The following is a 144,179-nucleotide window of genomic DNA, read 5'->3' as shown; positions in this document are numbered from 1 at the left end:
TACAGGAAAAGGAGGAGGCCACTCCCACCTCAAAGCACTTACACGGGGGCAGAATGAGGTAATTGATGCTGATTCCTGATGAATGGCTTATGCCCAAAATGTCGATTCTCCTGCTTCTCGGATGCTGCCTGACCTGCTGTGGTTTCCAGCAATCGAGGTTCTACACGGATCACCAGCATCAGCAGTCTTAAGTGTCTCCAGATTGATGCTCTAACATGATGAACAATCGGAACAGAGGCTGCACACGTTGTTCCAGGTGGCTCAGTTGCTTATGATACACACGTGGGACTTTAACGTGGTTTTCTAATGGTGAGGAGGGAAGCCTTATGTCTTGTGTGAAGTCTCAAAAAGGCACCTTCCATCTCCACGAAGCCAGCCTGGTATTCTCTATGTAGGGCGGAAGCTGGTGGGAATGGCTACCTGTTTCAGACGGAAGGTATTGTGGCTGCTGTTGGGGATTGTGAACAACTTGGCGTTCAGTCCAGGGTTCACACGCTGACTGCACAATAACTTGGGGAGAGTTAAATTAGGCATATAAACTATTAGGAAAGCCACGTTAGACTGATGAATGGGCTGTCTAAGTTCAAACAATGCTGATCTTGTTCATGTTGACCTTGTCTAGTGTACGTCCTGTTCAGTGTATCCTGTATGCCTTACTCTGTCCAAGTCTATTTCCACACTATGATCTGTCTGGCCATGCTTACTATGATCTTCCTCCACTGCTCATAAACAAAGTGTTTCCCTTTACTGAGGTACACGTGGCAATCAATCAAACCAATCAATCCTGGGCAAAGTATGGAATTTCTCACCCTATCAATGTCTCTTTTGGAAATAAGTGATCGCGGCCACCTCTCGTGTTTCAGCGTCACCATTTCTTCGTCTCACGCAGCTCTACAGATTGAACACTCAGCTTATTCACTCTATCCTCATGTTACCATCACCCGTGTCTGTGGTAAGGAGATCATTTCTTACAAAGGAGATCAAATCTGTCCAGAGTGTCCCAAATGCTCTCTCAGCAAGGCTTTACAACAGCAGGAAGATGGCTTTACTTATGTACTCGGATCATCTTACAATGAAGGACAGCATACCATTGTCTGCACCCATTACTTACACAGGGTTTGATTCGGAGCAGTCAGCATAAAATTGTGATTGGGAGATCATGCTTGCCAAATTTGTCAGTGTTCTTTGATGAAGTTACGAGGAAGGTTGACTAGGACAGAGCGGTAGACATAGTCTCCATGGATTTCCGTAAGGCCTTTGTTCAGGTTCCACATGGCAGGCTGCTCTGGAAGGTTACATCACGTGAAATGCTGGGGGAACAGGCCAATTGGATACACAGTTTGCTTGATGGTCGGAAGCAGAGGGTTTAGTGGAAGGAGACTTGTCAGACTGGGGGCTGTTATCTATGATTATCTATGATTATCTATGACTGCAGTAACATATACACGTGATAAAACTTTTCAATGATCTCTGAATTGGCCAAGCTAGACACTCTACTGTATCAAACTGCTACGAGGTCTTAAATGATAAACCCAGACAGAACACCCGGCCCCAGCCTCAGTATCGGAAAAAGAGAACGGGGACTCAGTCCTGTTGACCCTGCAGAGACCTCCTTCCTAAAATCTGAGAGCTTGTGACAACATTTACAGAGCTTTCCCACAGGCTGCACAGAAACATCGGGAATGGAGTAGGCCATACATCACATTGAGCCTTCCTCATTGTCATTCATGTTCAAATATCTCCGCAATGCACTTATCCCACACAATGAATATATCCGTTAATGTGAGTAACCTTGGGAAGCTATAAATTAGCAAGTGCAGTAGTCCCTTTGGTCCATCGAGTTTGCTACCCAATTCAATATAATGATGGCTTGCCCTTTATTACCACACCGTACTCCTGCTCTCTCCTCATATCTCTACTGTCTCTAAATTCATAGAGATGTTCTCTGAAATGATCCACAATTTGACCTGCTGCCTCGCCAATGTAAAGAAGACTACATTAGGTTTAATGGATGCAGCAGATGAGACGTTCTGACTCCCTTCATCACCTAACTCTTTCAACCCCACCTTCATCTACCTACCGCAATCCCAGCTACCTCTCTCCTGTCTCACCCCCTTCTCGTTTATCCCTCAGCCTCCTTGGCCCATAAGCTTAATTCCTGATGAAGGGCTTATGCCCGAAACATCGATTTATCTGCTCTTAGTATGCTGCCTGACTGTGCTTTTCCAGCACCACACTCTTCGACTCTGATCTCCAACATTTGTAGTCTCCACTTTCTCCTCACATCTTCATGGCTTGCCTGACTCAGAATTATAACGGTTACTTCAACTAAAACAAAAACTATCGTGTAATTAAACAGCATAAAAGAAAACCAATACATTGTGGTCACTGTTCCCAAAAGGTCGTTTGACAGCAAAATTTTCAATTTGCTCTTCTGATCACTCAACCCCAATTCCTAAATAACCTGATCTCCAGCTCAGTGCTCGACATAATGTTCATGTAAACCATCTCACACGTGGTCATGAAATCCATTTTCCCAGCATTAGCATTCACTTGGGTTAACAGAGTTTAGATATAATGTATACAGTACATTATTACTGCAGTACCCAAAAATGTGTATATCTCATTTCCTATTTTATAATATGTCCAGCATTTCTACTGCAGGTTTCACTTTGATATATAACTCCAATCAATGTTTGCTCATCCTTGCTGTTTTTGCGCTCCACCTTACTAGATTCTGTGGAATCTGAGCGACATGGGCTCTGGGGAGATTAATGGCAGAGATCATCTCACCACATCATTTATGATCTTCTCAAACTTTAATTTCTCCAGATCTCCCGTGATTCTGTGGAATGGAGAAGGACAATGATCTTCCAACAATGCTCTGTATTCCCCCAGAGAGCTGAGACAGCTCTACCCTGGGTGGGAACCTTACAGCAGGCTGGTAAAATGTTGCTGCTGCTGTACAGGGTCTTAGTGAGATCACATCTGGTGTAGTGTGTACAGATTTAATCTCTTCAATGAAGAAAAGATTTTGTTATATTGGAAACAGCTCAGAAATGGTTCCATCAGCTGATTACTGCAATGAAGGTGCTAGCTTATAACAAAAGGATGATCAGGTTGACGCAGTAGCCATTAGAGTTTACAAAAATTAAAGATGATCTGACTTGAACATAGATGACAGAAGGAGTCAACAAGTGAAGCGAATTACACACATAGTGGAGGAATCCATTCCGTTCTCCAGACTGTTACACAGGAACAACAGGAGGATATTCAGGCCTTCGAACCTGTTACATCAAAGCAGGATGAGGCTATTCAGCCCCTGGAGCCTGATATACATTTACAGAAGGAGGCCATTCAGCCACTCGAGCCTATAACAGTAGGCCGTGCTGCACCAGTATTCTGTGAAACAGCAACAGGATCTATCCATTCAGCCTCCTCAAGTCTGTAACATAGGAACTGGAAGAGGTCACACAGTGACAGGAGATTGTTAGACTGGGATAACAGGAGGCCATTTAGACCCACCGAGCCTATTGCAAGGGAATTGGATAAGGATAAAAACTATCTGAGACTTCTTTCATGAGAAAGGAAAAGGTAATTTCAACACGTGTCTGTTACAAGAGAAGACCAATCAATCCCACACTCCCATCTCCGGTATACATGAGGACACCATTCAGTGTTTCCACCTGTTATGGAGAAGTATGAGAAGACCAATCAGCTCCACAGCAACAGGAAGATTCCATAATCTCCCAATCCTCTAAAGCATCAACAGGAGGAGGTCATTCTGGCCTTGGAGATGACAACATGGGAACACCAGAAAGATGTCAGCCCATCGATATTGTACTCCAGCAGGATGATGAGTCCATTCAGCCACACATACCCCTTGCACAGCAATTGGAGCAGATCTCTTAAAACGTGTGCCCATTCAATAGTAATTCAAAGAAAACGTGAAGGTTTTCGAAAGGGAACAACTTATAATAATGGTATACTTTAGGGACTAAAGTGTAACAATAAACTATTGTAATTTAAGGCAAATTGTTAGAGTCCATTGTTCAGGACATTTGCAAAGTTAAACCTCAATCCATCAGAGTCAACATGGTTTTACGAAGGCTAAATCGTGTTTGGATTGTTTGCTTGAGTTATTTGAAGATGTCAAAAACAAAGTGGAGCGCGAGGATCCTGGAGATGGAACATATCTGGTCTTCCTGAAGGCATCGGATATTTCGCTTCTCCAAAGACTAAGTGGTAAGATCAGACAACATGGGTTTACGAGTAATTTATTAGCTTGGATGGAGGATTGGTTAACTAACAAAATATAGTCAGGTGGAATAAATGTGTCATTTTCTTTTGGCAAATGCAATTTGTGGGGTGCCATTGATTTCAGTACTCATGCCTCAACCATTTGCGGTTGATGGTATTACTGTACTCGGTTGATGGGATGGAAAATACGATGCCACACTTTCTCAGATGACACTAGCATTGGTGGGACATTTCTTCGGAATGATGATGCAAGAGATTTAAAACTATATGGATAGGTTAGGTGAACGGGCCACCATTTGGCAAGGACAATTAAAGTGAATAAATATGGGGCTATTCAAGTTGGCCAGTGTAATAGAAAGACAAATTATTATCTAAATGGAGAGAAAGTTCAAAGTGCTTAGGTGCAAAGGGTGCTGTGTGTCTGCTTGCATATCACAGAAAACCTGCCTGCGGGTAATGCAAGTAATGAGAAATGCAACCATAATTTCAGTGTTTATTTATAAAAGTATAGAGTAGAAAGGTAGGGAGTGTTGGTGCAGCTATGCGAGGCGGCAGTGAGGCTGTAACTGGAGTACAGATTGGGTATCCTGCAGAATGAGGTATTTCCATTAGATGCAATTCAGAAGAGCTTCATCAGATTGATTCCTTATTTGAAGTGTTTGTCTTATGAAGAGAAATTGAGCAGTTTAGGCCTATACTCTCCAGTTTATAAGAATGAAAGGAGATCTCATTGAGGTCTGTAAAATGCTAAAAATAATTGAATGTGGAGATATGGAGTGGATTTTTTTTTATGTGGCGCAATCTACAACAAGAGACTAGGGTTTAGGATGGAGAGATGGCAGGAAAGTGGAACAGAGGGCGCGTTGACATCAGCCTCATCGAGGGGTTGGATTCCTCACAGATGCTCCTTGTTCTTTTTCAACCCTTCGACTGTGTTGCATATGAATGGGGAAGGAGAGGGTATCATACAGGAGCAGGCACTCAGGATAAATCAGTCTCAATCAGTTAGACAGAAGGTAACCAGAAGGGTCACAGAATAACCAGTACTTGGTTCTCAAATATTTACAGTCTATATTAATGATCAGGAGGATGGAACAGATATTCAGATGCTGAGTTTGGTGATGTCGCTGTGGTAAGCAAGAGATTAAATTATCAAGAGAGGGTGGAGAGTCTGCAAATAGATTCAGAGAGGGAAAGGCAATAGATAATAGTTTGGCAGGTGGAATTCAACATGATCTCACCTGTCATTTCATTTCCAGAAAAACGGAAAGCAATATGTTACTGAAATGGAGAGGGATTACAGGACTTTATGATACTGTGTGCTAGGGGGTTTCACTCAAACCCGTTCAGACATGGGAGGTTTTCCTCCATCCCTAATCGTCTGCTCCCCGACACTCCAAGTGACCCCATTGCTCTCCGTACACATGGGATACTTTGATGTCGTTGATTGGTGGTGGGGATGGTGTTTTGAAACGTGCATCAAGGGGACAGCCTTTATCCAAGATGTATTCATTTCTTTCTACGGGGAGACCCAATGACGATGGGAATGGGTGACTGCTTCTGAATGAAGAGACCATGGCTGCTGCCAGGACAGTGGGTATTCACCAACATGATGTACTGTGCATGGGCACACTGTAACATGAATAGAGAGAGAGAGAGCGAGAGCTCCTTCAGTTCCTCTACATCTCCCCATTGACATGGGTATTCTGCTGATGCCATGCACACCATCGGGAATACCACTATACTGAATACACCCGGCAGCTCCCAGCTGTGGGAGAAACAATGTATTTATCTCATCCACCATATATGCCCTCCCTCAGCGAATGGTGACATCAATGTTGAGATACTGGGAAACGATGGGTATGTCATCTAGTTATGCCTAGAAGGTTCTGGATCATAGATGTTGAATGAAACAGTGACTTTAACAGCCACTGGCAGCACCACCCGCTCCCTGGTGTGATGCTGCAGGACGTGTTGAAGGAGGTGACACCACTCTGTGACCAGCTCCTTGTTCAGTCAGGGTCCCCTCACTATCTGCTCCTGGGTTAAGTGTAGCTTGTGAAGCTGTTCATGGAATACTTGGGGTGGATACAGCAGATCCTTTTCCCCACACACACTCACTCCGTGGTTTCAGAGCTTCCCTCTCTGCAGACTCTGCTCCATTTGTTGTTCATGTTGCAGACTCAGATGCTGTAACTACAGTCCCCATGCTCCATCCAGAGTTGGGTCACCAAATCCTCAGGTCTCCCTGAATGTCTGAGGCAGCTCACAGCACAACCTCCAGCAAACCATCCCCAGCACCTCCACTAACTTTTCAATAACTGGAGTCAGTCAGAAACCCCTCGGCTACAAGTGTTGTGGACCAGACCAGATGCCCGCAAATTTTTTTAATTAGGCCGCTTAGACCCAAACCTATTCTTATTTTAAACATAGATGTGAAGTGTGCGTTCCAGATATGTTGTGACGGGTCAAACCTCTCGACATTAAGCAAAATATAATCTATTCCAATGTTTTGTTTAAAATCCAATCGAAGAAAAGAACATTTTGTGATAGCTTATATGTTGGAACACTTACACAAACAATAGATACTGTACCTTCTTGGCATACACTGCTTGGCACAAAGATATATTCAAATACAAATTCTTACATGCAATTTTCTGATCCAGGAGGAAACAACATGTACATGAATCTCAGACAGAAAAGCAGCTGGGGATCATGTAATGATACTTCCAACCCTTCGAGGATCCCCAACAGCTTCTGAATGCTGCAGATAAAAACAAAATGAGAAAACCTGGTCTGGGAGAGCTGGCAACTGCCCTTCGGTTGTTACCACCATTTAATAAAACCTAAAGGCCTCCTCAGTTATTTACTTAAACTGTGTTCAGACAGCAGTTCTTCAACTCTGCCTTTATAACCTCCCTTCAAAAACAACCTAAGAGAACATAACCTCTTTACAGTGATAGCAAACTCACAACTCACCTTTAATAAAATGATCCATCAATATACAAAAATGGATTAATTTTAGACTTGCTAATCGTCCTCCATTAGTAGACTGAAATGCATATATATTACATTGACTCTGAGCATACAAATGTTCACAACTCGATTCGATTTCAGTCATTTTACTCCTGCCACAGAATGACTTTATCTTTCTTCATCCAAGTCTCCACAACCTGTCAAATCTTAGGTTTCTCGCCCTATTAACGGTATAATTTTAAATTGAATAGCAGCAATAATAAGCTCAATTGAAACAGACTGGTATTCGTTGCCCTAAACTTCTTCAATAACTTTAAGGGGTCACGATCAGTGATAAAGATTTGTCTCAGGTATGTTATTGGCAATTGAAATGCTGAAATGTTGTAACGGCAACACCAAGCTCAAGGCCTCCTTCCCCATTGTGGAATAAATCTGTTGATGTTTCCGCTGGACGCTCCAACAACACATTACGTAATGGAACACTTCTCATCTCTTCAACATTCCTTCTGAATGACATAGCTCTTCATATCTCATCATAAAAACATTACATGCTCCTGTGCCTCTTAATGCTGTAACCCCTTTACCTGCTACTCCTGGCCTATGCCAATAAACCTTATTCTCACAGGGATATGTTTTAAGAAGATCTCGCACATTCTTCTCAATCCCTCACAGGAACCAGCCTTTGATTTCTGAACCAAATCATTATCATCAGCCATTTCAGCTTCTAATCTTGCCATTGTAACTCTCTGCTCTTCCACACGAGTTCTCACGACTGCAGGAAGTGAATTGTTGAACTTCTCTAAAATAAGAATCTCTCTAAGAGTGTCATAGCTTTGCTCTGTTTTTAATGCCCTTCCCTACTTTTCAAAATTACTTTGTTTGATTCTTTGAAACTGAATGTGCGTTTAAACAGGGACACTATTTTAGATTTCTGAAACACTGTCTGTCGGCTTCTGGCACAAGCTCATATGCACTTCAGATGGCTTTCTTCACCCCCTCCTCCTCCTCAGATAATACCTCCTCCGATAGGGATGCAAATACCTATCAGCTTTGCTTGAATCAAATAAATCCCCATGGTCACTGGGCACTGCATTTGTTTAGCCACTTTCTCAAATGACATTTAAAACGTGCCCCCATACTTCTCATCAAATTTAGATAATGTCTGGGTTTATTTAAACAGATCTCCATCAGGCTTTTGGCTACTATGGGGTTGCTCATCCTCACTATCCTCCTTATCCAGACTACCGTCTACCTTCATCTCGAATCTATATGTCAACTTTCCTCTTTTATCACTCACTTTTGAAGTTAAAACTTTCTGCTTTTCTTCTCTCTTTTTCTTTCTTTCTTCTTTATTTCCTTTTCTTTTATTTCTACTTTTCATCATAATTTAAACAGTTTCAATTCCTTCTCATGTTCAAGGCGCCTCATTTGAAATTGAATTCCAACCATTTCCAAGGACTCTGATGGAGTTTCCACCAAATGTAATTGCAAAGCTCTAGCTGTAACTATCTCTTATTTTCTCACAGACAAACACAGCCCCAACTCCAGCTTGTCTGCCAATTCCTACAGCTTTGCCTTCATTACATTTTGTAAAACCCCTAACTTCACTTCTTCCACACCCAGAGAAATCTTAATGACTGAAAGAATCTTTATACACAAAACGCTGTTTAAACCAACCGAATTCAACATCCACAACAAAAGACACTAACAACTACCATACATGACCTTTGAACCCAATAGTCTCCCGGTGCATAATCTCCAGTGTCTGCATGAGCTTATTCTGGATTCTCTGGTTTCCTCCCACAACCCAAAGATGTGCATGTCAGGTGAATTGGTCATGGTTAGTTGTTCATAGTTTTCAGGGATGTGTGGGTTAGGTGCCTTAGTTGAGGTAAATGTGCAGTAATAGGGGACAGGAACGGGTCTGGGTAGGTTGCTCCTCGGAAGGTCGGTGTGGACATGTTGTGTCGAATGGCCTGTTTGCACACTGTAGGGATTGTAATTCTAAACCAAATTTAGTATTATCGATTTAGACACAGACAAGAGACCCCAGTTTGCTATAGACCAACCAGACTGACTCAAACTATTTTAAGGAGGTAGCTTGGATGCCAACCTTTCCTTATTTTAAAGGTAGATGTGAAGTGGGTATTCCAGATGTGATGCAACTCGTCAAACCACTCACCATTAAGCAAAACACAACACACTTAAAGAATCTAATGAAAATCCATACAAAATGAAGAGGAATTTAGAATAATTTAACTATTGGAAACCATAACTGTATAATGGATACAGTACCTTCTACAAACGAACTTTTCCAATATACCAACATCCCATAAACACATCTCTTGGAAAAATGCAGCATTCAGACATACATTCTTGCATACAGTTCTCCATTTCAGGAGGAAACAGCATCATGTCAGGTTTCAGAGAGCGTAACAGCTGGGGAAAAGTTCCTAGGCCGTTGTTACTGCTATTTATTATAAACCCTAAAAGTGTCGTAAGTTATTTACTTGAGCCGTTTTCAGTAGGCAGTTTGGCCTTTAAGATCTCTTATTTAAAGAAAGGAAAAAAGTAATCTTTTTTTAAAAGTGACAGCATTGTCACACACTTTAGATCCCTGGCCCTTTACTTGAGGGGCTTCCTCGATCGGAAGATCACCTGAGAGGGACAAATACAGGTACAGACCAAGTTACAAGGATGTGTCTCATAACTTCTGAAACACCCCTGTCCATGAACCATCACATGGGACATACCAGGAAGTGAAAAACGGCCTGGCACACACCATTTCACTGTTTCTGAGCTTCACAATGCCAGCACTCGATACACTAGAGAGCCATAAACAAAGGCCAGGGAACGAAACAGAGGGACAGAAACATTCACATTAAAAGCAGAAAGAGACAGTTAATTAACTGAAAAGATGTTGTGGAAATATGGGGAAAAAGACAGGGCAGTGGGACTAACTCGAGAAGTGAGGATCTTCGAGAGTAAACTTAATAGAATGAGAACATTGAATAAAGGCATTGTCAGATTAGATGGAATGGTTTGTTACATCAAATTCTGAACCTGCTTCAGAGAACACCACAAGCAACATAACCTGGAACAAGATGACAGCCCAGCATGGGGGGCTGTGCAGACCATGCTAGTTTGTTGCTCAGTAAGCTGCACTATCTGCATGGAGAGTATTGCAAACTTTACTATCAAATGCTGACTATACTCGCATCAAATTACTGCATTGGCGACTATGAGAAGGTTTGCTGTGTGTGTGTGTTCATCAGAGACTGAGAGAGAGTGTGAGTGTGCGGGATTGGCGTGGTTGAATGAGGAACTCATTGTTTGAGAAGGAACGCACATGGAGGAAACTATTTTAAATAAGAACAGCTGGCAGGCTTTTTGTTTATCAATAGAGAGAACGAGAGAGGTTTCTTGGACAGATACGGTAAAGTGTTTGAGAATGTCAAAATAAAGGCATTGCCATACACAATAGCAATATACATCGGCGTGGAAGTGAATGACAGATGGATGGGAGTTTGGTGTGAGGTCGAATCAGATTTGCTTCGGCAGGTTTGAAGCCGGGAGTGTCAGCAGCAGATTATTGGCTTCATTAAGACTGTATTTCATAGCTCAAGGTTCAAACAGCAGATGGACTAAACCAGTGAGATATTTTCTGGGGTGGTGAGCATTTCAAGTTAGAAATGGTCAGGATATGGTGTCATGAATCAGCTCATGGTCAAAGGGATCTCCCCCAGTTGTGACTTGTCCGCTTCAGTCGCAGATATTGGCCAGGGATGGGATGGAAACAGTAGCAGGAAGTGGAGTTTGTAACCAGAACAGTAGACAGTGACCTCCCTGCTCTTAATATTTAAATAACAAAGGCAATGATATAGTAAATTGTAGTTCTCCGCTGGAACTGAGTAGGTCAACATAGAGAGTAACACTGCCAAAGCAGAGAAGGAGACAGTCATTGAACGCATTCATTGATGTAGTTAGTAATGGTCTGTAGAGTAAATATCTGCAATGAGAGATTCAACAGGAAAATAATAGTGACAAGAAGTGTAAACGATATAAAAGAACAGTAATACAGTCATAATCGGTTTATAGAACAAAAAAAATCTGCATGTTGACATTTACCAGGAACACCAACGATAGCCAGGAAAGGATAATAAAAATATTGAATAATGAGAAGAGCGTAATAGATCCGCCATGATAATGACAACCAATAAAATGCAGAAGGACGCCAAACAGAAATGGATAAGCTCCTGTCTATTGTTGGAACATGCCAATTTAATGTTCCCAGATTCGAATACATTCTTGGAACATTCCAGTCTAATGTTCTTAGATTCTGATCTCTCCTCCCCCTCTCACTGGGTCTGCTGTTGTCTGTCAGTGCTGTTGGTGATGCTCCCGCTTATGCTATGGGAAAACACATTGAACGGCGCCCATTTATCATTAAAAGATGAAAACCGTCCTCTGGGATAATTAGAATCCATGGAGATTGGTATTAATCACAGTCACTGAACAAACACTGGGTAACCGAGCAAAGACTACGACAACGGATGAATGGTCACTGCACAACAATCAACAGACAGGAGGGTTCCCTCCCAGTTGGGTAACACTTCAGTGGTCCCGGGTATTCAACCTCGGACCTTCTGTTGACCATCCTTCAAGGCGGACTCCAGGACAGACAGCAGTGAAAAGTGGCCGAGCAGAGGCTGATTACAAATTTCGGTACCCATAGGGAGGGCCTCAACTGGGGCCTTGGTTACATGTCACATTGCAGGTGACCACCATTGCACTATACACACACACACACACACACAAACACACAGACTCCTATACACACACACATACATGCGGACACACATGTACACAGACACGGACACAGACATGGACACACCCTTACAGACACCCACACTCTCACAGGCATCCGCTCAGAGACTTAGACCACTCTACACTCATGCACACACATATACACTCTCTCTCACTGATACTCAAACCCCCCACCCCAGACACGCACACACACTCCCACACTCACACATGCACCCCCTCACAGACTTAAGACACTCTACATCACTATACACACAAATACACTCCCTCTCACACTCACAACCCCCAACCAAGCCAAACACACACATACAAACAGATAAAGACCCACAGACACACATATTTTGTGGGGTGAATTTGTACTTGCAGACTTATATTGTACTTGGCTCAAAAACCGTATGCATTCATGTAGAACTCTGTGCTCAAAAACTACATGATTTCATGTAAAGCTCTGTTATCTCACTTTTCATATTAGAATCGACCTAAACATTATGGTATAGACAGAGAACACAAGGGCTAACACTTTCAACATATTGTCTAACTAACACTCGTTATTACTGCTAACCTGAGAATGCAACTTTAAAAGAAAAAAGGTTTTGTAATTTACACAAGAAAGAAATGAAACAATCATGGTATTCGAACAGATGAAAGACTCAACAGACAATCAAGTTATTTTTCAAGGTATAATTTCAGTTTCATCACACTGTAAATTTTTGCGATAAATTCTGTGCCTTAGAAGTGTGTCCTCCACTATCACCTGATGAAGGAAACGCGCTCTGATATCTAGTGTGCTTCCAATTAAACCTGTTGGACTATAACCTGGTGTTGTGTGATTTTTAACTTTGTACACCCCAGTCCAACACCGGCATCTCCAAATCATGACTAAACAAACAGGCTCAGTTAACCAGTTCCACACATCATTTTTCATATCGCTATAAAAGGGAACATTTACCAGGTTTGGAAGGAAAGAATGTGGGTTGCTGAGGGATGGACCAAAAATCTTTAAATCTTTTGAACCTTTTTTAAAAACTTGTATATGAGAGTATTAAAAGGCACTTCAGTGGTCTATATATGTTGCACTTTGTTTATGAAAGGAGGCAGTTATAAAATAACAGATCGGTTACATAAAAAAAAGTCGGGTGAGCAAGTTTCTAGATACCTTATCCCAAAGTATAATACTTATTGACCAGGGTGAGGCTACTCCTGGTTTTAAGTGCCCTGTTATCAAATCCTTTCATAACCTTGAGACAGAGCATTGAGATTGCTGCTCAGGAACAGGCCGAAGCAATTCTGTCCCTATGGGCCTCTTACAAAGGGATACGAGAAGGCCATTCAGTCCATATTAGCCTGTTGCTACTTGAAAAGGTGGAAATGTAAAATATTGGCACATTTTGCCAACGGAATCATTCAAAACGAAGAGATATGTCGCTGCAGCTGTATGAAGTGTTACTGAGAGGGCACCTGGAGTAAATTGTGTTGTTCGTGCTTATGTAACTGAGAAAGGATGGACCGACATCAGATAAAGTTTAATGGCTGCTTCTAATCCACGGGTTGCTGTGTTAATTAATGCCTCGGGTCTGTTACACAAGGACAGGAGGAGGCCATTCAGCCTTTCCAGTCTATTACAGAGGGCCACGAGGAGCCCATTCAGCCTTTCGAGCCTGTTACAGAGGGGCAGGAAGTGTTTATGTAACTTTCAAGTCTGTTACGCATAAATATTAGTTTTAAATTAGTTTTAGAATAGGAAAGACCTCATGTAAGCATCAAGGTTCTAACTTTGAACGTGGCCAACTTTGAAAGTGTTAGACGAGCCCTGTGAAAGGCTGATTGGAATACCTTTGCACAGGTAAAGGGATGGTTGGAAAACGCAAGGCCATCAAAACTTGGTTTCAGAGAGCCCGGAGCCAACGTGTTCCCATTAGTGAGAGGGGCAAGGGTGGTGTGTGCAGGGAGTGCTGCATGGCTAGATATATTGATGCTCTGGTCAAGATAAGGAAGGAGGCATATGTCAGGTAAACAGAGCTGAGATCAAGTGAATCCCGAGAGGTGTGTAAGGGCAGCAAGTGCATAGTCAATGGGGAAATCGGGCCAGAAAAATTTGGACAAGAGATGGCTTCAGAAATACGGTTAACGAGGCATTGAAGAAATTATACAAATCCTTTAATGTCAAAAGATTAACTAGGGAGAGAATAGGGCCCCTTAAAGATCAGTCAGGCTACCTGTATGTGGAACCACAGGAGATTGGAGGGATACTAAACAAGTATTTCTTCTCAGTATTTAATGTGGAGGAGGTTACAAGAGCGAGAGAATGAAGAAATATATAGTGATACCTTGAAAGTGTCTATATTACAAGGTGTTGGACATTTTAAAACACATAAAGGTGAACAAATCCCTGGGACCTGATCAGTTGTATCCCAGATACTTGTGGGAAGCTAAGAAAGAGATTGCTTATGCATTTTGCTGATATAATTGTAACACTAATTACCACAGGTGACGTGTCAAAAGACTGGAGGGCTGCTAACAGTGTCATTATTTAAGAAAGTAAGGAAAAAACAGGTCACCATAGATCGGTGAGCATGACGTCAATGATGACTACATTGTTGGAGGGGATTTCGAGGAAAAAGATCGATATGCATTTGGATAGACAAGAACTGAAGAGGGCTTTGTACATTGGAGATCACATCCCACTGACTGGGTGGAATTTTTTGAGGAAGTGATGAAGATGATTGATGAAGGCAGGACAGTGGATGATGTCTTCATGGAATTCAGTAAGAAAACCAAAATGTTCTACATGGTAGACTGGTTAATAAGGTTAGACTGCCTGAGATCCAGGGAGAGCTCGCCTGTTAGATCCAAAATTTTCTTGAATATCGGAGACAGGGCGTGACAGTGGACATTTGTTCATTAAACTTGGAGACCTGTGACCAGTGGCATGCTGCAAAGATCAATAGTGAGTTCACTGCATTTTGTCACTTATACAAATCATTTGCACTTGAGTATATGAAGTATGGTCAGTAAGTTTGTAGATAATAACAAATTTGTTGGTGTAATCGTCAGTGAAGAATGATATCTCAGACGATAATGGGACTTTGCTTCGGTGAACCGAGGAGTGGCAGACGGGGTTTATTTTAGTAAAATGTGAGGTGTTGCATTTTGGCAAGACAAATCAAGGCAAGACATACAGGTAGGGTCCTGTCAAAAGCTGCCAACCAAGGAGAACTCCATAGAAATGATCGAATCCCTACAGTGAGGAAACAGTATATTTGGCCCATCAAGGCCACACCGAACATCTAAACAGTATCCTACTGGACAAACCCCTCCCCTATCACTCTGAGTCTGCATTTCCCATGGCTAATCCACCTCGCCTACACATCCCTGGGTACTTTACGCAATTTAGCATGGCCAACCTACCCTTATCTGTATATCTTTATACTGTCAGAGAAAAAAATAACATCAGGAGGAAACTCATGCAGACACGGGAGAATGTGCAAACACAACACAGGCAGTCATTCAAGGATGGAATTAAACCCAGATCGCTGCGCTCTGAAGCAGCAATGCTCGTCACTGAGCTACTGTGTCACCTTGTGGTGCAGGTTCTCCATTCCTTGAAAGTGACGTCACAGGTAGACAGCGCAGTGAAGAAGGCCACTTGGCGACCTGCCGTTTATTGGTACGTGGTTTGAGTCTAAGCGTTTGCATGACATGTTGCATCTGTCCAGGACATTGATTTGGCCACTTTTGAAATATTGCCTTTAATTCTGATCTCCCTGCTGTCGGAAAGGCGTTGTCAAACTTGAAACGTTGCAGAAGAGATTTTAAAGAATGTTGCAGGTGTTGGAGGGTCAGAGTTACAGGGAGAGTTTGAATAGGCTGGGACTATTTTCAAATGTTGAGGCTGAGGGATGACCTTAAAGAGGTTTATAAAATCATGAGGGGCATAGATAAGGTAAACAGTCAACGTCTTTTCCCCAGGATAGGCGAGTCCAAAATTAGAAGACAAAGGTTTAAGGTGAGAGGGGAAAGATTTAAAAAGGAACATGAGGGACAACATTTTCACACAGAGACTGCTGTGTGCATGGATTTAGCAGTCAAAAGAGGTGGTGGAGACAAGTGCAGTTACATCATTTAAAATGCAGTTGGACGGATACATGCATGGGAAGTGTTTAGAGAGAGATGGGCCAAGTGCTGTCAAGGAGGACGAGATTTATTTAGGATATTTGGTCGGTATGAGCGATCAGACCGAAAGGTCTTTTTCTGTGCTGTACATGTCCGAGACTCTATTGGCTCTTGAGTGGAAAACACAGGAACAGGAAGAGGCTATTCAGCTTCTGAATTCTGTCAGTCAGCTTATTTGCTCAATTGCTGAGAGTAAAATACACAAATACATCATTCAGATTTTGATGGTATTTTACAGAAACAGGAGAAAGGATTTTAGCCAAGAGAAGCCATTCAGGCCCTCAACTCAATTCCTCAGGAGCAGCATGTGAGCAGAGAACTATTGGAGCCTGTCAGTCAGTAGTAAGAGGAGGACGGGCTTTTGCCGGAAACGTCGATTTCGCTGCTCCTTGGATGCTGCCTGAACTGCTGTGCTCTTCCAGCACCACTAATCCAGAATCTAGTTTCCAGCATCTGCAGTCATTGTTTTTTCCTAGTAGGAGGAGGACGTCTACTTTCGCAAACCTTGGATCAGGAGGCAGTCACTCAGCTGCCCAAGATTGGGACACAGGAACAGGATGCAGTCATTCAACTGCTTGAGACTAGAGCACAGGGAAAGGAGAGTTACTCAGAGCTCGAGACTGGGAGACTGGAACAGGAGGCAGTTACTCAATTGCTTGTGACTGTGACACAGGAACAGGATGCAGTCATTCAACTGCTTGAAATTGGGACACAGGAACAGGAGGGAGTCACTCAGAGCCCGAAACTGGGGCACAGGGAAATCTGTAGGCTAGTGATGCCCCAGCATCCTGTTATGCAAGGACAGCAGGAGGTGACTCACTCCCGACCAGTATGGGACACTGGGAGAGAAGGGGAGTTTGCTTGGAACAAACAGAAATATATGAATAAGTTGCATTAGTGGTCCAGTCAATCCTGCCCCACCATTCACAAAGACCATGTCTGATCTGATTGTGATTCCCTCATTCGATTTTACGGAGACTCCCCTCTCTGCAGCCTCTGCTCCATTTGTTGGTCATGTTGCAGACTCAGGTGCTATAACAACACTCACCATGTCTCATCCAGAAGGATGGGTCTAACAGGATAATATTTGAAGGTCCAATCACAAGAATGAAAACACAAAATCAAGGTATTGCCAGATGTTTAGTACTCTCAAATTCGCAATCCAACTCACATAACCAGCTCATCCATTACATATTCAGGATGGAGCACTGTGTAGATCCGGCTAGTGTACAATTGTATGTAACCCAGCACTGTCCAGAGTGAAACTCTGTGCAGCCCACACCAATGCTTGATCTATAATCCTGGACTAAATGTCCAGCGTGGGGAGCTGTGCAGTCCGCACTAATGCATTCATACATAAACCCAGCCTGTTGCATTGTTTGGTAACACCATGTAAGATCACTGCCCAGTGTGGAGAAACAGGTAACCAATGCTGGAAGTGACAGGATGTGCAGTTCGCATCCATTTACAGCTCCATATCTCCACTGTACCTTGACAAGGGATGCTGTAAATGTGAAAGTCACTGCTAGGAAGAGATGTAAATGGAAATAATTTAAATACCAATAGTTCTGATTATGGCACGTATCACTCTAGCATTTAAAGATGAAATAACTGAGATAATATCCAATGAACGGTGCAAAGAAGTAAGAGGGGGATGGTGATGTTATAGTGGTTGCACTATAAGCCTCCAAATAATCAATGGGAATTAGAGGAACAAATATGCACGGAGACTGGCGAGACTTGCAGGACCAATAGGGTTGTAATTATAGGTGATTTTAAATTTCTTAACATAGACTGGGACTTCCAGATGGTTATGACCTTAGATGGAACGTAATTTGTTAAGTTTGTTCAGGAAAGTTTCCACAAACAATATATCGAGGATCCTACTGGGGAAGGGACAAACTCGACTTACTTTTGGGAAATAGGTGATGGAGGTAAAGTGGGGGACACTTTGGGAAAAGTGACTAGAGCTGTATTAATTTTAAAATAGTTATGGTAGGGAAAAAATTGGTCCACGGATTCAAGTTCTAAATTGGGGCAAGGCGTATTTAGTTGAAATTAGACAGGGGATTGCAGGGGATGATTGGAGTAGTGTGTTTCCATGTAAAAGGATCCCGGCCAAGTGGGAGAGCTTCGAAAGTGAGATTGCTTGAGTTCAAGGTCTATATTTTCCTGTGAGAGTGAAGGGAAAGTGAAGCTGGAAGAGAGGACCCTGGATGACAAGAGATATTGGGTCTCTGACCAGCAAAAAAAAAGAGGCGTGGCTCACGTACAGGCAGCTGGGACCAAGGGAATCCCCTGAGGTACACAGGGGATACAGGAGTTTAGTGAAGAAGGAAATCAGCAAGGCGAAAAGTGGGTATGAGATAGCCTTGGCTGAGCAGATTAATGTGAATCCAAATTCAGTATAGTAAAGAAAAAGAACAACCAGAGAGGGAATATGACGTCTTACAATGCAAAATGGGTATGTATGTGTAAAACCTCAAGAGATGCTTGAGTTCCTCAATTCCCCCTCTGTGTTTACCATGAAGAAAGACTTGAAGACCTGTGACCTTTGGGAGGTTAATTGTCATATCTTGGTACAGTCCATGTCACAGTAGAGGTGCTGATGGACACGTTAGAAATCATAAATTCAGATAAATCTCTTGGTCCTGACCAGATACATCCAAGAGCACTGCAAGAGGCGACATAAAGCAGTTAACGGGCCAAGGATCCGGAAGACTGGGCAGTAACAAATGTGCCCTTATTCAAGAAGGGCTGCAAATAGATGCCTGCGAAATATAGACCAGTAAGCTTCACATCTGTTTTTGGTAAACCGCTTGAGAAGGTTCTGAGATAAAAGATATGCATGCATTTGGAATGACAGAGTTTGATTTGGAGCAGTCAGCATAGCTTTGTGCGTGGCAGATCATGCCTTACAAATTTTGTTAGAGTTTTTGAGGAAGTGACCAGGAAGGTTGACAAGGGCAGGGTGGTGGGCATAGTCTATATGGATTTCAGTAAGGCCTTTGATAATGTTCCACATGGTAGGCCGCTCTGGAAGGTTAGATTACATGGACTCTAATGCAAACTGGCAAATTTGCGACACAATTGATTTGACGTTATGAAGCAAATGGCTATGGTGGAGGGATGCGTGTCGGACTGGAGGCCTGTGACTAGTGGAGTGCCTCAGTGTTCGGTCCTGAGCCCATTGCTGTTTGTTATCTATATCAATGATTTGGACCAGAGTGCACAACGCAACGTTAGTAAGTTTGCAGATGATTCTAAATTAGGAGGCGCAATTTACAGTGAGGAACATTATCAGAAATTGCAGCAGTACCCTGACCAGCTGTGGATGTGGGCTGAGAAATAGCAAATGGAGTTTAATATAGATAAGTGTGACGTCTTGCATTTTGGAAAGTCAAATCCAGGTAGGAGTTTAATGATGAATGGGAGGCCCTTTACGGAGTGTGGTGGAACAAATGGACGTTGGAGATCAGGTGCACGGTAATCTGAAATTTGAGTCACAGATACACAGGACAGTGAAGAAGGCTGTTGGCACAGTGGCCTTCATCAGGGCATTGAGTATAGAAGTTGGGACGTTATGTTGCAGTTGTACAGGATGTTGTTATGGCTGCAGTTTGAGTATTGTGTTCAGTTGTGTTCACCTTGCTCTAGAAAGGATATTATTGAACGAGAAAGAGTGTAGAAGAAATTTGCAATGATGTTTCCTGGTCTAAAGGCTCTAAGTTATAGACAGAGGTTTGACAGATTAGAACTTATTTCTTTACAGCGTAGGAACTGAGAGGGTTCTTGCAGAAGTGTAACTCTTATAAAATCATGAGAGGCGTGCATGTGGTGAATACTTCAAATTTTTTCCCAAGGTTGTGGAATCGAGGACTAGAGGACATCCATTAATGTTTGGAAAGGAAAAATATATATTAAAAAAAGGAACCTGAGGGGCAACGTTTTTTACATAGAGTGTGAAACGCATATGGACTGAGCTGTCAGTGGAAGTGATTGAGGTGGGTACAATAACAACATTGAAAAGGCATTTGGACAAATACATAGATAGGAAAGGATTAGAGGGATATAGAGCAAGGGCAGGGAAATGGGGTGAGTGTGGATAGACATTTTGGTTGGAATGGACCAGCTGGGCCAAATGGCCAGTTATACTGGCAGTCTCGTGCAGTATGACTGTAAATGAGTGTGTTTTGGAGTAGAGGCAGAGTGGGGGAGACTGAGAAAAAATGTCATGGAAAGATATGTTCACAGGTTTCAGAATGCTGAAATGAAGACGTTTCGATAATATCATGCAACACGGGTCAGTATTATGAAGAATTATGAGTGAAAGGGATATTGCTGTGAGTTCAAGTGATGGAGAGTTTTGGATGAGCATTTGTTCTGCAGTATTGTAACTGGGAGTGAGGACAACAGAGTCTTTGCCTCACTGGGCTGAATCTAACAAAAAACTGTTGCAGTCACATTTTCAGTGAGTGTGACAGAGGGTTTGTCTGCACGAGGCCGAGCAAAGTTCTTGGTGTTATCTTACCAAACTCATCTCATTAACCACCCACCCCACTCTCATACAATGCCAGACCGATTCTCCCAACCATCACGACTGGAGGTACTCACCATCGCCTGGATGCCCCTGGATATTCCTTGATCCCTGACACTGGGGTCATCTTTAAAAGGCCAACGGGCCCACGGTTGAGCTTTGTCAGTTTGGAGCTGCCGTGCACAGTTTGCCACGAGCATGTCAGATAAGGGGTAATTACACTAAGGTTTCTTGACAAGGGCATGGAGGTCCTGGTGGATGGGCTAGTACAGAGGGGAACCAATCTCTTCCCAGAGGGATCACACCACCAGACCCAGCGGGCCTGGTCTGAGCTCACCATCCAACTCAGTGCACCATCTGCGGTCTTAAGAAATGTCCAGCAAAACAGGACAAGCATCAATGAACTTCCTCACTCTGTCAGGATAAGGGCCACGGCTCCCTCACACTCACTGTATATTTGTTATAGTACCGACACTCGAACAAGGCTCATGCTCCACCAATCTCACTACTGCATGCAGCACCTTCCCTCTGTTTCTCTCTTGCATTTCTAATGCCCCCCCCCCCCCCCCCCCGCCCCAGTTATAAAATATTCTGGAGAATGCCAATTATGGAATATTCCAGATCATGTTCCAACTTATTCCCAGTTTCAGTAAAGCGGCAGTGCCCCAGTGAGCAACATGTAAGAGGATTGGGTAGAGATGTACGTTTTTCAAATCACACACAATTAAATTCCATCATGATGCCATTCAGTACTTCAAATATGCTCCAACATTCAATGCGTTTGGAGGTGATCTGATGGTTTTCTCAGCTCCACGTTACAGGAACTTTCAGTCATTCAACCCCCAGCTTACTGTAACCGACCAGACGATTCTCAGACACTTTTTACCCCGTGTTTCTTCTGGCATTTGTTCAGAAGGCATTTCCCATGGAGACGGACTCTCCTAACAATATATTTCATCTGCTATATAAATTCATACAACAGTCAGCATGCTTTCCGCAGTCCAATCAAAAACATGCATTTATTTTATGGTTATCGATATCCGATCACAATTAGTCATTATGGTTATTTCACTTGTCTCACCTTATTGTCTTCAGACAAAGTCAGCTTCCAAACACTTGTCTCATTATAAAATACAATTTCTAGCAGAGAACGTTTTTATCCTCAGCCGTTATCATGACCGTTATCTCAAATATACATTTTTCCTTGTCATGATTGTTTCTCTTGCCCTTTTTCTGTGACTGATTCTGTGTGTAACAGTTACACAGTCTCTCACTCAGTTTGCTGGATGATTGGTTTGTGATGCAGAGGGAGGCCACCAGCGCAGGTTCAATTCCCCTCACTGACAGAGGTTACCATGAAAGGGATGGTCTCTCAACCTCACCCCATCACCTGAGGTGTGGTGACATTCAGTGTAAACCACCATGCGTGGTCTATCTAATGAGAGTTCTTTGGGGCTCTATTCTATCAATGTTACCATTTAAAAAAAAAATTACTGAAAAATGGATCCTTATCAAACCAATAACAAACCAACTAAAACAACTGAACAAAATTACACCCATGTGCATGCATATACAAAACAAGTTAAAGTCTCTTAACAGACAGAAAAAAACAAAAACAAACAATAAATAATAATTAAATAATATGGCTCAGAATAACAAAACGATAGCTCTTGTTCTTCAAGAGCATTAACTGATATACATTCATATGTTCACAATTCTTCATATTAGATTCATTACACAACATCGTCATGGCTATATAAAAGCCCTTTTTCGATTGGCAGGTAAGCCTGTATCCCAGTAATCCAAAAAGGGCTGACGTAACTTATATAAATCTCTGCTTTTTGGTGCACCATACTGATGAGAACGTCCAAAGGGATATTGTCCATGGTGAGCTTACAAAGTCCCAACAGACCCGGGGGGTTTTCAGACATCCAACACAACAGAATATTTTTCCTGGCGTAGGAAGTATAATGGAGATACTAAACACGTATTTTGTATCAGTATTTACTGGGGAAAAGGATATGGAAGATACAACATGGAGGGAAACAGATGATGACACCTTGCAAAATGTTCATATCACAGAGGAGGAAGTGCTGGATGTCTTAAAACGGGTAAAGGTCGATAAATCCCCAGGACCTGATAAGGTGTACCCGAGAACTCTGTGGGAAGCTAGAGAAGTTATTGCTGGGCCTCTTGCTGAGATATTTGTAGTATGGGTAGTCACTGGTGAGGTGGTGGAAGACTGGAGGTTGGCTAACATAGTGCCCCTGTTTAGGAAGGGTGGTAAGGACAAGCCAGGGAACTATAGACCAATGAGCCTGACGTTGGTGGTGGGCAAGTTGTTGGAGGGAATCCTGAGGGACAGGATCTGCATGCATTTGGAAAGGCAAGGACTGATTAGGGGATAGTCAAGATGGCTTTGTCTGTGGGAAATCGTGTCTCACAAACTTGATTGAGTTTTTTGAGGAAGTAACAAAGAGGATTGATGGGGGCAGAGGGGTAGATATGATCTATATGGATTTCAGTAAAGGTTTTGGCAAGGTTCCCCATGGGAGACTGATTAGCAAGGTTAGATCTCATGTAATACAGGGAGAACTAGCCATTTGGATACAGAACTGGCTCAAAGGTAGTTGACAGAGGGTGGTTGTGGAGGGTTGTTTTTCAGATTGGAGGCCTGTGACCGGTGGAATGCCACAAGGATCGGTGCTGAATTCACTACTTTTTGTCATTGACATGAATGATTTGGATGCGACCATAAGAGGTAAAATTAGTAAGTTTGCAGATGACACCAAAATTGGAGGTACAGTGAACAGTGAAGCGGGTCACCTCAGATTGCAACAAGATCTTGACCAGATGGGCCAATGGGCTGAGAAGTGGCAGATGGAGTTTAATTCAGATAAATGCGAGGTGCTGGATTTTGGGAAAGCAAACCTTAGCAGGACTTATACACTTAATGTTAAGATCCCAGGGAGTGTTGCTGAACAAAGAGACCTTGGAGTGCAGGTTCATAGCTCCTTGAAAGTGGATTCGCAGGTAGGTAGGATAGTGTAGAAGGCGTTTGGTATGCTTTCCTTTATTGGTCAGAGTACTGAGTGCAGGAGTTGGGAGATCATGTTCATCTGTACAGGACATTGGTTAGGCCACTGTTGGAATATTGCGTGCAATTCTGCTCTCCATCTTATGGGAAAGATGTAGTGAAACTTGAAAGGTTTCAGAAAAGATTTACAAGGATGTTGCCAGAGTTGGAGGAGTTTAGCTACAGGGAGAGCTGATTAGGTTGGGGCTGTTTTCGCTGGAGCATTTGATGCTGAGGGGTGAAATTATAGAGGTTTTCAAAATTATAAGGGCCATGGTAAATAGGTAAAGTCTTTTCCCTGGGGTCAGGGAGTCCAGAAGTGGAGGGCATAGTTTTAGGATGAGAGGGGAAAGAGACAAAAGATACCTACGTGGCAACTATTTCACACAGAGGGTGGTACGTGTATGGAATGAGCTGCCAGGTGAAGTGGTGGAGGCTGGTACAAGTAGAACACTTAAGAAGCATTTGGATGAGTATATGAATAGGTAGGGATTGGAGTGTTATGAGCCGGGTGCTGGAAGGTGGGACTAGATTGGTTTGGGATATGTGGTCAGCATGGTTGGGTTGGATCAAAGGGTCTGTTTCCATGCTGTACATCTCTATGACTCTATTACTTGTATTAATCTCTGTTTATTGGTGCATCATACTGGTGAGAAGGTCCAAAGGGATATTCTCCATGATGAGCTTACAAAGACCCAACAGGCCCTCAGACATCCAACACAACAGAACATTTTTTCCCTCGCACTGAAAGTAAGGATACTTTTTTTTCCCCATGTGCATCTGCGTAAGATACTCTGGGCAGGCCCAGGAAAAGAGAAACCGGGTCCATCTCCAATTCGGTCCCCAAGACCCACTCTACCACACCGAACACAGTGATCCAATATATACAAAGCCTGCAGCAGGACCACATGCAATGAGTAAGAGTGCCTGTCGTCATTCTGCATTTAGGACATGCTGAAGATAATCCCACACTGAATTTTGTGAGCAAATCTGGTGACAGAAGAACTTTCAACTGCATGAAATGGGTCCTATTACAGATCAAAATCCTTCGAGCATTTTCACAAACATCCTCCCATGTCTCCAAAGAGATCTATACACCCCAACTCTCTCGCACAGACGTCACGAAGCTGCACAGTCTTGTCTGAGGGGACACACTTCAACAAATGATAAAGGGTACTGACAATGAGTGTATCCTTAGCAATATGCACCCACTTCTCTGTATTGGATCTGGAAGAGTCTGTTAAAAGTGTGTGTTTTTAAAATCAAATCTCTAATCTGGAAAAAAAAAACAGACGACGTCCCTACCAGGTAGTCCATCCTTACGAGTTATTTGATCAAATGGTATCATTGCTTCTCCCTCAAGTAACACGTCGTGGCTCAGTGGTTTGCACTGCTGACTCACCTCACCAGGGTCACGGGTTTGGATCCAGCCTTGGGTGACTGGCTGTGTGGAGTTAGTATTCTCAACTGTGTCTGCATAGGTTTCCTCCCACAGTCACAAATATGTGCAGGTTAGATGAATCGGCAATTGCTAAATCGCTCATAGTGTTCCAGGATCTGTAAATTCAGACATCAATCAGGATAAATATAGGATGGTAGGGGAATGTGTCTGGGTGGGTTACTCTTCAGAGGTTCGAAGTTGACTTGCTGGGCCCAAGGGCTTGTATCCACACTGTAGGGATTTTACTAATTCTAAATCACCCAAGCAAGGTTACACCCTCGTTGCCCACAGTTTAAACCTGGAATCCATTGTCCCCGGTCGACAACCCGGTATATCAATTTAAGGGGTAAGAAACGTGGTTTTGGCTGTATTGCCCTCGATCTGACGCATTGTCCTTAAAGTTTTAACAGTATTGATAATCATTAGTATTTAACAATACTCCATAAATGTTGTCATTTTATCTAAGAAAAACAGAATAATAAGGGTTCGCGTTGTCTGAGAGGGCTCAATATCTAACCGTATTGATGCCGAATCCTCAGCGGCCCAGGCACTAACACAGGATAATAAAAGAGCTTTTAATCGGGGTGATCAACTCCCCACAATCTGTGGAGCAGTTGCAATTTTGTTAGTTTGATAAAGATTCGCTTATGTTGCCAAATAAAAAAGCTAAAAGAGCCATTATGTTTCCAAAATATCTGTCTGGGAAACATCAAAGACAGCATTCACACGGGGGGGGGGGGTGGGGGGGGGGGGGGTGGTAGGAAATGAGGAAGGACATTCATTTTAATAACAGCTATCCGAATTAGCCAGGATATTGGAACTGCCCAGGATATTGGAACTGCCTCCCATCTTTGAATGTCTTGTTTAATTTTGTCAAACAAATGGACACAGTTCACGTTTAAAAAATGATCAAAGACAGATGTAACGAATATACTGAAATAGGGAAACTACCCCAGTGACCATTTAAAAGAAAATCAAGATTTGCCCTCAGTGTCACGTATTTCCCTAAGAACTTCCATAGGCATGGCCTCCAACTTTGTAAAATTAATCTTATCGCCCAGAAAGGCAACAAAGGAATTAATGCATTGCATCACATGAACAACTGAAATTGTGGGATTTGACAAAAAACATAAGACAATCATCTGCATACAATATAATTGTGAGAAACAAAGCTCACTAACTTCAATAATTTCAGTCCGAGACAAGATCTGAATCAGGAGTGTCATTTATTTTACTCTTGCAAGAGGGTGCGATGTCCACTGTCTACAAAGCAGGGACACACACGCTCTGAATTCAACGAATACACGATATTTATGTAATTTGGTTCCTTTTCATTCGCCCATTGCTCCTCCCCGTTTACATCTTCCACTTCTCTAAGACCGGCACCCATTACTCCTGTTTATCTCTTGCCTTATCCGGCCTTGTCTGTAACAAAATGCTTACTTCTGGCCTCACAAGGCCGTTTGACCACATCCCGCTGTGGCCCATTGTTAGGTATATCCTTTCTTCACCATTATCTACTCCCTCCATCTGTGCTTTCCCCAACCATACTGATACTTATGACCTTTTAATTGGGGTTTGCTCCTGTGTTTCTGTAAAAGTGGGAAACAGATGGTTATAACTACTGCTTGTGCAAGCATATCTGGCTTCACCTACATCCTCACAGCACCTTATGTATTTGTCTGTTAAATCTACCATTGTTTTGCAGTAACTTTTCATTCTTGCATACAATTTTAGCTAATACAAAAACAATTATGTATTTCCTCCACATAGTTTGCATTCTAGTTGAATAAGCTCTTAGTTGAAACAATTACACACCGGTGTGAGTTCATTTACCTTGCAAAAGTAATTATAATTGCAGAAGTAACACTACTTTACCTATACCCCTACAGTAATCTTACATGACTTCTGTCCTACTTCTGGGGCAGATATGTTGACATCCCTACGGATGGCCTCCGCTAGTGGCTCAATCGCCAACGTAAACAACAATGGTGAAACGTATCGGCTGCCTGGAGAAATGTTAATATTACTGGTTGGCCACACCATTAGTGAGAACCGCATCCAGAGGATCACCATAAAGGACCCTCACCAACTTGATAAAAACTTTGCGTAGACCAAATCATTCTAATGTACAGAAGAGATCCGGCAACTCAACCCAATCAAATGCCTTCTCTCATCTGAATAGATCAATAATCCCAGGACAGATTGTTGTTGACACTCTTGGATCATATTGAGTAACCTCTTAACATTGTAGGAATATCTGTGACCTTTTATAAAACCTGTTTGGTCCTCTTTGGCAACGAAAGGCAGCAAACTTTCCAGCCTGAATGCACGGGTCTCAGAATAGATCTTGAAACCAACATTTAAAAGTGAGATTGGCGTGTAAGAAGCACAATCCTCCAGGGTCTTCATTCCTTCATCGTCAGAGAGATATGAGCCTGTCTTAAGGATGGAGGGAGGGATTCGTGACTGTATGAGTGACAGAACATGTTAACCATCAGCCCTGACAATAGGTTTATAAATTATTTATAAAATTCACTCGGAAATCCGTCAGGAACGTGCGCCTTTACATTCTGAAGCTGATTCTCACCCTCCTGTGCTGACAATGGTGCATTATGGCACAACACTTATTCAGGGGTTACTCCTGGAAGACCCAGGTTCTTGAAAAATGACTCCATCTTAATACATCTATCTTCAAAATGTTCAGTCTGAAATAATTCGGAGAAAAATCTCGGACAGGCTGCATTCATCTTTTTGGAATCAAAGGTAGGGATCCCAGTACCTTCCCTAATTGAGGTAATGGCTTGAGAGTGGCGCTCGTTTTCCTGGCAAGATAGGCTAAATACTTGCCTGGCTTATCACCATGTGCAAATAGCCTTTGTTTTGCAAAAGTAAGTTCCTTCTTGTCTGTCTGTGTCAGCGTGGAATTCACTGTAGACCGAAGCGTTGTGATCATCTGCAGCTTAGCCACTGAGGGTCTATCACAGTATGCACTCTCGGCTGCCCTCAGCTTTGCCTCAAACCAGCGTTCCTGCTCCCCTTTCTGCTACATCCTAAGGAATAATTATTCTTTTGGCATAAGCCTTAGCAATTTCCCATCGAATGGATGGCTTACTGGTTGAATCTGAATTTATGGCAAAGAAAGATCTGAATACATTGCAGAAATACTCAATGAACTAACTATCCTTAAGAATAAAGCGATACATTCGCCAGTGTCTTGAATCTGTTATTTTGCCCTTAGTCTTAATCAATAAGTCAGAAGTGGTAATATTCCCAATTGTGCAGGATGCCACCGAATCTAAGATGTTGCAGGGATGGGGAAGATATCAACCCTCGTGCGGCATTTCTGCGGGTTAATGAAGATAATAAAAGCCCTACTTGTGAGGTAGATTTGCCTCCAGATATCCACCAGCTCTAGTTCTGCACACAAATCCAGTAATTATTTATGTTATAACGAGGGTATTGGGGGACCTTTGGACATTCTGTCGACTGTGGGGTATGTAAGGCATTGAAACCGTCTATAATAATGTGGCACGAGGCAAGATAACTTAATTTGGAAAATGCATGTACCACGGTTTTAAGATGGCACGCCGGGAGGCAATAAACATTCAAAATACTATATTCTTTCCAATAGTTCAAGGATTTCGGGATAATGATCCTCCTGTGGGTGTCAAATATAATCTAGTAATTTAACTGGAAGATTCTTCCTATCCAGTATGGCTTCTCCCCTACTCCTACTATTAAAAAACGAGAAATAAACCCGACCAAACCCACCCTGCTGTAATGTCAAATGTTCCTTGTCATCAAGGTGCATCTCCTGCAATAGGACAACATCCACCCTCTCCTTTCTAAGACGAGAAAGTACATTTTTCCTCTTGACTGGATGATGTCTCCGCTTATTGTTCCAGGTACACAATTTAAGATCATTATTATCCATCACACACTGTAGCAGCATTTGTGCTCTAGAGAGGAAGAACTCGAATTACACATCACTGATCATGAATGAAAAAAGACTCACAGAACTTAAAAACAACACAAACTAAGACTACTACAACTTTGAAACTCTCAAAACTTTCCAAAACTAAACTCATTAAAAAAAAACAAAAAAAGAAACAAAATCCAAAGTGCCAATGACATTCGATAGGGAATTTACCCCACGCCCGCCCAGTGGGGGCGTTTCTATATCACAAAACCTTATCTTCTGTCTGTTACCAATATCACGTCCAGGGCAATTAACAACAAAAATCGAGCTTCAACTGTCCTTTGGTCGGTATTTAATCATCACAACTACCTTTGTAACCCGCTCCAGTTTGAGCCGCACCCCAGACACAAGCAAGGAAAGAGAAAAAGTGTAGTAATACTTATGAAGAAGTTAAAATTGAGTACTCTACCCGTCCCCGACTCCAATTTAACGCTGGTTAATACGAAAAAATTCCAAGAAAATTTCTTTAAGAGCAAAACATGATTATCTAAACATCCATCTTACTTTAAAATGTCACAACGCTTTCACTTTCTCTGGAGTGTCAGACGTGTGTATTGATCTATTGAAAGCAATGCGGAACACCGTTGGGTACTGTAAGGAATACTGAATCCAGAGTTCCCTTACTCTTCTCTTGATATCATCAAAAGATTTTCTTTCCTGAGTCACCACCGTTGAAAAGTGCTGAAGAACATAATACTGGAGCCCTGTATCTGACGTACAGCAATCGGCTCTGTCCCCTGTGTTCCGGAAATTCCATCAGTCTTTGTTTATCCCCATAACTATGTAACCGCACAAGGACAGGGCGAAGGCACTGGTCTGAGTCTGACCTGTGCATCATAACCCGACGAACTGTCTCAGTCTTCACCTGTCCCTTTTCAGTTTTGAAGTGAAGGAATCACAGTAGCCAGTTCTCAATAAACTCACTGGCTGACCACCTTCCGTCCGGTCCAGCGAACTGACGATGTGAACGTTCTTCATTCTACCCCTGTTCTCGACGTCGTCGTCATGTTCAGTTAACGTATGGACCTGATTTTCAAAGGAATCAAATGAGAGGAATTGATCCCGGTCTCTGCCACTGCAGCTCGGCGCTTGACATTATCTGTTCTGTTTCCAAGGCTGTCAAGTTGCTGCTCATGTTTTTGGAGCACAGGCTGAGAGCGGCTCTAGCCACGGCTGAATCCTTCTTCAATCATGGCTTCAATCATTTCAGGTAACTTGGTGAACTCAGTGACCAAGGCCTGGTGAGGAACTGGGTCTATTGAACGAGCAGAGTGGGTTGCAGCTATAGCCTCAGGCATGCTCGATGCTTCTGACGGGTGCACCGTGTGCTGGGACTTACTCGATCCTTTCCCGTGTTTTGTCACTTCCACTTGACAAAACGGGATTAGCAAAGATTCTATTGCTCTGTTAGTGTTGAAATTTACGTAAATGGCTGTGATGGGATGGGTTAGAGAACCACTTTGCCCGTGCTGTGATGCAGAGCCCAGCAAAGCAGATCTTCTGGATCGCCGGCATGTTGGATTCCCCGTTAATGTTGCATCGATATTGTTGTTTCATTTTGCATTATATTCCTGGATGTTCTGGAACCGTGTAATTTGATACAACTGTCTACATTTTTCCCCACACTGCAAATTGCTGCCAAGTCCACGATAATCCTTGACTCTTTTGTTATTCATGAACCTTCTGTCTGTGCCTCAAAAATATTCAATATCTCTGCCTCCAATGGTCTGTGGGGATGGGTGTTCCAAAGACTCACAGCACTTTGAGTAAACAAATAAAGTGAGTGAGCAAACTTTCAGCAGAAATAACATAAAGTAAGTTGACTGTTTTGGCATGAAGGATGAAACAATGGTGATCAATTTCAATGGAGAAAAATCGCAAATTCTGTGATGCAGGCGGTTTCCATGTTCTTGGTAAATGAATCACATGAAGTCAGTCTGCAGATGCAGCAAGTGATTTGGGAGGTAAATGGAATGATGCTGTTTTTGGCAAAAGGTACCAGGTTCAATCGCAGGAATGTTTAACTGCATCTGTACAGGGCATTGCAGAAGCCACACCTGATGCACAGTGTGCAGTTTTGATCTCCTGAAATAAATTGTAAGGATATAATTCTTTTCGAAGATTTTCAAAGAGGGTTCCCTTTACTCATTCCTGGAATGCTGGATTTTTGTTATGGGGGATTATCAGTTTCGATCTTAGCTAAGAAATAGTATTGAACCATCCATGCCTTTCTGAAAAGTGTATCAACTGGATGCGCATTCTCTCTTGAATAAATTTTAAGAAAAAGATGCATTGATATTAACACACATACTATGACGACACTTACCGATATTTACAACTTACACAGACACATGAAATTAAATTTAAAATTTTTTGTGATTGAAAGGAATGACGCACTTGCATATCATCTATAATCAAGTTTTCCAGAGAATGTTCCAGGAGAGCACACATGGCCCAGTTTGGTGTTCAGTTGACATTATTGTATGTTCCAACACAGAGTGGGAGAAAAATGTTCCCATGCTGAGATGCAACAGCCAGTTGATCCCTCTCTCTTACTTTGTTCCGCCCGACAGCAAAGTATGAGACCAGAAAAGCCCTGGGTTATCTTTACCACTTGTGAAGGATTCGTGTTGAGGATTCATTGGAATCCCACCACTGCCTGAAACAAAGGGAATTCAGCTAAGTCCAACTGTTCTCAGAAGAAATCCCACGACCAGAACGCTGTGTGAGCAGAATAACTTCAAAGGCAGAATAACATTTGGGGCAATCCATCATCTCAACATTTTTCATGAGTTCAGCTTTCTGTGTCTCACATTTCTCTCGAAAATGACCTACTCTGAGACCTATATCATTGGCCACTTAACTAAACTGGTTACATTTAACGTTGGTGTAACCAGTGGAGGAGTGGGACTGAAAAAGGAAACAGTGACCCTCCAACTTTGGCTGGAACACAAATGAGAAATTCTCAAAGGGCTGTTCAAGTGCAATTCCCTTCCCCAGACGTTTGTGGTACCTGGATGTTTACATTTAATTAAAGTTGTATTTGGTGACATTTGACAGGCAAGTGAATTTAGGGAAATGGTAAACAGACAGAAAACTGCTGCTGAGACGACAATCACATCACCCATGATCTTTGTGCGTTTTAGAACGGTGAAAAGTGTCTAATAGCCCATTCCTGCTGCTCAGCCCTTCGTTCCTATGTTCCATTCAACCCCTCACGTTCTTGCAACGAGCAGATTGAGGCCACTACCTCCAAATGCCTGGTCTACAGGAACACAGGATATCATTCATTCCCTCCAGACTATCACACACGGCTTAATGTGGGTTGGAAAATGTTTTTGGGAAATAGAGGCTGGGTTCGAAAGGCGCCTCTTAGTCTCTTTACAGAGTTTTTCTCTCTGCAACTAGTGCTTTATTTGTTGGTCATGTTATAGACCCAGATTTCCTGTGAATACAGCCCCCATACCTCACCCAGAGATGACTCACAAAATACTTTACTCTCTCTAATTGCAACATTCAATAACAGAACGTTCAGGAAAATTTCAACCATTAACTTTGTAATTATAGAATATGAGGACATACGGAACAGGATCTGTAATTCGGACGATCAAGCCATTGTATACAATTATGGATGATCTACTGTTACCTTTAACTCCTCTTTAATGCCAATTCTTCACACCCCTTAGCTATCTGACAGGTCAAAAATCCACCTACATCCTCCTTAAATACTTTCAGTGATGTAGCTCCAATAAATCTCTAGCCCAAATAATTTCTGACAGTGATTACCCTCTGTGAGAGGAAAACACTTCCTACACATACGTCGTCACCTATTGATGTGAAAAAGAGGTGAACACAGGGTCTCAGAAAAGAGTGAATGGCTTTGATATCAAGGCAGTATTTGCCTGAGGATGGCATCGGGACCGCCGACTTACTTGAGCCGAATGGGAATCAGGTGTAACCTCCCACTTATCTGGGTCATCAGAGCACTAAAGAAAGATGCTTGTAGTCAGTGGCCAACAGTCCTCTCGGTTCCGGGACATCTCTGCAGAAGATCCTCACGTTAACCTCCTCAGCACAAGCATCTTCAGCTGCTCCATCAATGTCTTTCCCCATCATAAGATCTGAAGTGCGGATGATGACTGAAGATCACACAATGCTCAGAACATTTTGTTCCTCATCAACCATTCTTTGTCCATGTGCAGCAAGACGGGGGAAACATTCCGGTTTGAGCTGTTAAAGTGTCTGTGATTTTCATGTAACAGCACGGCCAGACACTGCACATATCTACAGTTAAAAGAGGAGCTCACTCACCATCTCAAGCTGGTTACACACAGATATATGGAAGCCATTCAGCAAACTACTGAACAAGAAGAGGGACAGCCCATTCAATCCTCCTGCCTGTTCCATCGGAAGAAAAGGGGTCTGTCAGTTCATTGAGCTGTTAAACAGGAGCAGGCAGAGCCCATTCAGACACTTTAACCTGTTCCAAGAGACCAGGAGGAAGCTAAACAATCCCACGAGACACTTATACAGGAATAGGAGGGTGTCATTGATAGTCCAACATTACAAACCAATGAAACCGAGACTGCACTGATAGAGAGCTCTATGGTATTAATCTTGGCTCCACTATTTGGAGAATATGTGCCACTTTAACACGATTTGCCGGCAGTGAGGAAGGAAGCCAAATGTTTTGTGTCAAGTCTCAAGGAGGCATCTTCCATCTCCGAGAAGACACATCCATATTCTCCATGGAGGTCAGATGTTGCTGGGAAGGGTTAACCCATTTATAATTAAGGTCTTGTGGCTGCTGTCTGCATTATGGATAACATGACGTTCATTGCAGTATCACACACCAATTGAACTGTATTAATATTTGAAGAGTTTATTCAAAAGCCTGAACCTCTCTCTCTCTCTTTCTCTCTCTCTGTCTCAATTAAAATAGGGAGTTCATGCGGTTGGGTAGAACGTTCGCAGAGGCTCTTAAACTATCGAGGATCATGTAACCTGAGTGACAAAAATGCCATGGAATTCATCTCTGTATCAGTGTCTGTTTAGAACATCATGAGTTATTGTTCTCTCTTTGAGCTTAACTCACTACTCATGGTGCCATTTCTCAGGGATTAGTCTAGTGAAACTTCAGAGAAAGTCTATCCATAGTACCCCAAATACTGCCCAAAAACACTCTCAGGGATGATCACAATAATCCCTTTCTCTCACTTAGACATCACCATTTCTTTCCTGTGCCACAAAAAGCCATTTCTTCTCTGTGCACTACGTCTGACATGGAATTCATAAGTCCCTTAAATCCGTACGCCAGCATCAATAAAGCTAGCACCAGCGATGCCTATGGAGATATGCAACATTCTCGGGGAGAACTTCAATGAGATTGAATACACCCAAAATAGGGGATGATCACTTACCTGAATAGTTATGAGCTGTAGGAATACGGGAAAGAGGCAGAGGAAGGGAGCTGTGTTTACTTTTCATCTTCTCTCACAGAATGTATGCAGCCATGTTATGCTGATCTTGAACTGAGTGGCTGGTTCAACTGTTCCACAGGACAGGAAAGAGTAAAACGCATTGCTGGGGGGTTGTACTGTTACAACACAGTAGCAATTCTCCTGCTTAATTAAAACCAGAAACAGAGAAAAGATTTATCCCATGCAGTAATATGTGATAATTCTAGAGTCTAAAACTATTAAAAATAAAAAATTAACAACGTTAAAGTATAAAAGAGAATAATAAACAAACGACAGTTTACAACTTCTTCTTCTAACCTATCTTTTACCTTCCCCCTCCACAACATTAGTCCGATAAGATGGCAAATGAAGATTTACAAAGCAAAACTTCTAACCTCAAAACCAGGAAGCTTTCGGTTCTCCTCCATATTCCTGTTTTCTTTTCGTCATGGGGATTCTGCTTCACCACTTGCTAATCAATAAAAGTACCCTTAAGAGAGCTATTTTTCAGGGAGTCTTTGCATGCTAGTAGCTTGGTAGTTTTCCTCTCAACTGTTCAATTTTGATTAGAGGTGGATATTTTGGAGTATAATTTAAAGTGTTCTGCTGAATTTGTTTTTGGCTCGAGACAATGAGCTAATCGAGTTTTTCAACCAAAGGTTACATTATATCTATTTTTTAGAGCACTTGGTACTTGGTGCTGTCAGGTAGTTATTGCTGGCTTTTAATTCTCTTCAAGGTACAGTACACTCACACTTTCATCACAGGAGTTACACGGAAACCTGATGAGGGAAGTATGACACATTAACTTCCCTAAAGGACATGAGGCAAGCAGGTGTGTTTTTATAACAAATGATAATGGTTGCTTTTAAACTCCCTAATTTCCTTCATGAGATATTCCGTGGTTCTAAATTATGTGTCAATGGCTTGACCATCATAAACTGTCTTCCCGTATGTGCAGATAACAAGTTAAACATCCTCAATAGCAATTATTTAGTGATGGACAAGTGGTTAGAGGGAACTTAAAACTGTTGCATCCTGATTGTACAAAGTCACAAATTATGGTTTATTCAGAAGTTGCACTGAGACTGAGGACGAGACTGGGATATCATTATGGTGGTATTGGACACGATTGGTTGTTTGGGGCGGACATGGTGATGTATGTCTATGAAGGACAAAATGAATTATGGAGTTTCAGAACAGTCTGGTTTCGTCTCGCATATCAGTGAGTAATTTATAAATAGTAGTTTGTTCATTATAAGTTAGAAGGAAATGAATTTTTGTTTGGAACTGAAGACATTGACTTCCACTTTCCAAAGTTTGTATATCATGAGCAGAAATTCAGATCAACCCGGTTAGTAGACAAATATAATGACTTACCAGGAACACCAACTACAGTGAGGATGGCATAGTAACCACCTTGAATAATCCAAAGGATATCCAGGATCCATGATGTTAATAATATCCAAGGCTGGGAAAGCCAGTAAAGACCCGAGTATAAACTCCTGCCCATTGTTGGAACATTCCAGTCTAATGTTCTCAGATTCTGATTCATTGTTGGAACATTCCAGTCTAATGTTCTAAGATTCTGATCCGTTGTTGGAAAATTCCAGTTAAATGTTCTCAGCTCCTGATACATTGTTGTACCATTCCAGTCTAATGTTCTCTCATTCTGATCCATTGTGGAACAATCCAATCCAAGGTCCTTAGATTTTGAACCATTATTGCAACATTCCAGTCTAATGTTCGCAGATTCTGATCTCTTCACCCCCTCTCTCTCGAGCTGCTGATCCCTGTTAGTGCTTTCAGTGATTCCCCTTCTCATAGTATGGGATAACACATTTACAGAGCCCATTTATCATTCAACGATGGAAACTCTCCACTGGGATAATTAGGATCCACAGAGATTAACATTAACCACAGTCACTGAACAAATAGTTCCAGTTAACATCTTTCATTTCTATATTGATTTTATTCAAAATCATAACAACGTTTAAAATTTACACATTTGGGATGAGATATATGGGGGTTACTAAAGGAAGGAATATTGGAGATGGAAGCTTGATTGTATGCAATCATTCAATCAACTTGGATATGGGAGTAATGTCAAAGGATTGTCAGAATATAAACAAGTTTCTACGTTTATAAATGGAATCATAAAGTCTGTAACTACTGATCAGTGATTATAATGCAAGTAAAATATGGACGGAACTTTTCTAGTCCACAATTAGACAGGAAAATGTGCCTACAACAACATGAGATATAGCAGACAAATGGCACGGATATGTTAACAGAGAATATAATGTTTCACACAATTCAGATGGTCATTCGAGGATCAGAGAGTGCCGGCGAGGGTCTTACTGTTCATGTTGTCGATATCAATCAACTGTGAATGAAGTACCATTCACTGGATTTCAATTGCAGTGTGATTATGATATTGGGGACATGGCTGCTGAGACTGGAGGGAGGGAACATGATCTTTCCCAGTAATCTGTATTGGAATGTTACTCTTTATAAATCATATGAAGATTAAATTCCAGGGTACATCTCCAATGAGGAATGAGGAGAGCCAATATTAACCAAGCAACCAGAAGACATTGGAGCAGAAATGTGGCCAATTCAGCGCATTGAGCCTGCTCCACCATTCAGTGATAAACTTTTCACCCCCATTCTCCCACTTTCTATCTGTAACCCTTGATCCACTTTGCATTCAAGGACCTATCTGTCTCATTCTTAAATACACTCAATGACATTGCCTCGACAGTCTTCGGTAGCAGTGAATTCCATAGATTCACCACTCTCTGGCTGAAGAGGTCCCTCCTTACCTTTGTTGCAAAAGGTCTCCTCTTTACGCTGTCCCTTCAGGACCTAGTCTGTACTACCGTTGGAAATTAATTTCCAATATCAACTCTGTCCAGGTCATTCAGTATTCTGTACGTTTCAATTAGACTTCCCAGTGTCTTTCTGAATTCTATTAAATATAGACCAAGAACCCTCAGATGTTCTTGATATGTTAAGCTTTTCATTCCTGGGACTATTCTCGTGAATCTCCTTGAAAAACGTACCAGGGCCAGTACATCATTCCTGAGATATGGGACCCAAAACTGTGCACAAACATCTAGATGGGCCCTGACCAAAGCCTTATCGAGCTTCAGAAGTACATCCCTGCATTTATATTCAAGCTTTCTTGAAATAAATCCCATAACTGTATTTGTCTTCATAACTATTGACAACATGCAAGTTCACCTTTCGAGACTGCTGGACTAGAACTCCCTCATCTTTTTGCACTTCAGACTTCTGAACTTGCTCACTATTTAGAAAATTGTCCATGCCTGTATTCTTCCTGGCAAAGTGCATGACGTCACACTTTCCCACGTTGTATTCCAACTGCCACTTCTTTGCGCACTCCCCCAACCTGTGAAAATCCTTCAACAAGAGAAAGTGAAGACCACAGATGCTGGAGATCAGAGGCAAAACGTGTGGTGCTACAAATGCGCAGCCAGTCAGGTAGCATCCGAGGAGCAGGAGATTCGACGTTTCAGGCATAAGGTCTTCATCAGGAATGATGGGGGTGGATGAAATAGGGATGAGAGATAAGTGAGAGGGTCTGAGGTTGGCAGCACGTTAACTTGGAAGGCGATAGCTAGATAAAGGTGAGTGGTGATAGTGATAGGTCACAGTGGAAGGTGGAGTGGATAGATGGGAAGGAAGATGGACAGGTAATTCAGTTAAACAGGGTGGTGCTGAGTTGGAGGGTTAGTTCTGGGATAAGGTGGTGGGAAGGGAGATGAGGAAACGGGTGAAATTGCCCTTGATACCGTATGGTTAGAGGGTCCCAAGGCGGAAGATGATGCATTTTTCCTCCAGACGACTGCTGGCTAGAATTTGACAGTGGAGGAGGCCAACAACGTGCGTGTCCTTGGTGCAGTGGGAGGGAGAGTTGAAGTATTCAAGCACAGAGAAGTGGGGTTGTTGTGTATGTGCATCTGAGAGTTTTCCCTGAACCATTCTGCAAGTTGATGTCCTGTCTCTCCAATGGAGAAGAGACAAGGAGCAATAGACAGAGTAGGTGAAGTATTTTGGAATCATAGGATGTTCTTTGACTGATATAGAAAGATCATTTAGGGCCTTGGTTGGAGGTGAAGAGGGAGGTGTTGACACAGGTTTCATACCTCTTGTAGTGGCAAAGAAGGTGTTGGGAGTGGAAGGTGGCTTGGTGGGTGTGGGGGGCATGTAACTCACGAGGGAGTTGTGAAGGGAATGGTCTCTACAGACTGCTGATAGGGTTCGGAAGGGAAGTAAATCTCAGGTGGTGGAGTCTGACTCTTAGTGGTGGATGATGCGTTGTATCCTCAGGTTGATGGCATGGAAGGCGAGCACCAGAGGGGTTCTATCCTTCTTTTCGTTGGAAGGGTGGAGTGCAAGGGCGGAGGTATGGGATGTTCAGGAGATGTGCTAGAGCACCCTCCTGCAGCCGAACCACCTCTTCAATGCTACCTGTACCTCTATGTAGTTTTGCACTGTTTGAAAACTTAGCTAGAATCCCCTCAGTTCCTTCATTTAAATCATTAATGCACAAAATGAATAGTTGTGTTCCCAACACTGAGTCTTGTGGAACACCACTTGTCCCTGCCTGCCATCCTGAGAAGGACCCTTTTATCCCTACTCTCTGCTTTCTGTCAGACAGCCATGCTTCTATCCATTCTAGCAGCTTGCCTCTAACACCATGGTCCCTTATCTTTATCAGTAGCCTTCTGTGCGGCACCTTGTCAAAGGATTCTTGAGGACAAGTGGATAACATCTATTGGTTCTCCTTGGTCTAATCTGCTCGTTACTCCCTCTATGTATTCTAACAGGTTTGTCAGGCCTGATCTCCCCTTGATGTAACCATGCTGACTCTGTCCTACTTTACCAAAGACCTCCAAGTATTCAGAAATCCCATCCTTCAGAGGGATTCCAGGATGTTACCCACAACTAAGGTTAGGCTAATCAGTCTGTAATTTTCCATCTGCTGCCTAATTCCCTTATTAAACGGAGTGCCATGTTAGACATTTTCCTGCCATTTGGCCCTTTCCTGATTTTAGTCATTCCTGAAAGATTACCAGTTACGCTTGCACTACCTCTTCAGCTATTTCTCGTACAATGCTGGGATGTACTCCACCTGGTCCAGGTTATTTATCCATATTCAGGCCATTCAGTTTTCTAACATGTTCTTCTTGATGATAGCCACCATACTCAGCTCTGCCCTCTCTGTTCATTTTTTGGGAAATTACTCAAGTCTTCCACCATGAAGACTGATGCGAAGTTCCTCATTCGTTTCTTTGTTTCCCACTACTTTCTCTCCAACATCATTTTCCAGTGTCCCATATTCACTTTTACCTTTCTTTGGCACTTTATTTATCTCATGAACCTCTTACAGTCTCCTTTATATTATTGGTTAGCTTACCCCTACATTTAATATTCTCCCTCCTTTTTTTTCTTATCTTCTGTTGATCTTTGTAATTTTCCCAATTCTCTAGTTTCCCACTGCCCTTCACCACATTATATGCTTGTTCTTTTGCTTCTATGTATCCCTGACTTCCCTTGTCAGCCCTAGTTGCCTCATCCTCCCTGCACCATGCCTCTATTCCTCAGCATGAATCTCTGCAGTGTCTCCTGAATTAATATTGTAATCTCCTGCCATTGCTGTACCCCTGCTTTTACTGCTGGACCCCTCTCCCGGTCAATCCTACCCAGATTCTCCCTTTCGCCTCTGTAGTTGTCTTTATTCAGCTGAAATACTCTTACCTCTGGTTATATCTTCTCTCTCTCAAATTGCAGAATACATTCAACCATGTTCTCTTCATTTCTTCCGAAGTTTCCCTTCACCTTAAGCTCCCTTATCTAGCCTGCCGCATTAGATCCAGTATCATCTGTCCCTAGTGGGCTCTACCACAACCTTCTGCAAAAAAAAAGACATCTCGTAGACATTTCTGTAAATTCTTTTCTTGCGATCCACTACCAACCTGATTTTCCCAATCTGCCTGCATATTGACATCACCCACGATCACTGTATTTTGCCTTTCCTACACATCTTTTCTATCTACTGGTGTATCTTCTGCCCCACCTCCTGACTATTCTTTGGAGCCCTGTACAAGACTCCAACTTTGGTTGTCTTACCTTTGTGGTTCCTCAGTTCCACCCACGCAGATTCTACACTATCTGACCTTACTTCCTTTCTTACTATTGATTTGATTTCATTTTTTACTAATAATGCAAATCCACTACTTCTGCCCACCTGCCTATCTTTTCAATAGAATAAATGTCCTTAAATATCCTGATCCCCTTGCAGCCACTTCTCCGTGATGCCCATCACCTCATACCTGCCGATTTCAATCTGTGCCACAAGATGATTTACCTTATTCCTTGTACAGCATGCATTCAGATATAATATTGCCAGTCCTGTATTAACTGTACCTCCTGTCATGCCATTCATTTGACCAGTTTGCTTGAAGTTTGATATGTTAAACATTTCCAGATGCTCTATCCTATTTGTGTCTGTGCTGGAGATTTTCACAACCTCTCCTGAATTCTGTACTCTTACCTCCTCTTTTAATTCGGCTTTTCTAATTAAACCCCGTAACTGAAACCCCACCCCGCATACACACACTCCCAATCAGTTTAAATCTATGTTCTACAGTCCTAGTTAGGATTCACTTGGACTCTGGTCCCAGCACGGTTCAGATGATGACTGTCCCATCGGAACAGGTCTTTTCTTCCTCCGTGATAAAATAGGTTTATTCAACACAAAACACAGGGACAAAATAAACTTTTCTATACATACCAAAATATGAAAATTACAAAGAGACAAGGTTGTTAAAATACACTTACTATGTGGAGCTATATAAATTGAAATGTGAATTACAAAACCATAGAAGTGATGTGCAAACTTTGTCAATCGTTATTTGACCCGCAGCTGAGATCCTGATTTCCTGTCTGCCAGTAATCTCCATCACTGAGATGCTCTCGTCCTGTCTCTCCCACAGTGTCTGGAGGGGTTACAAGTTGATGTAGGCCCAGTATATTTAAATTAATCCATCTTCTCTCTGGAGCCAATCTATTGGTCTCTTTGATTCTGATTAGCTGTCAGCAACCTAGCTCTGTGATGACATTGGCGGTAAATGATCTGGGATGATAGCCAGTATCACAGGGTATGGCACCAGACAAAGCGCTTGCAGTGTCTAGGAGTTTCGAAATGAAATTTCTGTGAATTCTCCTCATGCTGCCTCCTGATTACTTCACACTCGTCTGACATCCGTTGCTCTCACTCATTCTGTTGCACCGTTTTCTCGCCATTCTGTTAATCTCACTTCACTTTCTTTCTCTCTCTGTGTATTCCTCTCTATCCCCCTCAGTCTGTCTCCGATCATTCTCTTTATTTTCAAGTGGTCAAGTTGGAGAGCTCGTGGACTCATTGTGGGCTGATTGGCCTCCTCTGTGCTGTATTAATTCTGAATTTCTCTGACGCAAAATAAACACTTTAGGTGCCTGGAGAGACAAGCTGATCCACTGAAGGACACATCGCAGAATTAACCATTATCTCTTCCTGTTTTCTGACATGCAGCGATCCCGAAATATCTGTCCAAACAAACAGACTCCTCACACTAACATCAGTAAACTTCATACTGCCAGGTCCACTGATTTCAGTACCTCTGCCTGCTTGCAGTTGGTATTAGCTGTACTGATATTAATCTACAACTCCTCCTCAGTCACTGTTTCTGTGGACTAACTGGACACACCCCTTCCGCTGCTCCCCACGCCCCACCCCCACCCATCGCCGCCTCATACTAGTTTAAACCCTCCTAAGGGACAATGGCAAACCTGCCTGCCAGGAGATTACTGCCAGTTCAGGTCTGTCCTGTCCTTCGTGTGTCGGTCCTACCCATCCGGGAATCCCAGTGATTCACATATTGGAGATTGCTGCCAGATCAGGTTCAACCCGTCCTTCTTGTGTGTAGGTCCTACCGACCCCTGGAATGCCAATGATCCACAAATCGGAGAGTGCTGCCAGTTCAGGACCATCCCGTTCTTCTTGTCTGTATGCTATGGACCCGGGAATCCCAATGTCCACATATCAGAAGTGCTGCCTCCCCTACCAGCTCTTTGGCAGTATAGTTAATTGTGTAGTCTACCGATTTCTAATCTCACTCACACGTGACATATTCTAATGTCTCCAAAATTCAAATAGGAATCAGGTATAGCAGAAAAGCAAAAGATAAAGGATATAATGTGGCATCGTGCAGGGGGATATCTGGGGATTGGGAAGCTTACAAAGACAAAACAGAGTGCAAACAAAACAAAATAAGGAGGCAGATTATTAAATATGGGGGTAATCTAGCCAGTAATGTAAAAGAAGACTGTAACAGCTTCTTTCGATATATAAAGTAGAAAAGAGTGGCAAAAGTGAACAATGGGCCACTAGAAAATGATACTGGAGAGAGAGCGGTGGGGACCGAGAAAATGGTCAAGGAACTGAATAAATACTTTGCATCAGCTTTCACGGTGGAAGACACGAGTAATTCCTAAAACATTCAAGAGATTGAGGGGCCAGAGCTGGGTGTGATGGCCATGACTATTGAGAACATGCCAGGAAAAATTGAATAACACGAAGGTGGTTAAATAACCTTGACCAGATGGACCACACCCCTGTGTTAGAAGGGAGATAGCTGAAGAGGGAGCGGAGGCAATCGTGTTTATCTTTCAGGAACCAGTTAAGTGAGGAACGATTAATGCAGTAGTTAGGAGTGCAATAGCATTTATTATTGATGACATTTATTACGAGAGGAATTGATTATAAAACCGGGTGCATACGGCTCTGGTGAGACCATGTTTGGAGTATTGTGCGTAATGTTAAGCCCAGTATCTCAAGAAGGATGCACTGGCCCTGGAGTGTGTTCACAGGATCTTCACCACAATGGTCGTAGGAATGAAAAGCTTATCGTATGAGGCATGTTTGATGACTCTGTGTCTATACTCAATAAAGTTGAGAAGGATGAAAGGAATTGTACCGGAAGCATGCAAAATACTGAATGGCCTGTATAGAGTAGATGTTGATAGATGTTTCCATTGAACAAGGAACTGAGAGCACAGCTTTAGATGAAAGGGAACACCCTTTAGAACAGTGAAAAGGAGAAATGTATTTAACCAGAGAATGGCGAATTTTTGAAATTTATTGCCACAGAAGGTAGTGGGGACAGGTCATTAATAATATTTGAGAAGGAGGTAGGTAAGTACTGATTGTCCAGGGGATCAATGGTTACGAAGAGAAGGTCAGAGAATGGGTCAGAGAAAACTGTCAGCGATGGTGGTGCAGACTCGATGGGTTAACTGGCCTAATGTCTGCTCCTATGTCTTATCGACTTATGGTTTAAACCTCAAGGAGGCACCTTGCATCTCTGAAAAGATGGCTTCATGTCCTTCATCAATGTCAATAGCTGGAGAGAACAGTTAACTGTTTTAGAATGAAGTTATTGTGGCTGCTCTCAGGGTGGTGGATAACATGATACTCAGTGCAGGATCACACACCCACTGCACTGTATTAATATGGAGAGAGTTTATTCAAAACCTGGACGTCTCTGTCTCTGTCAATCACCATGGAGAGTGCGGGTTGAGGTGGGAGGACGTAACGTTATCCCAGGCACTTCAACTATCCAGCATCATGCATCCTGAGTGAAATAATAGTCATGGAAACTACGACCTTCTCATTGTCTGTTTAGATTATAAGGAGTGATTGTCGATCCAACTCAGTGTTCAATGCAATCACCTCGTATTCTCTCACAGCGCTCCTGATCAACTTTCACTCACTCCTCGTGGTGCTATCATCACAGAGATTAATCTGGTGGAACTCCTGTTCATTCTCCTGAGGTAAGGAGCTCACACCTTATAAAGGAGAGAACATCTGCCCACAATGCCCCAAATAATGCCTCAACAACACTATCAGGTTCGATCGCAATAATTCCTTTCCCTCTCTTAGATGGCTCTCTTTCTTTTGTGTGAAATAGGAAACTATCAATTTACAATGCACTGTCACTGATTAAAATTTTAAACATCCTTACATCTGTAGGTCAACATCAATAAAGCCAGCACAGGAGGTGCCTATCGAGATGGACATCACTCTTCGCGAGAGACTCAATCACAAAGAACCCATCTAAAACAGTGAATGGCCACCTACCTGATGGAAATCACCTGCAGGAATTTAGGAGAGAGGCAGAGAAAGGGAGGTATCTTTCCTTTTGATCTGCCCTCACGGGATGTATGCAGACCTGATCAGGCCAGCATCTTATGCCTTACTTGAACTGAGTGATCAGTTGCTCCACAGGACAGTAAACAGTAAAACACAGTGCTGTGGGTTTGCAGTTACACAGAGACTTGATCAGAGAAGGATGACCCACTGCTTTCTCTAATGCACATGAGGCAAGCCGATATTAACAGATTATTATTCTGTGGTTCTAGATTATGAGCCAATGGTGTGACCATCATACACTGTCTTCCCATCTTTCAGATTTTGTGCAGAGAAGCTGTTAAATATTTCAAGTATGATTACTTTGCAATGGACTCGCGGTAAGAAGGGTCTTCAAACAGCTGTATCCGGAATTAACAAATGAAAAAACATGTTTATTCAGGCGTTGCACTGAGGCTGAAGAGGAGCCTGGACGTCATAATGGTGGAACTGGAAAGGATTAGTGAGTGTGCGGGGTATGGAGATGTAAACTGTGCAAGAGAAAATGAATCAAGGAAGTTGAGAACAGTCTGTTTCATTCTCACATATCGGTGAGCAATTTGTATTGAGTAATTTGCTAATTATAATTTCTAAGAAATGGAATAATTGATTGGAAATGAAAACGTTGACTAGGACCTTTCCAAAATTTACATATAATGAGCATCAAATCAGTTCAGACCGTTTCACTAGCCAGCTCGAGTGACTTACGAGAAACACCGACTATAGCAAGGATAGCATAGTAACCAGCTTGAATAACCATTAATACATCTTCAATCCACGATGCTAAAGATATCCAGGGCTGACAAAGCCAGGAATGACCAGCGGATAAACTTCTGTCCATTCTTGCAAAATTTCAGTTTCACTGTTGTGGTTCTGTTCGCCGAGCTGGGAATTTGTGTTGCAGACATTTCGTCTCCTGTCTAGGTGACATCCTCAGTGCTTGGGAGCCTCCTGTGAAGCGCTTCTGTGATCTTTATAGTGATTTGTATCTGCCGCTTCCAGTTGTCAGTCCCAGCTCTCCGTTGCAGTGGCCGGTATATTTGGTCCAGTTTGATGTGCTTATTGATTGAATCTGTGGATGAGTGTCATACGTCTAGGAATTCCCCGGCTGTTCTCTGTTTGGCTTGTCCTATAATAGTAGTGTTGTCCCAGTCGAACAGTGACAGCCAGACTACTGCGACCACTAGGACTCATAAGAGCACACAAACCAACAGTCACTCTCAGACAAAAACTCACCAGAACGAAGGATCCGATACCCAGCATGAGCAAAACCAATGTAGTGTGCAAAATCCCATGCAAGGACTGCACAATACACTACATAGGACAAACAGGAAGACAGCTAACGATCCGGATCCAAACATTTTCTAGCCACGAAACGACATGACCAGCTGTCCTTAGTAGCCACACACACAGATGACAAGCAACATGAGTTCGACTGGGACAACACTACTACTTTAGGACAAGCCAAACAGAGAACAGCCGGGGAATTCCTAGAGGCATGACATTCATCCACGGACAGCTGGAAGTGACAACCGTAAGCGGCAGATACAAATCACTACAAATGCCGAAGGAAAGATCGCAGAAGCGCTTCACAGGAGGCTCACTGAGGATGTCACCTAGACAGGGGACGAAACGTCTGCAACACAAATTCCCAGCTCGGCGAACAGAACCACAACAACGAACACTCGAGCAACAAATCTTCTCAAAAAGTTTGAATTTCAGTCTAATGTTCACAGATTCTGATCCAGTGTTGGAACATTCCAGTCTAATGCTATCAGTTTCTGATCTCTCCTCAGCCTCTGTCTGAAGCAGTGGATCCCTGTTACTGGTGTGGGTGATGCTCACGCTCATACGATGGGATAAAACACTGAAAGCATTCCTTATTCATAGAAGCGTGACGAATAGGATCCATGGAGACTGACATAATCACAATTGCTGAATAAACAGCTCAGTTAATCCCTTTCAATTCAATACTATTTCATTAAAATTCAGAATACCTTTGAACATTAATGCATTCTGGGTGTGATATGTGAGTGTGACTGAAGGAAGGACTGTTGAAGATGGAAGATTGTTTGCATGTAATCATTCAGTCTGCCTTGGGTATGGAAATGATGCCAGAGGTTTAACAGCGCATAGACATACTTCTCTGCTCTAACACGGAGAAACAAATCCTGTAACTACAGATCAGTCATTGCAATATTCAGATTGTTATTCTAGAATCAGAGAAGGCTGGTGTGGGTCATGTTGTTGATGTTGTCAATGCTAAGAAACTGTGATGATGTATCACTTACTGGACTTCATTTACATTGTGATTATGACATTAGGGAAAAGAGAGAAGGTGGAGAGGATTCTGGGATATGGCTGTTCAGTCTGGGCGGTGGAACAATGATGTTTCCCAATCACTAGCATTGGAACTTTGCTCTTTATAACCCATACGAAGAATAGATTCAATGATACATCTACAATGAGGTATTAACAGAGACAATAATAATGAAATGCATTTATGCAATACAAAATACAGGGAATAAATGATTTTCTATATTTACCGTAATATGCAAACTGCAAAGGGATAGGTCGTTAAAATGCACTCCTGATATGGAGCAATATAAATTGAAACGTGGATTACAAAACTATGGAGGTGGTGTGAAATATTTATCAATCATTATTTGATCCTCAGATGAGATCCTGATTTCCCCTCCGTCAATGTATGGAAAATTAACAAAATTAACATTTCTTGTGAATCCTGAAAGAGAATGCTATGCTAAATTTCAAACTTTTCTAAACTTTGCTAATAGTTTGCTGAATTCTGCAGGCGAGGAGACAGCTTGTCTTTGCTGAACATTGTAAACATTCAACCTGGTCTGGCGAGCAGTCGAATTCAGCAGAAAAGAAAAACATAGAGACAGTTATTTCCACGGCAAAGGAATGAGAAAATAAGAACTCGAATGCTTCCCAGTCCTTATTCTTGAGCGTGTGACAAGAATAGTTTATAGGAATATATGAATTTTGTTCAGGGTCCTTACACAAAGCGTTATTTGCCAAGTGTATTGGTTCCCTGCAGTGGTTAAAAATAATGCTTTTTCTTTGCTCTTGATAGCTTCTGAGTTCAGTCAGTTTAATTTCAATGACAGTAAAGTGGGGGGTCGTCTAGTATCTCGCGTTTATGTAAGATTCTGAAGATTCCTAAGAGGTGCAGGTGGCAGCACCTTGACGGTCCTTCACATCATCTTGAGCACTGAAGAGTCCCCTTTGCGTGAGAGGACTGGGAATCTGTGGATTGCGCCAGAGCCGGGGGTTTGAATCGGATAGTGTCAGGGTAAGAGCCGTCGCTTTAGTAATCCTATGTTGAGACTCATTCAAAGAGAATAAATTAATCAGAAAGAGAGTTCAGTAAACTCTCGCATGGTATTCGTGAAAAAACTCAAGGGAAAGGATTGCCATCTCTAGAGTGGTTAAGAGACAGCAGGCTAAGGGTGGTTTTAGATTTGGAACCAACACAGGTTGAGTTTGACTCGCCAAAGACATACCGGGGTCGTGGTTTCTTGGTTTACAAAAAACATGGCATTGTGGCGGACGCGCCCAATGCGAGAGGAGACCTCCAGAGGTAAAGGCAAGTCAAATGGAAAAGATAACGGTACCGCAAGAGAGCTGAACACTTTTCCAGTAACGTTGAAAATGGGCTTCAGCAAGACCAAACAAAAAGAGGGTTAACAGTGGACTTGGAATGGCCAACCAACAATAGAGTATATGTTAAATAATTACGGCCCAGAGTCTGTAAAGCAGTTAGAATTGTGGATCAAGGAATGCGATTTTAGTAAAAGGCAATTGGAAATACTGAGGTCACGTTTGGAGGACAGAGAGTAGGAGAAACGGAAGGGGAAATTAGAACCTAGGAATTGGCGTGTTTATATTATGTGGAAGGATGAGGCTGATATCAGCGAAAGAAAATCTCAAGTAAAAGACATATCAAATATGCGTACACACACTAGAGCACATGCAGACGTGTGCAGAAAACAATCTAACGAAGCTGAACAGTGCCTTAAGTCTGTTTCAGATCCTGGCATTGATGGCTACCCTCCGAGACCAATAGCCCTCCAAGATCTGCCTGGTGAAGATCTCAAGTTAGCGACCGCAGCCTCAGGGTCTGCTGAATCACTGATGGCATGCCATAACCCCAACCAACTGAAGCAAGAAGACTAAAAGAAGGAAACTCACTCCACGACAGGAAGGCATCCAGAGTATGTCCGTGATCTCCCCATGACGGATGATGAGTCAGGCGGTGAGAGTATTTGCGTTTGATCGTCGTAACAGGTAGTTCTGCAAGCAATAATGGTTGCTGTTGCAGGTCCAGAAGGGTGTCCAGTGTGGGTCCACCGACCATGGACCATGAAAGATTTTGGACGTTCCTCTGGGCAGTTGCCTGATCCACGTGAGATTGGAGGGAATAAGTTCATCGAAGAAGTGACGAAGTTCTGTACCGAGTTCCGTCCCACATTGCATGCGATGAGACGCCTCTTGGGACGAAAGCATTATGCTGATATCACCAAAATCAAGTATAACTGGCTAGCCGTAAATATCCATGCCAGATCAACCGACCCATAAGCGGAAGAAAACGGAGATTTTACTGCTTTTGTTGCAGTGCTGGTAATCGCCTGTAGAGAGGCATTCCCAGTGCGAATGGACATGATCAAACCTGCAATGTGTAAACAAGGAGAAGGTGAGACAGTGTCCCAATACCTTACGTGCCTCACTCAAGTCCATAACATCCATAGTGGACTGAGACCAACCGACGACATAATGGCAGAAATCATGGCGTATGAGGAACACCTGAGGAACAGCTCCATCAATGGAATGAAGGACGAAATCGTGAAAAAAGGTAAAAGGCACGTAGATTACCTGGGACAAGAGAAAGCTGAATTTGATAGAACAACATGCGATACATTCTGAAAAATTGCTTACCCAGGAGAAGGATAGGTGGAAACTAAAGATGGACAGCAATTGCATAAAGCTCAGCTTACTTTGATGCAAATGTTCATCCAGCCGTTGGAGGGATGTGCTGCAGGAAAAGAGAGAGGCAGAGGGGAAGGTTGCGGAAGTGGAAGAGGAAGGGGTTGCAGAAGAAGTGCTGGCAGAGGTCGATCTGGCGAGTGCTTAGTTTGTGGAGCAATGGACCACTGGGTGTGACAGTGCCCGCACAGACAGACTCACGCGGCCCTGGAGGCTAGGCAGCAGTGTGACTGGCAGGGGAAGTCTGAGTTAGAGGTCGGCAGCCCACAAGGTACAGGTAAGACTCTTTCCTTTATGCTTGGTAAAGAAGAATCGCTTATGCGAATCTCTTCGACTAACCATGTTGGCCCTAAGATGTGTCCCACCTAGATATTGAGCACTGTGATTGCGAAGTGTGGACAATACGTTCATTATAACAATGATGCCTATAAGTCGATGCCTACCTCTATGTTATATGTGGAAGGTACATCAGTTACTTTTTTAGTAGACACAGCGGCAGCATATTGAGTCATTAAATCAAGCCAGTTCAGAGAGTCAACGCCAATAAAGTTGAGTGGAAGGTTCCTCAACTCTATGGGTGCATCAGGAGTTTTGCTACGAGAGAGATTTACGGCACTGCTGCAGAACAGAAAACCCGTTAAAACCTGAGGCTTTTGCAGAAAGTACTCCAGTCTTTGAATCCCCCTTTTCAGGCAATAACTCTGTTGTTCCGCGCGACTCAAATGTTCCTAACCCCTGTCCTATATTAGATCAAATTCCACTGGACAGTAAATGATTCTCTATTGTGGATTTAGCAAATACCTTCTTAAGTGTACTGGTACACCCAGATAGTCAATTCTGATTTGCTTTTTTTGTTCAAAGAGAAATCATATAACTTCACTTGCCTTTGTCAAGGTTACTGTGAGTTCCCCATCGTATACAATGAGGCTCTATGCAGGAGTCTGGAGACTTTTGTTTTAACCCCGGGATCAGCGCTTCTGCTGTGTGTAGATGATTGCTTGATAGCAGCACAAACTACACCTACATTGGGGATTGCGAATCCAAACAAGCCTTTTGTGCAAACGGTCGAGGAGAAGCACGGCTGCATGACATCTGCTTTGTTGCAGCCTTAAAGGGGAACGATTGAGGCCAGTAGCTTATTTTTCAGTTAATCTACACCCCATAGCGGCAGGATTGCCTAAATGGTTGCAAACCATGGCCGCATCTGAAAAGGCTGTTGTAGCATCCAGGGATATAGTCCGCTATGGTGAGTTTACACTACTGATCCCACATGCAGTATGCTTAACTGCTTTCCGAGTAAAAATCAGCACACATGTCATCAGCACGTTGGCTCAGATATAACACTGTATTATTGGAGACGTCTGACAATCAATACAGAGATGCAACGTCCTTTACCCTGTCAGCCTTCTCCCCACAGAAGGAGACAGAGACCCACATGACTGTGTTGCTGTAACTCATGAAATTTGCAGCCCTAGACCAGACTTGCAGGATTCTCCACTTCAGAATCCGGATATGGAGGCTTTTGTGGATGGGTCAACATTCAGGAGCAAGGAGACAGGCCAGAAATGTGTTGCATATGCTGTAATGCCGACCCAAGAGGTAGTCAAAGTGGGATCATTCCTTTCTCATTATTTGCCTTGACTGAGACATGTAAATTGGCTGAGGGAAGGACAGCGAATATTTACACCGACAGCAGATATACATTCGGGGTTGTACATGACTTTGGAACCCTATGGAAACACAGGGAAACACAGGACCTCACCGGAAAGACCATCACACACCGTGGTCTGATTTCTGACCTCCTGGAAGTGGTCCTACTGCCCAAATCAATTTCTGTATGTAAATGTGAAGCCCCCACAAAAAATAACGATTCTACTTCTTAAGGCAATGCGAGGGCAGACTCAGCAGCAAGGTCGGCAGCCCAGTAGCCGGGAAGTGATCAGTTTGACATGTGTATGACAAAGAATTGCACCCCAACAGCAGACGTATGGGAATTACAGTCACAGGCAACGCTGGAGGAGAAGCGTGAATGGACAAGGGCAGTGTGCCGCATGAATGAAGGGGTGTGTTGTGGCCCTAATGGTAAAGCCTGTCTACCACAATCATTATTTCCATTCTATGCCAAACTGACACACAGGAAGGACAATGTGTCAAAAGGGGGGATGTACGACAGTATTTTGGCACACTGATACACTAAGCGATTTACGCATTAATCCCAGAAATATTGTGAACAATGTGCTATCTGTGCCACTAATAATGTGGGGAGGGGATTACAGACGAGACAGGCAGCACACCCCCAATCCCAAAGACACTTTGAGCATTTACAGATGGATTTCTTTGAACTAACTCCCAGCGGAGGAAACATATATTGTCTGATTATCGTTGATACGTTTTCCAAATGGTTGGAAGCGTTCCCCACGTCAAAACAGGATGACAGTGCCTAGGCTTTTCTAACTGAAATAATTCCCAGATGGGACATCCCTGAAAGCCTTTGTCGTGACAATGGGACACTATTTATCAATAACATTTTGCAGCAGATCAGTGACTATTTGCGAATAAACATGAGACAACACTGTGCCTACCACCCAGCGAGCGGTGGGGCAGTGGAAAGAGAAAATGCTGATCTAAAACATATAAATGGACGAAATGTTGTGAGGAACTAGGGTTGACATGGACAAGGTTTTGCTAACATATATGAGATCTAGGAGGAGAGGAAGAGCTAATCTTAGCCCGTTTGAGATTTTGTTTGGTAGGCCACCAATTACAGGAATGGGCCCATGACCTAAGATAAGACAGATGGGAGGACGAGAGGCCACTGTGAGGATGAGATGTTGTGTTACTGTGTAAAACCCTCCACACTTTTGTGTCAAGCATCGAATCAAGTGAAAGCAACACTACCCCAATCAGCAGAGGGGAAGTTGCACGATCTGGAGACTGGATAGTGCTGAAAAACCTCAAGAGGACAAGCTAGAAGGCGAGCAGGTGACTGGGACCGTTTCAAGTGCTCCTTTCAACACGGGCAGCTGTTAAGATCGCCGAAGTATAGATATCTGGCTCTGTATTTTTTTTAGAATGTGGTTTTGTACATTTCTTTTTTAATTCTGGCTCTGTTTCCTTTGTCCATGTTGCCATAAAATGACAAAAAAGGGAAATGTAAGGGGAAATTAACAAAATTAACATTTACTGTGAAATCTGAACGCAAATGCTAAATTTAACATTTTTCCAAACGTTGCAAACACTTTGCTGAATTCTGCAGTCGAAGAGTCAGCTTGTCTTTGCTGAACATTTTAAACATTCAGCCTGGCCTGGTGAGCAGTCAAATTCAGCAGAAAAAGCTAAGGAAAACATAGGACAGTTATGTCCACGGCAAGGGCATGAGAAAATAAGCATTCGAATGTTTCTTAGCCCTTGTCATTGAGCTTGAGATAAGAATAGCATAAAAGGAATACGTTAATTATGTTCAGTGCCCTTACACAAGGCGTTTTTGCCAAGTGTATTGGCCAACTGCAGTGGGTAAAAATAAAGCTTTCTCTTTGTTGTTGTTAGCATCTGATTCCAGTCAGTTTAATTTCCATGACAGTCAGTGATCCACCTGACTTAGTTTCTCTGGACCAGTCTCTCACACAGTGGGGGCTGTCATCATTTCCTGCTGGTCTTGGAATAGTGTATTTTTAAAAATCCGACTTCTCTATGATACTAATCTATTGGCCGAATGGATTTTGTTTAGCTGTTAGTAACCTAGCTCTGTAATATTATTGGGAACAGGTGATCTGGGCTGACAGCCAGTATCAGCACACTGCTCACAGTGTATGATACCGAGACAAAAGGCTTGCAGTCCAGAGGTATTTATAAATATAACTTGTAACTTCTATCTCTCCATATCTATCCACCATCATGCTGTCTTTTGATCTGTTTAACTTCACCCTCATCTCACACTTCTTCATCTCCCACTCAGTTAGTCGCTCCCCTTTCTATTCTCTCTCAGTTTATCTCTCTTCACTTTCTTTCTCTCTGTTTATTTCTCTCTCACACAATTTATCTCCACATAATCTCTCGCTCCAATTGTGCCGTTGACGAGTTTGTGACCCCACGATGGGCTGTCTGACTCCCATTTGTGCGATAATAATTCCGCGGTTCTCTGACCCACAATAAGTACTTTTGGTGTCTGGACAGACACACTGGTCCGGTGACAGGTACAGTGCACACTTACTATTATCCCTTCATGTTCTTCTCTGATGTGCAGCTGTCTTGACATGTCTATTCAAACAAAACAGACTGAATGGAATTCGAGCAGTCAGGATGACTTTCATCATCGTGCTTTTCAATCAGGAATTAATGAAGGATGAGGTTCTGCAATGACATAACAATGATAGCAAAACAGGACAACACAATGAATTACAGTTGAGTCCAACATATGGTTCCAAGTAGGCTTCATTACCGCGAGATTATCAATCCAGAAAATCAGCTCCGGTTCTGTGGACCGAGGTTCGAATCCCGCCACTGCACATGTTGGAAATTCAATACAATAATTTTAAAATATCCCCGGAATTAAGATTCTTACGATGAGAATGAAAGCGTTGCCGATTATCAGAAAAATCCATCTGGGTCACTGATATCCTACAAAGAAGGAATTTTCCATTTCTCATCTGGACTGGCCGACCGTTGACTCCAGACCCAAAGCAATGTGATTGACTGTCATTCTCCCTCTGAAATGGTTTAGCGAGTCAGTCAGATGTGCTACAAAATCTCAAAGAAATGAAACCGGATGTATTGACCTGGATACTGGAAAAGTGAACGTTAGAAACATCATTGTCGAACCTGCAAAGTCCTCCTTACTAACAATGGGTACTCGTGCCAAAATTGGGACAAATTATTTACAGACCAATCAAGCAACAGCCTGACATAGGCATACTCATGGAATTTTACCTTATAGATATAACCCAGACAGCACCATCCCTGGATATGTCCTGTCCCAAAGGCAGGGCCAATCTAGCACAGGAGGCAGCTCAGGACGATAAAGTTGAGCTGTCGATGCTCTGGGTGTCCCTGTTACCTGTAACCTCATACACCCAGAATATCCCCCAATCAACAATTACCATCAAGCAAGAGGATTAAATCTGGTTCAAAAGAGAGTGAAGGAGGGCAAGCCAGGAGCAGAAGCAGGCATATATAAAGATAAAATGTTAATCTGCTGAAGCTTCCAAACAGAACTATTTGCATGCCAAATAACATAAAATGCAAGGGACAGGCAGAGCGAAGCGATCCCAGAACCAACACATCAGATCTAAGCTCTGCAGTCCTGTGAATCTGATCGTGGATGGTGGCGGACGATTAAACAACTCACCGGAGCAGGAGGCTCCACAAATATCCCCAACCTCAATGATGGAGGAGCTCAGCACATCAATGCAAAACATAAGACTGAAGATTTCACAGAATTCTTCACTCAGCAGTTTCGAGTGGATGATCCACTTCAGTCTCCTCCCGTGGTCCCCATTATTACAGATAGCAGTATTCAGCAAATTCAATTGACTGATATCAAGAAACAATCGAAGGCACTGGATACTGCAAAGGCTATGGGCCCTGATAACATGCTGACAATAGTCCTGAAGGCTTGTGCTCCAGAACTTCCCGCTCCCTTAGCCGAGCTGTTCTAGTATGGTTACAAACCAACAATGGGGAAATAATAACTGCTCAAGTGTGTACTGTACATAAAAAGCAAGACAAAGTCTACCTAGCCAAATACCACCTCATCAATCTACTCCCCATTATCAGTGAAGTGATGGAAGGGGACATCAACAGAGCTATCAAGCAGCAACTGCTCAGCAATAACCTGCTCAGTGGCACCCAGTTTGGGTTCCACCAGTGACACTCAACTCCTGACCTCATTACAGCCTTGGTTCAAACATAGAAGAAAGAGCTGAATTCCCGCCCTTGACATCAAGGCTGCATTCTTTCAAACGTAGCTTCACGAAACCGAGCAAAAACGGTATTGTGGGCAAATACTCCATTATTGGAGTCATACCTGATAGATAGGAAGATGGTCGTTGTTGTGGAAGTCAGTCATCTCAGCTCCAGAACATCTCTGCAGTAGCCCCTCAGGATAATATGGATGTAGGTTTGCTCGCTGAACTGGAAGTTTCATTATCAGATCGTTCCTCATCACACAAGACAACACCCTCAGTGACTCTCTGGATGAATCCTAGCTCAAAGCATATTCAGCTGCTTTATCAATTACTTTCCCTCCATCATAACGTCAGACGTGGGGATATTCGACAATGACTGCACAATGTTCAGGACCATTCACAAATGATCAGATACGGAAGCAGTCTATGACGAAATGCAACAAGATCTGATCCTCTCCATGCTTGGGCTGACAAGTGGCAAGTAACATGTGCACCACACTGATGCCAGACAATGACCATCAGCAATAAGAAACAATAGAACAAATTAGTACTTGCAGCATTATCATCATCAGTATCCCACTATCAATATCCTGGGGGTAATAATTGAGTAGAAACTCAACTCGACTCACCACATAAATGCAAGAGCAGATCAGAGGCTAGGAATACTGCGCGAGTAACTCACCTCCTGACTTCCTAAAGCCTGTCGATCATCTAAAAGGCACAAGTCAGGAATGAGATGTTATTCTCCCACTGCCTGAATGAGTGCAGACCCAACAAGACAAAAAAAGTTTGACACCATCCAGGACAAAATAGTCCATTTGATTGGCATCACATCCACAAGCATTCACTCCCTCCACCAACGTCGCTCAGCAGCAGAAATGTGTACTATCTATAAGACACAATGCAGAAATTCCCCAAATATTCTCAGACAGCATCTTCCAATCCCACGAACACTTACATTAGAATGACAAGGCCAGCGTACTTATGGGAATGCCAGCACCTATAAATTCCCTTCCAAACCAATCAACATCCTGATGTGGAAATATATCGCCGTTCCTTCACTGTTACTGGTAAAAACCCTGGAACTCCCTCCTTCATAGCATTGTGGGTCAACACACCGCAGGTGGACTGCAGAAGGCAGCTCATCACCACTTTCTCAAGGGGTCAATGAGGTGCGGACAAGAAATGGTGGGCCCATCCAGCGATGCCCACATCCAAAAAAAGATTTTTTAAAAACAAGTTCCAAGTTGAGTTTCTCGATGGGACAGGTTATCTGATTTGAGCATGAATAGGAAATCAGTGTTTCTTATACAGAACATTATCAACGTTTTTGTTATTAGAAGGGTGTTCAGTGTTCGATGATTTATTGTTGCTGAGTGCAAATTGCATCTGTTTTGTTAAATTCAGCAATACTGGCATAACAGGATCGATCCTTCGAAAATACCAGACTCAAAATGGCAATCATTTGAGAGACATTGTACTCCCGCCAGATGAGACTCACAGATAGCTGTGTATATTCAAAGTTTAATAGACTACTGGCCGACACTGAATCCTCCCATCGTCCATATCACAGAGGTTACCATTGAACAGAACGTGAAGTCAAATCAACATACGAATACAAGGGTTAGAAGAGCTGCTCAGAGACATTTCTGCACTGAATAATAGACCACATGACCATAAGAGCATGAGATATTGCTATAGATTGAGGCCATTCAGCCCATTCCTTCTCTGTGAAACTGTGCCATTTTGTCATAGTCTCTATGACTACTGGACATATCTTCTACACACTGACTGTCTCAATCTTTGCAGTAATCAATCAGTTTCTATGAGATGCCTCGCCTCCCATTCTTCTAAATTCCATCGAGTACACACACTGCCGCTCTTGACAAGCCACCATCCCCAGGATGGATCACCTCCAACACCAGTTGATCTTGCCCCAGAGATAGTGCCTAAAATAGCTCCCAATATTCCAAATGCTGTCTGACATTTGCCATTACATTCTCAGCGGCATGTCTCCTCTCTTGTATTCTAGGTCCCTTGAAACGAATGCTAACATTGCATTTGCTTTCCTAACTGCCAATTGAACCTGCACAATAACCATAACAGAGGACGAGTGTTTCAAAATTCTTTTTGTACTTCAGACTTAAAGGATCCTTTTAGAACATAGTGTCTGCCTCTCGTCCACCTACCAAAGTGCATAATCTCACACGATCCCATATTATATTCCAGCAACCACGTGTTTGCCCACGGTCCTCAACTGTCCAAGCTTTTCTGCAGCCTCCTCACTTCATGAATATCGCCTGCTCATCCAACCATTACTGTATCATCTCCAAACTTAACAAAAATGCCCTCAGGTCCTTTGTTCAGGTGGTTCATGTAAATGGCACTTCCTGACTCCCGAAGAAGTGTCCACCATTGAAAAGGCACAGCACTCAAGGTGGTTGACTCCATTCAGGTTCAAGCAGTGAGTCAACTGGAATTATACCTGTAACATCTTCACTCCCTGCACCACTGACACCCAGTAGGAGCACACCCTGCCTCCGCATTGTTGTGAATTACTCCGTTATGGTGACAAAGGACTTGTTGGCGCACAATCTCATTCTAATGATGTCACTCTGTCTCAACACTAACTGTGTACTGCTCACAACAACCAATGTCACTGTGTGTTGATGATGACAGAGAGAGGTGGTGGAGGGAATGTTTATGATGAATGACTGTCAGCATGAAAACTGCCCTGACAGCTTCGGATGTACCTGTGCCCGCTGTCACCACTGCAGACATGATCAGTCTTCCTGCAGGTCAAGTCAAGGAAAGCGACAGGCCTGGAGAGTTTTCCCGGCTGAGCACTCAGATCCTATGAGGACCAACTGGCAGAGGTATTTACAAACAACTTCAACCTCACCCTCCTGAAGCCGAAATCCCAACCTGCTTCAAGAAGACCGCCACCATCCTTGTAAGTGAGAAAGCACATGCAATATTCCTTAATGACTCCCACCCAGTGGCTCTGACCTCAATAAACATGAAGTGCTTTGAAACGCTGGTTATGGCCCACACCACCTTCACTCTCCCAGCCTGACCTGAAGTCCTATAATGTGCGGACTGATGTAACGGGTCAACAACGGATGCTCTACACTCATCCATGGAACGTCTGGACAACAAGATGCCTACACCAGACTCCTGGTCATTGACTACAGCTCGACCTTCAACATCATTATTCCCTCCAGGCTGAACGCAATACTCCGTGACCTTGATCACGGCTCCACCCTCTGCCAAAGGATCCCGGGTTTCTGACACACAGACCACAATCTGTGACGATAGGTATCTGCACATTCTCCAAAATAAAACTCAACACTGGAACTCCTGTCCGATGTGATCTCAGCCCCCTTTTGTACTCCCCGTGCACCCACAGCAGTGTCCTCAGCCCCCTTCTGTACTCCCTGTATATCCACGGCTCTGCCATAAGCCCCCTACTGTACTCCTTGTACACACATGGCTGTACCCTCCGCCCACTACTGTACTCCCTGTACACCCACGGCTCTGCCTTCAGCCCCCTACTGTACTTCCTGGACACACATGGCTGTGCCGTCAGCCCCCTACTGTACTCCCTGTGCACCCACGGCTCTGCCCTTAGCCCCTTACTGTACTCCCTGTGCATCCACGGCTCTGCCCTCAGCCCCCTACTGTACTTCCTATACACACATGTCTGTGCCTTCAATCCCCTACTGTACTCCTTGTACTTCCATGACTGTGCCCTCAGCCCCCTACTGCACTCCCTGTACTCCCATGGTTGTGTCCTCAGCCCCCTATTGTACTCCCTGTACTCCCATGGTTGCGTCCTCAGCCCCCTCTGTACTCCTGTACTCTCATAGCTGTGTCCTCAGCCCCCTACTGTACTCCCATGGTTGTGTACTCAGCCCCCTACTCTATGCCCTGTACACACGCGGCTGTGTTGTCAAATTCCAAACAACACCAGCTACAAGTTCGCTGATGACATCACCAAATCAGGATGGATATCAAACAACGATGAGTCAGAATACAGAAAGGAGATCGAGGGCTTAGTGGCATGGTGTAATGATAATAACCTCTCTCTCAAATTCAGCAATAGTAAGGAACTGATCAATGACTTCAGAAAGAAAGGAGAGGAACACACCGTCATCAACATCAGTGGTTGAGGGACTGCAGAGCATCAACTCCGTCAGAGTGGCAATAACTGACAACATAGCCTGGTTTTCTCGCATAAGTGTGACAGTCAAGAAGGTTTAACAACGCCTCTTCTTCCCCAGGAGGCTCAGGAAATTCAGCATGCACTACTTCGACAGATACACCATTGTCTGGGTGCGTCACGGCTTCACACGGCAACGCTCTGCCCAGGACCATAAGAAACTACAATAGGTTGGGTGCAGAGACAATATCCCAACCATTGACTCTATATGCACGGCTCATTGCCGCTGAAAGGCTTCCAACATCTAGAACATTAAACATAGAACATAGAACAGTGCAGCACAGAACAGGCCTTTCAGCCCACGATTTTGCACCGACAATTGATCTTCATGTACGCACCCTCAAATATCTGTGACCATATGCATGTCCAGTAGTCTCTTAAATGTCCCCAATGACCTTGCTTCCACAACTGCTGCTGGCAACGCGTTCCATGCTCTCACAACTCTCTGTGTGAAGAACCCACCTCTGGCATCCCCTCTATACTTTCCTCCAATCAGCTTAAAACTATGACCCCTCGTGTTAGCCATTTCTGACCTGGGAAATAGTCTCTAGCTATCGACTCTATCTATGCCTCTCATTATCTTGTATACTTCAATTAGATCCCCTCTTCTCCTCCTTTTCTCCAATGAAAAAAGTCCGAGCTCAGTAAACCTCTCTTCATAAGATAAGCCCTCCAGTCCAGGCAGCATCCTGGTAAGCCTCCTCTGAACCCTCTCCAAAGAATCCACATCTTTCCTATAATAGGGCGACCAGAACTGGACGCAGAATTCCAAGTGCGGTCTAACCAAAGTTGTATAGAGCTGCAACAAGATCTCACGACTCTTAAACTCAAACCCCCTGTTAATGAAAGCCAAAACACCATATGCTTTCTGAGCCACCCTGTCCACTTGGGTGGCCATTTTAAGGGATCTATGTACCTGCACACCAAGATCCCTCTGTTCCTATCCTTAATCCTGTACTAAGTTTTCAAATCTACCATCCAAAACGCATCACCTCGCATTTATCCAGGTTGAACTCCATCTGCCACCTCTCAGCCCATCTCTGCATCCTGTCAATGTCGCGCTGCAGACTACAACAGCCCTCTATACTGTCAATGACACTTCCAACTTTTGTGTTGTCTGAAAAATTGCTGACCCATCCTTCAGTTCCCTCATCCAAGTCATTTATAAAAATTATAAACAGTAGAGGCCCAAGAATAGAGGGCACTCATCAATGACTTCCAGGCAAAATATTTCCCTTCTCCTATCTCTCGCTGTCTTCTGTTGGCCAGCCAATTCTGAGTCCAGACAGGTAAGTTCCCCTGTTTCCCATTTCTCCTGACCTTCTGGATGAGCCTACCAGTGGGAACCTTATCAAATGCCTTGTTGAAGTCCATATACACACAGCCACAGCTCGACCCTCATCAACTTTTCTAGTCACATCCTCAAAGAACTCGATTAGGTTTGTGAGACATGACCTGCCCCTCACAAAGCCGTGTTGACTGCATTTAATCATTTAATCCAGATGGTCATAAATCCTATCCCTCAGAATCCTTTAAATTGATAAATCTCCTGGCCACGATGGGATACATCCGAGAGTTCTGAGAGAGGTGGCTGAGGAAATAGCGGAGGCATTGGTTGAGATCTTTCAGGAGTCACTGGAGTCAGGGAAAGTCCCGGTTGATTGGAAGATCACTGTTGTAACACCATTGTTCAAGAAAGGATCAGGACAAAAGATGGAAAATTATAGGCCAATTAGCCTAACCTCGGTTGTTGGTAAAATTCTAGAATCCATCATTAAGGATGAGGTTTCTAAATTCTTAGAAGAGCAGAGTCTAATTCGAACAAGTCAACATGGATGTAGTAAGGGGAGGTCATGCCTGACAAACCTGTTGGTATTCTTTGAAGAGTTGACAAGTAGGTTAGACCAGGGAAACCCAGTGGATGTGGTCTGTCTAGACTTCCAAAAGGCCTTTGATAAGGTGCCACACGGGAGGCTGCTGAGCAAGGTGAGAGCCCATGGTGTTCGAGGTGAGCTACTGGTATGGATTGAGGATTGGCTATCTGACAGAAGTCAGAGAGTTGGGATAAAAGGTTCTTTTTAAGAATGGCAGCCGGTGACGAGTAGTGTCCTGCAGAGTTCAGTTTTGGGGCCACAGCTGTTCACATTATATATTAATGATCTAGGTGAAGGGACTGGGGAAATTCTAGCAAGGTTTGCAGATGATACGAAGTTAGGTGGACAGGCAGGTAGTACTGAGGAAGTGGGGAGGCTGCAGAAGGACTTAGACAGTTTGGGAGAGTGGTCCAGGAAATGACTGATGGAATTCAACGTGAACAAATGCGAGGTCTTGCACTTTGGCAAAAAGAATAAAAGCACAGACTAATTTCTAAACGATGAGAAAATTCGTAAAGCCAAAGTACGAGGGGATCTGGGAGTGCTAGTCTAGGATTCTCTAAAGGTCAACATGCAGATTGAGTCTGTGATTAAGAAAGCGAATGCAATGTTGTCATTTATCTCAAGAGGGTTGGAATATAAAAGCACTGTTGTGCTACTGAGACTTTGTAAAGCTCTGGTTAGGCCCCATTTGGAGTACTGTGTCCAGTTTTGGTCCCCACACCTCAGGAAGGACATACTGGCACTGGAACGTGTCCAGCAGAGATTCACACGGGTGATCCCTGGAATGGTAGGTCTAACATATGAGGAAGGGCTGAGGATCCTGGAATTGTATTCATTGGAATTTAGAAAATTAAGGGAAGACTTAATAGAGACGGACAAGATAATACATGGCTTGGAAAGGGTGGACGCTAGGAAATTGTTTCCATTAGGTGAGGAGACTACGACCCGTGGACACATCCTTAGAATTAGAGGGGGTGAATTCAGAACAGAAATGCGGAAACATTTCTTCAGCCAGAGAGTGGTGCGCCTGTGGAATTCATTGCCGCAGAGTGCAGTGGAGGCCGGGACGCTAAAGGTCTTCAAGGCAGAGATTGAGAGATTCTTGTTGTCTCGGGGAATTAAGGGCTACGGGGAGAATGCGGGTCAGTGGATTTGAAGTGCCCAGCAGCCATTTTGAATGGCGGAGTGGACTCGATGGGCCGAATGGCCTTACTTCCACTCCTATGTCTTATGGTCTTATGGTCTTAACTATCCACCAAAACCTAGTGGTCTGTTTCCTGGATTTCGAAACAATGTGCTCCAGACATATTCCTGGCATTTGTTGAAATATCACTACAGTCCAAGGGGATTTCAGTGGATTCAAAGGTCTTACTGTGATGCCTATCTTCAAGGAGGGAGAAATGCAGAAAGCAGGTAAATAACGGCCAGGTAGCCTTGTCTATTATTAGGAAACTGCTCATGTCCATTATAGTGTGATCTACAATAATTTAACGGATTCAAAGAGACTCAATAGAGTTATCTGAAAAGGAGAAGCAGTGATAATAAAAGTGAACCCTTAGATTGTGTTAATAGATTTGGTAAGCATTTTATAAAGTACCATCTAAACCGTATATTGCACTTGTGGGTTATTGTTCAGAGATTGAATATTTGTGAAGACACAAAGAAGTGAGTCTTGATGAACATGTCTGTGTGAGTTCAGAGAGACATAATAAGTAGAGTGCCACAAATGTCAGCCCTTGGACTCCCAGTTGCTTACTCTCTGTATTAAAGTTGTTTATGTTTGGGGTGGGGGCGGTGTAGAATGCAATCAATGCATATTTGATGATGGTAAAGATAGGTTGGAGTGCATGGTGTGATAAGGATGTAAGAAATCTGCACTGTGCAATTGGAAGATAGAGTTCATTTTAATAAAGTGTGTGGTCAAGCACTACAGAAGGAATAGTAAAAAAACAAATGGTTATTTATATGGAGGGAGACTGTGAAAACAAAATACAAGCGCAGAGAGATTTGTGTGTTGTTGTGCGTGCAAGGTCTGAGGAACCATAAGGATTGATCATTTTCCAGAACTGGATCATGTGTATGCCAGGGCATTGTGGAAGGAAAAATATGTAGGTTCGAGAGTTGGGCTGAGAAGTTGCAAATGGAGTTCAATCATGTCAAATGCGAGGTCATACTTTTTGGAAGATCCAATTCAAGAGCGAATTATACAGTAAGTTGGAATGTCCAGAGGAAAATTAATGTACAGAGAGATCTCTGGGTGTTCAAGTCCTTTGATCCCTAAAGGTGGCAATTCAGGTCAATAGAATTATCAAGAGAACATATAAAATGTTTTCCTTCATCGAACGAGGTATTGAGTACAGGATTTGGCAGGTCATGTTTCAATTCAATAAGACTATGGTTCAGCATTATATCGGGTACATTTCTCGTCGCCAACATTACCAAAACGATGTGGATGATTTGGAGAGAGTACAGAATGGGTTCACTAGGATATACCTGATATGGAGGGTGCAAGCTTTGAAGAGAAATTGAGTAGATTAGGATTATTTTCATTAGAAAGACAGAGGTCAGGGAGGGGGAATCAGAATGAGGTCTACAAAATCATGAGCGGTATAGATAGGGTGGATAGCAAGAAGATTTTTCCCCCCAAGAGTGGCGGACTGAATTTCTAGTGGCCACGAGTTCAACGTGAGATTGGATATGTCGATGGGAGATATATGTGGTAAATTCATTATGCAGAGGGTGGGGGTGCCTGGAACGCGTTGGCAATAGTGGTGTTAGTGGTGGACATAATAGCATCATTTAAGATCTATCTAGACAAATATATGAACGGGCAGGGAGCAAAGGGATACAGATCCTGAGAAAATATGCTTTGATAGGTGAACTGGATCGGCACAGGCTTGTAGGGATGAAGGGCCTGTTCCTGTGCTGAAATATTCTTCATTATCTTTCTTTGCTCTTTGTTCTTTTAAACTATGGGAACCCAACAGAGAAAGTTGAATCATTCATACACACAAGTGAAGTACTGGAGGGTGGCTAATGCTGCACCTTTAGAAAGGCCGGAACGAAAAGCATGGAAACGATAGACTGTGTGTCTGACATTGGTGATGAGTAAGTTGTTGGAACAGATTCTGAAGGATAAGATTTACATGCATGGAGAGAGAAGGGCTGATTTGTGTTGGTCAGAAAGATTTTGTATGAGAGGAATCATCTCTTATAAATATGATTTTAATTTGTTTTAAATGAAGTAAACAGAAAGATTGTAGCAGAATGGTAGATGTTGTTTAAATCAACATTAGCAAAGCCTTTGATAATGTTCTGCATGGTAGACCAATTAATAAAGTTAGAGCACATGGGATTGCGAGTAAGCTTGACAAAAAATCACCACTGCTTTTGAGGAACAGGAAATGACAAGAATTAGGAATAGACAAAAACCATTCAGCCTTCCAAACATGCTAACTATATTTTGGTTAATTATCTATCAAAGCCAGTCTGCACAGCACCCTCACAAAGCCATTTCCAGATATCAAAGGGTCATAAGAAACAAGAACAGAATTAGCTCCATCGAATCTGCTCTGCTGCTTGATCATGACCGGTTTGTTTCTCAACCACATACTCCTCACTCCTCCCAATTACCCTTGATTCACTTATTAATCAAAAGTTCACTAAACTCTATCTCAAAGACGCTACTGTGTTACTGTGTTTGAATGTTTGTTCATATATGAGTGCCCGTACGTGTGTTTGTGCATGTGTCTGTTGTAGATTTAAGGGATTATTTTATCCTGGACTCTTTTAAATTTAAGCTTTCAGGCAGAGTTACCCAGCAATCTTCCAGAGCAACTAGAGTAAATAGTTTGTGAGACCTTAGTTTTTTTTAAAAGTTGGAACAATAGAAGCAGCATCAATGAGTACAGTCAAGGTCTCAAAGAAGCAGGGCGTATAGTCGGCAGTTTGCCGGAGTTGTAGCCTGGATCTCACCAGGGTTGAACACTGTACTACATGTCGCTAGCTGCTACTCTCTCTGAAGTTTTCTTTCTGGGTTGCAGGAGTTGCATGTCCTGCAGTTTGTTTTTCTGAATTTTGTGCCCAGGGTGTATTTATGAGCTGTTCCCACATTGGAACAGTTACTGTTTAGTAGTAAACTAGTTTACTGAGTTTTGTTAAGATTTCCAATAGAGTTAAGTTATTCCACGTTCATCTTTCTTTGATTATATTTTTACTATAGTGTTCAAATAAACTGTGATTTGCGTAACTTCAATTAGTTTGATCAATTGAATTGGACCTGGAACACGGCACCTTATGTTTAAAATAAAAAAAACGTTTGGGTCCAGGCTAACTTCTTAATCTATTTTGAGAGTTCCGCTCCGTCCTGAAACACTGTGTAATGGGATCTCTCTTGTTTTGGGGACAGGCGATTCATTGAAATTGGGAATAACACCTTGTTTCCTCGTATGTTTAAAATGATGTAATGTAATCATCTGCTGGTTCACCAACTCCACTGTGCAAGCAGTAGGCTTCATAGAATCCACTCAGTTTGGAATTCATTCTATCTAGTTCACACTGACCTGCCATAGAGTGTCCCACAATCATTCCCATCGCATTAACCCTGCGTTTGACATGGCTAATCCATCTAAGCTGCACATCCCTAAGCATTATGGACCACTTAGCACGGCCAATCTATCTAACCTGCACATCTTTGAACTACCGGGGGAAAGTAGAGAACTCATCGTTTGCTTGAGAATGCATCAATAACTGTGAATCACCCACATTCATGCTTCAAAGAATAGCCTTGGCAACAGAGAGAAGTTTGTCTGATCCCTTGCAATGCTGTCCCTGAAATATTAGAGAAGGAGGTGGACATGTCTAGCATTGACCTGCTGGCACCATTGGGTCATTAAGAATGCTTTCGCACTTATCATTTGTCAGAGTGTAGAGCAAATAAAATGCAAGTAGCAGAACGTGCAATCAAATTATCTCATCTTCTTCCACAATGGTTCACTTATACACGTCTGAAGACAAATGCTGTCGAGCACAGACATTTCTCCATATGATCCTCGGAACAATTGCAATCCTCTCTGCACCAGTGCAGAGAGAGAGAGACAGAGACAAAGACGGAGAGACATAGAGTCTGTGTCTGTGTCTGTGTGTGTGTGACTGAGTCTGTCTGTCTGTCTGTGTACTGTTGATGTTGGTGTCAGTTTGTATGATGGTGTGACCTGCTCCCTCCCTCCTTCCAGATGTTTTTCACCCTCCGCCACTGTCTGTGCAATAGAGTGGAAAGGGCAGCAGAGTGTGGAATTCCATCACTTTAACCAACACAGGGACCGCCAGACCATTCCCACACAGAGGTACACCCACACACACTAATACACACAGTTACATACACTATTACATACACCAAAATGCAGACATAAGAATAAATACACACACACACACACACACACACACACAAACACACATCCACTGACATGAGACAAACATGGGAGTCAATCGGTATTTCTCTGTCTCTGTGGCAAATTCTCACTATTTCATCCAGTCTGTATGGTGTACAATATTATTTCTATTTCTCTGTTTGCAGCATGTCAGTTTTTTTTTCTTTTCTGGCTCTTTGGGATGTGTGTTGTTATTTCTGACGCTCCTTTAGTATCAGTGTACACCTTGATCACATCAGTGAGTCTGTCAGTATTTCAATTGTTCTGTAGGGGAAAGTAAGGACTGCAGATGCTGGAGATCAAAAACAAGAGTGTGGTGCTGAAAACCACAGCATTTCAGGCAGCATCCGAAGACAAAGAGAATTAGCATTGTAGGCATAAGCCCTTCATCAGCCCTGTCTATAATCTGGATTCTGGCCTGACTTACTGTGTTTTTCCAGCACCAACTCTACGTTTTGATCTCCAGCATCTGCAGTCCTTAGTTTCTGACTTGCTGTGCTTTTCCAGCACCACATTCTCTTTCAGTTATTTTGACCGGCGTATAACACGATGACAACTTCGATGCTTGTTGATGTCAGCAAACCTGGAAGAATTGTGAAGTGTGTGGAGGATGGAGTGCAACAGCAACAGGACAACGCCAACTTGGTGTAGAGTTCAGGTATATTTCATACGACGATCAATACAAGACAGCGTGAAGTGATGAGGTTTGGAAGGAAAACAGGCTGCACTGTTATAAAGTGGGAGCAGGAGCAGAGGGGCCTCGGTGTGTATGAGCACAGATTATTGAAGATGTCAGGACAAGTGGGGAGAGCAGTACCTAAAACAGATTAGTTTCAGTATCTGAGCTGTTTACAGGGGGAGGCGTAGGACAGAGTCTCCATTCTCCTTCCTGGGAAGTGGTGGTGACGATGTATTGTGAGCCCACCCTCTTGCCCACCACGGGATTCCATTTGTAGCAGCTCATACAAAAGGGATATGGCATCAGGGTCCCGGCTTCTAAGGAGTGCCGGGGAAACAGAACTGCCAATGGATTTAACGTGAGAATTTCCCTTCACTGAACATTGCTCCTTACTTGGTCGGTGTGACGTGGATGCTTCAGAATCTCCACACGAGGCGTCCCAGTCCTGTCTAACTCGTAGCAGGGTTCTCCCCACATGGCCGGTGAGGGAACGGATATCGTGCACTCCACCACCCAGCTTGGCCCTTTCTGTCCTATTCCAGTCTGTTTCTTCTGGAATGGGAGGGAGGGTGGGGGGTCCTGCTCTTAGTGCTGGTGTAGGTGTGAGGGGGGAATGAAGAGGTTTTCAGAGGGGCGTCTATCCACCGTGTTGTATCCATGCAGTGTTGTTAGTGTGTGTGGGGGGGTGTAGTAGAGGTGAGAGAAGCAGAGAGAGAGGGGGAAGATGCTACATGCAGCAGTGAGAATGTTGGAGTATGAGCCTTGTTCGGGGATAGGTGCTATAACAGATATACAGTGAGAGTGAGGGAGCAGAGAGAATACGGTGACCTGCATCCTGACAGAATGGGAAAGGTTATTGATGCTTCTCCTGTATTGCTGGACATTTCTTCAGACCGCAGATACTGCATTCAACTGGGTGGTGAGCTCAGATTATGCTCGTTGGATCTGGTGGTGTGGCCCCCTCTGGGAAGCGAATGGTCCCCCTCTGTACTAACCCATTCACCAGGCCCTCGGTGCCCCTGTCGACAAATTGTGGTGTAATTGCCCCTTATCTGCCATGCTCGGGGTAAACATTGCAGGGCAGTTCCTAATAGAGAAAAGTCAAACATGTGCCCGTTGGCCTTTTAAAGCTGGCTACAGTGCCAGGGATCACGGAATATCCAGGAGTATCGAGCGATGGTGAGTACCTCCAGCCATGGTGGGTGTTAGAATCAATCTAGCATTGAATGAGAGGGACACCATGGGGAGGGGTGGGTAGTTAATGAGGTGAGTTCGACACGATAGCACTAGGAAACTAGCTCAGCCTCGTGTTGACCATCCCTCTATCACATTCAATGAACATGGCACTGAGACATATTATTGTTAGATTCAGCCCAATGGGTCGAAGTCTGTGCTGACCCTACTCCCAGTTACAATGCTGCAGAACAAATGTTAATCCAAAATTCTCCTGAACTCACACCAATATCCCATTCACCAATCATTCCTGGAAGCACTGGCTAATGTTACGGGATACTGTACGCTGGACAGTGAGCTCATGCAGTATTACTGAGAAAAGTACACAGTTCCACACCGTGGTTGCATGTCTCATCTGGGATATACACTGCTGTGGTCTGCATACCTTTCCACTCTGTGTAGGTTGTGGATTTTATTGTACAGTACACCAGTCCGGTCTGCACAGTGTATCATACTGAACACATATCTCATCTGCGTTTATAGATGAATCACTTCAGAGGTCTGTACAGTGTTCTAATCTGGACAGATTGCAGGGTTGTTTTCAGCAATACACGAGCATGGTCTGCAGAGTGCTCCATGCTGAACAGATATCTCCTCTGGGTTTATGGAGTCTGGGCTGGCTCTCTGAGGTGGATTGAGAATGTGATAGAACTAATGACTTCAACTGATATGGCAATGCTTTTACTTTTGTTCTCGTTCTTTTGGTTAGGCCCTCCAAATTCTGACTCCACTGGCCAGTCCCATTCTTTAATCTATCTCCATCGTTCAGTAACGTGTTGTCCCATGTCTTATTGTCCATTTCAAATGTGAGTAAAACTGTTCTATTTCCCTGGCCTTTGACGTTGCTCACCCTGGAGAATTGGGATTCACTGCGATAAACCTCAGTAAGGTCACTCCTCAGACTCAACACTCCAGGGAATATAGCCCCAGCCTATCCGTACTCTCCGTGTAGCTCAACATCACCCACTCCTAACACTAGCAACATAAAAGTAAAAGTTTTCTGCACTCTTTCAAATTTAACAACATCTTTTCTGAAGCAGGGAGAACTGAATTCAAGGCAGTATCATGAAAGTCGCTGAACCTAGTGTGTTGGCGAAAGTGAGTATTGCAGGTACTGAAGATTAGTGTCGATAATGTGGTGCTGGAAAAGCACAGCAGGTCAGGCAGTATCCGAGGAGCAGGAAAATCGATGTTTCAGGCAAAAGCGATCTCGGATGCTGCCGGCCTTGCTGGGCTTTTCCAGTACCGCACTCTGAACCCAGTGTATATCCCAAATGGTCTCCTTCTTCAAAGACCGCAATTTTCCCTCCCACGTGGTCGATGATGCCCTCCAGCGCATCTTATCCACTTCCTGCACCTCCGCCCTGGAATCCCACCCTTCCAAACGCAACAGGGAAAGAACACCCTGGTCCTCATCTTCCTCCCTACCAAACCTCGAAATGCAATGCATCATCGTCCCCCATCTGGGCCACCTAAAAACAGACCCCACCACCAGGGTTATATTTCCCACCTCACCCTACCTGTGGTCTATAAAGAACATTCCAGGCGCGACTCTCTTGTCATGTCCACACCATCCACCAACCCACACTCCCATCTTGGCACCTTACCGTGCCACCGCAGGAGTTGAAAAACCTGCAACCTTCACCTCTCCCTCACCTCTGTCCAATACCCCAAAGGCACCTTCCACGTCAATTGGATTTTTACCTGCGCTTCCACACATGGTACCTACTGCATCCATCAGATATTGAGCGTATAAACCAGAAACTGAGTGAATCCATTCAGACACTCATGCCTATTATACAGCTATTGGAGCAGATATTTTTAAATCTTTGTGCCTGTGACACAGGAACACGGGAAAGGGAACATAGAGATTGCAAAAAGTTAGGAATTAGGATAATCATCTTCACTTGTCACGAAAGGGTTCTGAGCAAACTGTTGGGAATTATGGGAAATTGTCAGACTCAGTTATTATTTAATTAACAACAGGGGATTTGCAAAATATAACCAATACATCAGAATCAGCATAATGTTTAAAGAATTTGCTTGCTCGAATTCTTTAAAGATGTGACAAGCAAAGTAGACAATAGGGATCCATGAAATGTAAAGCTCCTGGTCTTTGAAAATGCCTTGATTAAATGCTGCACAAAATATTAAGCTGTAAAATAAGAGGACATGAGTTTGGGAGGAGGTCATTCGCCTGGATAGAGGGCTGGTGAGCCAACAACATGCAGAGAGATGGAATAGTTGTTTCGTCAGCAACTTTTGGGGTTCCATAGAGTTCAGACCACGTCACCCACAATTTACCATCCATTGTATTACTTGGATGAGAGGAGAGAAAACACTACAGCTACATTTTCAGCTGACACTAAAACAAGTGGAGAAGTAGGTTGATGTGATGGAGATGTAGAAACATTACAAATGGACATGAAAAGTTTAGAGGAATGTGTCAGCATCTGGCATCTAAAATTTAAAGTGGGTAATATGGGATGAACCATTTTGATCAGAGGAATCCAACATGTTACGGAAATGGAGAGCAACTTCAGAGTGCATTCGTGCAGAGGCATATGGGTGTCCACGTGCAGACCATAGAAAACTCATATGTAGGTTCAGCAGGGAATGAGAAAGGCAAGTGCAATTTCAGCATATACTTGTAAAAGAATAGAGTATAAATGGAGGGAAAAATTGCTGCAACTCTGCAAGGTATTAGTGAGACGGTAACTGACGGACTGTGTTCAGGTTTGTGGTCCTGACTGCAGGAGTGATATTGTTACAACAAAGGCAGTTCATAACAAATACATTAGATTGATTCCAGAGACGAATCTGTCTTTTGAAGCGTGTTTGAGCAGTTCAGGCCGATGCACTCTAGGTTGAAGAATGAGAGGAGGCCACATTGAGGTCTGGAGGATGTTAAAGGTGATTGATAATGTCGGTGTGGAATGGATTTGTCCTCATGTAGGGCAAACTAGAACAAGAGATCATAGTTTTAGGATTAGGCAGAGCAGATTTAAAACAGGGGTGAAGAGAACTTACTTTTCTCAATGGGCTGTGAATCTGTGTAATTCACTTCCCCAGTGTGCAGGGGACGCTGGGATATTGAGTAAATGAAGGTATATGGGGAGCAGGCAGGGAAATGGAACTGAGCCGGCGATGACATCAGCCATGATTGTATACAATGGCGGAACAGGCTCGAGGGGCTGGATTGTTCCTCGTTCTTATTCAGCCCTTCGACTGTGCTCCACAGGAACGGGGGAGGAACGGTTACCAAACAGGAAACTGGCCCTCTGGATAAATCAGTCTTAATTAGTTTGACAGAATGTAACCAGTGGAGTCACACAGTGACCAGTGTTTGGTCTGCAACTGTTTACAATTGATATCAATGATCAGGACGATTTAACAGATGTACTGCTACTAAGTTTGGTGATGACACTGAGGTAAGAAAGTCGCTAAGTTATTAACAGAATTTGGAGAGTGAATGTGAAGATATGGACAGGTAAAGTAAATGACTAATACTTTGCTAAGTGGAATATAATGGAATCTATACCATGTCAGCTTTTTCATGAACAATGAAAGGCAGCATGTTACTGAAATGTAGAGGGATTATATGACATAGTGATAGTGTGTTCTGGAGGATTCACTCTGACCCACTCCGACATGGGAAGTGTTGCTCTATCTCCATGATGGTCTGATCCCTGACAAGCCCAGTGGTCCTCTTGCTCTCAGTATACACGGGATATTTTGATGAGGTTGGTTGGCTTTGGGGAATGGTGGGTGTTTTGAGCCGTGTATCCAGGGGACAGCCTTTAGCCAAGAGGCTATCCTTTCATTCCAATGGAGACACAAAGAAGATGAGAATGGCTGACTGCTTCTGAATGAAGAGAAGGTGATTGCTGCCAGGATAGTGGGTTCTTTACCAACATAATATCCTGTCGATGAGCACATTGTAACATTATTGGAGTAAGAGTTCCTTCAGTTCCTGTTGCACTCCTCATTAACATGGGGGGCCCACAGAACTATGTACATCATCGGGAATCCTGTTATATGGAGAAAACACGGATACACCCGGCAGCTCTCTGCTGAAAGAGAAAACGTGCATCTCATCCAGCACATATATCGCACTTTTCCGAATGTTGACATTGATGTCGACATACTGGGAGATGATGGTTATGTCACCCAATCCTGCCTTAAAGTTCCGGTTCATAGAAGCTGAATGAAACAGTGACCCTAACAGCCACTGGCAGTATCGTCCTTCCTCTGGTGTGAAGCCGCAGGTTGTGTTGAAGTGACACCGCTCTGTGACCAGCTCCTTGTTCAATCAGTGTCCCCTCACAAACCTGCTCCTGGGTTAAGTATAGCTTTGGAATCTGTTCCTGGAAAACCCGGGATGGATACAGCAGATCTCTTTCCCCACACACACTGACTCTGTGATTTCAGAGCTTCCCCTCTCTGCAGCCTCTGCTCCATTTATTGTTCATGCTACAGACCCAGATGCTGTAATTACAATCCCCATCCAAAGTTGGGTCACCAAATCCTCAGGTCTCCCTGAATGTCTGAGGCAACCCACTTCACAGCCTCCAGCAAACCATCCCCAACCCCTCCACTAACATTCAATAGCAGTGGGCAGTCAGAAGCCCCTCAGCTGCAACTGTTATGGACCTGACCAGACCAGACCCCGTCAAAATATTTTAAGCAGGCAACTTCGACCTAAACTTTTCCTTATGTTAAATGTAGATATGAACTGTGTGTTCCAGATGTGTTGCAACTGGTCACCCCACTCAACGATAAGCAAAATGTAATCCATTCAAACGCTGTAGTTAAAACACAATCAAAGAGAAGAAAAGATTGTGAAAGCTTCTCTACAGGAACACCTATGCAAACAACAGATACGGTGCCTTCTACTAACTAACTGAGCGACTACAGGAACATCCCATAAACACACCCCCTGGCAAAAAGGTAAATTCAGACACAAAATCTTATGTGCAGTTCACCAATCCAGGAGGAAGCAACTTTAAGAGAGTTTTCAGAGAGAATAGCAGCTAGGGATCATGGATTGAAACTTCCAACCTTTCTGTGACCCCGAGTAGCTTCTGAATGCTGCAGCTGAAATCAAAACGAGATATCTAGTCTGTGAGAGCTGGCCGCTGTCCTTCCATTGTTCCCACAGTTTTGATAAAATCTAAACTCCTCCTCAGTTATATAGTTAAGCTGTTTTCAGGCGGCAGTTCGGCATTTCTGCCTTTAAGACCTCTTTTCACAAAAAAAAGAGAAAATAACTTTTTAAAAGTGGCAGCATCGTCACAACTCCCCGTTTGAAAAAAATCAATATACAAAGTTGGCCTCGTTTTAAACCCCAAAGCATTCACAACTCCATTCTATTTCAGTCAGTTTACTCCTGCCATAGAACGCCTCAGTTTTTCTTCATCCAAGTCTCATCCAAGGTCAGATTCTAATTAAAATTTCCAGTCAGGGTCTTTCCTCCCTTGACTCCAACAGTATCCAGACCTGCGGATTGGTCGAAATTTATACCAGACAAAGCCTCAAACTCCTGTTCGTATTTTACATCATTCTCTTCAAGAGCTTTCCAGTCCATCTTCTCTACTGAGTTTGGTCATATTGCTGTGATAAGCAAGAGATTAAATTATCAAGAGAGGGTGGAGGGTCTACAGATAGATACAGAGAGGTAAAGGCAATGGATTATAATTTGGCAGCTGCAAAATAACATGAGAGAATCTGTCATTTCATTTACAGGAATAATGGAAGTCAGAATGTTACTGAAAAGGAGATGGATTACAGGGATTAAAGATACTGTGTACTGGGGGAATTCACCCAGACCCGTTCAGACACGGGAGGTTTTGCTCCATCCCTAATTATCTGCTCCTTGACGCTCCAAGTGACCCCATTGCTCTCCGTACACATGGAATGTTTTGAAGTGTTTGGTTGGTGATGGGGAATACTATTTTCAAACGTGTATCAAGGGGATGGTCTTTATCCAAGATACATTCATTCCTTTCTACATGGAGATCTGAAGACGATGGGAATGGCTGCCTGCTTGTGACTGAAGAGGCTGTGGTTGCTGTCTGGACAGGGGTATTCACCAACATGATGTACTGTGATGGGCACGCTGCAAGATTAATACAGAGAGGGCTCCTTCAGTTCCTCTACCTCTCCCCATTGACATGGCTACTCCGCAGACGCCAAGTACACCATCGGGAATCCCACAATACTGGATACACCCGGTAGCTCCTGCTGAGGGAGAAACAATGTATTTACCTCATCCACCATATATATCCTCCATCACTGAATGGTTACATTGATGGCAACATACTGGGAGATTATGGATATGTCACCCTGTCCTGTTTGAAAAGTTCCAGAACATAGAAGCTGAATGAAACTGTGACCTAACAGCCACTGACAGCACCGTCCTTCCCCCTGGTGTGAACCTGCAGGACGTGTTAAAGGAGGTGACACCGCTCTGTGACCAGCTCCTTGTTCAGGCAGGATCCCCTCACACTCTGCTCCTGGATTAAGTGAAGCTTGGGAAGCTGTTCCTGGAAAATCCGGGATGGACACAACAGATCGCTTTCCCCACACATACTCACTGCGTGATTTCAAAGCTTCCCCTCTCTGCAACCTCTGCTCCATTTGTTGTTCATGTTGAAGACCCAGATGTTGCAGCTACAGTCGCCATGCTCCATCCAAAGTTGGGTCACCAAATCCTCAGGTCTCCATCAATGTCTGAGGAAGCTCACAGCACAACCTCCAGCAAACCATCCCCTGCTGCAGCACTAACTTTTCAATAACACGAGTCAGTTAGAAACCCATCGTCTATAAGTGTTGTGGACCAGACCAGATTCCTGCAAAATATTTTAAGTTGGCCGCTTAGACACAAACCTTTCCTTATTTTGAATATAGATGGGAAATGTGCGTTCCAGATACGTTGTGACTGGTCAAACTACTCGACATTAAGCAAAATGTAATCTATTCAAATGCTTTAGTTAAAATACAATCAAAGAAAAAGAAAAATTTGGGATTGCTTATATGTTGGAACACTTACACAAACAGTAGATACTGTACCTTCTTGATATACACTGCTTGGCACAAAGATATATTCAAATACAGATTCTTATGCAATTTTCTGATCCAGGAGAAATCAACATGAACAGAGATCTCAGAGAGAAAGGCAGCTAGGGATCATGTATTGAAACTTCCAACCATTCTGGGACCCGAACAGCTTCTGAATGCTGCAGCGAAAAACAAAACGAGGAAACCTGTTCTGAGAGAGCTGGCCACTGCCCTTCCATTGTTACAACCGTTTTAATAAAACCTAAAGGCCTCCTCAGTTATTTAGTTAAACTGTGTTCAGACAGCAGTTCTTCACCTCTGCCTTTAAAACCTCTCTTCAAAAACAACCTAAGAGAAAATAATCTTTTTACAGTGATAGTATACTCACAACTCCACATTTAATAAAATGATCCATCAATATACAAAGATGGATTAATTTTAGACCTCCTAATCTTCCTCTATTAGTAGACTGGAATGAATGTATATTACATTGACTCTGAGCATACAAATGTTCACAACTCGATTCGATTTCAGTCATTTCACTCGTGCCACATAATGCTTTTTGTCTTTCTTCATCCAAGTCTCCACAAAGTGTCAAAACTTACTTTTTCTCGCCCTGTCAACTTTATAATTTGAAATTACAGCAAGAATAAGCTCAGTCGAAAGAGACTGGTATTTTTCTCCCTAAACTTCTCCAAAAACTTTAAGGTGTCACGATCAGTGAAAAAGATTTGGTTCATGTATGTTACTCGCAATTTAAATGCTGAAATGTTGTAACGCCAACACCAAGCTCAAGGCCTCCTTCCCCATTGTGGAATAAATCTGTTAATGTTTCCACTGGACACTCCAACCACACGTTACATAATGGAGCACTTCTCATCTCTCCAATACACCCTCTGAATGACATAGCTCCTCATGTCTCAGCATAAAAGAATTACATGCTTCTGTACCACTTAATGCTCTAACCTCTTTACCTGCTACTCCTGGCCTATGCCAGTAAACCATATTCCCACAAGTATATGTTTTAAGAAGATCTCACACATTCTTCTCAAACCCTCACAGAAATCAAACTTTGATTTCTGAACTCAATCATCATCATCATCAGCCATTTCAGTTCCTAATCTTGCCATTGTAACTCTCTGCTCTTCCACACGAGTTCTCCCGACGGCAGGAAGTTAATTTTTTGAACTTCTCCAATATTAGAGTCTCTCTCAGAGTGCCATAACTTTGCTCTGTTTTAATACCCTTCCCCACCTTTCAAAATGACTTTGTTAGATTCTTTCGAACACAACGTGCGTTTAACCAGGGATGCTATTTTAGGTTCCTGAAACAGTGTCTGTCGGTTTTTGGCACAAGCTCATATGCACTTCAGATGGCTTTCTTCACCTCCTCCGATAGGGTTACAAATACCTATCATCTTTGTTTGGATAAACTAAATCCATATGTTCTCTGGCCACTGCACTTGTTTAGCCACTTTCTGAAATGAAATTAAAAAGGCTCCCCCATCATTCTCATCAAATTTAGATAATGGCTGGATGTATTTAAACTTTACCTGATCAGGCCTTTGGCTACCATAGGGTTGCTCAACCTCACTATCCTCAAATGAAAATCCATACAAAATGAAGAGGAATTTAGTATAACTTAACTATTGGATAACTTAACCGAATAATTGATACAGTACGTTCGACAAATGAACTGTTCAATCTACTAACATCACCTAAACACACACCATGGTAAACAGGATCATTCAGACATGCATTCTTGCGTACAGTTCTCCAATCCAGGAGGAAACACCATCAAGTGAGGCTTTAGAGAGAGTAGCAGCTAGGGATAATTTACTAAAACTACCAACCCCTCTGGGACCCCAAGCACCCGGTGATTGTTCCAGCTACAAGAAAAAACAAACTAGAAAGCCTGGTGTGTGCGAGCTGGTCATTGTTACTACTATTTATTAAAAACCCTAAAAGCCCCGTAAGTTATTTACTTGAGCTGTTTTCAGTCGGCAGCTATGCCTTACAACCTCTTACTAAAAAAAATGAGAAACTAACGTTTTATTTTTAAAAAACATCATTGTCAGGCAACTTAGATGCCTGGTCCTTCACTCAGTGGACTTCCTCGTGTTACTTATCGCAAGGTCACCTGCGAGAGACAACCACAGGTACAGACCAAGTTACAAGGATGTATCTCATCACTTCTGAAACACGCCTGTCCATGGACCATCACATGGGACATACCAGGAAGTGAACAACAGCTTGACACTCACCATTTCAGTATTTCTGAGCTACACAATGCCAGCACTCGATACACTAGGGAGGCAAAACCCAAGGCCAGGGAAAGATACAGAGGGATAGAGAGATTCACATTAAAGACAGAAACAGACAGTTAATTAAGTGAAAATATGTTGTGTAAATATGTGGAAAAAGACAGGGCAGTGGGACTAACTGGAGAAGTGAGATCTTCGTGAGTAAAATGACAAGAATGAGAACATTGAATAAAGGCATTGTCAGATCAGCTGAAATGGTTTGTTGCAACACTCTGAATCTGCTTCACAGAACACCACAAACAACATAAACTGGGACAAGATGACAGCCCAGCATGGAGAGCTGTGCAGACCATGCTAGTGTGTTGCTCAGTAAACTGCACTAGCTGCCCAGCATGGAGAGTATTGCAAACTTTACTATCATATGCTAACTATACTTGCATCAGATTACTGCCTGCAATGGGAAGGTTTGGTGTGTGTGTGTGTGTGTGTGTGCGGTTGAATGTGAAACTCATTGTTTGAGAAGGAACGCACATGGAGGAAACTGTTTTAAATACGAACAACTGGCAGGCTTTTTGTTAATCAACAGAGAGAACGAGAGAAGTTTCATGGACAGATGAGATAAAGTGTTTGAGAATGTTAAAATAAAGTCATTGCCAGACACAATAGCGATATACATCGGCGTGGACATGAATGACAGATGGATGGGAGTTTGTTGTGAGTTCGAATCAGATTTGCTTCGGCAGGTTTGAAGCCAGGAGTGTCAGCAGCAGAGTATTGGCTTCATTAAGCCTGTACTTCGTAGCTCAAGCTTCAAACAGCAGATGTAATAAGCCAGTGAGATATATTCTGGAGTGGTGAGTATTTCAAGTTAGAAATGTTCAGGGCATGGTGTCAAGAATCAGCTCATCGTCAAAGGGATCTCCCACAGTTGTGACTTGTCTGCTTCAGCTGCAGATATTGGCCAGGGGTGGGATGGGAACAGTGGAAGGAAGTGGAGTTTGTAACCAGAGCAGTAGACAGTAACCTCTATGCTCTGAACAGCAAAGGCAATGATACAATGCATTGTGGTTCTTTTCTGAAACTGAATAGATCAACAGAGAGACCCGTGAGTAACACTGCCAGAGCAGAGAGGGAGGCAGTAATTGAACACCTTCATTAATGTAGTTAGTAGTGGTCTGTAGAGTGAATATCTGGATTGAGAAATTCAACAGGAACAATAATAGTGGCAAGAAGTGTGGACTATATGAAATAACCATAATACAGTCATAACTGGTTTATAGAAAACAAAATCTGGATAGTGACACTCACCAGGAACACCAACGATAGCCAGGAAGTGATAATTAAAGTATTGAATAATGAGAATAGTGTAATAGTTCTGCGATGATAATGACCACCAATAAAATGCAGAAAGACGCCAAACATAATCGGATAAGCTCCTGTCTAATGTTGGAATATTCCAGTCCAATGTTCTCAAATTCTGATCCTTTGTTGGCACATTCCAGTCTAATGTTTTCAGATTCTGATCTCTCCTCCCCCTCTCTCTGGATCTGCTGATCCCTATCAGTGCTCTCGGTGATGCTCCCGCTCATGTTATGGAAAAACACATTGAATGAAGCACATTTATCAATAAAAGATGGAAACGCTCCACTGGTTTAATTAGAATCCATGGAGATTGGCTTTAATCGCACTTACTGTACAAATAGGCTCAGTTAACCTGTTCAAAGCATCACTTTTCATTTACTGGTTTTGGATGGAATAGATGAGGGTTACTGAGTAATGGATCATAAATCTTTAAATCTTTTAAATCTTTTTATTAATGTGTATATGAGAGCATTCACAGTTCACTGCAGGGGTCTATATGTGTTCCACTCTGTTTATGAAAGGAGGCAATTATAAAATAACAGATCGGCTGCATAAAAGAAAACAGTCGGGTGGTCAAGTTTCTCGATACCTGAACACAAAGTACGGTACTTATTGACCAGTGTGCGGCCACTCCTGGTTTTAATGCCCTGTTGTCAAATCCTTTCATAACCTTGAGACAGAGCATTGAGACTGCTGCTCGGAAACAGGCCGAAGCAATTCTGTCCCTATGGGCCCCTTTACAGAGGGATAAGAGAAGGCCATTCAGCCCATATTAGCCTGTTGCTACTTGAAAAAGTGGAAAGCTGGAATATTGGCACATTTTGCCGAAAGAATCATTCAAAACAAAGAGATGTGTCGCTGCAGCTGTATGAAGTGTAACTGAGAGGGCACCTGGAGTAAATAGTGTTGCTTGTGTTTCTGTAACTGAGAAGGAATTAGATACAGTTTACCTGCTGTTCATAATCCATGGGTTGTTGTCTCATTTAATGTCTCGGATCTGTTACACAGGGACAGGAGGAGGCCATAAAGCCTCTTGATTCTATTTCAGAGGGACAAGAGGAGGTCATTCAGCCTCTCCAGTCTATTACAGAGGGAGAGGAGGAGCTTATTCAGCCTCTTGAGCCTACAGAGGGGCAAGAAATGTTTATTTAACATTCAAGTCTGTTACACATAAATGTTAGTTTTAATTAGGTTGTGGAATAGGAAAGACCTGATGTAAACATTAAAGTCCTAACTTTGAACGAGGCCAACTTTGAAAGTATTAGGCGAGCCCTGTGAAAGGCTGATTGGAATACCCTATTCACAGATAAAGGGATGGTTGGAAAATGCAAGGCCATCAACACGTGGTTTCAGAGAGACCAGAGCCAACGTGTTCCTATTAGTGAGATGGGTAAGGCTGGTGGGTGCAGGGAGTGCTGGATGGCTAGATATATTGATGCTCTTGTCAAGGTAACGAAGGAGGCATATGTCAGATAAACAGAGCTGAGATTAAGTGAATCCTGAGAGGACTATAAGGGCAATAGGTGTGTAGTCACTGGGAAATTGGGCCAGGAAAATGTGGACAATGAGATGGCTTTAGAAATCGGGTTAACGAGGCATTGAAGCAACTCTACACACCCTTTAATTGCAAAATATTAACTAGGGAGAGAATAGGGCACCTTTAAGATCAGTAAGGCTACGTATGTGTGGAACCATAGGAGATGGAAGGGATACTAAGCAAGTATTTTTCCTCGTATTTAATGTAGAAGAGGTTACAACAGCGAGAGAATGAAGAAATACATGGTGATATCTTGAAAAGTATCTATATTACAAGGAGATGTTTGACATTTTAAAACATATAAAGGTGAACAAATCCCTGGGACCTGATCAGTTGTATCCCAGAATATTGTGGGAAGCTAGGAAAGAAATTGGTGAGCCTTTTGCTGATATATTTGTAACATTGATTTCCACACGTGAGGTGGCAAAAGACTCGAGGGTTGCTAACAGAGTGTCATTATTTCAGAAATTAAGGAAAACCCAGGTAACTATAGATCGGTGAGCCTGACGTCAATGGTGACTAAATTGTTGGAGGGGATTTTGAGGGAAACGATGTATATGCATTTGGAAAGACAAGGACAGAAGAGGGCTTTGTACATTGGAGATCACGTCTCACTGACTCGGTGGAATTTCTTGAGGAAGTGAAGATGATGATTGATGAAGGCAGGAAAGTGAATGTTGTCTTCATGGAATTCAGTAAGAAAACCAAAATGTTCTACATGGTAGACTGGTTACCAAGGTTAGACTGCCTGGAATACAGGGAGAGCTCGCCACTTAGGTCCAAACTTTTCTTGAATATCAGAGACAGGGTGTGACAGTTGGCATTTGTTCATTAAACTTGGAGACCTGTGACAAGTGGCGCTGCTCGCAAAGATCAATAGTGGCTCCACTGCCTTTTGTTACTTATACAAATCATTTGCACTTGAGTATATGAAGTATGGTCAGTAAGTTTGTAGATAATTCCAAATTTGGTGGTGTAGTCGACAGTGAAGAATGATCTCTCAGAATATAATGGGAACTTATAGGTGATCTGAGGAGTGGCAGATGGAATTTATTTTAGTTAAATGTGAGGTGTTGCATTTTGGCAAGACAAATCAGGGCCAGTCACATAGGTAGGATCCTGTTGAAAGTTGCCAATCACGGAGAACACCACAGAAATTATAGAATCCCTACAGTTAGGAAACAGAATTTTCGGCCCATCGAGGCCACAACGTCCCTCTAAACAGTATCCCACTGGACAAACCCCTACCCTATCCCTCTCAGTCTGCATTTCCCATGGCTAATGCACCTTGCCCTCACATCCAAGGGTACCATGCACAATTTAGGATGGCCAACCTACCCTTACCTGTATATCGTTATACTGTCGGAGGGAAACATAGCATCCGTAGGAAACTCACACAGACACGGGGAGAATGTGCAAACTCCACACAGCCAGTCATTCAAGGATGGAATTAAACCCCGATCGCTTCCCTGTGAGGCACCTTGTGGTGCAGGTTCTCTGTTCCTTGAAATTGCCGTCACAGGTCGGCAGCGCAGTGAAGAAGGCACTCGGTGATCTTCCCTTTATTGGTGCGTGCTTTGAGTCTGTGCGTTTGCATGACATGTTGCACCTGTACGGGACATTGGTTTGGCCAATTTTGAAATATTGCCTTTAATTCTGGTCAACCTGCTGTCGGAAATATGTTGTCAAACTTGAAAGGGTGCAGAAGAGATTGAAAAGAATGTTGTAGGTGTTGAAGGGTTGGAGTTACAGGGAGAGTTTGAATAGGTTGGGAGTATTTTCAAGTGTTGAAGCTGAGGGTGGACCTTAAAGAAGTTTATAAAATCAGGAGGGGCATAGAAAAAGTAAGGAGTTAAAGTATTTTCCCAGGATAGACAATTCCAAATATAGAATATAAAAAGGTTAAGGTGAGAGGAGAAAGATTTAAAAAGGGACGTGAGGGAGAACATTTTCACACAGAGTCTGCTGCGTGTATGGATTGAACAGCCAAAAGAGGTGGTGGAGGCAGGCACAGTTAGACCTTCTAAAAGGCATTTGGATGGATACATGCATGGGAAGTGTTTAGAGAGAGATGGGCCAAGTGCTGGCAAGGGAGACGAGATTAAATTAGGATATTTGGTTGGTATAGATGACCAGACAAAAGGATCTTTTTCCATGATATACATCTCTGAGAGTCTATTGACTCTTGAGAGTTTAACAAGGGAACAGGAGGAGGGTATTCAGCTTCTGAATTCTGTCAGTCAGCTGGTTTGCTCAATTACTGACAGTAAAATACAAAATAAATCATTCAGATTTTGATGGTGTTTTAAAGAAACAGGAGAAAGGCCTTTAGTCAAGAAAAGCTGTAAAGAATGTGAAGAGGCCATTCAGTCCCTCACCTCCATTCCACAGGAGCAGCAGGTGAGCACAGAGCTATTGGAGCCTGTTACTCTGTAGCAGGAGGAGGAATCTATTTTCACAAAACTTCGTTTAGGAGGCAGTCACTCAACTGCTCGTGACTGGGACACAGGAACAGGAGGGAGTCACTCAGCTGCTCGAGACTGGGACACAGGAACAGGAGACAGTCACTCAACTGCTCGAGACTGGGACACAAGATCAGGAGGGAGTCATTCAACTGCTCGAGACTGGGACACAGGAACAGGAGGCAGTCTCTCAACTGCTCGAAATTGGGACACAGGGAAATCTAGAGGCTAGTGAGGCCCGAGGATCCTGTTACGCAGGAACAGGAGGAGGGGACTCACTCCCCACCAGTATGGGACACCGGGAGAGAAGGGGAGATGCTTGGAACAAAACCAAATATATGAATAAGTTGCATTCGTGGTCCACACAATCCTGCACCAACATTCACTAAGACCACGGCTGATCTGATGGTGATTCCCTCATTCCATTTCACGGAGACTGCCCTCTCTGTAGCCTCTGCTCCATTTGTTGGTCATGTTGCAGACCCAGTTGCTGTAACAACAGTCACCATGACTCATCCAGAGGTTCGGGTCAAACCGGATGAGTCAGGATTTGAAGGGTCCAATAACAAGAATGCAAACATAAAATAAAGGTATAGCCAGATGTTTAGTTCTCTCACATTCGCAATCAAACTCACATAACCAGCCCGTCCATTATATTTTCAGGATGGAGCACTGTGTAGATGTGGCTAGCGTACTGCAGAATACAACCCAGCAATGTCCAGAATGGAACTCTGTGTAGCCCACACCAATGCTGGATCTATAATCCTGGGCTAAATGTCCAACGTGGGGAGCTGTGCAGACCGCACTGGTTCATTCATATATAAACCCAGGCTGTTGCATTGTTCGGTAACACTGTGTTAGATCACTGCCCAGGGTGGGGAAACATGCAGCCAATGAGGAAGTGACAGGATATACAGCTCCCATCCATTTACACCTCCACATCTCCACTGTGCCTTGACAAGGGGTGCCATGGATGTGAAAATCACTGCAATGTAGAGATGTAAATGGAAACAGTTTAAATACCAATAGTTCTGATTAAGGCGATTATCACACCAATATTTAAAGTTGAAATACCTGAGACAATATCCGATGAGGTTTCGTGAATGGTGCGAAGTAGTTAGAGGGGGGTGGTAATGTTATAGTGGTTGCACGATAATCAACAATGTGCATTAGAGGAACAAATATGCAGGGGGACTGAGGAGACTTGCAGGAACAGGAGGGTTGTTATAATAGGTGATTTCAATTTTCCTAGCATAGACTGGGGCTTCCAGATGGTGAAGAACTTAGATGGAACGTAATTTGTAAAGTGTGTTCAGCGAACTTTCCACAATCAATATATAGAGTATCGTACTCGGGAAGGGACAAACTCGACCTACTGTTGGGAAATAGGGCAGGATAGGTGAAGGAGATAAAGAGGGGGAGCATTTTGGTAAAAGTGTTTAGAGTTGTATTCATTTTAAAATAGTTATGGTAGGGACAAAATTAATCCACAGATTCAAGTTCTAAATTGGGGCAAGGCGTATGTTGTTGGAGTTAGACAGTGAATTGCAGGGGATGATTGGAGTTGTTTGTTTCCAGGTAAAAGGATCCCGGGCAAGTGGGAGGGTTTTAAAAGTGAGATAGCTCGATTTCAAGGTTTCCATTTTCCTGTGAGGATGAAGATCATGTGAGACTGGAAGAGAGAACTCTGGATGTCAAGAGATATTGAGGCTTTGACCAGAAAAAAGGAGGCGTATTTCATGTTCAGGCAGCTCATATCAAGGGAATCCCTGGAGGTATACAGGGGATAGAGGAGTTTACTGAAGAAGGATATCAGCAAGGTCATAAGGGGGTATGAGGTAGTCTTGGCTGAGAAGATTAGAGTGAATCCAAATTCAATATAGATAATGAGCAACTAGAGAGTGAATAGGATGCTTTAAAATCCAAAACTGGCATGCATGCATAAAACCTCAAGAGATGGGTGAAGTCCTCAATTTCCCCTCTGTGTTTATCATGAAGAAAGACATGAAGATCTGTGACATTTAGGAGGTTAGTTGTCATATCTTGGTACTGTACATATCACAGTTGAGTTGCTGTTGGCCATATTAGAATGCACAAAGTCAGACAAATCTCTTGGTCCTGACCAGATATATCTAAGAGCACTGTAAGAGGCGAGAGAAAAAGCTTAGGGACCAAGCTCCCGGAAGACTGGGCGGTAGCAAATGTTGTGCCCTTATTCAAGAAGGTCTGCAAAGAAAAGCCTCGGAAATATAGACCAGTAAGCTTCACACCTGTTTCCGGTAAACCACTTGAGAAAGTTCTGAGAGATAAGATGTGCATGCATTTGGAAAGACAGAGTTTGACTTGGAGCAGTCAGCATGGCTTTGTGCGTGGCGGATCATGCCTTACAAATTTCGTTAGAGATTTTTGAGGAAGTGACCAGGAAGGTTGACAAACGCAGGGTGGTGGACATATTCTATTTGGATTTCAGTAAGGCCTTTGATAACGTTCCACATCGTAGGCCGCTCGAGATGATTAGATCGCATGGAATCCAAGGTGAACTAACAATATTGAAAAGGCAGTTGGACAAATACACAAATAGGAAAGGATTAGATGGATACAGAGCAAAGGCAGGGAAATGGCAGATTGGTAGATCAGGGGCAATTCCACCATGGTTTGTTGATGGAGCACGGTGGGCGTATTGGATGGGCGAGTACAGAGGGGGAACATTCCCATCCCAGAGGGTGCCACACCACCAGACCCAGCGAACATGGTCTGTGCTCACTACCGAGTTCAGTGCAGTATTTGAGGTCTGAAGAAATGTCCAGAAATACAGGACAAGCATCAATAACCTTCCCCGCTCTGTCAGGATAAGGGTCACCATATTCTGTCTGCTCCCTCACAATCACTGTATATCTGTGATTGCAACTACTCCCGAACAAGGCTCATGGTCCCCCACTCTCACTACTGCATGCAACACCTTCTCTCTCTCTCTCTCTCTCTCTCTCTCTCTCTCGCTCTTTTGCATTACCTCCCACACAGTCATAGAATATTCTGGAGAATGCCGATTATAGAATGTTCCAGATAATGTTCCAAATATTTCCCAGTTTCAGGAAAATGTTTGTGTCCCAGTGTGCAACACATAAGAGTCACTTGTCTTACCTTAATGATATTAAACCAAAAACAACTTCTAAACACGTCTTGTTATCAATACAATTTCGAGCAGAGAACATTTTTACCCTCAGGCGTTATCTTGAATGTTATCTGAACTGTACCACTTTCCTTATTATGAATGTTTCTCTTACCCTTTGTCTGTGACTGTTTCTGTCTGTAACATTTACACAGTCTCCAACTCAGTTGGCAGGACGGCCGTTTTGTGATGTAGAGGCAGGGCAACAGCGCAGGGTCAGTTCCTCACACTGACAGAGATTACCATGAAAGGTACACTCTCTCAGCCTCACCCCATCACCCGAGATGTGGTGATCCTCAGGATAAACCAACATAAGTGGTCTCTCTAATGAGAGTTTTTTGGGACTGTATTCTATCAATGTTAGCATTTTAATTTTTAAAAAAATTGTTTAAAAAGAGATTTTTAATATAATAATAGACCAATAGCAACACAACTCAAATATCTGAAAAGAATTACATCCAATTGCATATACATACAAAACAAGTTAAAACAGTACACAGACAGAAGAAAAAAACAAAACTAAACAATAAATAATGAATAAATAATACAGCTCAGCATAACAAAAGGACAGCTCTCGTTCATCAAGAGCATTAACTGATACACATTTTTATGTTCATAGTTCTTCCTCTCTGGGGGTGGGGGAGTTCAGACATCCAACACAACAGAATATTTTTCCTAGCACAGAAAGTATGGATTGTAAGGATATATTTTTTTCCAATATTCATCTGTGGAATGTACCTTGAGCAGGCCCAGGAAAACAGAAACCAAGTCCATCTCCAATTCAGTCCCCAATATGCACTCTATCACATCTGACACAGTGCTCCAATATAGAAAAAGTCGGCAGCAGAACCACAAGCAATGCGTAAGAGTGCCTGTAGTCATTCTGCATTTAGGACATGCTGAAGATAATCCCACTTTAAATCTTGAGAGACAATTTGGGGTCAGATAGAACCTACGAAGATTTTTCAACTGTATGGAATGGGTCCTGTTACAGATCAAAACCCTTCGAGCATTTTCACAAATATCCTCCCATGTCTCCGAAGTGTTCTGAACCCCCAACTCTCTAGCAGACATCACAAAGCTGCACAGTCTCGTCTGAGGGGACACTCTTCAACTAATGATAAAGGATACTGACAGAGAGTGTATTCTCAGCAAGAAGCGCCCTCTTCCCTTTATCAGATCTGAAAGAGTGTGGTAAAAGTGTCTTATTTTTTAAATCAAATCTCTGATCTGCAAAAAATACAGAAGAGGTCTCCACTAGGTAGTCCATACGTACGAGTTATTTGATCAAATGATATCATTGTTTCTCCATCAAATCACACGTGGTGGCTCAGTGGTGAGCATTGCTGCCTCATGGCACCAGGGTCTCGGCTTTGGTTCCGGCCTTGGGTGACTGGCTGTGTGGAGTTAACATTCCCGCCGTGTCTGTGTGGGTTTCCTCCCACAGTCCAAAGATGTGCAGGTTCGATGAATTGGTCATTGATAATCACCCATAGTGTTCAGGGATGTGTAGGTTTGGGCATTAGTCAGGGTAAATATAGGATGGTAGGGGATTTTTTCTGAGTGGGTTTCTCTTCAAATCGTCGAAGTGGACTTGCTGGGCCCAAGGGCTTGGATCCACACTGTAGGGATTCTACTAATTCTAAATCACTCAAACAAGGTACAGCCCTTGCTGCCACAGTTTAAACCTGGAATCCATTATCCCAGGATGACAACCCGGTGTACCAATTACAGGGGTAAGAAACATGGTTTTGGTTGTATTGCCCTCAATCTGACGCATTGTCACTCATGCTTTAACAGTATTGATAATTATTGGGTTATGACAATACTCCATAAATGTTATCATTTTGCCTAAGAACAACAGTGAGCTGGACGCTGGCACAGTGGTTAGCACTGCTGCCTCACAGCGCTAGAGACCAGGGATCAATTCCCGCCTCAGTTGATTGACTGTGTGGAGTTTGCACATTCTCCCAGTGTCTGCATGGGTCTTCTCCGGGTGCTCCGGTTTCCTCCCACAGTTCAAAAAATATGCAGGTCAGGTGAATTGCCCATCGTGTTAGGTGAAGGGGTAAATGTAGAGGAATGGGCCTGGGTGGGTGGTGGGTCGGTGTGGGCTTGTTGGGCTGACGGGCCTGTTTGCACACTGTAAGTAATCTAGCAATAAGAGTTCACTTTGTCTGAGAGGGTTCAATAACTAACCGTATTGACGCCGAGCACTAACATATGATCAAAATAGCTTAATTGATAGCTTTTAATCTGGGAGATCTAATCCCCACAATCTGAGATACAATTTGGTTAGCTTAATAAAGAGTCGCTTATGTTGCCAAATAAAAGAGCTAAACCAGCCATTATGTCTCCTAAATATCTGTCTGGGAAACACCAAAGGAAGCATTCACATGGGGTATCGTAAATGAGGAAGGACATTCATTTTAATAAGACCTATTCAACCTAGTCAGGATATTGGAAGTGCCTCTCATCTTTGAAGGTTTTGTTTCATTTTGTTAAACACAATGGACATAGATCACGTTAAATACATTATCAAAGACAGATGTAATGAATATACCGAAATAGAGAACACCCCCCACTCCCCACCCCACCACCACGATTATTTAAAAGAAAACCAGGATTTGCCCTCATCAGGTATTTCCCGAAGGCCTCCCATAGGCATGACCTCCAACGTTGTAAAATTAATCTTATAGCCCGAAAAGGCGACAAGCGAATTAATGTATTACATTACTGCTGAAATTGTGGGATTTGACAAAAACATAAGACCCGCACCCACATCCAACATAATATTATGTGGCATCTATCTCACTTCTGGACCAGGTATGTTGGGGTAACATTCCCAATTGTGCAGGATGCCACCGAATCTAAGATTGTTGCAGGGACGGGGAAGAGATCTACCCTCGTGTAGTATTTCTGTGGGTTAACGAAGAAAATAAAATCCTTCCCTGTGAGGTAGATCTGCCTCCAGACATCTAGTACTGCACACACATCCACTAATTGCTTACATTATAACGGGGATATTGGGGGCCGTTTGAACATTCTGCCCATCAAAAGGTCCATAAGACAGTTGAAATCTCCTTCTATAATAATGTGCCACGTTGCAAGATAACTTAATTTGGCAAATGCAATGACCAGGATTTTAAGAGGTTGCGCTGGGGGGCAATAAACATTCAAAATACTGTATTATTTCCCATAGGGATTATGATCCTCCTGTGAGTGTCTAAAACAATTTAATAATTTAAATGGAAGATTCTTCCTGTCCAGTATGGCTTCTCCCCTGCTCCTAGTATTAAAGGACGAGAAATAAACCCGATCAAACCCGCCCTGCTGTAATGTCAAATGTTCCTTGTCATCAAGGTGCATCTCCTGCAATTGGACAACATTCACCCTCTCCTTTTTAAGACAAGAAAGTATATTTTTCCTCTTGACTGGCAGATGGCTCCCCTTAATGTTTCACGTATGCCATTTAAGCAAATCATAATCTATAACACACTGTAGCAACATTTCAACTCTCGAGTTTCACATCGAATTACACATCACTGATCATTAATGAAAAAAGAGTCATAGAGCCTAAAAACTGTACAAACTAAAACTACTAAACATAACCAGCTCTCAAAACTTTCCAAAGCTAAACACATTTAAAAAAGCCAAAGAACGAAACAAAGACCAAAGTGCCAATGACACTTGATAGGGTAATTTACCGCCACACCACCTCTGCCCACCAAAGACGTTTACATATCACAAAACTTTATCTTCTGCCCATTACCAATATGGCATCCAGGGCAATTAACAACAAAAATCCAGCTTGAACTGCCGGTGGGCACTTAGCAAATAAAGAGAAAATTAGTAGTAATACTAATGAAGAAGTTAAAAGTGAGTACTCTACCCAACCCCGACTATAATTAAACACTGGTTACTACCAGAAAAATCCAAGAAAATTTCTTTAAGAGAGAAGCATGATTGTCTAAACATCCAGCTTACTTTAAAATATCCACAAAGTTTTTGCTTTCTCTGGAGAGTCAGACGGGTTCACGGATCCATTCAAAGCAATACTGAGCACCGCTGGAACCGTAAGGAATACTGAATCTCGAGATCCCTTACTCTTCTCTTGATATCATCAAAAGATTTTCTTACTTGAATCAACGCTGCTGAAATGTCCTGAAAGATCATAATCCTGGAGCTCTCGTGAATTAAAGCCATCGGATCATTCCCCTGTGTTCTGGAAGTTTCCATCAGTCTTTGTTTGTCCCGATAACTATGTAATCGTTCAAGGACAGGGTGAGGGCGCTGGTCTGAGGCTGACCTCTGCAGCCATCACCCGATGAACTGTCTCACTCTTCACCCGTCCCTCTTCAGCTTCGAAGTGAAGGAATCGCTGCAGCCAGTTCTCGAAAATACTAACTGGCTGACCACCTGCCGTCTGATCCAGCTGACCCACGATGTGAACATTTTTCATCCTGCTCCTGTTCACAAGGTCATGATCTTGTTTCGTTAAGGTGCAGACCTGTTTTTCATGGGCGAGCATCCGCTCCTTGAAGAAATCAGTTGTAGTGTCTGCCACTGCAATTCGGTGCTCAAACTCATCCATTCTGTTTCCAAGGCTTTCAAGTCATGTTTTTGGAGCACGGCTGAGAATGGCTCGACCATACTGCTGAACTTTTCTTTAATCATGTCTTCAATCATTTCACATAACTTGGTGAACTCAGTGACCAAGGCCTGGTGAGTAACTGGGTCCATGGAACGAGCAGAGTGGATTGCAGCTACAGCCTCAGGCATGCTCGATGCTTCTGACGGGTGCACCGTGTGCTGGGACTTAATCAATCCTTTCCCGTGTTTTGTCATTTCCACTTGATACAACGGGATGAATAAAGATTCTATAGTTCTTTTATTGTTGAATTTTAAGTAAATGGCTGGGATGGAGTGGGTTAGAGTACCACTTTGCCATTTTTGTGATGCAAAGCCCAGCAAAGCAGACCTTCCCGATCGTGGCCATCTTGGATTCCGCCTAAAAATTTCATCAACATCTTAATTTCGTTTTGCATTTTATTAATGAATTTTCTGGAGCCGTGTCATTTGGTACCATTGTCTACATTCCACCCCCACCCCACCCCCACACCGCACGTTCCTGCCAATCCCCGATAATCCTCGACTCCGTTGTTATTTATGAAGCTTCTGTCTGTGCCTCAAAAATATTCAATATCTCTGCCTCTATTGCTCTGCGGGGAAGAGAGTTCGAAAAACCTACAATGCTGAAAGAACAAAACATGAACCTCAAGACCTGAGTTTGAGATTAGTTTTTCTTTGTCTCCTTATCTGAGAAAGGATATAATTACATTGGAAGCAGTTCGGAGATGTTTCACTTCATGGATTCCAGGGTGAGGGCCTTATGTTATGAAGGCTTTAACAGGTTATTCGTGGAATGAGAGGTGATCTTATTGAAACATACAAGACCTAGAGGAGAGTGGATCAGATATATACCCACTGGGTATAGCCCAAATTTCTTGTCATTTTTGTTGAATCTCTACAGTGTGGAAGCAGGATATCCCATCCATCAAGTCCACACTGACCCTCTGAACAGCGTCCCCCTGGACCTTCCCCCCCTTCCCTATCCATGTAACCTGGCATTTTCCATCACTAACCTACCTAGCCTACACATCCCTGGGCACTATGGGCAATTTAGCATGGCCAATCCATTCTCATCTTTGGACTGTGGGAGGAAATTGGAGTATCGTAAGGAAACCCACACAGATACCTGCATAGAGAATACTCAAATTCCACGCAGAGCATAGCCCAAGGTTGGTAATTTACCCAGCTTCTTGGTGATGGGAGGTAGCAGTGCTAACCACAGATCCACCATGCGCATCCATTAGTCCTATTAGTTACTTGTGGCTGACTAAAGAAATCTGCCTGACTTGTTCCTATCACTGAACCTGATCCAGTCTGAGACCTTTATCATTGGCCATATCACGAACCTGGTTACATTTAACATTTGTTGTGAGCAGGGGAGGAGTGGGACTAGAAAAGGAAACAGTGACACCCTTCAACCTCAGTCAGAATCGAATTTATGAAAATTCATTCAAGTGGGCATTCTCTTTGTGATATATGACTCTTTATTTTATATTGAGGCTGGTTTCGCCTGGTTGTCCATTGACGTGATAACAGTACATGGAGACAAAAGTGTAGCTGGGACCACAATGAGATGATCCACGACCTTATTTTATGGTGGAATAAAAGCAAATTACTGTGGATTCTGGAATCTGAAACCAAGAGAAAATGCTGGAAAATCTGAGCAGGTCTGGAAGCATCTGTAAGGAGAAAAAAGAGCTGACGCTTTGAGTCTAACTGACCCTTTGTCAAACCTAAAAAAAAGGGAGTCATAAAGAGGTATTTATATGAGGAAAAATGCCTCGATATTACTCCTCTTTATTTTTAGCTTTGACAAAGGATCAGTTAGATTCAAAACGTCAGCTGTTTTCTCTCCTTACCGATGCTGCCAGACCTGCTGAGATTTTCCAGCTTTTCCTCTTTTATTTACTGGTACAGTAGTTTCAAAGGGCCGAATGCCCCATTCGTGTCCCTCAGCCCTGTGTTATGATGTTCCATTCAGCCCTTCAGACCTGCTATATAGGGACAGATCGAGGTTACTCGGATGTTTAGGTGTAGTTTTGGAAAGGTATTTGGAAAAGGGAGGCTGGGTCGGGAAGCGACCCCACCGCCAATCCCTGTTTCCAGATGTGTGTCATGTTACAGACCCAGATACGCTGGGGATACAGCCCACATACCCCACCCGGGATTAACTCAAGCAAATCCTCTGCTCTCCCTGAATGCAACATTGCACAAGGCAACTTCCAGGAAAACAACCAGTTACTTTCCAAAAGCATAACATGTGAAATGAATTAATAGAGCGGGCTATTCGGCCCCTCAGAATTGCCCTGTCATTTAATACGAACATGGCTGATCTACTCCAGGGCTCAACTCCACTTTCTTGCCGACTCTATTTATCCCTCTATACCTCTCTGGGTTACGGAGTTCTGGACATTTACTACCTTCTGAGAGAATGATCACTCTGTGTCTCAGATTGAAATCGATGTTCCATATTCGGTATCTATATCCTCGAGTTTGAGACTCCACCCAGGAGGGGAACCAACTTGCCAATACATACCTCCTCAAGCCCCTTCTGTGTCTTGTATTTTTCAGCGGTATCACTCCTCATTCATTTAAACATCAATGAATAATCGCTTCACCATTTTAGAGATTCTCAACAACTCAACCCTTTCAGCCCAGGAAGGTGCCTAATGAACCAACCTAGTTACTTGCTGCACCAACATGCTGACTTTATGTTTCATACATAGGAACACTCCTTTTCTGGAAGTTCTCTCCATTAAATAACAGCCTGCCTTTTGATTCTCAGAATCATCCACAACCTCGAATGTGTATTGTACTTAGCTCCCACCGTCAGACTATCAATATAGAATGTAAATAACTGATTCTGGATTAGTGGTGTTGGAAGAGCACAGCAGTTCAGGCCGCATCCAAGGAGCAGCAAAATCGAAGTCGATTTCGCTGCTCCTTGGATGCGGCCTGAACTGTTCTGCTCTTCCAGCACCACTAATCCAGACTCTGGTTTCCAGCATCTGCAGTCATTGCTTTTACCTTGTAAATAACTGATGCCATTCGACTGATATTTGTGATACTCCAGCAGATAGACCTTGATCATGAACATCCATTAATCCTAACTCTCTGATTTCTATGTGTTAACCAATCATCATCCCATGTTACCACATTAGCCGTCATCTTACGAACTTCAGTCTTGTGTAAGAACTTTTATTCTGTACTACGTTGTGGAAAAGCTCTGGAAAGCCTGGGTTCTACCAGATGCACTTTGTCAAGTACGCTTGTTACATTCTCCGGCATCTCCAGAAGTACTTTGCATGATTTTACAGGGCAAAGTATAATTTCCCTTTCACAAAACTACACTGACCCTATGCGAAGCTTTTCTAAATGTCCATGCTGGCCAGGCTTTCCAAATTAAGCTCATCCCATCTGCTTTTATTTGTCACATATACCTCGAACTGTTTCCAATTCATATGTTTGTCCAAATGAGTTTTAAATGTTGCAGCTGTACATGCATCTACCACACTTCCTCTGGCAGCTCATTCCATACACACACCACACTCTGTGTAAAACTGTTGCTCCTTCGTTCCTTTTAAATCTTCCGTCTTTCACCTTAAAACTATGCCTTCTATGTTTGAACTCCCCCATCCCGTCGAAAAAACCGTGGCTATTTACCCTATCCATGCATCTCATGACTATATAAACTTCTACAATGTCACCCCTCAACCTTCTACACTCCAGTACTAACTTCAAGAACAAACATTTAAAAATAAGCAGTGCAAACTTGACACGATATTAAACATGGCAGTAAAACAATACTCAGCCCAAACTTCATATTGTTATTTGTTTTTCTCCATATTACAAAATTCTAAGTCAGCAAGAAACGTTTACTAGTGTCAATAAGAAGTCAAACACATGAAATCAGTTCTGAAGAATTGTCACACTGGGCTTGAAACGCTAACTCTGTTTCTGTCTCTGCAGATGCAGACAGACCGGCTGAGTTTCTCCAGAAATGAATAGTTACAGAACAAATTTTCAATTAAACAAATAAACTATAGACACTGCAAATAAAAGTACAAAAATTGCTGGAGAAACTGAGAGCTTTGTAGAGGATCACTGGAACTGAAAGTTTCACTCAGCATTCACTCCAGATGATGCTGCAACATCGTCTGCAGTTTCTTCAGCAATTTCTGTTTTTGAACAATTTCCAAAGAAGTATGTCAAAGATGCTCAAACATCCCATCCAACCTGGAGCGCCGTACACTGGGGACTGAACGATAATGCATGGTGACAAGTTCCTTGATTTTGAAACTGCATAAGACTGGCATCATTGACACTACGGACATCTTAATTATCGTCAGGGAGAAAAACAGCGGGAAGCATATTCACTTCGAACACAGAACATTGCATTGTGGATGAAACGTTGTTGAGTGGATCAAACACGTCACCCTCATCATGACACCACAGAATCACAGATGCCAGTTTTCAATCAATTCGATTCGCAGCACGTGACACGAAGAAACAGCTGAACACAGTAGTTATGACAAAGGCAATGAACCCTGACCCCATTCCTGTAATAGGACTGAAGACTTGTGCTGCACAACAAGCCGTGTCCCTGGGGATGCTGTTTCATTCTAGCTCCAAGTCTGACATCTCCCTGGCATTCTGGAACATTACTCAACTATGTCCAATCCCCTAAGAGGGGAATAACTACAATCTGACCATTTACCACCCCTTCAGTCACATCACGACAGTCAAGTTAGTGGGAATTCTTTTTGAAAGAGCTTTCAAGCAGCACAAAACTAACCAGGCCAGTGTGGTTTCAGATAGTCCCCATCTGCAGATGGTGCTGTTGTGGAAATGTCAATCGATTACTAAGCAAGACCAGGCTAATGGTCTGGCAGCTGGTGGAAGTTAAAAGAAATTAATAAAATTAATTAAAATCTGGTGTCAGTAATAATCTTGTGTCCAATATTGATTGTAAACATTGATCTTCTTCACCAATATACCTTCAGGAAGTGAATCTCCCTTGCTTTCCTGGTGTGGCCTAAAAGGTACGCCAGCCACACAGACATGTGATCACTTTTTCAATGGTCTCTAAATCTGCTAAGCAAGACACACTATTGTATCAAACTGCTCCAAGGTATGAAAGGATATAACCGGACAGAACACCCGGCCCCAGCCTCAGTGTCGGAAAAAGGAATGGGAAACACAGTCCTGTTGACCCTGCAGAGGCCTCCTTCCGAACATCTGAAAGCTTGTGACAACATTTACAGAGCTTTCCCACAGACTGCACAGAAACATTGGGAAAGGAGGAGGTCATTCAACATATTGAGCTTTCCCCATGCTGATGCATGGTCAAAAGTCTCCTCAATGCAATTTTCCCCATACAGTGTTCATTTCATTGAATATGTTTAAACATTGTGAAATTTAAAATTGGAACTGCTGTAATCCCTTCGGTCCAACAATTTTGTGGTACCATTCAATATACAGGCAGTTCTCCGATAACACACATTTATTAAATATGATATGGCCGTGGCCCCTTGTTTTAGGCATGCTAGCCCGGAGAACTATCATCCCTGCTTCCAATCTGTCTCGCCCTGTCAGAGTTTTATATATCTCACTGAGATCTCCACTCATTTTCCTAAAGCCCATGGAATACAGGCACAGTTGCCCGAAACTCTGCTCCTACAACAAGCCCGTCATCCCAGAGATCTGTCTGGTCATGCTTCATTGCACTCCCTCAATGTCAGTTTTTTCCGTTATTAGGTAAGGAGACTAAAACTGCACACAATATTGCACAATGTTCGGGATGAGGTCTCACCAAGGCCCTGTACAGCTGCAGTAAATGACCCTGACTCCTGCATCCAAATCTCCCTGAAATGAATGTCAATGCACTATTTATTTTCCTAACTGCTTACTGCTCCTGCAACATTGCTTTCATTGACTGGTCTACAGAGAGATCAAGATTATTTTTAATGTTACACCTCCCCACTTGCTGTGTCCATATGCAATGGTCACTGTGCCAAAGCCATTCACAGTATTGACTTCGGTGTTCAGAATTCACTGTCCTACATGGACTCAGAGGGCTGCATAGAAATAAATAAATATGCAGCTTAATTTCCTTTATAAAGCAATATTTTTTCAACCAATCTCTTTTAAAATGATAGGCTGCCATTCTATTGTTCCCATCAATGTACACAACATCACATCTCTCCCAATGTTCTCCATCTGCCATGCATTTGCCAGTCACTCCACTTGTCTCAATCACCTTGGAGCTTTTTTGACATCCTCCTCACCCACTCACAAGCTGACATCGTTTTGTGCAGTGAGTGGACTTGGGAATATTGCATTTGAGCCCCTCAACCAAAGATATGATGTGTACTGGGAATAGCTGGATTCCAAATCCTGATCCTTGATATATCATCCAAGCCTTCCGTTCAAAAATCATGGTTTTATTCCTTATCAGTGTTTCCTGCCAGCTCTCCCATTCTAAAACCATGACCGTATATTAGGCCCAGTCCCACAGGCTTCGAATTTGCACGAAAGGCTTGGGGCTTTATCAAAAATCATTCTGAGATTTCAGTCGTATTGTATTGATACCTTCTCCATAATTTTGCTAAAAGTCACTTTCTCAAATATGATGCCCATTTCATAAATCTCTGTTAACTTTGTCTGTACCCATTACTTTCAATCCAATACTTTCTCTAAAACTGTGAGTTGCTAATTTCATTCTATTCCCTTTTTCTCACCAGACTAAAGTTCCCTAGTATTGCTAGGAAGTTTTTTTTTTGTTTTGCTTTCTTCTGTGAAGGCATAACTGAAGTATTTGTTCCATTGTTCTGCTATTTCCCTGTCCTCAATTATCCGGTAACAGACTGTAAGAAAGCTACACCTTTTTCTTTTAATTTTGCCAATGATATATTTTCAGAAGATATTAGAAGTTCACTCATATAAGTTTTGATAAGATATTCTTCAGAAACCCATCAATTCCTATCTTAAACTACTCAATGATTGACCTTCCACAACCATACAATCGCAGAAGCACAGAATCTGTACCTTCAGAAATACAGCACGGTCTACATTAGCCCTACTTTCCGACACAAGGCGTTTAGCCGTGAATCTTATGGCATTTCAAGTGCACAACCGTGTATTTTCTAATGGTTGTGAGGTTATCATAACAACCCCCTTCTCAAGAAGCGCATTCCAGACCCCAACAACTCTGTGTAAAAAGCAGTCCTCAAATCCGCACGAAACCTCAAATCTTTCACTTTAAAATTGTGGGCCTTTGACTAAAAGGAACAGCTGTTGTTTATCCACCCTGTCCATGCCCCTTGTAATCTTATCCTTCTGAATCACAGCCCACTCAGTCTTCTTTCCTCCGAACTAAATAACCCGAGCTTATCCAGCCTTTCTCCATGGCTGATATGACCCATCCCAAGGAACATCCTGTTGAGTCCCCTCTGTACCCCCTCGAGTGCAATCACATCCATCCTGTAATGTGGTTCCCAGAACTACAAACAGTATTCCATCTTGGCCAAAACAAATTTCTGCATAGCTCTGATAATCTATGCTTTGATGAATAAACGTCCACTACGCTTTCACAAATTGTGTATTAAGCTGTCCATCACATTCAGGGATGTGTGGAGAAGAATCCTCTGACCTTCCTAGTGTGCTGCCATTCATTGAGTCCTCCCCCATCTGGTTCCTTCTTCCAAAGTATATTACCTCATATTTATCAGGGTTACATTCCATCTGCCATTGATCCACCCATCTGACCATTCCACCTGTATCTTCCTGAAACATAAGACTGTCGTTCTCACTGCCAACCATCCGAACAATCATTGTATCAAACACAAACTTACTTATCACCCCGCCCCACCCCTCATCCATATTCACAGCTGCAATATTTATGATTACCACATGTAATTAGTTTAAAAATCGCACAACAATTCCTCATAGTCTAAAAGCTTTATTCAGAGGCACGAGCATTCGAAGCGCTGTTTCTTCATCAGATGTTTGTGCATTTTGATGAAGAAGCAGCGCTTCAAATGATCGTGCATTTGAATAAACGTGTTAGACTGTCAGCTGGTGTTATGAGATGTTTAGCATTGTCCACTCCAATCCAACACCAACACCTCCGAATCACCAACAATAAGGGGCACAACACTGATCCCCAGGGTACACCATTGGACACTGGCCTTCAGTCACACAAACAGCCTTCTACCGCTACCTCCTGTCTACTCCCACTGAAGGAGATTTGGATGCAACTTGGCAAGTCACGAACGAGTACCTAACTGTTCCCTGGATATTCTGTTCCGAATGACACACTTGCAGATTATGTGGGGATACCCCCTAATCTTGCCCTGCAGCAGGTTTCCATGCCCCTGTGTTTGTAAGTACCATCCAAGTGAAGAATTTCCTCCTTATTGCAGTCTTAACTGGTCTGTCCCAGATCATTACATTATTTTCCTTGAATGTGGATTAGACAGCCAGGGAAGTATTCTGTTAATTTCCAACTTGTCATATGTTTTGTGAATGTTCTACATTTCACGGTGACCCAGCTCTCATTCTTTGAAGCACTGGAGAAAATAGGCCGAGGTTCCTCATCAGGCAATCTCGCGATCTGAGGGATTAATCTGGAAAATGCCCATTGCACATCCTCTGTTGTCAGCATATTCTTTCTGAGATTCGTTCACCAAAACTGTGAACAATACTTCAGGTACAGTCCCATCAACACGCTGTGAAACTGCTTCAACATGTCTTTACATTCATGTTCTGACTCTCTTAAATGAAGGCGAACCAAACTTTAACTTTCCACTTTCATATATTCATTGCATTTACGAACTCATTTTTTGAGTTCTTATAGAAATCCTCCCGAAAATCCAACATGTGCCACTTCTAGTGGTTCCCCATTATCTATGCTGCAAGAAAAAATTTCAAACAATTCCGAAGTTTATCAAATATGATATCTCTATCAGAAATGCATGCTGATTCTCTCCATTGTTGCTGTTAATTTCTAAATATCAAAAATCTCATCCTGTGTAATAGATTTCAGAAGTTTCCCTACAGATGTCAAGTTAATTGGTCTGCAGTTCTCCACACTATGTCTTTTTCTGTTTGTAGCTGTTTGGATCCCTTCCATTCATCTATAGTGCTTGGATCACGTTTACTAACTTCCATTCATCTGCAATAGTTTCTGCACTCTGCAGAATATACAGGAAAATAAAACACAGTCATCGACAGTGCAATTAATACTTCTATTGGTGATTTATTTCTGACATTTTGATAGGAAGTATTCTGACTTAGCAATGCTCTATCCAGCTGCACTACCTTGTTACTAATTTGAATTGACTTTATGTCTTTAGCTCCAGGAGTCCGATATGATCACTTGGTATTACTGGGGGATTTTCTGGCTCTTCCTCCATGAGGACAGATGCAATGTAAATGTTATTTTTTTGGCCATTTCCCTGTTCCCCACAATGACCTCTCCTCTCCCGATTCCAAATTTCCACATTTGACCTTGCTTTTATTTTGTTTCCTTTGAAATATAGATTGCAGATTGATGCAGTCTTTGTGGTCCTATGTGTTAGCATGTACGTTCGCTTTGTGATTTCCTTTTCAGTTTCATGGCCTTCCTTATTTGGATCGTTAATTTCTGAGCATTCTCAGGTTTCCACAATATCTGGAATTCTGCTGAAGTCACTTCCGATGATTAACATGTTTTCTAATTTGTTATGTTTACCATCATTGGGTCACTTTCTCACTCTTTGGTGTTAGTACCTGAAATAAATAGACGTATTTTTCAGACTTTGCAGTATTTTTAAAAACTCCTGGTCCTGACCAGTTATATTCAGGAACACCGCAGGAGGATAGGAGGATAGAGAAGAAATTGCGGGAGCACTGGTTGGCTCTTTTCTATCATCGCTGAAGGAAGAGTGAGGGCCTGGACGACTGGAGGGTAGTGAATGCTGAGCTGTATTCAAGAAAAGCTACAAAGATAAACCTGGGAACTAAAGACCAGTGAACTGAAAATCTAGTGGGTAGGTTACTTGAGAAGATTCAGAGAGATGGGATATATATGCATTTGGAAAGACAGGGTGTGGTTTGCAGTAACATTAGAATGGTGCTGGAAAAGCAGAGCAGGTCAGGCAGCGTACAGGAGTATGAAAATTGATGTTTCAGGCAAAAGCCCTTCATCAAATTCAGCATGGGAGTTTGTGCTCGGGAGATCATGATTCAAAATTTTGTTGGAGTTCTTTAATGAAGTGACCAGCAACATTGAGGAGGTCCGAGTGGTATACGTAATCTAGGTGGATTCCAGTAAGGCCTTGAATAAGCTTCCACATGGTACGCTGCTCTGAAAAGTTAGATCGCATGGAATTGAAGGGGACCTGGCAAATTAGGTACAAAATTGCCTTGATGGTAGGTAGCAGAGTGTAATACTGGAAAAATGCTGGTCAGACTGGAGGCCTGTGACTAGTGGAATGCCTCAGACGTTGGTACTGGGACCACCATATATTACATATATCTATGATTTACATGAGAATGTACAGGAATGATTTGTAAGTTTGAAGACGGCACTAAAACAGGCGTCATCTTGGAGAGTGAGGAAGGTTATCAGAAATTTCAGAAATTACAGTTGTATCTTGATCAGCTGGAGAAGTGGGCTGAGAAATGGCAAATGGATTTTAATATAGATCGATATAAGTTCCTGCATTTTAGAAAGTCAAATCAAGTTTGGAGTTTCATGGTGAATGGTTGGGTCCTAAGGAGTGTAGTCGAACAGAGGGATCTTGGAATTCAGGTGCATGGTTCTCCGAAAGTTGATTACAGGTAGACAGGACAATGACGAAAGCTTTTGACACACTGGCCTTCATCAGTGTATATCACTGAGTATCGAAATCAGGGAATTACGTTGCAGTTAATAGGATGCTGGTGAGGCCATACTGGTAGCGTTATGTTCAGTTTATTTTTCAATTTGCAAAAGGAAGTGTGTTATTAAATTGGAAAGGCTGCTGAAGGATGTTACCGTCTCAATGGTCTGAGTTATAGGGAGAGTTTGGACAAGCTGGGATATTTTACTTTAGCCTGTATGAGGTTGAGGGGGATCTGACAGAAGTGTATAAGATCATGACAGGCATGGACCGAGTGAATGTACTCAGTCTTTTTTTCCCAGAGTTGGGTAATCACGGACTAGAGGGCATCAGTTTAAGGACAGAGGAGAAAGAGGGGAAAGACTATAAGAGAGCCTGAGGACCAACTGTTTTACACACAGGCTGGTACACATATGGAATGAGCTGCCAGCGGAAGTGGTTGAGGCGGGTACATTAACAACATTTAAAAGGCATTTGGACAAAACACGGATAGGGAAGGATTAGAAGGATATGGAGCAATGGCAGGGAAATGGGGTTAACGTGGATGGACTTTTTGGTCAGAATAGACTAGTTTGAGCCGAAGAGCCTGTCTCCGTGCTGTAGGACTCGATGACTGTAACAATCATTGCTGTGTCCCACTGAATGGTATGTTGTATTTTCGCAATTCACTGAAGCTAACTTGACCCTCTAGCTTCCAGACTTCCATGATGTTTAAACAGAATGTATGTTGTATACAGGCACCGTGTAAAGTGCACCTTATTAATGCCACTATTCCTTAAAAGCTGCTTCAGAGCAATGTTATAAATTAGCCCGCCTGACCACATGACACCAAATCCAAAATAACGTGCTGTCTAGTTTGCTTCACAACATACTCTTAAACCCACCTCATATACACTTATTTTTCACAACATGAGCAGTCACTTAGTTAATGCAGTTTAGATGCAACTTGAAACCATCCAATAAGACTGTAGTATCCACAATACTTGCATATCTAATTTTCAGAGCATATGATACTCAGATATTTCATAACTGTTTTGGTTTAGATATATAACACACCAATATTTGCTTCTCCTTGCTATTTGTAAGCTCCACTTGAACTGATTCTGTGGAATCTGAGGAACAGTGTCTGTGGTGTTATTAGTGATAGACTTGAACAAGACATTCGGAGAGGCTCACCTCCACTCTGAGATGATCTGAAGAAACGTCTATCAATTCAAGACAAGCAACAATATGCTCCCCGCTCTGTCTGCATAACTGTAACCGCATTCGATTTGCTCCCTCACACTCACTGTCCATCTGTTATAGAACCTACCCCCGAACAAGGTTCACAGTCTATCTCCAAATAAGGCTCAGGCACGACCACTCTCACTATTGAATTCAGCAACTTTCTCCATCTTTTTCTCTGTCGCCTACTCAGTAGCCCCACACTAATAAATACTATATTGGTTCAAACAGTCGACTGACTCCTTCCAGATACCACACAATTCTCCCCACCTACACGGGCACTATGAGCAGGGTCACCCACTGCCACTCTCGCCCCCACCCCCATCCCTTCCTTTCTCCCAATGCAGGAGAAGCAGACTGGAATAGGACAGTAAAGCTATTACAGTGGCATACTGCTGCCCCTAGCCCATTTGTTACTCCCTCAATCCACCTCTCGAGGCTGATACAGAGATATACAGAGATATACTGCTCCGCACCCCATGGTTTGCTCTCTCAATCCACCCCTCGAGGTTGTTGCAGTGATATACTGCTGCCCCTACCCCATGTGTTGTTCTCTCAATCCAACCCTCGATGCCGTTACAGGGTAGGGGACCACCCCATTCTGTCAAACAGAATCGTTACAGTGAAACAGAAGGAGACCATTCTGCCCTTCGAAGGATCTACACAGGAATATGGAATAAAGTAATTCAGCTCGTTGCGTACATTACACAGCCCAGGAGGAGGCCATTCAACCCGCCTGAACTGCTACACAGGAACAGGGAAGTAGTTGTTAACAGGAAATGGAGAATACAACTAAATGTTTATTTTCAGGTTGCAAAGCTGTAACTAGTTAGTGAGCAAACCTGCAGCGCCAAGAACGTTGGGTGAATTGTCTATTTTGGCATGAAGGATAAAACAATGGTAAACACTTTAAATGGAGAGAGGTTGCAGAACTCTGTGATTCAGGCGGTTTCCATGTTCGTGGAACATGAATAACATGAAGTCAGTCTGCAGATGCTGCAAGTGATGTGGAAGTAAGTGCAATGATACAGTTATTAACAAAGGGTATCAGGTTTAATATCAGGCATGGTTTACTGCATCTGTACAGGGCATTGCTGAGACCACATCTGAAAAACTGCGTGCGTTTTTGATCCCAGAAACTAAAAACAGGATATCATTCTTTTCGAAGATTTTCACAGAGGTTTCCCTTTACTCATTCCTGGAATGAGGGCCTTTTATTATGGGAGAGTTATCAGTTGCGAACTTACCTGAGAAATATTATTGAACCATCCATGACTTTCTGAAAAGTGCATCAGCTTGACGCATATTTTCTCTTGTCAGGGAGACGAAAGCTAGAGAATACATTTTAAGAAAAAGGTGTGTTGATATGAACATATGTACTATGAAGACACCTACCAATATTTACAAATTACACAGATACATGAAAGCATGTCAATAATTCATAAAGTGGAAATATTTGTTTGCGATCGGAAGGCGCTGTGTACAACAAAAGCAATGATGAACCTGCATATAGTCCATAATCAGGTTTTCAAGAGAATGTTCCAGGAGATCGCACATGGGCCAGTTTGGTGTTCAGTTGATGTTAATGTATGTTCCAACACAGTGATGGAGAAAAATGTTCCCTGCCTGAGAAGCAGCAGCCGATTGATCCCTCTCTCTTACTTTTATCCGCCCAATAGCAAAGCGTGAGACCATAAAATTCCTGAGTTATCTTTACCATTTGTGAAGGATTCCTGGTGAGGATTCATGAGAATCTCTCCACTGCCTGAAACAAACGGAATTCAGCCAAATCCAATTATTGCAGAAAGAAATCCCATTACCAGCATCTTGTGTGAGTAAAATAACTTCAAAGACAAAATAACGTTTGGGGCTCTCTGTCAATTTACCATTTGCTATGAGTTCAACTTTCTGTGTCTCACATTTTTTCTAGAAAATGAGCTACTCTGATGCCTATGTCGTTGGCCACCTAACGAAACTGGTTGCATTTAAAATTTGTTGTAACCAGTGGAGGAGTGGGACTGGAAAAGCAAGTAATGACCCTCCAACATTGGTTGGAACACAAATGAGAAATTCTCAAAGGATTGTTCAAGTGGAAATTCCCTTCCTCAGAAGTTTGTGGTGCCTGGATGCTTACATGTATTCAAAGTTGTGTTGCATTCAAACATTTGACAAACACGTTAATGTAGGAAAATGGTGTACAGGGAGAAAAGTGGTGCTGAGACCACAATCACATCACTTTTTGAGTGGTGGAGCAGTGACAAATTTTCTAATAGCCCACTCCTGCTGCTCAGTCCTATGTTCCTATGTTCCATTCAGCTCCTCACAGCTCCTTAAAGTACCAGATGTAGGCCACCTGCTCCAAATGCCGGTTCCACAGTAACACAGGATATCATTCAATCACTCAAGACTGTCAGTCACGGTTTGACGTGGGTTAGAAAATGTTATTTGGAAAACCAGGTTGGTTTCGAAAGACACCTCTGGTCTCTTTACAGAGTGTCTCCTCTCTGCAACTTGTGCTTCATTTGTTGGTCATGTTGGAGACCCAGATTCACTGTGAATACAGCCCCCATACCTCACCCAGAGATGACTCTCAAAATACTTTACTCTCTCTGACTGTAACATTCAATAACAGAACGTTCAGGAAAATTACAATCATTAACTTTGTATTACAGAACATAAGAACATAAGGCGCAAGATTAGGTAACTCGGACGACCAAGCTATTGTATACCATCATGGCAGATCTACTGTTGGCATTAACTCGTCTTTAATATCGAATTCTGCACACTCTTTAGCTCTCTGACAGGTCAAAAATTCCTGTACCACCTCTTTGAATACTTTCCGTGATATAACTCACCTCAACATCTAGCCCAAATAATTCCTGGCATTGATTATCCTCTATGAGAGGGAAACACTCCCTACACATACACTATCATCTATTGATATGAATAAGAGGTGAATACAGGGGCTCAGGAAAGAATGGATGGCCTTGATAACAAGACAGTATTTGAATGAGGATGGCATCAGGACCACCTACTTATTTGAGCTTAATGGGAATCAGGTGTACCCACCCCACTGGTTTGGGGTCTTTCAGAGCATAAAGGAAGATGTTTGTGGTCGGTGACTGACAATCCTCTCAGTCCGGGGACATCTTGGCAGGAGATCCTCAGGGTCGCTTCCTCAAAACAAACATCTTCAGCTGCTGCATCACTGTCTTTTCTTATCATAATATCTGAAATGGGGATGGTCACTGAAGATCACCCAATGTTCAGAACAATGTGTCACACCTCAGATCCTGAACCAGTCAGTGCCTATGTGCAGCAATACCCGAAGAGCATTCAGGCTTGTGCCGTTAAAGTATCGGTAACATTCATGCAACAGCAAGGCCAGACACTTTACATTTTCACAAATTAAATGAAAAGCTCATTCAGCATCTCAAGCCCGTTAGAAACTCATATGTGGAAGCCATTCAGCCCATATAAACTACTGAACAAAGAGAGGGATAGCCCATTCTATCCTGCTGCCTGTTCCACAGGAAGAAGAGGAGTCTGGTTACCACATCAATCTGTTAAACAGGAACAGGCAGGGTCAAGTCAGACACATGAACCTGTTCCATGGGACCTGGAGGAGGCCATTCAGCACCTCGAGACACAGGAGGGTGTCATTGATGCTCCAACCAGACACATCAATGAAGCAGAGAATGCACTCAGAGACGGATCCATGATGTTCGTCGTGGCTCCATTACATGTGGGACACATGACACTTTAACGTGGCTTAATGCTGGCAGTGAGGAAGGAAGCCAGATGTTTTGTGTCAAGTCTCAGAGAGGCATCCTCCACCTCTGAGAAGGCAGACCCATGTTCTGAATGGATGTCAGAAGCTGGTGGGAATATTTATCTGTTTTAGAATGAAGGTATTGTGGCTATTGTCGGGATTGTGGATAACATGACGTTCAGTGCAGGATCACACACTAAATGCACTGTATTAATGTGGAGAGAGTTTATTCAAAGACTGAACCTCTGTCTCTCTCAATCAACATGTGGAGTGGGGGTGGGATGGGGGAGACGTCCTCAGAGGCTCCTTACCTATTGAGAACCATGTAACCCGAGTTAAAAAAACAAAGCCATGGAAGTTATCACTGTATTAGTGCCTGGTTAGAACATCATGAGTGACTGTCCATTCCCCTTAAGGTTCAATGCAATCACTTCTTATTCTCTCGCTGAGCTTCACTCTCTGCTCATGCTGCCATCATCCCAGGGATTAGTCTGTTGAAACTGGAGAGGAAGTCTATCCACTGTACCCCAAATACTGCCTCAACAACACTCTCAGCAATAAACCTTTTCTCTCACTTAGACATCGCAGTTTCTTCCCTGTGCCACAAAAAGCCATTCCTTCTCTATGCACTATGACTGACATGGAATTTATAACTCACTTCCATCTGTACGTTAGCGTCAATAAATCCAACACCAGAGATACGTATGGAGACGTGCATCACTCTCGGGAAGAATTTCAAAGAGATTGAATTCACCGAAAATAGGGAATGATCACCTACCTGAATAGAACTGAGCTGTAGGAATACGGGAAAAAAGACATAGGAAAGGAGCTATCTTTACTTCTGTTCTTCTCTCACAGGATGTATGCAGACCGAGTCAGGGCAGCATGTTATACTGACCTTGAACTGAGTGTTTGGTTCAGCTGTTCCACAGCACAGCAAAGAGTAAAACACATTCCTGTAGGGTTGTAGCGTTACAACATAGGATAAATTATCCTGCTTAATTTAAAACCAGCAACAGGGAAAAGTTTTATCCACTGCATATTCTGTGACAATTGTACAGTCCAAAACTATTTGAAGGAAAAATTAACAACTTTATTTCTTCAAGTATAACAGGGAATAATAGACGAACGTCTATTTACAACTTCTTCCTCTAACCTATCTTTTACCTCCCCCAACCCCACGATACTCGTCCGGTTATACTCCTAATTAAGACCTACAAAACAAAACTTCTAATCTCAAAACTAAGAAACTTTCAGTTCTTCTCTATATTCCTGTCTTATTTTCTTCTTTGGGATTCAGCTTTACCAGTTACTACTCAATAAAGGTACCGAGAGGAGAGCTATTTTTCAGGCAATCGTTGCATGCTGGTAACTTGGTAGCTCTCCTCTCAACTGTTGAATTTCCCAAAGTCTCGTACCCCCAAACCATTGGATCGTGTCATTGGCTTTTAAGATTCTCAATATACTAAATTCAAACTTGATTGGAGGTGGGTATTTTGAGGTGTAATTCAAACTGTTCGGCTGAATTTATTTTTGTCTTGAGACAATTGGCTAATCAAGTTGTTCAACCAAATGTTACACTAAATCTATTTTTCAAAACACTTGGTGCTGTCAGGTAGTTATTGGTGGCTTTTCATTCTTTTAAAGGTGCAGTACACCCACATGTTCATCACAGAAGTCACACTGAAAGCTGACTAGGGAAGAATGACACATTGACTTCCCTCAAAGACTTGGGGCAAGCAGATGGGCTTTTAGAGCAAATGAAAATAGTTACTTTTAAATTCCACCAATTTCCCTCATGGAATATCAACAGAGTATTATTCTGTGGCTCTAGAGTTTGAATCAATGGCTTGAAAACCATAAACTGTTGTCCCGTTTGTGCAGAGAACAAGTTAAACATCCTCAAGAGCGATTATTTAGTGACGGACATGTGGTTAGAAGGAACTTGAAACTGTTGCATCCGGATTAAACAAAGGCACAAATCATGGTTTATTCAGAAGTTGCACTGAAACTGAGAACGAGACTGGGATATCATGACGGTGGTATTAGACAGGGTTGGTGAGTGGGGAGGAGCTGGAGATGTAAATATGTGAAGGACAAAATGGATTATGGAGTTTGAGAACATTCTGGTTCCTTCTCACATATCAGTGAGTAATTTATAAACAGTAGTTTGATACTTATAATTAGAAGGAAAGTAGTTTTTGTTTAGAACTGAAGACGTTGTCTTGTACTTTCCAAAATTTATATATCATGAGCAGAAATTCAGTCCAACCCGGTTTAATAGACAAATATAATGACTTACCAGGAACACCAACTATAGCGACGATGGGATAGTAACCACCTTAACTAATTCAAAGGATATCCTGGATCCGTGATGCTAATGATATCCAAGGCAGCGAAAGATAGTAAAGACCCGAGGATAAACTCCTGTCTGTTATTACAATGTTCCAGTTTAATGATCTCAGATTCTGATACATTGTTGAACTATTCCAATCTAATGATCTCAGACACTGATACATTCTTGGAACATTCCAGTCTAAAGTTCTCAGATTCTGATACACTGTTGTACCATTCCAGTTTACTGACCTTAGATCATGATCCATTGTTGGATTATTCCAATCCACGGTCCTCACATTCTGAAACATTATTGTAACGTTCCAGTCTAATGTTCTCAGATTCTTTCACTTCCTCCCCTTTCTCTTGAGCGGTTGATCCCTATTAGTGCTGTCAGCGATGCCCCTACTCACACTATGGGATAACACATTGATAGAGCCCATTTATCTTTCAACGATGGAATCTCTCCACTGGGATAAGTAGGGTCCACAGATATTGACATTAATCACAGTCACTGAACAAATATCTCCAGTTAACCCCTTTTAATTCAATATTGGTTTTATTAAAATTAAAAAGAACGTTTAAAATTTACATATTTGGCATGGAAAATATGGGGGTGACTGAGGGAAGGAATATTGGAGATGGTATATTGAATGTGCGTAATCATTCAATCTGCCTTGGATATGGGAGTAATGACAAAGGTTTGTCCGAACATAAACAAGTTTCTCCGTTTATAAATGGAAACATACAATCTGTAACTACTGATGAGTGATTACAATGTCAGTAAAATATGGAGAGAACTTTTTTTGTACATAATCTGATAAGAAAATGTACCAACGATAGCATGAGTGATAACACACACATGGCATGTATATGTTAACAGAAAATATGAGGGCAGGTGAGGGTCATGCTGTTAATGTTATCGATGTCAATCAACTGTGATACGTACCATTCACTGGATTTCAATTGCAGTGTGATTACGATATTGGGGGCATGGCTGCTGAGATTGGAGAGAGGGAACATGATAATTCCCAATCATCAGTACTGAAATGTTACTCTTTATAAATCATTTGAAGATCAAATTCCAGGATACAACTCCAATGAGGAATGAGAAGAGCCAATATTAACCATACAACCAGGAGACCTTGGAGCAGAAATTTGGTTATGAGGCCCATTGAGCCTGCTCCACCATTCAATGACGGTTGTTAAGCTTCTCAACCCCATTCTCCCGCTTTCTATCTGTCAGCCTTAATCCCCTTTACAGTCAACAATCGAACTGTCTCAGTCTTACATGTACTCAATGATCTGGACTCGACAAACTTCTGTGGCAGTGAATTCCATGGATTCACCACTCTCTGGCTGAAGATGTTTCTCCTTGTCTCTGTTCGAAAAGGTCTTCACTTTACTCTGTCCCCTCGGGTACTAGTCTCTCCTACCATTGGATATATCTTCCCAATATCCACTCTGTCCCAGGTCATTTAGTATTCTGTAAGTTTCAATTAGGCCTCCTAACATTCCTCTGAACTCTGTCAAATACAGACCCAGAGCCCTCAAATAATCTTCATATGCATGCCAGCTTTGCATTCTTGGCACCATTCTCTTGGATCTGGTCTGAAAACACTCCAGGACCTGTGCATCTTTCTTGAAATACGGGACCCAAAACTGCGCACTATAATCCAAATGTGACATGACTAAAGCCTTGTAGAGCCTTAGAAGTACATCCCTGCTTTCATATTTAAGCCCTTTTGAATTAAATGCCGTGATTGTCTTTGCCTTCCTAACTACTGACACCCTGCATGTTTACCTTTCACGAGTCCTGGACTAGTACTCCGTAGTCTTTTTGCACTTCAGACTTCTGAAATTTCTCGCTTTTAGAAAAATAGTCCATGCCTCTATTCATCCTGGCAAAATGCTTTCCCACCCTTTTCCGCATTGTACTCCATCTGCCACTTCTTTGCTCACTCTCCAAACCTGTGAAAATCCTTCAGCAGGTGAAAGTGAGGACCACAGATGCTGGAGATCAGAGGCAAAAATTGTGGCCATAGAAAAGCACAGCCTGTCAGGCAGCATCAGAGGGGCAGGACATTCGACGTTTCAGGCATAAAGCCTTCATCAGGAATGTGGAGTGGGCAGCGAGGGGCAGAGAGATAGATGGGAGGGGCTGGGGCTGGGAGGAAGGTAGCTTGGAAGGCGATTGCAAGATGAAGGTTGGTGGTGATAGTGATAGGTCAGAGTGGAAGGTGGAGTGGATAGATGGGAAGGAAGATGGACAGGTCGAACAGTTCAAGAGGGCAGTGCTGAGTTGGAGGGTTTGATCTGGGATAAGTTGCAAGGAGTGGAGATGTGGAAACTGTTGAAATTGTCCTTGATATCGTGTGTTGGGAGGGTCACAAGGCAGAAGATGATACGTTCTCCCTTCAGACGTCAGATGGCTAGAATTTGGCAGTGAAGGAGGCCACAAACTTGCTAGACCTTGACGGAGTTGGATGGGGAGTTGAAACATACAGCCTCAGGGCAGTGGGGTTGTTGGGTTTGTGTGTCCGAGAGTGTTCCCTGAACCGTTCTGCAAGTTGACGTCCTGTCTCGCCAATGTAGAGGAGACATCTGAGATCATTACTGGTTAGCTTACTCCCATATTTAATCTTCTACCACCTTATTTATTTTTTCTTGCTTTCTGTTGGTCCCAATTCTCCAGTTTCCCTCTGCCCTTCACCGCATTGTATGCTTGCTCTTTTGCTTATACGCAATCCGTGACTTCCCTTGTCAGTCCTGGTTGCCTCATCCTCCCTGTGCCATACCTCGATTACTCAGCATGAATCTCTGTGTGACAAGGTATACATTTGGAGCATCTATTTGTAGATGGACGAGGATAAACAGAATTAGCCCAAAAGACCAGAAAATGTCAGAACAGATGGCTGCCATTCTGCCTGTTTACCCTGCTTTGCTGTTCAATTGGATTATAGCTAATCTGTTCTTTTAAATGATAGGGTCTTTGCCCCGCATCCCTAGCAGTTCTGAACGTGCCGAATGTCTTTATGCACTCCCTGCGTAGGGAGCATCCAGTTCCAGGCGATGGGTGTGGGCAATCCCGGGGTGGCTCGATGAAAGGCTGCATGCAGTGACAGAAGGACTCAGGGATTGAGAGAGACAGAGTAGGTAATCAGGGATATGCACTCACATAAGTAGTTGGGCAAGAATCCCAAGCACTCAGGGAGCCCGACAACCAGTGCCACATTTATAATAAAGCCGTCACATTTGCAGCAATTCTCCATCAAACGCAAGCAAATATACTGTAGATGGCATAAACCTGAAACAAACACAGAAACATATTGTGAAGAGCGAAAGCAGTTAATCCTCCCAATGCAGACACGGGGTGATTGTAAAAACTCCACAAAGAAAGGGTCCAGAGATTAAAATTGAACCTGAGTCCCTGACCCTGTGAGGCAGCAGTGTTGTGCCACCACGCTACACAATGATGGGCAAATGGATTAGTATAGTTACATTAATATGTTCTCGACAGTCAGTTAACAGGAATACTCTCCCTCAGCCTGTCTAAGATTGGACAGCCTTTATACAGCAGCAGAAGACAATTTAAGAAGCAATAAAGTGGTGAACACGAAATATGTAAGCTAGCTTGCCTTAGTAAACGAGATTGCAGGCGTTTTGTTAAGATATATAAAACGGGAGAGTGAACATTGGACAACCAGAAATTGAGGCTGACTGCAGAGAAATGGAGAACAAAGAATTGGATAATGAATTGAATAGGTACTTTCCATCAATCCTCGCAATGGTAGACACTAGGAACATTCCAGAACTTCAAGCGAGTCAAAGGTGAGGGATGGATGTAATGATCAGCGCTGAGTAGAAGGTACTGGAGAAGCTGCAACGTTTGAAAATGGATAAATGACACAGACTGGAAGGATAACAACCAATGTTCTGAAGGAATTAGTGGAGGAGATTGTGAAACCATTGGTCGTGACTGTTAAGGAATAACTATCATCAGACAGAGTCCCAGAGAACTGGAAAATAGATAATGTAAAATCTCTGTGTAAGAAGGAAGAAAGGCAAAATACAGTAAATAATAGGGCGGTTTAGCCTGGCATCGGTCGTTAATCGGATTTAGAGTGCATTGTTAGTAATGAGATTGCAGAGTACCTGGAGGTGCATGTTGAAATAGGGCTGAGTTAGCATGGCTTCATCAAGGAGTGGTCCCGCTGACAAGTCTGTCAGAATTCGTACAGAAGATAATGAGCAGGTTTGCAAAGGGAGAATGTGATCTCATTTGCTAATGGGGAGTGGGTTAAGTTTGAATCTGTGTTAAATTGAAACATGTTAATATATTGGTTACATCTTTCATAAGCAGATGTACAAAAACAACTAAAAATTGTAAAGAAACAATTCAATAGTAGTTAATTAAAATAAGGATGGAGGGTCGGGTGATGTGGTGTTTCTCTATGATGTCGGAGTGGTGGACCCCACTGTGGATCCCAGTGACCATGTCTGGAGTAAATGTTGTATGCAAGAAGAACTCTGGTTCTGAGTCGATGAGCTGTAGTTTGAGCTTCAAACAATGTGAGGCATCAAGGATGGGGAGAGTTCCCTGGGTGCTGTGATTCAGGAGACAGTTACACCCCTGAGATCAACTGACTTAAATTCAGCCAATGGTTAGAAAACGGAGGATTTGGCTATGAGTGAGGCAGATAGAGGGATCCAGGAGGTAGAGTTGCAGGAGCCTCAGCCCCTGTCGGGGTCTAACAGGTTCAAGAGTTTTCTTCCCTGTGTGGATGGAAATGGGGACTGCAGGGAGGATGAGCATATTGGCCACAGCACCGAGTTGAGGGAAGCTTTCAACTGGGACAAGCGATGAGAAATACAATTGTAATTGGGGATAGTATAGTTAGCGGCATAGACACTGTTCTCTGTGATCGGGATTGAGAGTCCTGAAAGTTGCATTACCTACTGGTGTTTGGGTAAGGGATATCTCATCTTGGCTGCAGAGTAACTTGGAGTGGGAGGGTAAAGATCCATTGGTCGTGGTCAGTGTAGGTACCAACGACAGAGATAAAACTATGGCAGAGTTCATGCTAAGGGATACGAAGAGCTCGGAGCTAAATTAGAAAACAGAACCATAAAGAAAATAATCTCTGGATTACGGCCTGAGCCATGAGCTAATTAGCACAGGGTCAGCAGGAAAATGCGTGGCTCAAAGTTTGATGTGAGAAAAATGAGTTTGTATCATGGGACATTGACACCAGTACTGGGGAAGGAGGACACTGTTCCGATCCGACGGTCTTCATCTGAACCGTGTTGGGAGTAGAGTCCTAGCAAATCGCAAACCTAGGGCTGTAGATTGCACTTTAAGCTAAATGGGGATGGGGTGGTGTCAGTTATAGCGAATATTCGAAACCCCTAATTAAAGGAGGGGGAAGACTGCAGAACTCAAGAAGATGGCGATTTGTATGTTTTCCTTTATTGGTCAGAGCATTGAGTACAGGAGTTGGGAGGTCATGTTGCAACTGTACAGGACATTGGTTAGGCCACTGTTGGGATATTGTGTGCAATTCTGGTCTCCTTCCTATCGGAAAGATGTTGTGAAACTTGAAAGGGTTCAGAAAAGATTTACAAGGATGTTTCCAGGGTTGGAGGATTTGAGCTACAAGGAGAGGCTGAACAGGCTGGGCCTGTTTTCCCTGGAGCATCGGAGGCTGAGGGGTGACCTTATAGAAGTTTACAAAATTATGAGGGGCATGGATAGGACAAATAGACAAATTCTTTTCCCTGGGGTCGGGGAGTCCAGAACGAGAGGGCATAGTTTTAGGGTGAGAGAGGGAAATAAATAAAAGAGACCTAAGGGGCAACATTTTCATGCAGAGGGTGGTGCGTGAATGGAATGAGCTGCCAGAGGAAATGGTGGAGGCTGGTACAATTGCAATATTTAAGAGACATATGGATGGGTATATGAATAGGAAGGGTTTGGAGGGATATGGGCCGGGTGCTGGCAGGTGGGACTAGATTGGGTTGAGATATCTAGTCGGCATGGACGGGTTGGACCGAAGAGTCTGTTTCCATGCTGTAAATCTCTATGACTCTATGACTCTAAGTTATTCAAATCTCCAACACAGACGCAGAGAGCATGCAAAGCGTTAGTAATCAAACTTCAAACACACAGGACAAACAAATGACAATAAGAGGAAAGGCTAATACAGGGCTGAACTGTTATATCGGAATGCATGCAGTAGAACGAATAAGGTAAATAAGCTTGTGAATCATACACAAATTGGCAGGTCGCCATCACGGAAACATCGTTGCAACAGGATCAGGATTGCGAGCTGAATATTCAAGGATATGCATCCTAGCAAAAAGATAGGCATTTGGACAGAGGGGATGGGTTTGTCTTATTAGTAAGAAATGAAATTAAATCAATAATATGAAATGAAGTAAGGTCAAAGGGTACAGAATTTGCGTCGGTAGAATTGGGAAATCATAAAGGTTAAAAAAAAAGTAGTTAGAGTTCTGTTCAGGCCTCCAAACAGTAGTCAGGAGCTGTGTTGCAAGATACACCAGGAGCTAGAAAGATGTGAAGGAAATACAACGCTACAGTAATCATGTGGGATTTCATTATGGAGGTGGGTTGGAAATTCAGCTGGATGGTGGTTTGCAAGAAAAGGAATTTGTCGAATGTCTATGAGATGGCTTTTTGGAGCAGCTTGTTCAGGCAGACTAGATGAGGGAGCTTAAGGTGAAGGAAATCATAGGAGGCAGTGATCATAATATGGTTGAATTTACTCTGCAATTTCAGATGGACAATTTAGAATCAGAAGTAACGGTATTAAAACTGAATAAAGGAGGAGAAAGTGAGGATTGCAGATGCTGGAGATCAGAGTTGAAAATGTATTGCTGGAAAAGCGCAGCAGGTCAGGCAGCATCCAAGGAACAGGAGAATCGACATTTCGGGCATAAGCCGTTCATCAGGAATGTATGATAAGGGTCCGTGGTGTTAGAGGCAAGGTAGAGGCATGAAAAGAAGCTTTTCTGTCCGGCAGAAAGCAGAAAGTGGGGATAAAATGGCCCTTGTCAGGATGGCTGCAGGTGGACAGCAAGGCACAATGTTGGGACCATAACTTTTTACCTTATTCGTTAACAATCTAGCTGATGGAACTGAGGGCACTCTGGCTAAGTTTGCAAACGAAACAAAGATACTTCGAGAGTCAGGTCGGAGAGAGGAGACGGAGAGGCTGAAGAAGGAATTGGCCAGGTAAAGGGGTTGGCAGATGCATTCCAACATCGGAAAGTGTGAGTTCATGCACTTTGGCACGAAGAATAGAGGCATGGTCTATTTCCTAAATGGGGAGAAAATCCAGAAATCTGAAGTGCAAAGGGACTTGGGAGTTCTAGTGCAGGCTTCTCTTAAGGTAAGCTTGCAGGTTGAGGTAGTAGTTAGGAGGGCAGTTGCAGTTATTATTGATGGCATTTATTACGAGAGAAATTGAATATAAGAACAGGCAGTATACGGCTTTGGTCAGACTACATTTGGAGTGTTGCGCGCACTGTTGAGTGCCATATCTCAGGAAGGATGTACTGTCCCTGGAGCTTGTTCAGAAGATTTTCACGGGAATAGTCATAGGAGTGAATAGTCATAGGAGTTTATTGTATGAGGAATGTTTGAGTCGTTGAGTCTATACTTGATAAAGTTTAGAAGGAAGAGAGGAAATGTAATTGAAACATACAGAATACTGAGTGACCTGAGCAGAGTGGAAGTTCGTAAGATGTTTCCATTGGTAGGAGAGACAAGGAACCAAGGACACAGCCTTAGCTTAAAGCGAACACCTGTTGGAACGTTGATAAGTAGACTTCTTTAACTAGGGAATGGTGAATCTTTACAAGTTATTGCCAGAGAAGGCTGTGGGGCCAGGTCATTGAGTATATTTGAGACGATGATAGGTTTTTTGATTATCCAGGGGATCAAGGGTTAAGGGGAGAACATCGGAGAATGGGCTTGAGAAACTTATCAGTGATGATTGAATGGCAGCATAGACTAGATAGGCAAACTGGCCTAATTTCTGCTCCTGTATCTTATAGTCTTATGGTCTAAACTTTAAGGAGGCACCTTGCATCTCTGAGAATATGGATTCATGTTCTTCATGAATGTCAGTAGCTGGTGGGAATAGTTAATGTTTAACAATGAAGGTATTGTGGAGGCTGTCAAGGTGGCGGATAATATGACATTCAGTGCAGGATCACACACCAAATGCACTGTATTAATGTGGGGAAAGTTTATTCAAAACCTGGACCTCTCTGTCTCTCTCAATCACCGTGGGGAGTGGGGGTTGGGGTGGGTAGGCGTAACGTCCTCAGAGGCACTTAAACTATCCAGATTCATGCATCCTGAGTGAAACAAAAGTGACGGAATTTATCACCATCTCATTGTCTGTTCAGAATATAAGGAGAGCTTGTCCATCCCCCACAATGTTCAATGCAATCACCTCTTATTCTGTCACAGCGCGACAGATCAACCTTCACTCACTCCTCATGGTGCCATCATCCCAGGGATTAATCCGGTGGAACTCCTGTTTATTCTTTCTGTTATAAGGAGATCGCTCCTTATAAAGGAGATAAAATTAGTCTACAATAACCCAAAAACTGCCTCAACAACGGTCTCAAAGTTGATCACAATAATTCTTTTCCCTCACTGAGCTGGCTCAATTTTCTTCATGTGACACAGGAAACCATTCGTTTACGATGAACTGTCACTGATTTGGAATTTAAAACATCCTTACATCTGTAGGTCAACATCAATAAAGGCATACCAGAGGTGCCTTTCGAGATGGACATCACTCTTGGGGAGTGACTCAAACATAAAGAATCCATCTAAAGTAGTGAATGGCCACCTACCTGAATGGAATTCACCTGCAGGAATTAAGGAAAACAGGCAGAGGAAGGGAGTTATCTTTCCTGTTGATCTGCCCTCACAGGATATGCGCAGCACTGGTCAGGCCAGCATGTTATGCCAACCTTGAACTGGGTGGCTGGTTCAGCTGTTCCACAGGACAGTAAAGATTAAAACGCAGTGCTGTGGGTTTGCATTCACACATAGACCTGACCAGGGAAGAATGGGCCATTGCCATCTCTAATGGGCATGAGGCAAACCGATATTAACAGATTATAATTTTGTGGCTGTAGATTATGAGCCAGTGACGTAACCACCATACACCGTCTTCCCATCTTTCTAATTCTATGCAGAGAACAACGCAAACATCTCAAGTGTAATTATTTTGCAATGGACACGTGGTAAGAAGGGACTTGAAACAGCTACATACGGAGATTAACAAAGGCACAAACAATGGTTTATTCAGGATTGTACTCAGGCTGAGGAGGAGACTGGGATGTCATGATGGTGGTAATGGACTGGATTGGTGAGTGGGTGGATATGGAAATGTAAACTTGTGCAGGAGAAAATGAATCAAGGAAAACAGTCTTTTTCATCCTCGCATATTGGTGCCTAATATTTAAATAACCATTTGCTAGTTACAATTTGTAAAGAATGGACTCTTTGATTGGAACTAAAAACATTGACATGCAACTTTCCAAAATTTCCATATCATGGCCATCAATTCAGTTCAGACCGTTTCACTAGACAGACAGAGTTACATACCAGGAACGCTAACTATAGCATGGATCGGATGGTAACCAGCTTGATTAACCATCAGTACATCTTCAACCCGCGATGTTAATTATATCCAAGGCTGGGAATGCCACAAAATACCCAGGATAAACTCCTGTCCATTGCTGTAAATTTTCATTCGCATGTTCTCAGATCCTGAAGCATTGTTGGAACATTCCAGTCTAATGTTCCCAGATTCTGATCTCTCCTCCTTCTCTCGCTGAAGATGTTGATCCCTGTTACTGGTGTGGGTGACGCTCCCGCTCAGAAAATGGGCTAACACATTGAACGCATTCCCTTATTGATAGAAGAGGGAAAATCTCTGCGGACCCATAGGATCCATGGAGACTCATATAATCACAATCGCTGAACAAATATCTCCAGATAACCCTTTTCAATTTGATACTGTTTTACTAAAATTCAAAAGAACTTTGAACATTTATCATTCAGGATGTGATATGTGAGTGTGACTGAAGGAAGGAATGTTGGAGGTGGCAGATTGATTGTGTGTCATCATTCAGTCTGCATTGGATATAGAGGTAATTCCAGAGGTTTAACTCAACATAAACATGTTTCTCTTCTCATAAATGCGTAAATAAATCCTATAATTAATGATCAGTCATTGCAAAATAAGTAAAACATTGAGAGCACATTTTCGTCCATGATCTGATGGTAACATGTGCCTAAGAAAATGTGAGTTTATAACAATCAAACGGCATGAATATGTTAACAGAGAATTGTATGTGACAAGTACCATTCAGATTATTCCAGAATCAGAGAGGCCAAGCTATCCATGAGAGTGTTGATGCTATCCATGTTAAGGAACTGTGATGAAGTATCATTTACTGACTTCAATTGCATTGTGATTATGACATTGTGGAAAAGACAGAAGATGGAGAGGACTGGGGGATATGGCTGTTCAAACTGGGAAGAGGGACATTGCTGTTCCCCAGTTATCAGTATTGGAACATTACTCTTTATAACTCATATGAAGAACAGATTCAAGGATACATCTACAATGAGAAATTAGCAGAGACAATATTAATGAAATGTATTTATGGAATACAAAATACAGGGACAAAATTATTTTCTATACAGACCAAAATATGCAAAGTACAAAGGGATAAGATTTTTAAAATTCACTCCTCATATTGAGTTATATTAATTGAAATGTAGATTAGAAAACGAGGAAAGTGGTGTGCAAACTTTATCAATCATTATTTGATCCACAGCGGAGATGCTGGTTTCCCCTGTGTCAGTGATCCCCCTCACTGAGCTTCTCTGGCCCAGTCTCTCACACAGTATCTGGAGGTGGGGTGGGAGTGTTGGGTGGGGTTATCATTTCCTGCTGTTCATGGCACAGTTTATTTTTAAAAATCCACCTTCACCACGGAACTAATCTACTGGTCCATTGGGTTCTGTTTTGCTTTCAGTAAACCCAGCTCTGTGATATTATTGGAAAGAAATGAGCTGGGATGACAGCCAGTATCAGCTGGGTTGGCACAGGGTATATGACCCAGACAAAGGGCTTGCAGTTCAGAGGAAGTTCTAAGTAAAACTTCCAACTTCTGTCCGTCCGTATTTATCTACCCTCATGCTGTATTCTGATCTATCTGTCTTCACGCTCATCTTACACCTCATCCTCTCCCACTCAGTCAGTCGGTCCCCTTTCTATCCTCTCTCAGTTTATCTCTCTTCACTTTCTTTTTCTCTGTTTATTTCTCTCTCAGACCATCTATCTCCACACACTCTCTTTGTCTCCAATTGTGCAGTTGAAGAGCTTGTGGCCCCACAATGGGTTGACTGACCTCCATCAGTGTTATGATATTTCAGTGGTTCTTTGACCCACAATAAATATTTTAGGTACCTGGATAGATAAGCTGGTCCGGTGACAGGTACAGTGCACAATCACCCATTATCTATTCATGTTCTTCTCTGATGTACAGCTGCCTTGCAATGTCTGTGCAAACAAAATAGACTGAATGAAATTTGAGCAGTCCAGAAGACTTCATGACGGTGTATTTCAATTAGGATTTAATGAAGAATGAGATTCCAGAATAACATAAGCAATGAAAGAAAAACAGGGCAACCCAAGAAATAGCAGTTGAGTACAACATATGGTTCCAAGTAGGCCTCATGGTACTATCGCTAGATTATCAATCCAGAAAATCAGCTTTTCCTCTGTAGACCCAGGTTAGAATCCCGCTACTGCAGATGGTGGAAATTCAATCCAATATTTTTTTAAAAAGCTGGAATTAAGAATCTACTAATGAGAATGAAATCATTGGAGATTGTCAGAAAAGAAAACCCATTTGGTTCACCAATATCCTCCAATGTAGCAATCTTCCACCCTCACTCCAGACCCAAAGCATTATGATGACTCTCAATAGCCCTCTGAAATGGTCTAGCGTGTCATTCAGTTATACCAATCGCTACAAAATCTCAAAGAAATGAAATCGGGTGGACCAACAGATATCGATCTGATCACCCAAAAAGCCTGTTGGAAACATCACTGTCGAACATGCAAAGTCCTCCTTGCTATCATCTGACGGCTCGTGCCAATATTGGAACAACTGCCTTATATACTAGTCAAATAACAGCCTGACATAGTCATGCTCACGAAATTATACCTTACAGAAATATCCCAGACACCACCATCTCCATCATTGGATCTGTCCTGGCGCAAGGTCAGGACTGATCCAGCAGAGGGGACAGCTCAGTACAATACATTCTGGAGGTAGTTTCTCTGCGAGTCCCCAAAATTAACTCCGGACCCAATGAAGTCCCATGGCTTTAGACTAACCGTGGGCAATGTAGCCTTACTGATTACCATGTAACGTCATTCCTCAGCTGGATCAGTAGTCCTCCATGCTGAACAACATTTGGAGAAAACACTGACTGTGAAAAGGGCACACAGTGTATTCTGGCTGAGGAATTTCAAAGTCAACCACCAAGAGTGGTTTTCCAGCAGTAGTACTGATCACGCTGGTAGGGTCCTAAAGGACATATCTACTAGATTGGGTGTGCAGAAGGTAGTGGGGGAAATGAACGAGTGGTAAAAAAACCTGACCTCATCCTTACCAATCTACCAAATGCAGATGCATCTGTGCATGACAGCATCGGTAAAACTGACCACCGCACTGTCGTCGAGAAGACAAAGTCTCACAGTCATATTGAGAATAAACTCTATTGTGTTGTGTGGCACCTGCACCACGCTAAATGGCACAGACTTCCAACAGATCTAGCAACTCAAGACTGAGCATCCATAAAACGTTGTGGCCCATCAATACTCCAGTACAATCTTTAATGTCCTGGACCAGCATATAAACCACTCAATCATTACCATCAAGCTAATACTCTATTAAGTATTAACCCTAGTGCAATAGAGAGTGCAACAATGGGAGAAAAAAACTGCTCAAGCATGTTCTGTACATAAACCGCAGGACAAATTCAACACAGCCAAATACCGCATCATCAGTCTATTCTCCATCACCAAGAAAGTGGTGGAAGGGCTCATCAACAGTGCTATCAAGCAGCACCTACTCAGCAATAACCTGCTCAGTGACGCCCAGTTTGGGTTCCAACAGGGCCATTCAGTTCCTGACCTCATCACAGCCTTTGTTCAAACATAGAAAAAGGAACTGAATTACAGCTCTTGAAATCAAGGCTGCTTACTTTGCAATGTGGCATAGAGGAACCCAGGTAAAAAGGATATTGAGAGCAACTACTTCATTATTGGAGTCATACCTGACTGATAGGAAAACGGACATTGTTGTTGGCAGTCAGTCATCTCAGTTCTAGAACATGTTCACCATCTACAAGGCAAAGGTCAGGAGTGAGATGGAATACTTCCCAATTGCCTGAATGAGTGCAGCCACAACGACACTGAAGAAGCTTGACACCATTCCAGGATAAAACAGCCCAATTGATTGGCAGCACATCCACAAGCATTCACTCCATTCACCACCAACACTCAGTAGCAGCAGTGTGTACTACCTACAAGACAGCACCTCCCAATCCTACAAGAACTTCCATCTGGAATGACAAGGGCGTCAGGCTTTTTGCGAACACCACCACCTTCAAACTCCGCTCCAAACCAGTCAACATCCTGAGTTGGAAATATATCACCATTCCTTCACTGTTGCTCGGTCAAAACCCTGTTATTCCCTGACTCATAGCATTGTGGATCAACTCACAGCAGGTGGACTGCAGCAGTACAAGAAGGCAGCTCAGCACCACCTTCTCAACAGGGCATCTGGGGACGGACAAGCAATCGTGGGCCCATCCAGCGATTCCCATAACCAAAAAATATGTTTAAAAATTTCCAAGTTGAACACCTCGATGGGACAGGTTTTCTGATGTGAATATGAACAGGTAAGCAGTGTTTCTGATACTGAACATTTTAGACCCTTCTGTTATTAGAAAGGTGTGCTGTGTTCCATGGCATATTGTTGCTGAGCGCTGTGATAAATTGCACCTGTTTTGTTAAATCCAACAACATTAGTGTAACAGGATCGATCCTTCAAAAATACCAGACTGAATCTGACAACCATCGTCGAGACAATGTACTCCCGCCAGATGAGACTCACAGATAGCAACTTATATTCAACACATGGCTGCGCTACTGGTTAACACTGAATCCTCCCAACGTCCATTTTACAGGTCTTACCATTGACCAGAAGGAGAAGTCAAATCAACGTATAGATACAACAGTTACATGAGCAGGTCTAATATTTGCAATTCTGCACTGAATAATAGACTGTATGACAATATGGGCATGAGATATAACAATAGATTTAGGCCATTCAGCCTATCTCTTCACTCTGAAATTGCCATTTTGTCATAGTCTCTAAGACTAATTGAAATATCTTCTATACTCTAACTGTATCAATCTTTGCAGTAATCGATCAGTTTCAATCAAATGTGCCCCCCATTCTTCTTAATTCTATTGAGAACAGACATACAGCCCTCAACTGCCTCTCAAATGACAAGCCGTCATTCCCAGAATAGATCATGTTGAATACCCATAGATCCTTCCCCAGAACAGCTCACAATAATCCAAATGCCGTCTGACCATAGCCCATTACATTCTCAGGAGTATGTCTCCGCTCTTGTATTCTCACTCTCTTGAAATTAATGTTAACATTGCATTTGTTTTCCGAAATGCCAATGGAGCCTGCACATTAACTGTAAGAGAGGACGAGGACTCCAAACTCCTTTTGTGCTTCAGATTTCATGAAGCCTTTTAGAACATAGCGTCTGCCTGTATTCCGCCTACAGAAGTGCATAATCTCACATGTTCCCATATTGTGTTCCATCAGCCATGTGTTTTCCCAGTGTCCTAAACTGTCAAAGGAACTGTCCACTTCCTCATTATCACCTGCCCATCCAATCATCATTATATCATCTGCAAACCTAGTAAAACTGCCGTCAGGTCAGATGGTTCACGTAAATGGCACTTCCTGACTACCTAAAGACTGTCCACTATTGAAAAGGCACAACGCTCAAGATGCTTGATTCCATTTAGGTTTAAGCAGTGGCTTGACTGGATTTACACCTGCAAAGTCTTCACTCCTTGTAACACTGGCACTGACACCCTGCCCACCATTTTATTATGAATTTACCCTTTATGGTGATACAGAACTTTATAGCATCCGATACCAGTCTATTAATGGCAATCTGTCTCAATGCTGACTGTGTGGTGCTCACACCAACCAATGTCATGGTGTGTTGAAGACGATAGAAGGAGGTGGGGGGAGGGGATGTCGATCATGAATGACTGTGTAACTGTCACTGAAGGCAGACACCTGCCGCGAAAGCCCCACATGTACCTGTGTCTGTTGTCACCGCTGCAGGCATAATCAGTCTTTCAGTGAATCAAATCAAAGAAAGTGATGGGGCTGGAGAGTGTTGCCGGCTGAGCACTCAGATCCTGTTTATACCAACTAGCAGAGGTATTCACATACAACCTCAGCCTCTCCCTCAAGAAGCAGAATTCCCAATCTGATTCAAGAAGGCCATCATCATCCTCGTAAGTGAGAAAGCACATGGAACGTGCCCTTAAAGATTACCACCCAGTGGCTCCGACCTCAATAATCATGAAGTGCTTTGAGAGGCTGGTTATGGCCCACACAAACTCCAGTCACCCAGCCTGACCTGCTGCCCTATATTTTGCTGACTGATGTAACAGGTTCACAACAGATGCCATATCCGAGCCCTGCACGCATCCCAGGAATATCTGGACAATGAGCAGGAGTCTGATACACCAGACTCCTGCTCATTGACTAAAGCTCCATCTTCAAAATCATTATCCCTTACAGGTTAATCACAAAATTCCGTGACTTGGTCTCGGTTCGAGCCTCTGCAACTGGATCCTCAGGCTTCTGACCCACAAACCGCAATAGTGAAGGTAAGTAAAATCACCTCCTCCACAATAGCACTCAACAATAAAGCTGCTGAAGGATGTGTTCTCAACACCCGACAATACTCACTGTACACCCACGGATGTGTCCTCAGCCCCTTACTGTACTCCCTGTACACCGATGGCTGTGCCCTCAGACCCCTACTGTACTCCCTGTACATTCACGGCTGTGCCCTTAGACCCCTACTGTACTCCATGTACACCCACGTCTGTGCCATCAGCACTTTACTGTACTCCTTGTACACCCACGGATGCGTCTGCAGCCCCCCACTGTCCTCCACGTACACCCACGGACGTGCCCTCAATCCCCTACTGTACTCCCTGTACACACACGGCTGTGTCCTCAGCCCCCTAATGTCCTCCCTGTACAACCACGGCTGTGTCCTCAGCCCCCTACGTACTCCCTGTCCAGCCACGGCTGAGTTTCCAAATTCCAAACAACACCAGCTAAAGGTTCACTGATGACATCACTATAGCAGGACGGATATTAAACAACGCGTCAGAATGTAGAAATGCGATAGAGAGCTTGGTGGCATGGTGTGTTGATCATGACCTCTCTCTCTAATGCGGCAAACCTAAAGCATTGATCACTGACTTAATGAAGAAAGGAGGGGAACACACCCCATTTACATCAACCGTTTCAGGGAGTGCAGATCATCAAGTCCCTCGGAGTGATGATAACTCACAACCTGTCCTAAACTTCTCACACAGGTCCGACGGTCGGGAAGGTTCGACAATGCCTCTCCTTCCTCAGGTGGTTCAGGAAATTCAGCATGTGCTACATCTACAGATGCACAATTGAGAGCGCACTGTCCCGGTGAATAACAGCCTGGTACAGCAACTGCTCTACTCAGGACCATGAGAAACTACAGATGGTTGAATGCTCTGACCAACACCATAACATCCAAACCATTGATTCCATTTACATGGCTCGTTGCGCAGAAAGGCTGCCAACATCTACCCCAGATTACTGTGGGAATGGAGAGAGAAAATAGCTGGGGTATTAACGGATATCGTTGTAGCATCCCTGACCACGGCTGAGGTCCTGGAGCGCTGTAGAATTGTTAATCCCCTGGGTTAAGAAAGGTAGTAGGGATAATCTAGTCAATTATAGACCAGTGAGACTGATGTCGTGGTAGGGAACCTGCTAGAGAAAATACTGAGAGATAGGATCTTTTCTTATTTGGATGAAAATAGTCTTATCAGCGATAGGCAACATGGTTTTGTGTGGAAAAGGTCATGTCTGACCAAATCAATAGGATTCTTTGATGAAGTGACAACGTTTATGGATATGGGAGAGACTGTAGATGTCATGTACATGGACTACAGGAAGGCGTTTGGTATGTTTCCCCATGGTCGGATTATGGCGAAAGTGAAGTCACATTGCGCGCTAGCTAGGTGGATAAAGAACTGCTGGGCAACAGGAGGCAGAGAATAGTAGGGGGAGGGAGTTTCTAAAAATGGAGAACTGTGACCAGTGGTTCCATTTAAGATGTTTCTGCAAAGATACATGAATGGGCAGGGAACATAGGGATACAGATCCTTAGAAAATAGGCGACAGTTTAGATAGAGGATTTAGATCGGCGCAGGGTTGTACAACCGAATGGCCTGTTTCTGTGCTGGAATGATCTTTGTTCTAACATTATCAAAGACCCATCAGACCACAGTAATTGACTCCTCCAACCTCTTCTATCAGGCTAAAAGGTACAGACGCTTGAAAACACAGAGCAGCTGGTTCAGGAACAGTTTCTTCCTGACTGTTATTAGACTGATGAATGTACTCTCTAATCTCAGATAATGCTGATCTTGTTCATGTTGATCTCGCCTCGCGCACGCCTTGTGCAGCCTAACCTGCATGCCTCTCAGACATGTTCTACAGTCATTATTCTGTATATCATTGCTCACTCTGCTTTGCCTGTACACCTTGGTACAGGTCAAAGTAAATCCTCACCTCCCTCCCCCCAACTCCCACCAGTGATCACTCTGAGCTGTTTCCGGTCCTCATCCCCAGCACCTCCCATTCCCCATCCCCAGCTCACTGTTACCCGATCCACAGATCCCTGTGTGCTTTGTCTCTCACTAATTCTCTCACACTGTCTGTTTCCCTGTCTTTTCCTTTTCTCTGTCTTCTGTTTCTTTCCCTGAACTTTCTATCTCCCCTTCTCCCTGTCCATGTGACTGTTTGTTTCTTGATTTGTTTCCTTTCTCTGTTTTACTGACTGTCCTTCTGTTTCCCTCGCTGTGTTCTCTCTCTCCTTATACACATCTGTCTCTTTCTCCCTCGTTGTGATGGTGATGGCTTCTCTATTCTTTTGAAGCTTGTGATGGCTCTTTGGTTGGATGTTGGCAATATAATAAACTTAATTGTGCTTTGGTATCTTGGACATAATTTAAATTTAGTGGGTAAATTTCAATTGTTGTCAAAATAGCAACCATTTAATAACTAATTGTTATATCTAAATGTTTTGGAACAGCCTTCTCCCAGTGCTCTGCATACTGGAAACTGAAAGCATTCTATTCACGCGCATAATAGTGTGACGGTAACTGCTCTTCCCAGGACCATAAGAAACTACAGACGGTTGCGTGCACAGCCCAGATTATCATGGAAAATAACCTTTCATCCATTTAGACTTCTCATTGTCAGCGAAAGGCTGGCAACATTAAATATCTTTCCAAAACCGATAATGATCTCCTATAACCACTTCCAAAAGGGAGGAGATACAGAGGCTTGAAAACATTGACCAGTATGCTCAGGAACACCTTTTTCCCTACCGTAATTACACTGATGAATTGACATCTCTAACGTTTCAAATAATATTAATCTTGCAAAAGACGGTTTTGCTTTGCACAGCTCCTGTGCAGCTGTCACCCTGCATGCCTCACTCTGTCTAAGTGCCATTGAGTTTCAAGGTCTTCTCAAGGGCAATCAAATAAGTGAACTAATGCTGGCACAGCCAGCGATACCTATATCCCATTAATAAATATAAGAAGATGACGACACTCAGGGAAGACAGACAGTTGGGATCAAATTGCTTTAAACATGATCTTAGATACATACGGGTTTCCCTCGGTAACTGAAAGTAATCTGATATGGCGTAAAGCAAAGTAGCATTAATTTATGTGGGAAAAATTCGCCTTTTTTGGCAAAAGTGAAAATCCTCTTCAGATATCTTTTGGGAAGCGAAAATAGGACCTAACGGAGGTTTTTCAGAAAGGGAAGTGGCAAAAAGCACAAGTTTGAAAAGCGGGGGAATATATGTGCCGTCATGGGCATGATATTCAAGAGATGGGAAAAGTTAAAAATAAATGAGGTGAATCTCACATTTTATTTCCATCCCAGCTGATCATCATTCCCTTTGTTTGCTCTTTTTCTTCTATCTCGATCTCTATCGATTCAACTCACTCCTCCTCCTCTTCAAAACAGACTTCTCTGTCACCAGCCTTATTTATACTATTTTCCAGATGCTTTCAGTTCTGAAAAGCTCCCCACCATTTTCTGATCTTTGCTTTGCATTTTTAATGCAATTTCAGATCTCCAGCATCTTTCTTTATTTGGTCTAACTTTCAAATTTTTTATTCCATGGTAAGTCGGCATCTCTGCCAAGCATTTGTTAATCATCACGAATTGCCCTGACTGTGAGGCCATTCCACAAGTCAATATAAAGTCAAGCACATTGATATGGGTTTGAAGTCACACTTAACCCAGACCGGGTAGTAGCATTAGACTTCTTTACCGAAGGCCATCAGTGAAACAGCAAGATTTTCAGACAAAAGGTGGGTTTTATGGTTGTTTTTCGTGAAGTTCACTGTTATTCTAATTCTTATCATTTTTATGTAAGTTCTGCCATCAGTTGTGGTAGGACTTGAAACAAATTGCTTGAAACAATAGGCTTTGCTCCAGAATTACATCCAGCGATATTCTGATTCTGATACATTGTTCTAATCATGAAGTATCGTCCGAGACAAGAACAATTTTGTGACTGAAATACTTATAACTGGAAAGGTTGCCACAAGAGAGCTTGAAACATAAAGTCTGAATTTTACCAACGTGCAGACAATGGATTGTTCAGCTACAGCATTGAGGCAGAGATAGAGATTGGGGATGTTATAAGCTGGTAGTGGACAAAGTTAATGACAGTGAGAACATGAGACATAAATCAGTTCAGGGCAAAAAGGGATCCCGAGGTTGTCCACAGTTTTGTTCTCAGATAAGGGAGTGGTCTGCAATTCAGATGAATGGAGACTGCAATTGAAATTGAAGATAAAAGAATCAGTGACAAATATAGATAACAGAAATTGCAATGAAGTTCAAAATTTCTTATGAGATTAATGAATGGACAGAAGTAGAGAACACCGACAATAGTGAGATTAGATTAGTAACACACCTTCCACCCCTGCCAAAATAATAATCAGCACCGCTAATATCCGATATGGCAAAAATTCTCAAGAGAGGGAAATGTTGAAAAGACCCAAGGAAAGCCTCGTCTCCATTGGTGTAATTATCGAATCCATTCTTCTCACATTCAGATCTGTCCTCTCCAGGTCTGTGCAGCTGCTGATCTCGGTTACTGTTGGAGCTGATGCAACTGCTCCTACACTGGGATAGCGCACTGAGTGAAGCCCCTCACCAATAGGAGAGGGAAACCCTCCAGTGACACAGTTACAATGCATGGAGACTGACATCAATCACAGTCACTGAGCAAACAGTTCTAGCTTTCAATACAGCACATTCAGTTCACAATATAACTGGACTGGACTGGATGCTGACATCGTTGGCTATTGGTCACATCTCCCATCACCAATTCCTCCAGTGACGTCAGTTGTGAGGGAGAATGATGGATGCTTTCTTATCGCAGGCTAGGTGACTCTGCTCTGTTGTACGTTTTCAATGCTGCAACCATCTTTCCCCGAAACTCCGCCCCTCGAAAAAAAAGAAACACAGTCAGGATGATGTTACTGTGCTGATCTCTCCTCCACGGGAACAAACGCTAGCGAACAGACTGTCACTGGGCACAGTTGCCCTGAACATATACAGGAAGTGTGAACTTCTCTAAATGTTGCTCTCCCTGCTCTAGTACGGAAACGTTGGCACTTCCATGCAGAATATGCTTCAGTATCTTATTTATACAAATTGACAAACAGCCTAATGCAGTTTTCCTTGCTGTGAAGCAATAATGTTTACGCTTTTTCACCTCTGTCCAAAACCAAAAGTGATAAGTACAATGGTCTTATTCATTAAGAATTATGAATTAATGAGTCAGGTTCGAATGAATATAACATTGGCTGGGAGATAGGGTGGAACGGCGGCAGTAACTGTGGAGACTACATGGGAAGTACAATGATATTCCCCAATCATCATCACTCTTTCTGACATATAGAATTAAATATAATGCACAACAATGAATCAGCCAACATTTGGGAGATGCAATGCTGAATGACAATGTGAGCTGAACAGGATAATTTTAAATGTGATAAAGTGAACTATATTTTATATGCACACAATTTAATCATTTGGAATACAGATTGAGTAGGGTCACCGCATCTGAAACATTAACTTTGATTTCTCTTCACTGATACTATTCGACATGGTGAGCTTTCCCTCCAACGTCTGTTTCTGTTTGAGATTGATCATACTGTTCATATCTGGCAGGAAAGTTACAATTAAAAGCAGATACGTGTCACGAAATGTGCAGGGCTATCGGGACAATGATAGGAGAGATATTAGATTGCTTACAATGTGGAAACAGGCCCTTCGGCCCAACAAGTCCACACCCATTTCCCTACATCTAACACTACAGACAATTTAGCATGGCCAATTTTGCGACTGTGGGAGGAAACTAGAGCACCCGGCAGCAACCCACGCAGACACCAGATGAATGTGCAAACTCCATACAGACAGTCGCCAGAGGCGGGAATGGAACCTGGGTCTCCAGTGTTGGGAAGCAGCAGTGCTAAGCATTGTGTTACTGTGCCGTATCGCACTGCCCAACCTGGAAGAAACAATATGCTGAGTTTTCACCACCTTTGCTGTAATAATTCTATGTAAGCATTTAAAGCTTTTGGAGAGTGAGGAGACAAGCTTGTTGAGTGAAGGACACAGAGTATTCCATCATCAATAATTTATCCCTATTATTTCATGCAGTTCAGCTGCCTATAAAATGTATTTTCAAATAAAATAGATTTCCTGAGATTTACGGGATGTTCAGATTTTTTTTACTTTATATCTTCAAGAAGAAACAGATTTCGGCCATAATTCAGGTTTCACAGACACACCAACTGAAATAGGAATAGGAAATGCCCACATTGTCCAAGTATAACCAAGTGAAACATGTAGACCTGTCAAGCAACATGAAATATTGAGATAATGGAATCACAAAATACAAACAGAAAATGCTGGAGAAACGAAAAAGATGAAGAAGCATTTGGAGAGCAACAGAATTAACATATGTCATATGATGTGACACTGTTCTGAAAAGTCATATTAGAATCAAAGTTTAATCTTTTGCATCTCTGCTCAGATGTTGCCAGATCGACTGAGTTTCGCTCCAGCTCTTTTGATTTCTTTCTTCTTTCTGAACTGTGACAAAGTGTCTGGTCTGAATGATAACAGCAAAGCTGCTATCTCAGTTGAATCTTGAGTAATTTGTTATGGACATTAAATGAGAAATTACAAAGTTCCTAAGTTTGACAGGCTCTAAATATCGATGACGTATTGCATTGTGAGAACTTGCCATGAATATGTTGAAACAAAACAGAAGTTGCTGTAAATGTTCAGCAGGAATGGCAACATCTGTACAGAGAAATCAGAGTTAACGTTTCAGGTCCAGTGTCCCTTCCTCAGAACTGATGGTAACACGGAAAATGTTGGTTTATATGCAGAAGAGATGGATAGCTCTTAATGGAGACTGTTAGTAGCTAACAATAAGGTGTGAGTAACGGAATGCTATGTGAGAACTAGGCCTGGTGTACGGACAGGGGGCCAGGACATTGGGGAGCTCAGGCCCGAAAATTATTGAACTTGAATCTAAAGGGCTGCAGGGTCCGCATATGAAAAATGAGGTGTTGTTCTTCCAGATTGCGCTGAACTTGCCTGGAACACTGCAGCAAGCCTGACACAGCGATATTGGCCAGGGAACAGGATGGGCTGTTAAACTGGCAGGCAACTGAAAGCTCAGAGTCATTTGCAGCGGTACAACTTGGATGTTCTGTGAAGAGGTCACCCAGTCTACCCTTCATTTCCCAAATGTAGAGGTGACCACATTCTGAGCAGCGAATATAGTAGACTGGAATGTGGGAAATGTTAGTAAGGTGCTGCTTCACCTGGAAGGTATGGTTGGGTCTTTGGATACTGATGAGGAGGGAGGTAAATGGGAAAGTGTCACACCTCCGGCAGGGAAAAGTGAAGTGGACCTGGAGTGGGAGTGAATAAAGAGTAGACCAGTGTATCCAGGAGGGAATGATTCCTCCAGAAGGTGGACAATGGAGGACAGGTGAATATGTGCAGGTGGGGGCATCTCACTGGAGGTGGGGGAAATGCAGGATGATGATCCTCTGCATGTGAATGCTCCTGGTGTAGTAGGTAAAGACAAGGTAAACTCTGTTGCGAGAGGGAAGGAAAGGGGGAGGCTAGAAGCACAGGAGATGGGTCAGACTCGGCTGAGGACCCTGTTGACAACAATGATGGGGAATCCCTTGATTGAGGAACAAGGCGGACATTTCAAAGGCTTCCTTGTTGAATTTAGTATCATCAGAAGCAATGCGGTGGAGACGGAGGAACTGGGGGAATGAAATTGAGTCTATGCAAGAAACCAGGTGTGAGGATGTATACTGCAGGAAGCTGTGGGCATCGGTGGGTTAATACTAGATATCAGTGGCCTGTCTATCCCCAGAAATGGAGGCAGAGATGTTGAGGAAAGGAAGGAAGAAGTCAGAGGTAGACCAGATGAAAGTGGTGGAGGGGTTCAAGTTTCAAGTGAGATCGATTAACTTTTCCAATTCTGGACAAGAGAGAGAAGCAGCAGGGATGATATCATCTATGTATCGGACAAAGAGTTGGAGATGGTTGCTGGAATAGAACTAGAACAGGGAATGGTCGACGTACCCCAAGAAGAAACAGGCCTACCTGGGGCACACGTGTGTATCATTTACTTCCTCTGTGTGGCAGGTGCAGGCTGAAACAAGGGGTCAGCCCAGGCAGTTCTGTTTGTGAATTTTTGGGGGGAGTTAGAAGCGAGCTCTGCTATCAGAGGACCATCACCACGGGGGCAGTTGGGAGGAGGGGGCGAGGGGAGCAGGAATCTCAAGATGAAATGTGGACAGTTATGGTAGTTGATAGAATGGCCTGATGTGCCATGGTAGGGTCATTGTGCAGGGGGACATTAGAGGAGGTATCTGGGAGTGGGCGTTCAAACTGTGCAATGTCGAAATCAGTCCACCAGGCTATAGCTGCACCACCCTTATCGGCACAGGCTGAATAACACAGTCAGAGTTGGATCTAAGCACATGGAATGTAGGCTGTTCGGACAGTGATAGGTTGGATTTGGTGAGGGGAGTGCAGAGAAATTCAGACAACATATGTCATGTTGAGATTTCTCAATGAACCGATTTAATTCAGGTAAAGGCCAGAGGGAGGGGTCCAGGTGGACGAAGAGTGTTGCAGCTACGTCTATGGGGCAGGGAGAGGAACCTTGCAGAAAGAAGTGGGCACTGAGTCGAAGACAGCAGAAGAGCTCAACTTAATGTGATGCCTAAAATTCATTAAAGTGGGGGCACAGAGAGGTAAAGTTGAGATATTTATTTAGTACAGAACATTCAGTATCAGAGAGTAGACGTTCGGGAGAGATGGTGAATAAACAACAGGAGGTGGAGTTGGGGCAGGGCATGGAGTCAGAGGGCAGGGTCTGGGAGGGGAGGAATGTTCCAGAGGGTCAAGGGCATCTCCACGTTGTTGCAAATTGTGTGCTCAGTACATCTGGTTAGCACAACGAATGAGCTGGTGAATAAATTAGAATTGTGGAGTGGTGTAACCTTGAGCCAATGTGATGCGATGCTGCTGGACAGAGAAAACGTTGAGCTCAGTGGCACTGACTTCGCACGATCAGTCCTCAGAAAGTAATGGATTGAAAATAATTGGGAAGGTAATCTTTTTGTAACGTCCTGATTTCACTGGAGTGACACTCAAGCAGCAAGGTCTTACTTTTCAGAGACTTTAGTCCAAACTGTGAAAACATAATATGTCTTGATGTCATTAACAGGACAAACTTATCCATGGTTTTGGAAGGCACTAGCAAGGGCAGAGTTTATTTGTCATTGCCAGTAGCTCTGGGTAAAGTGTCATTGTTCAGTGAGGAAATTACCAGCGCAGAATTTCCTGCAATTCCCATTGACCACAGTTTACTCAGGATCCCTGATATCACATGAGTCAAATGCTACTTTGATGCCACCCCAGTTACTCTGACCTCAACTCAACTGACATTGGAAAATCAGTTAAATTAATAAACAACAAAACGACAGTACACAGTCTGTTTGATCAATGTGCTCACTCTGTTTAACAATGTTTCAGGGAAAACTGATGCATGGACTTCTGATTCTGAGGAGAGGTTTGTCCTATTTGTGATGAGGTTGTTTCGTTAAGTGCTGTGACAGAGAGACAGAAAGACATTCCACTCTGTACCATGAGGAACAAAACCAGCCTGTTCACCGTGCATCAGACAGTGACAGAAACACACTATTGTCTGTTCCTATTGGACATTGATCATCTCAATCTTATCATTTACTGATGATAAATAGCAGCACAGGAGTCAGCGGCTCCCATCATCCCAGTTGGAAAGCAAAAAGGGGAAGGGATAGCCAGGGAAAGTGGGATTAACTGGGGAATTTGTGTAACTTATAGTGGGAGTGGCAGAAAAAGAGTGTGAAGGGAGATCATCAGTGGAAGATTATGTGGCACCAGAAGGGGCAGTGCAAGGGAAGTAGGAGAGTAAGAAAGGAGTAGGACGGAGGAGGAAGAAAAGTAGATGAAGTTTTAGTGACAGGGAAAAGCTTGTTTTTGAGGAAGTGAGATTGGATGAGAAAACATCACTGTTCAAGAAAATCGGGATCTGGATTCCATTCAAAATTAAGAAAAGATTCCTTGTACTTTTTCTTCTTTCACTTGACCCTTGTTCAGGTTGTACATGTACTATATATTTCTAAATCTCCAACAAGTGCAGGCGACATGTCTTTTTTCTCCCCTCCGTGATGTTTCAATATTTTTGATTTTTTTTTAACTTTATGTATTTGCTTCCAATTCAGGTGGATATGAGAATAAGGTTTGATCTTTTGCAGTTTGCCCATAACATCGAATTTAATTGAATATTTATCCTCATCACACTTGCTGATTTAAACAAACAATGAATGAGTCCATGTCCATCCTGCAGATGAAAGATTTTTTCAGCTCGGGCTATTGCAGGGAATGTCACAAAGAATAGTGCCATGCAAAATGCTAATGTTCCACTGCAAGGTGCCAAACCCTAGTTTATCCTAAATTATTTATAAGGTTTACAAATAAAACATATTGAGGGGCAGAGTGTAAAAGGTGAATTCAACTCTGTGTCGAAAATGCTATTTGTGACTCCCTCATAACATGTGTTAACTACATCACTCATAAATGGGAAAATTGGAAAAGCAAGAGGCTGTAATTTTCCAATCATCCTCTGAATAACATCTGGAGAACAGGAAGGAAATCACGGTTTGTTTGCAATATTCAGAAATGACGATTGTGAGAATGTGGAAAGTGGGGAGCAGTGGAATGATGAACAATGTTGTGGATAACACAAAAATGAGCTGGGTGGATCACAGTCAGGAGGAAAGTGTTAGGCGTCAGGAGGATATAAACAGATTATCCAGATAGCCAGATCAATGGCTGATTAAATTTGACACCGATAAATCGGGAAGATGAAAGTTAGAAGTAACAAGACAAGTGAGTAATCAAAAATGAGTATGAAAGAGGAGTGCTAAATTTGCTCGTTTTTTCTTTGCGGAAGGGAATGTTGAGGAGGGAACCTGGTGCAGGTAAACAAGAGCATAAGGGGTATGGAGAGAATGGACATACAGCAGCGGTTTTCCTTAGTCAAAGGATCAAAAACAAAGGGACACACGTTTAAAGTGAAAGGCAGGAGATTGAGAGAGGATTTGTGTAATGCGTTTCGAACTGAGAGGGTGGTATGAATCTGGAATGTGTTGTCAAGGTGGATGGTTGAGGCAGGTAACCTCACAAACGTTTAGAAAGCCTTTGGATGTGCACTTGCTGGCACAGACGTCATAGGCCTGGTTTTCATTGCACGATTGTGTGCAGTGGCAGCTATGAACACCATGATATATTCTGAAGAAATAAGCAAAGGTGGTTGCTGCTTTTTTCCTTAGACTGGACTCAGTAAGTGGCTACATCACAAAACAGCATCATCTCATGGAGCTTAAGCACTTACTCAAACAAATGTAACCCAGCCATCTCTGGGAACATCCAGGGTAATTCATATGCTCAGTGCAAGCATTGTCCAACAACAGCACCGACATTATTCTAGCTGTTTGCCCACATTCTTATAGCTACAGCCATAAAACGAACACAGTTTTTCCTCCATTATAATACAGACCTCGAGCAATAAGGCTGCTATTTCTCTGAAGCATAATAAAGTCTGTCCCAGGTATTCACTTTGACAAACAGCAAGTTTTCCTGTGTTTTTGCTGCTCGTTGTTTATCACAGAATTCCACACCCCAACCTCTTTCCCCTTTAACATTTTCTTGTATACTGTCTCCCTGATCACACACACCTTAATCCCTCACATTCCCCACACTTTCCATCCTTATTTGTTAATCCCTGAAAAACCTGCACCTCATCTAGATCATTTATTCCAACTCCCAACTCATATTTTGGACTGATTTAATTCCTTCTCTCAGCATTGTCATTATACTGGCCGTGCCTGATGTCCTATTCACCTCTACCTTCTGCTCAGTTCCTGATCCGCTGTTTTGGTTCTCACCCTCCTGGTTTACTCAAATCCATCTGACTTGGACCAGCAAACCTCCCCACAAGGATGTTGGTGCTTGTCCAGTTAAGACGCAACCTGTCTTTTTTTACAGGTCCCATCTGTCCTGGAAGAGATCCCATCGATCCAAAAATCTGAAACCATCAACCCTGAACTAGCTTTTTAACAACATGTTAACCTGTACTGACTTCCTTATCTTTCCCTCTTTTCCACATGGCACGGTGAGTAATCCAGAGATTACAGAGGATTGCCCCCTCTCTCTCTCTCTCGCTCTCTCTCACACACAGGCAGAAACCAAATTACTTTCCAGAAGAATACAAACAACCTTAAAGTAATCGGAATCATAGCTGGAATGAAGGATTTATTCAAAGGGAGGATGAGAGAAATTGCGCTTCTTCTGGATGTCAGTTTGCTCGCTGAGTTGGAGAGTTCATTTTCAGATGGTTCATCACTGTACTAGGGAACATTATCAATGAGCCTCTGATGAAGTGCTAGTATTATGTCCCACTTGTTATTTAAGTCTTCAGGATTCCTTGAGTCGTGATGTAATTTCCAGTATTGGTGATTTTATGTCCGGTTCTTTTTCTCAGAGAGTGTTGGATGGAATCAAAATCGATCTGTTTGTTGATGGAGTTCGTTTGGAATGATATGCTTCTAGGAATTCTTGTGCATGTCTATGTTTGGCTTGTCCTAGATGGATGTGCAGACCCAGTCGAAATAGTGTACTTCCTCATCTGTATGTAACGATACTAGTGATAGTGAGTTATATCTTGTTTTCTGGCTAGTTGATGTTCATGTTTCCTGGTGGCTAGTTTTCTGCCTGTTTTTCTGATGTAGTGCTTGTTACAATTCTTGCAAAGCTTAATCTTCCTGGACCAGAACAGACAAAGATGTGATCTTATTGCAGTGCTCAAAAGTATGACAAATAGTTGAAGAGTAAAGCAGGAATACTCTGTTTCCGTTAGTTGGCATTACAGCATCAAGGAGTTCTAATTTCAAGATTGTCAGAAAAACGCAGGAGTGAGATAAAGAAAAACGTCTTTATTGAGAGAGTTGTTTGGATTTAAAATGGACTGCCTGGGGGAGTTTTGGATGAAGATTAAAAAGAGAAATAGTTCTGTATTTGGAAATATGAATTTAACAGGCTGCAGAGATAAGGTTTGCAAATGGGAGGGGCTTGGGAGACATTCCTGGAGCTGATGCACACACAGTGGCCAATGGCCTCCTCCTGTACCTTAAAGTTTTGCACTCTGTCATGTGTTTGATGTGAATAAAAGTCAGTATTGGATTATTTCCCATTGTAAATGCTGCAAAAATCTGATTATTTAGTGCAGCATAAGCATTTAAAATGCGAATATTGCAAGGCCAGCTTCATTTTCTTATCTAATTATTGCTCAGAACATGAATATTTTAAATGTTGTATTCCAATTACTAAAACAAATTTGTCATTGCTTTGGCACAAATCTCTTTCAAAAGGTCTGACTTTTCACTTACCCGATAATATGTTCATCATTTTTGTTTACTGTCCACATTTCATATTAAATAACATTCTTTCTAAAAATTAAAAGTTTTCAAATTATTGTTCACTAAAATTTGATGGCACAAATCATGAATTTATTTTAATATTCACAGTGCATGTTGAATTATAGCCGTTTCTATATCGCTGGCAAACAGCTGAAACGTGTACATTTCAGTGAGAAATTAAACTGATTGATTATATATAAATATGTAAGAACGCTAATTCTATTTCATTGTTCAATAGTTTGCTCGCCAAGAACATGTAGTCATTCAGAAGCCAGCCACTTTCAAAATGTTGGAGTGGCAATACATTATTTTGAATCCTGACAGTGTGTGTGTAATTCTGATCGCCAAAAGAGTGAGATCCGTATTGTTTGTTCGATACAAAATAAAATGTACATTCTTTATCTTTGTGTTAGAAAATCTTGGCAGGAGTTTATATTTTTGTTCCATAAATATAGAATCAACCTATTTTTTTCGGAGATTATAGTTCAGTCGAACAATCATAGTTGACATCTTATTTTTGCCCAATTCACGAAACATAGCAAACATCTCATTAATACAAGAGTCACCCAATTGATTGTATCTGAAGAAAACAGCAGCAAATGACAAGTCAAGAATTATGTTAATAACTGAACTTGGCGGAGCCTGTCTAGTGTAGTACATGACACATATTGTACTGGCATTCAGGAGAATGTAACAATGAACAACATAACTGGAACTTTTGGGCTCACCACCCCCTCCCCAGCTTCCAAATCTCACACACATCACTCCCTCACACATTCAACAATTGATAAGAATCCACAGGCTGGGTGAAACATAAAACACAGAACAGTACAGCACAGTACAGACCCTTCAACCCTTGACGTCCTGCCAAACTTTTATCCGACTCTAATATTAGACGAACTGACATACCCTTTATGTGCCTATCCGATAGTCATTTAAATACCCCTAATGCAGCCAACTCTACTAACGCTGCTTAAATATCCATAATGCAGCTGACTCTACTAAGCACCCACCACTCTCTGTGTAAAGAACCGACCTCTGACATCTCCTCAAGCCTTCTTCCAATCACCTTAAAATTATGCCCGCTCGAGATAGCCGTTTCCTCCCTGCGAGAAAGTTCTGGCTACCCATTCAACTTATGCCTCTCATCATCTTGTACACCTCTATCTAGTCACCTCCTATTCTTCATTGCTCCAAGGAGAAAAGCCCTAGCCCCCTCAACTTTTCTTTGTAAATCATGCTCTCCAGTACCAGCAGCATCCTGGTAAATCTCCCCGGCACCCTCTCCAAAGACTAAACATTTTTGCAGTAATGAGGCAACGAGAACTGAACACAATATTCTCACTGTAGTCTCTCCAGAGCTTTTTGGCGCTGCAGCATAACCTTGCAGCTCTTAAACTCAATACCTGGCTAATGAAAACACCATACATATTAATAACCTTATCAACTTGGGTGACAACTTTGAGCGTCCTATGATATGGAACACACCATCCCTATGGTCCTCCACACTGCCAATAATCCTGCCTTTGAAACTGTATTCTGCATTCAAATTCGACCTTCCAAAATGAATCACTTCACACTTGGCTGAAAATGTGTTGCTGCAAAAGCGCAGCAGGTCAGGCAGCATCCAAGGAGCAGGAGAACCGACGTTTCGGTCATGAGCCCTTCTTCAGGAATGCATTCCTCAAGAAGGGCTCATGCCCAAAACGTCGATTCTCCTGCTCCTTGGATGCTGCCTAACCTGCTGCACTTTTCCAGCAACACATTTTCAGCTCTGATCTCCAGCATCTGCAGTCCACACTTTTTCCCTCAATTCACACTTATCCAGGTTGAACTCCATCTGTCATTTACCATCCCAGTTCTGCATCATGTTAATGTCCAATTACAACCTACAATAGCCCTCCACACTATCCATAACTCCAACATCTTTTTTACATCGTGAAACTTACTAAAGCACCCTTTCACTTTATCATCCAAGTCATTTGCAAAAATCACAAAGAACGGCAGTCCCAGAACCGATTCCTGAAGAACGCCACTGGTCACCGAGCTCCATGCTGAATACTTTCCATGTTCTACCACCATCAGTCTTCTACAGGCCAGACAATTCTGTATCCACACAGACAGATTTCACTGTTTCTCTGTATCCCATGCCTCCTTATTTTCCGTATGAGCCGACCTTATGGTAACTTATCAACCACTTTGCTAAAATCCATGTACATCACATCCACTGCACTACCTTCATTAATGCGTTTGATCCCATCCTGAAAGAATTCAATAAGTTGTGTGTGGCATGACTTGCCCCTCAAAAAGCCATGCTGACTATCTCTAATCAAACTGAATTTCCAAGTAATCATAAATTCTGTCTCTCATAATCCTTTCCAATATTTTGCCCAATACAGAAGTAAGACTGACTGGCCTGTATTTCGCAGGATTATCCCTATTGCCTTTCCTGAACAAGGGAATAACGTTTGCCACCATCCGACCATCAGACAGTACTTCAGTGGACAGTGGGGGCACAACGATCATCGCCAAAGGTGCAGCAATCTCTTCCCTCAATTCCTCTGGTAACCTCGAGTGCTTCCTGTATGTTCCAAGGGACTTATCTATCCTTATGTTTATACTTCAATCAGTCTGTACTTCACCTCACTTTATCGACTCACTGTCCAACCAACTGATTGACAGCTTTCCATTTCAGGGCTATATACAGTGCTACCCTCCTGAGCAATGACAATTCCAAGTAGTCCATGAATCATGGAATGGGAAAAAAGCGAACACACCAATGCATTCATGACGAAGGGGCTTTTGCCGAAAGCTTTCACTCTCCTGCTCCTCTGATGCTGCTTGACTCGCTGTGCTTTACCAGCACCACACTTTTCGACTCTGATCTCCAGCATTTGCAGTCCTCACTTTCTCCATTACTGAAGTCTGACCACTCTGCACACTGAGCAGGGAATTAATCAGCAAGAAATCATTGTATTTGAAGCTGACTGTTCAGTTCTGTAACGTGGCATTTGATTAACACATGAATTTATAAAACAATTACAATTCAACAATTATTCATTCAGTCCCAGAGTTACATTTTTAGTTCATGGAAAGGCAGCTTGATAACAAAAAAGTAAATTACTGAAGAACTACGAGGTACAGAGTATTCCGGGTGCAATGTTCCAGGCTGGATGTCCTTTACCATAATGCTGGGAATATTATCGGACCGACAGATGTGATAAGGGAACTAGGTGACATGGAGAAGTGGACATTTTTGCCATCACGTAGGTGTGTTTGAGGGAGGTCAGGGCGGACAACTCAATATTCTGTGGTACAAGAGCAATAGGCAGCACAGGAGAGGGGTAAAAGAGAAGGTGGTGTTGCATTATTAATTATGGAGTCAAAGACTGCAGTAAGGACGGATAATATCTTGGAAGGGCATTCAAATAACGGTTTGTGGGTTGAGGTTAGGATCACAACAATGACAGACACACTGTTGGGGATATATTATACACCCCCAGATGAACGGAACTACAGGAGCAGGTATATAACCAATTCACTGAGGTGAGTAAATGCAATAATAGGATCATTATATTCAGGCATTTCAATTACAAACATTCATTAGGGCAGCGATAATTATTTTTAAGAGGGCAAAGATGTCTTGCCATTTATTCCAGAGAGCTCCTTATATCAACATGTAGCAGATACAACAATGGGTGGGGCTGTGCCGAGCCTCACTGTGGGGAATGAAGCCAGTCAGGTGTTGCAGGCAGGATTGGGAGAGCATTGCAGGACCAGAGTCTGTGAGTCAAGCATTTTTAGCTTATTAAGTAAAAGACCAAAAGAAAAAAAGGTTTGAAAAATAAAAATAATTTGGATGTTGGAGGCAGATCTTATCAAAAGAAAGACAGGATGTGGCCACGGTACAGTTACTTCTGGGTGAAACTGTAGCAGAACAGCGTGGGGGTGGTGGGGATCACATGCTCAAAACGGAATTGATGAGGGTGTCACCACAACATGTTACAACAAAGATGAAAATTGGGAAAACAAGCCCAGAGAGAATGGGATGTCTACAAATATTCAGAACAGAATTAAAAATGAAAGAGAAGCTTAAAGAAGGCATAAAGTGAGCAGGTCAATGGAGGTCCCAGAAGAGTAGAGAGCGTGTAGGACTAAACTCAAGAAAGTATGTAGAAGAGCAAAAAACGGGGTAATAAAAACATTAGTGGGTAATATTTTGAAGAATTCAAAGACATTTTATCGGTTTATTAAGGGTAAGAGGGTAACAAGAGAAAGAATAGGGAGTATTAGGGACCGAGGAGGCAAACTGTGCATCGAGCCTGAGAATATGGCAAACACGTACTACATATTGGTCTTCACTTTGGAAAAGCAGTTCCTGGACAGAAGCTGAGGAAGAATTGGAAGTTGATGCAGGATAAAAAGTGGGCAAATCTCTCGATCTGGATGAACTGTATCTTAGACTGATGTGAAAGATGAGGGAGGAGATTACAGGCTCTTAAATTTTGTGTTGTATTTTGTTTTGCCTCTGGCC

Source organism: Chiloscyllium punctatum, chromosome 16 (genome assembly GCF_047496795.1).
Source record: "Chiloscyllium punctatum isolate Juve2018m chromosome 16, sChiPun1.3, whole genome shotgun sequence".
Lineage (NCBI taxonomy): Eukaryota > Metazoa > Chordata > Chondrichthyes > Orectolobiformes > Hemiscylliidae > Chiloscyllium > Chiloscyllium punctatum.
The sequence above is the reverse complement of the archived record's forward strand: the minus strand, read 5'-3'. Positions refer to the sequence as shown.